General features: G+C 45.0%; 1 protein-coding gene and 1 long non-coding RNA gene across 7 annotated transcripts; both read left to right on the top strand.

Annotated features, from left to right (window-relative positions):
- Nucleotides 1-35,183: 35,183 nt before the first annotated feature.
- Nucleotides 35,184-47,391, top strand: LOC131378743 (uncharacterized). 2 transcript variants are annotated; one of them, XR_009208590.1, is made up of 3 exons: nt 35,184-35,220; nt 46,723-46,829; nt 47,329-47,391. It is a non-coding gene; the product is annotated as an uncharacterized LOC131378743 (long non-coding RNA). The 2 variants fall into 2 exon arrangements; XR_009208589.1 differs by having other exon boundaries at nt 35,189-35,220; nt 46,723-46,804; nt 47,329-47,390.
- Nucleotides 47,392-48,902: 1,511 nt separating this feature from the next.
- Nucleotides 48,903-85,732, top strand: LOC120764846 (creatine kinase S-type, mitochondrial). Of its 5 annotated transcripts, none has more exons than XM_040088956.1 (10): nt 48,903-49,009; nt 64,887-65,060; nt 68,488-68,686; nt 70,462-70,557; nt 72,341-72,562; nt 74,809-74,894; nt 78,218-78,341; nt 82,002-82,136; nt 82,473-82,598; nt 85,498-85,732. In XM_040088956.1, exons 2-10 carry the CDS (start codon nt 64,909-64,911, stop codon nt 85,615-85,617), a joined length of 1,260 nt encoding a protein of 419 aa, XP_039944890.1. In that variant the 5' UTR covers nt 48,903-49,009; nt 64,887-64,908; the 3' UTR covers nt 85,618-85,732. The 5 variants fall into 5 exon arrangements, with proteins under 5 accessions (XP_039944890.1, XP_039944893.1, XP_039944894.1 ...); XM_040088958.2 differs by lacking the exon at nt 48,903-49,009 and adding an exon at nt 51,142-51,161; XM_040088957.2 differs by lacking the exon at nt 48,903-49,009 and adding an exon at nt 61,170-61,189.
- Nucleotides 85,733-144,179: the final 58,447 nt, after the last annotated feature.

The raw sequence follows: 144,179 nt of genomic DNA, 5'->3' as shown, positions 1-144,179 counted from the left end.
TATCCCGTTTGTGAAGAAATGGAACCACTCAAGAGAATCCAATTCAACAATGCCCGCTACCCGTGGCAAGGCATAGAAAAAGGTCTGTGAGCTCTCTTTCTTCCTCTAGGCAATTTTCACACAGAACCCAAGGCTTTGCTCCCCATTTACAATGAGCCACCCAAATTTGTTTACAATAACCACACTTAAAATGAACAAAAGGATAGCAGGTACATCCTGCTTGGTTACAACTTATCTGGTAAACACTGGTCATTGAGTTTGTCCGTGAATCCTCAGCTTTAAATCTCCTGGGGTTGAGGTGACTTTCCACTGCGGAGAGCTGCCTCGTGGTTCAATTCTTTTCACCCGAGAAGAGTGTGTCCAGCCTTTCTCTGCTGTTCTCACGGCCTTATCAGTGGTGAGGAGGACGAGGAAGGGTCCTTCCCAATGTGGAGTTAGCGGGGTTTCCTTCCACGCTTTGATTAGCACTTTGTCCCCTGGTTGGATTGTGTGTATGGCAAATCCCAAGGGTGTGCTTTGTGCTACTAATCCACGTTTCCGGAGTTCCTGTAAATTTTTATTAATTGAGACAAGATAAGACTGGATCTGGCAGTCCTCCACTCGAGGGTGTCCCACTGGCATTCCATGTTCATATGGCATTCCATATAGCATTTCGAAAGGAGACAACCCAGATCCCGAGTGGGGTTGTGTCCTGATATTTAGGAGTGCCAAGGGAAGGCATTTCACCCATGACATCTTAGTTTCTAGCATAAGCTTTGATATCTGTGCTTTCAATGTCTGATTCATTCGTTCCACCTGTCCCGAGCTCTGGGGGTGCCAGGGTGTGTGATATTCCCATCTGATTCCGAGGGCATCAGCTAGATGTTTTATAATTTTGGAGGTGAAGTGCGTTCCCTGGTCCGAATCAACGGAGTCTGGAATCCCATATCTAGGTATTATTTCTTCTAATAACTTCTTCACTACCGCTTGGGCAGTTGCCCGAGGACTTGGGAATGCTTCCACCCAGTGGGTTAGTTGGTCTACTACCACTAACAAATACTTATGCCTCCCAATTTTGGGTAATTCAGTGAAGTCCACCTGAATCCTCCCAAAGGGGCGGTACGCTAAGGGATGTCCCCCCCGTGTGACTTGCCTGATTCTAGATTTATTAACCTTTTGGCATATCATACATCCTAGGACCTATTGTTTTGCTATTTCGAAGATACCTTTACACCCAAAGAATTTTAGGAATTGTTCAGCTAATGCTTGGGTTCCCCAGTGGGTTTGCGAATGCAATCTCTTTAGTATTTTCCAGGCATATGCCTTGGGGATTAATTCCCGACCATCAGGTAGCTTCCACTTCCCTTCTTCTAATATTCCCCCTATCTTTTTAAACTCTTCAACCTCCTTTTCAGTGGGACTAGGGGGAAATTCCTGGGGGTCACTCTTGGGGTTCTCGGGGATGTTCACTGTGAGAAGGGCTGCCCTTCTTGCTTCCTGATCAGCTAAGTTGTTTCCCCCCATTCTAAACTGTAGTCCGGCTTGATGCCCCTTTACATATACAACAGCAATAGCTCTTGGTTCTCTTATAGCTTCTAAGATTTGTTTTATCAAGTCCTCATGTACTAAATTTTTCCCTCGAGTGCTTATTAATCCTCTTTCTTCCCAGATCTTCCCGAAAGTGTGTACCACCCCAAAGGCATATTTTGAATCAGTGAAAATGGTCCCTACTTTTCCTTTTAGTTCCCTCAGAGCCTGTAAGACTGCATACAATTCGCATGCTTGGGCTGACCAGGATGCACCTAAAGGGCCTGATTTAATTACCTCTCCTTTCTTCCCATTTATGGTGGCATAACCTGATTTCCTTTTTCCTTCTATCACTCTAGCTGAGCCATCCACAAACCATTTTTCTCCCTCCTCCAATTCCTCGTCCTCCAAATCTGCTCTTACCTTTGTTTGTAATTCTATTAAGTCAGAGCAATTATGGGTGGGCCCTCCTGATGCTTCCCCGAAAAGGAACTCAGCTGGATTGTTAGCCTTTGTTGTTCTTAACTCTAATTCAGGGGCATGAATTAGAATGGCTTCATATTTCAGGAGCCTTGCATCTGTAAGCCATTTCTCTGCCTTCTGCTGTAAAATAGTTCTCACATCATGAGGGGTATAAACTACCAAAGGTGCCCCAAAGGTAATTTTCTTAGCTTCCTCCACTAATAGGGCAGCCACCACTATTGCCTGTAAACATGTGGGCCATCCCCTGCTTACTGGATCTAGTAATTTTGAGAGGTAACCTACAGGTTTTTTATCCCCAGCCAAATCCTGTGTTAAGACCCCATGAGCCGTATGATTGCTTACGTCGATGAACAATTGGAACTTTTTGTTCACGTCTGGGAGGCTCAGGACAGGTGCTGCTATCAGAGCTCCTTTTAGTCACTGTAGTTCTCTTTCATCCTGATCACTCCATTTTATCTGTTATAAATTGCACGACTCAAGATTTAGTCCCAATTAGAATTTTATTAATTACAGCAAGCGGGGCATAAGCAAATGCAGTGCTGGGCGACAGGGGAGTCTGCACTCCGCCCACTGCCGCACAGTTACGGTCTTCCAGTTCCGTTTTATACAGTTCTTTTCTTCTGTTATCATGTCGGTGTTATCTTGTTGCTAGGAGACCGTCTTCTATCTTCCGAAAACAGTCACAGTTCCCCTTCCTGGAGCTCAAAAGCCTTGTTAAGCAATAGCATATGTGTCAAAAAAATCATGAGTCATCCTGTGTTTGCAAGTTCAAAGGTTCTCTTAAAAGTCACGAGTCATCCTGTGTTTGCAAGTTTAAAAAGTCATGAGTCATCCCGTGTTTGCAAGTTTAAAGGCTCTCTTAAAAATCATGAGTCATCCTGTGTTTGCAAGTTCAATGAACAAAGCATTAACCCGTTACAATCCTCCCTTTTTCTTTCAGCCTAAATTTGTTCATTGAATCTTTTTAATTCCTGTCTGGCCCATTCTAATTTCTCATCTTCTGAGTCTTTAGGTAGCGATTCATATTTTGCTCTAATAAGCATTAAATGTGCTGCTTCTAAGCATCCCTTCACAATTCTTATCAATTTATTAAAAATACATGGTCCAAAGGTTAATCCAAGTATCAATAAAATCAGTGGTCCCGCAATCGTGGATAGCAGGGTAGTCAGCCAAGGGGAATAATCAAACCAAGATTCATACCAGTTTTGGTTTGCCTCTCTTTCTCGCTTCCTTTGTTCTAGTCGGTTTCTTAATTCTGTCATGGTATCTATTACTACTCCCGTGTGGTCAGCATATGCGCAACATTCTTCTTTTAGGGCTACACACAGGCCACCTTGTTGCAAGAACAAAAGATCTAGACCCCTGCGATTTTGTAACACTACTTCAGATAAAGATCTTACTGACTTTACTAACCCATCGATGGCTTGCTCGATTCTTAGCAGCATGGTTCTGGAGAGTGGTCTGTCTGGTAATTTCCTCATCTTCTAGGAGAGAGCTGATGGCGGTGGACGTTAAATTTGCCTGTTTGACTACCCAGCACTCTAGATGGCCCAATTCACCAAGAGCTTTGGCTGCTGCAACGCACGGAAGGAACAGGGACACAACGACTCTTTTTGACTTGGCCCAATGAAAAATTTCTGAATTACAATTTGGAACCAATTGGTCAGCACTTCTCTTTTGAATTTTGTTTGCCAATTTGTTTTGTTTTTTTTTTTTTTTTGTGAGTCCATTCACCAATTAAAGTTTGGTTGGGTGTCAATACGGACAACCGCCCTATGGTACATGGCCCTCCTAAAAGCCGAGACGGAATTCCTGCCTAAAATGGAATTCCTACCAGACAGGTGGACATAGGATTATCTGTTGATGCAGTGGAAAAACATATGTTTTCCTGCGGAAGTGTCTGTGCCAGGGTCACCGAGACATTTTGATGCAGCTGAGGGATGATCTATGCAGCTGCCAGACTGTTCAGCAACAATAAGATGACAACTTGTATGGGGGTCATCACAGGGTTAAGTGTGAGGTAGGCTTTCTCTAAAAAGAAAAACAAGCATTTTTTAAAACATATTAAAAGTTTCTGTTTCTGCCGGAAGGAGTGCACATCTAGGAAGATTCTTTTTCTTCCACCTGGCGGCGTCTTCTTTTGGATGCAACAGCTACTTGCCTCTTATCCCCTTCTGCTGGAGCTGGATTTTTAGGGACAAAAGGTTTCACCCACTTTTGGGGAATCCACAGAGGGCCTGAGGGAGTGGCCACGCACACATAGCCATGACCCCAGGTCACGAGCTCAAAGGGACCTTTGGTTTCCCAAGTTTTTGGATCCCTAATCGTGACCAGTGGATGCTGAGACAATTTGAACTGATTGCCACTGTTAAAATGGCGTACCACTGGTGGACTCATGTTTTCAAATGAACAGTTCAGAAAATTGATGGTAAACATGGCTTTGCAGAGTTTCTCATGTGGAGACATCCACACAGTTGTACTACTCTGTCTAGCCAGGACCTGTTTGAGCGTCTGATGTGCTCGCTCAACCACAGCTTGACCTGTGGGGGAGTGAGGGATGCCAGTTTTATGTTCCACTCCCCACTGCTGGACAAACTCCAGGAACTCCTTGGATGTGTAAGCTGGGCCATTATCAGTGTTGATTTTTTTTTTTTTTTTTTTTTTTTTTTTTAAACCCCAACACTGAAAAAGCTTGCACTAGGTGTTTCTTGGCATGTTCAGTCTCTTCCCCTGCATGGGCAGAGGCATACACTGTGCCTGAATGTGTGTCAATGCTTACATGAACATATTTGAGGTGTCCAAAACTAGGAATGTGCGTGATGTCTGTCTGCCATACCTCACAACTGCCAAGGCCCCGGGGGTTAACTTCCATACCCATCGATGGCATCGCTTGGACCTGGCAGTTGGGACAGGCGGCCACAATGGCTCGAGCCTGGCTCCGTGTTAGCTGGAACTGACGGATCAGGCCTGGCACATTCTGATGGTATTGTTGGTGACTCAGCTTTGCCTGTTGGAAGATATCAGGGAGACGTGCATTTTCAACAGGTGCAGCAAGGGAATCTGCCTGACGATTCCCCTCTGCAATTTCACCTGGCAAATCAGTGAGTGATCTTACATGCATCACATAGAACAGATGTTCTCAATGAGTAATTAAATAAATTAGCTTTGAAAGCAATCTGAAGAGATGTTCATTGTGAATTTCTTTTGAGCACAGCCTGCTCCGCTCTGGACACTACCCCCACCACGTAAGCAGAGTCTGTTACCAAATTAATTGGTTCCGAGAACTTCTCAAAGGCTCTTACTACTGCAGCTCGTTCAGCCACTTGGGGGGATCCCTCCACAAACTCAGTATCAGCTTCCCAATGCTGAGTCTGAGGATTTTTCCAAGTCATCACCGACTTGTGGGAAGCCCCGGATGCGTCCGTGAACACTGTGAGAGCCTTGAGTGGTCTCCGACTCCTCTTCTCTCGAGGAATGAGGTGGAATTCCTCATTGAGCAACTTATGAGACGGGGCATGGACTGATATTTGTCCCCTGTAGCTGTCCAGAGACAATTGGAGACTGGCATTGCTCTGGAGCAAATGCTCAAACATCTCTTTGGTCAATCTCTTGGGAGAGTTCCTTCCCTCCTCAGAAAGTTTGACTGGAAGGTGAATACATGTAAAGTCACAACCAGCCAGTTCACACAATCTCACCCTTGCCTTCCGAATCAGTTGAGCTATCAATTCTTGTGGCTCAGTGATGGTCTTGGATCTTTGGTGAGAGAGGAAGACCCACTCTATGATCAAGAGTGAATCTCTCTGCCCTTGGATCCATTGAAAAATCAAACCATGCAAATGTGGCAGTTTTCCTAGAACAATGAATTGGAAAGGTATGTTTGGCTCACATCGATGAGCCTGCCTCTCTGATAAGACTTTCTGTACCTTTTCGATTGCTGTCTTTGCCTCTGGGGTCAGTTCCCTGAGAGAAACCAGCTCCCTCTCCCCCTTCAATAAATTGAAGAGAGGGTCTAAATCTTCATTTGTAAGGCCTAGCCAAGGTCTTACCCATTTCAAAGACCCACACAAGGACTTGAGATCTGCTAGGGTTTTGGGATTACACTCAATTTCCAATTTCTGCGGAACAATGGTCCTTGCAGCTATTTGTAGACCCAGGTACTTCCAAGGTGGCATCCTTTGAACCTTATCTTCCTGCAATTGAAATCCAGCAGAGGTTAAAACCTTAACCACTAGGTCAAGCGTGTGTTGGAGTATAGAGTCATTGGGGGCACACACGAGTAGATCATCCATGTAGTGAAGGATGATGGCATCCTTTCTCTTGGCACGTACTGGTGACAGTAGTGAGGCTATGTACTGTTGGCATATGAAAGGACTAGATTTCAGACCTTGGGGAAGTACTTTGCAGTGATATCTCTTCATTGGGGCTTCTCGATTAATGGTAGGAACCGAGAATGCAAACAGTGGGGCATCTTCTGGGTGTAGAGGAATTTCCTGAAGTTTGCCTGCCACAGGTTGCAACTCCCAATGTGATGGCCACATGCTCTCAGGTCAACAGCATGAGGCCTGTTATCTTTCCCTTAATGGTCATGGGAGCTACCTCAGCCTCCAAGGGTGTGTGCGCTGTGTCCCCAATAACAAAATACTCACTGTTCGGTTCCATGTGGTTAACCTTCATGTCCTGTGAAATGTTTTGCAGGTCCACTGTAATTACTGTCCAATCAGTAGATCTGAAATGAAAAACTTTGGTAGTCACGAGCCTATATCGGCCTCGCGGCTGCCATACATTGTTAGTTGAACATTTGACATTTTTATTTTTCTGTACCCCCACACCCTGCAACCTGCCCTCCCCTTTTTTTGTTAAGAGAGAGACATTTGCCACGGTATGGCCTTGTAAATTTCTTTCTTGGCGCGTCAAGGAGATAAAATCTGGGCCGCGCTCTGAATTCAGGTTTTTTTTTGTTTTGTTTTGGTTTTTTTTTTTTTTTTTTTTATTTTCTGGTTTTCTGGGCAGGCCTTGGCGAAGTGTCCTGGCCTTTTGCAGCGGTGGCAGATGATGTGCTGCAGCTAGTCTGATGACATCGGTTGCCTCCTTGCTCCTGGTGCTGCAGCTGCCACAGGCTTTGGGTGTGTCAGTCCTGGATTCCTTTCAGATGTACTGAAAAGTTCTGCTCTCCTGGTACAGGCTTCTATCATCTGTGCGAGACTAGGCGATGGGTCAAGGGGAAGGCTAAGAATGATTCTACGACAGGTCTCATTACCATTCCTCTGAGCCATCTCCTTAATCAATTCTGCCTGTACCATTGGGTCTTGTACTTGTCTTTCCACTTGACTTCTCAGACGGTCCACAAACTGCAAGAAATTCTCTGAAGGAAACTGTTTAATGTTAACATAATTGGTCTTTATCTCAGGTGATGGAATCTGATAAAAAGTCTTTTCTGCAGCATTACAGATCTTATCTAAAACTGACTTGGATAACAACCGAATTTGCTCATTCGCACTCGATAAATCACCTTCACCGCACAAATGATCATGTGTGATGTCATTGTAATCGCTGTCCTGAGCATCAGGAGTTTGCTGAATTTCCTGCAATACTGTTTTCAACGCTTTTTTCCATAATCCTTCCCATAGGTCATACTCTGAGGGAGTTAATAGGCATCTGCATAAATCTTTAATGTCACTGGGTACTGTGATATATGTCCTAAAGTTAATTCGTGTTGATAGATAAAAATGTAATATCATCCCAATAAATGTAAGTTTTGTTTTAATCCAACAAACTATGAGTTAACTCAGAGTAAAGCAGCTCAGTAAAAGTGCAGGAATTTCTCTCGCTTGAAAAGACAAGGGAGGGGGAGGCACGAGACATAACATGATTAAGAATTACCAGGAGGGAGACACAAACATGCATTGGCTACCAGGAGAGACACAAACATGCTTTGGCTACAAATCGTTAAAAAGGAATGTAACATCTGCTCTGAAGTTACTTCATGTTAATAGAATATAAATTGTAATACCGAATGTATAATTATAAGTCCTGTATAAAGTAGCATGTTAGAAGTTAAGTTTTGTTTTAGCATTTTGTGGGTTAACTTGGGAAGACGGGGGATTTAATAGAATACAAAAATGTCCCTAGCCTGAAAAGGTTTGGGAGGGACACGGAGAGAGCTTGATTGGAATTACCAGAAAGGAGGACAGAAGACTGTCACTGCCAGGAATCGCTGAAAGGAAACAAAAGGCAACGGAAAACAGAGATGATAGCCCGGAGAACCCGATGATAATTTCAGATCTGTATCTAGATGGTCTCCGGCCAAAATTAACGTCTACACCACATCTGGAACCGACCATCGACAGCATTGTCCTCCTCTGCTGATCCATTCAGACTCTTAGAACTGAAACTTGCATACTTAATGAAGCTGCCTTGGATGGAGGACTTACGTCATCTCAGGCCTCTCTCCGCGATCCAGTGTATAAAAAGAGGCTGCTGCAAACCACAGATGTGAACTTGGGGATAACAGACTGGCAGAGTGTGTTATCGTTGTTCACCCGGCGCCGACCCCGGGCTCGACGCTGTCCTTTTAATTGTGGCTGTCCAAGACTGTTATTTTGTCTCTTAATAAAATTCCAAATTTTGATTTATCGAATTTGGTCTTCTCATTTATAACAGTACCATCTCATTTGAATTGAAAGTAGCTTTCATCATGCCCTTAAATATTTCACTGGATCTCCCAAATTGTTTCTGCATTTTACACAGCTCTTTTTTTATCTTGGTATGAAAAAGGCAGATACTCTCTACGCACGTGTCTTTTGTCTACATATACTACAGGAGCCACAGATGGTATGCTCTCTTGATCATTATTCTGAGTTGCTAAAAATCCTGCTGCTTCTCCATTGCCCAGGCAGCCAGAGGGTGTTGTCCCCCCCGTTCCCTGGGATCCAGCAACAGGCAGTTCCTTCCTTCTCCCCTGGGGCCCCAGGTTAGGCTGCTCCTTAGCCCTTGCTGCGGGGGGACCACCCCCCCCCCCTCCGCTGCTGCGGGCTGTCAGCCGCCCTTTATTATCTATCCCCCCATCTGCGCTGGGAGTAGTGGTTGTAAGGCACCCTCCCCCCTCCCCCTTCGTGCGGCCGCTGGGAGGGAGGGGGAGGCACTGGGGACAAGGGTGAGGGGGGGGATTGGGTGAGAGATATGGGGTCGGGACGGGAATTGGGGGGAAGAAGGGATAGTGGGAAGGAGGCGGAATGGAATGCCGTCCGCCATCAGGGCTGACCGCATGGTGCGAACCCCCGAGGGTCTCATCCATGTGGCCAGAGCCCCGAGAGGAAAAAAAATTGCATCTTGCTGAGGGAAAACAGGTGGGAGAGGAGGGTATAAGGAAGATGGGTGGGTTTGAGGAGCAGAATCCAGTATGGAATCAGGGAATCCCTGCTTCTCGGGACCAGGGAATTGCTGAGAGGTTTTGCATGGCTGTCTGCTGTTTTCTGCTTCTAACAGCTTCTTGCGTACTTGTAAGAATATTGGAATAAATAAAGAAATGTTGTTTTCCCCATTTTCCACTTTTAAAGTTATTATTTTTCCCACATCATCCCAAAATGAAACAGAATTTATATCTTGTAGAGTACTGTCTGGAATCTCAGCTGACAGCCAGGAAATACATTTGATTAAGAGCTTATTAGGAAATTTTAGATCTGTTGAAATGTTTTTAAGTTGTTTAAAAGCACTCTTTTGATTTCTCGATAAACGTATGCCCATGTTTCTGATGTTTTAAAAGGCAAACTGTTCGAAAAATCTTAACCCCTGACGTGAAAAACTAAAGACGCCGCGTCCCGCTCGCTCCCGGGATAAGAGGCAAGGCAGGCTGGTCGCGGCTCGGGGCGGCCGTCTCTGGCCGCTTTTCCCGACTGTGGGGACACGAGCAGGGGGGTGTCCCGGTGCCGGCTTCTGTCCCGGGACCCTCCCGTAGCTAGCCCACCCCAAAAACCCGCGGTTTTCCCCGTGTGATAAACGCCAATCACTTGTTTTAAATTTTTAAAAGCTCGGGACGGGAACCGGGGCAGGCGGGGCTGCCGGAGGCTGTGAGCCTATGCTGGGGGCGGGCGGGGCTGAAGCGGGACCTGGGACAGGGGGCTCGGCCGCGAACGGCGAAAGCGGGAGCGGGAACGGAGGGGGCAAAGCCTGCAAAGGATCCCACTCTATTCCCTTCTTTTCTTCTTGTTCCCTTCCCTTTTCTTTTCCCTTTTTCTTTTCTTGTTTCGTCTCGGACGTTTCTGATACATTAAAGATTTTTATTCTCCTAAAATCTTCTGTCCAACATGTGGCATATTCTCTTTCTTTAGGATTAAACGGTTTTTTTGAATTTACAAATGTTATAAATGAGAAGACCAAATTCGATAAATCAAAATTTGGAATTTTATTAAGAGACAAAATAACAGTCTTGGACAGCCACAATTAAAAGGACAGCGTCGAGCCCGGGGTCGGCGCCGGGTGAACAACGATAACACACTCTGCCAGTCTGTTATCCCCCAAGTTCACATCTGTGGTTTGCAGCAGCCTCTTTTTATACACTGGATCGCGGAGAGAGGCCTGAGATGACGTAAGTCCTCCATCCAAGGCAGCTTCATTAAGTATGCAAGTTTCAGTTCTAAGAGTCTGAATGGATCAGCGGAGGAGGACAATGCTGTCGATGGTCGGTTCCAGGTGTGGTGTAGACATGCTAATTTTGGCCGGAGACAATCTAGATACGGATCTGAAACCATCATCGGGTTCTCCGGGCTATCATCTCTGTGTTCCTTCGCCTTTTGTTTCCTTTCAGCGATTCCTGGCAGTGACAGTCTTCTGTCCTCCTTTCTGGTAATTCCAATCAAGCTCTTTCCGTGTCCCTCCCAAACCTTTTCAGGCTAGGGACATTTTTGTATTCTATTAAATCCCCTTCTTCCCAAGTTAACCCACAAAATGCTAAAACAAAACCTAACTTCTAACATGCTAGTTTATACAGGACTTATAATCATACATTCAGTATTACAATTTATATTCTATTAACATGAAGTAACTTCAGAGCAGATGTTACATTCCTTTTTAACGATTTGTAGCCAAAGCATGTTTGTGTCTCTCCTGGTAGCCAATGCATGTTTGTGTCTCCCTCCTGGTAATTCTTAATCATGTTATGTCTCGTGCTTCCCCCTCCCTTGTCCTTTCAAGCGAGAGAAATTCCTGCACCTTTTCTGAGCTGCTTTCCTTTGAGTTGACTCATAGTTTGTTGGATTAAAACAAAACTTACATTTATTGAGATGATATTACATTTTTATCTATCAACACGAATTAACTTTAGGACATATATCACACAAATATATTTAGAGCCTGATAGATCCAGTTCTCAAAAGGGCCATATCTTGGCTAATAAACGTGGTCAGATCTTATTTCCTTCTCTGCCCATTCTATCATGCAAAATTGTATCATCTTTACCTTTTCCTTTTTTTTTTTTTTGTACAAGGGTTTTTATCCCAGTTAGCTAACATAATGCCAAGAGGGCTATCTTGAGGTATTTCTGTTGGTAATTTTTTACACTCTTTTTTCTTGCTTGTATCCAACTTACTGTTTTTCTGTCTTATTTTTCAAGATTTTATCTATTTGTCCCCCACCTCTGTTTTTCACTTTCTCTTACAACCTAAAGACCACTTCTATCTATGCACACACACAAAAATCCCTTCTATCACACACAAATATAATACACCTCCCTCTAAGGAGATATAACAGCTAACATTACATGTGCTTTCTTCCATCTACTCTTACTTCATTCCTCCTTCACTTTTATACACTCTTTCACACTCTTAGGACATAAAGCCTGTCGCCAGAGAATCGTGGCTCTGTGTGTCTTCCCCCTATAGCTGGGCCTCTGAGGAGGGCTCAGAATCTGGTCGCCCCAGGTGCCTATCTACTTATGAGGCTAATTTGCGTGTCACTTACACTTTACTGCCCACCTACTCCACACGCCAGGAGAAAAAGGGCTGAATTGCAGGTCACACACACGCTTTTCCACAGCCCCCACCTGCCCGGGGAAACTGAGGCCTATTTTGTGTGTGACTTACTCTCACACAACAAAACAACAACAAGGTACCTTTTACTTTTAAATCACCTATTACAATTTTAGGTGTTACTGGCCAGTCCCGGTGCTCTTGGATATCCCCTCAATCCAGCTGTGTTGTCCAACCCCAGATGCTCTCGGGCACTTTAGCCCTCAATCTAGCTGTGTTGTTCAACCCCAGATGCTCTTGGGCATAACCTCAATCCGGCAAAACCCTGGGTGCTCTTGGCACAATCCCTCAACCCAGCAGGTTTCAGTCCTGGATGCTCTTGGGCACTTACCCCTCAATCCAGCAGACTTTTTGTTTAACCCTGGGTGCTCTTTGTTGGAAATTAACCATGTTGCTAGGAGAAGTACAAGGAAAGAATGTGCTGACAAACGAAGCATGAGGAACGGACCAAGACGTCGCGGTTAGGTGATCACGGTGGTCAAAGAAGAATAGAATTTATGGTGGGAGCCTTTTGTGTAAATAAAGATAGGGAAGCAGGTGTTGTGGGAACGGGATATAGCCTATAGAAATTAGAAGATTAATGTTAAACTGAAATGTCATGTATAGCACGTACGTTGATGATGTAATCTGTAAGAAATAGTATAAAACATGTAAGAAAATGAGGGTCGGTGGGATTCTGATTTGGGACGCTAGTCCCCAGGTCCCCGGGCCCGAATAAAGCACCGCATAAACTACTTTGTGGTTTGTGTTTCTCTTCGTTGGGCAACACTCTTGGGATATTAATCCCTCAACCCAGCAAAAGTTTTAGTCCTGGATGCTCTTGGGCACCTACCCCTCAGTCCAGCAGACTTTTTGTTTAACCCTGGGTGCTCTTGGGATATTAATCCCTCAACCCAGCAAAAGTTTTAGTCCTGGATGCTCTTGGGCAATCACCCCTTAATCCAGCAGACTTTTTGCTTCCTAGGGGTCCCACCCCTTTTCTAAAATTCAGTCCCAGTTTCCCTGGGGGGTTCTCTCACTCTTCTTATCACTCGCTTCGTCTCTTTACTGGCCGTCTTTCTCGCGAAAGAACGGAAACGCAGCGTCAGAAACTCCGCACTCGCTTAGCAAGTCTGGGATAACCAGCTGCCTCTCATTCACACACATTCATCCCCCCCTTAACCGCCCCTCCAAACCAATACTTACCTGTCCTTTGTCCTTGGGTCTTTGTCTTCGTGTACACTTTAGTCTTAGGGGCTAACTACCGCGGTTTTAGGGAATCTTTTCCCTTTCTTTGTTTTATTGTCTCCCTTTGTCCATTGATCGTAACCTGCATCTGCCGGTCACAGCAGGAGAACACAGAGCGAGGCTGCCAAACTGGGCAGGGCGCGCCGTCCTCACTCTGATTCCCCTAAGGCACCAGCAGTGAGGTGTTATAACCATCCTCTGCTACCATAATTGTGATAAACGCCAATCACTTGTTTTAAATTTTTAAAAGTTTAATAGTAAATAAGATGGTTATAAAAATAGAATTAGAGTAAAAAAATTGAACAGTTTTAGAGTTAGGACAATACAAGACAATAAAAATAAAGTTACAGACGTCTGGGTGCCTCTCCCGAGCCACAAGCTCTGAAGAAGGACCCCTGTTAACAAAGAATTATCTCTTAAAAGCAATAGTCTGTTGAATATTTATACAATTCATACATAATACATAAATTCCATTCTAACTAAGAATTGTCTCTGGTTAGTATCACTTTTTTCCTTTAATCTCTATGGCGTCCACCAGGCTGAGAGAAGCAGGAGGAGCTGGTCTCTTCTGATAAGAAAGTAGTAAATTCTTTCTTCTTTGAAAGATTTACATTTCCCTGTGGTTGGTACATAAAAACTACATTTTAACTACAAAACTACATTTACCATACTATCAAAATATTAATACCACATTAACAATTAGCACAACATAACACATATAGTAAATATCTTGCGTAGAGCCATATAATATGCACTTTTCACACCCCGGTACACGGAACTCCAGCCGTTCCGCAGAGAAAAAAAAGTCTCTAACTGCGTTACGCAAACACACTGCGGCGCAGGGTCCTAAAGCCCTCTCACTATTAAACTAAAGGGATCTTCTAGCGAATCCCGCAGCACGTGTTGCAATGTCAGGGTTTTCTGTCTAATAGTCGACTCACTTTTATAGTAAAAGCGAACTTCCGACACAGTCCTGGCACCCCGAGCTGTTCGAAAACAGCCGATAGTGGCCAGGTTATGAATTCCAATACACATATATTTAATTCCAAACTGATCTACTATAGCTTGGGTTCCCCAGTGAGTTTTCTCGTGTATTCTATGCAAAATTTCCAGCGCTATTGCTTTTGGCAATACTTCTTGTCCATCAGAGAGTTTCCATTTTCCATCCTGGTCTTTACATATTCCCATTTGAGATAACCTCTGCTCTTCTGTTTTAGTAAATCTGTATTCTGCTTTCTCCTCATCCAATGACTCTGTCCCGGGCCCCCCTTTTTCTTTTTGTCATATTATCATTAGAGCGGCTTTCTTGGCCTCCTGATCTGCTGCATTGTTTCCTTTACTTCTAAAATCTATTCCTCTCTGATGTCCTCTCAAATGTACCACCGCAATTTTCTTAGGTTTTCTCAATGCTATTAATACCCTTTTGATTAATTCCTGATGTATTAAATCCTTTCCCTGGGAGTTCATTAATCCCTTTTTTTCCCAAAGGTGTGCACTACCCCAAATGCATATTTAGAGTCTGTATAAATTGTCCCTTCTTTATCTTTTAATCTTTCTAACGCTTTTAATACAGCATACAATTCACAGGCTTGTGCAGACCAAGTTTTATTCAGGGGGCCTGATTCTATAACCTCTAGTTCCGGTCCCCCTGTAATTGCATTGCCTGGCACTCTTTTTCCTTCTATAACCCGTGATGATCCATCTACAAATAGCCTTTCCCCTGTTTCTAATTCTTCCTCCTCTAAGTCTGGTCTTACTTTAGTTTGCTCCTCAATAGTTGTCATGCAGTTATGAGCTAATTCCTTTTCATCCGGCTCCTCATATAAAAATTGGGCCGGATTTTGCAAGCCCGTCACTTCTAGGGTCAATTTAGGAGAGTCTAGAAGGATGCCTTCATATTTTAAAAGTCTGGAGTCTGTAATCCATTTATCTGCTTTTTGTTGTAAAATTCCCCTAATATTATGAGGAGATAACACCTTTAATTCGCTGTTAAATGTTATTTTGTGTGCTTCTTCCGTCAGGAGCGCACAGGCTACAACTGCTTGTAAGCAAGTAGGCCATCCTTTACTGATATTACTTCAAAAGGCTCCCCCTTTGCCCCAACTACCAGGGCAGTTTCTCGGGCAAAGGTGCACCCAAGGGGCAGTTTTTGAATGGTTGATCTTTCAGCCCCTGTGTCTACCAGGAACTCAAATTCCTGGCACTGGGGACCTATCTTTAATTTTATTAAAGGCTCCTGGTGTGTCCTGGTCCCCAGCAAATAGAGTCCCTGACCTGCTGGGCATCCCAAATGCGCATTCCTGCACGTCTAATCATGTTTTTCTCTTCAGATGTAAAAAGGATGCCCAATATGGATTGTAATTCATCCCAAGTATAAATATTGGGACCTAGGAATTGGTCCACTCTCTCTGATACTCCTAGTGGATCTTCTAACAAGTTCCTCCTTTCCTTTTTGAAGTCCCGTACGTACCCTAAGCTTTAGATGGGACAGAGATAAACCCTATCCCAGCCTGAGGTCTCCCCATGGGCATTTCCCTTAAAGGGTATAAATTCTGTTGTCTCACCCTTTGTCTAGTCATCGGACCTCTAGGTGGGGCCTCAGCTTGTTCCTGTGCATTTTCATTATCTGGGAGTGGAGGGGCTTGTGGTGGTACATACGGTGGTGGAACTAAGGGAACTTCTTCCTCTCGTTTCCCTCTTTTCTTATCTTCACGAGAGTCAGGTTTTTCTTTTAGGCTTAATAAAAACACTCCCGGGGTCTCAACCCATATACTTGCCTAGTCGCTTTCCTCCTGACTAAAGGAGTCTTAGTGCTTACCCATAAGTTGAGTTTCTGCCTAACCCAATTATCATCAAATACAGGCCAAAAAAACCCCAAAAACATTCCTAGATATTTCTTTCCCACCCCATACTTCTATACAATAGCGTATCATTTTGGCCTTATCCTTGTCTCTAGTCCCAGGATACTGCTTCCATTCAGCTAGCATGAATCCTAATGGACTGTCTTTAGGTACAGGTGGGAGATTTCATGGGTGGAGGGGGCTTGCTCTTCCCCTGTCCCATCTTCTGGAGTGCCTTCTATCACAGGTGTGCAACCAATCGCTTCCCCTTGTTCATGGCCCACGCCCTCGCGGGCAATGGGAACCGCACTACTGAGGGTCCACATTCACTTGGGGTGTCCGGCTGCCGGCTCCCCTCTCACACAGCACACTCAGCACACTCCAGGATACCCGACCCCGACCGAACGGCTCCCCATGTGTAATTCCACGCAATACTTACGCGTCCTGCGTCTTCGTCCGGACCTTTGTGCACAAAGTTTATAGGGTCGACCGGTCTCCTTTGCTTATGTCCCGAGTTTTAGGTTCGTCGGTGAGAGCGGGGTAGGTTACAGAAATCCTGGGGCCACCTGAGGTGGGGCGCCTCCCCAGTATTCCTATTCTACCAGAACATTCTCATCCGAGTCACGGCACCAAATTGTTATAAATTGCACGACTCAAGATTTAGTCCCAATTAGAATTTTATTAATTACAGCAAGCGGGGCATAAGCAAATGCAGTGCTGGGCGACAGGGGAGTCTGCACTCCGCCCACTGCCGCACAGTTACGGTCTTCCAGTTCCGTTTTATACAGTTCTTTTCTTCTGTTATCATGTCGGTGTTATCTTGTTGCTAGGAGACCGTCTTCTATCTTCCGAAAACAGTCACAGTTCCCCTTCCTGGAGCTCAAAAGCCTTGTTAAGCAATAGCATATGTGTCAAAAAAATCATGAGTCATCCTGTGTTTGCAAGTTCAAAGGTTCTCTTAAAAGTCACGAGTCATCCTGTGTTTGCAAGTTTAAAAAGTCATGAGTCATCCCGTGTTTGCAAGTTTAAAGGCTCTCTTAAAAATCATGAGTCATCCTGTGTTTGCAAGTTCAATGAACAAAGCATTAACCCATTACATTACCTTTTCTGTGGTTAGTTTTTCATATAGGAATTTTACCTTTTCACTATACCCCTCTATCCATTGTCTACAATATCCCAAAAGCCCCAACAGCTGCCTCACTTGTCTTTTGTTCCTTGGGGGAGGCAATTCTATTATGCCAGCCACCCTCTCTGGGTCCAACTTCTTCTTTCCCTTAGTAATCCAGTGTCCTAAATATTTCACTTCGGGCCCAGGAAACTGTAGCTTTTGCTTTGATACTTTCAAACCTTTTTCTCCTAGAAAGTTCAACAACCCAATGGTGCATTTTCTTACCTTTTCCTCCTTTTCCCCTGCAATTAGCAAATCATCTACATATTACAGGATTTTTGTCCCTTCCTCAGGGGAAAATTGACTCAATAATTGTTCTAAGGCTTGCCCAAATAAATTCGGAGAATCTACAAATCCTTGAGGCAGGTAGGCCCATCTCAGCTGTTGTTTACAATTAGTTTCAGGGTCTTCCCATTGAAAAGCAAAAAAATCCCGGCTTTCTTCTGCTAGAGGGCAGGTCCAAAATGCATCCTTTAAATCTATTACACTATACCATATATCCTCCGGGGAGACTCTGTTTAGCAGAGTGTATGGATTTTCAACTACGGGGAACCGGGTTTTTGTTCTCTCATTTACTGCTCTTAAATCCTGCACCAACCTATAACTCCCGTCTGTCTTTCTTATAGCTAGTATGGGGGTGTTATGTCGGGACATACATGATTCCAAAACTCCCTTGCTTATTAGATCATTGATTATAGGTTTCAATCCCCGTCTCCCTTCCAGGGAGATAGGATACTGTTTCACCCTTATGGGGTCCTCAGGTCTCTCGATTTCAATTGAAATGGGATCCATGTCCAGCTTCCCCGCTTCCCTCCCCGTATGCCATACCTCTGGGTTAATTTTTTTCTCATCCTCACAGGTTAGTTTATATATGCTAACCACTATCCGAGAGTCTCTCACGATCAAACTAATACCCAATGCCACCATCAAATCCCTGCCCAACAAGTTATAATCAGCTTCTTCCACCAACAACATATCCCCCAAGCAGACCTTATTTTCAGATTCAATCTCTACATCTTTTACTATGGGAACTTTGAAAGGTTCCCCCTTTGCCCCTATAACTATCATATGTTCTTTGCTCACTTGGCACCCTGGGGGCAACTGTTTAAAAGTACTTTTTTCGGCCCCAGAGTCCACTAGAAAATCCATCTCTGTCCCCTTGGGTCCTATGTTTAGTGTTATCACAGGCTCTTTTGATGTTAAGGACCCTAAAATAAAGAGCCCTTGATGTCCCTAATCTTCCTGAAATATCTTCTCATCCCTCTTTCTTTTTTCGCAGTCCCTTTTTAGGTGACCTTTTTTCTTACAATAAAAACATTCCGGCCCCTCCTCTCGGTTAACAGGGATCCTTCTTTGTGGAAGGACTGGCCCTTTCAAGGGTCCCCTCTTTAATGCTTTCCCCGGGTCCTGGGGACGTTCCTGCTTTTGGGCTTCCCTCACAGCCACCACCAACACCTTAGCTTGTATCTTCTGTTTTTCCTCGTCCCTCCTCATATATACTTTCTGGGCTTCCCTTAGTAATTCTTGCAACCCCTTTTCCTGCCACCCCTCGATTTTCTCCAATTTCTTCCCTATGTCCTCCCACGATTTTGCCACAAATTGAGTCTTTAACAATACTTCTCCCACTGGAGAGTCAGGGTCCGTCCCAGAGTATACTTGGAGACTTTTTCCTTAATCTCTCTAACCACTCCGTAGGGGTTTCCTCTTATCCCCTGACATTCCCCGAATACCTTACTCAGGTTCTGTCCCCTGGGTACCGCCTCCCTAATGCCCTGGATTATAATGTTTCTCATATCAATCATATTCCTCCTACCTTCTTCGGTTTGGGCGTTCCACCGGGGATCCTGGCTTGGCCATTTCTGATCCCCAGGGGTGCTTTGTGGGTTCCGGCACTCCCACTCCCTCATTCCCACTTGCCTTATCATCTCCCTTCCCTCAGTGTTGAACAAAGACCTTAGGATTGCCGTGAGATCCTCATATGAGTAAATACTCATTCCCAGGAACTCATCCAGTCTCTCAGATACTCCTAAGGGGTCGTCCATAAGCTTTCACATTTCTTTCTTAAAAGCCCTTACGTCACTGGTATTAATAGGTACGTTTACATACCCGATAATTCCTGGGGCCGTGGGCACCTCCCTTAAAGGGAAGAGGTTAGCTTTTTCGCTTTCGCTCTCACTTTCCACTTCATTCAATCTTTTTAACTGTCTCCTGGTCCTCCTAGCAGGTGGAGTGTGTTTAGCTTCTAATGTAACCTGTGGAGCTAGGGGTGCAGGGCTGAGGAATGCGGCCAAATCCAGTTCGAGTGGCTGGGTATCGAGGAGCGGGGTCGGAGCTTGGGGAACCTGGGTCATTCCCGAAGACTGTCGGGGAACCGGCGTGGGTTCCAATGGGGGAGGGAGCCCAATCGGTGGGAACGGAGCCACTGCCTGTGAAGGCTGTGACTCTGGGGGAGGGGCTGAGGGGGCAGGCATCCCATGTCTCGGAGGATACCCTGATCCTGAGGGTTCCTGTAGGTTTCCCTGGCTCGGGAGAGGAGGGGGTGTGGGTAAAAGGTAGGGGGGAGGAAGGTTATCTAGAGGTTCCCATTTATCACTCAAGGTTTTTGCTGGACCCTTTAACTTTACTGGTAAAAGTCTAGCATCGATCCTTTCCTAAACCCGTGCATATTCATATTCTTCTTTGCCTCCCCCCTTCTTTACATAACTCACTAGAGCAGTGCAAACCCATTCCTCAAACGTCTCGAAGACGGGCCATATTACGTGGTCCCGTACTTTAACTCCTCCCTACACCTCTATACGGTAATGTATCATCTGTTTCTTTGACCTCTTTTTCCTCATAGGGCATTCTTCCCAATGTTCTAACATCCATCCCAGGGGACTTTCAATTGGGATTTCAGGGATACCTTTAACGGTTTTCTTCTTGGACTTCCCCGTGACTTTTTCCTTGGTTTTGCTTTTCCCTTGTCCCATGGTGTAGGTTCACCAGTTACTGGCCTTCTAAGGGTGATCGATCCCTCTCGGGTTTTCCTGGTGATTTTGAGCTCTCTGTCTCCTGTTTTCTCTCTCCCCTGGACCGTTCCGGGTCCTAGGCTGAAAGGTTTACCAGTCCCTGGAACTCTTTTAAGGACGTACCCTTCCCTTTCAGCCTTCCTGTGACTGATCCCCTTTCCGAAACTCCCCGAGTTTCTGGGCTTGACGTGTGAGGTGCATTCTACCCCCGAAACTTTCTCTTCTCCCGCAACCGACCACACCCCTCACGGGGAAGTGGAACTGCGGTCTTGGGGTCCCACTCACTTCGTGATAAAATCACGTCTCACTCACATGCTCGGTCACTCCCACTCAACCACGCAATACTTACGATCCTTTTCCTGTGTGGATTCTTCGTGCACGTAGATTTTTATGAGTTGTGTTCTTCTTCGCCGCGGCTCCGGAGGTCCTGTACCCCAGACCTCCCCGAGTTCCCCGAGAGCTCTGACCTCGCCTAACTTCCTTTTAAGTGTGGCTTTCTGCTTTAGTTCGTCGTGTGGCTGATCGGTTCCACAAGGTCCCCCGGTTCTGCCAGGCTGCTGAATTCAGCAGGGCGCCTCCTGGTCAGAGACAGGGGTCCGAGGGTACCAGTATCACACCATCACGTTGGGGTCACCAGAATTGTAATAAACATGATAGACCAAATTTAGTAAATCAAAATTTAGAATTTTATTTTGAGACAAAATAACAGTCTCCAATAGCCACAATTAAAAAGACAGCATCGAACCCTGGGGTTTCGGCACTGGGTAAACACAGTAACACACTCTGACAGTATGTCACCCCCCCCAAGTTCACATTTTCGGTCTGAGGCGGTCCATTTTTATACACTGGTTCGCTGAGGAAAAATTGGGACTCCAAGACTCCCTCTTCCGAGGCAGCCTCATTAGATATTCATGGTTGGGTTCTGGTGGGGTTGAAAGGATCTTCTCAAGAGAACAATGTCTTAATTGCTGTGTCCGGATACAGTGTAGAGATGTTAATGTCGGGCGGGGACGGATAAGATATCGATCTGATGTAATCATTCGGTTCTCCGGGTTCTCCATCTCCCTCTTCCATTGTTTTGTTCTCTAACGATTCCCGGGAGAAGTTTTCTCGTGTCCCTTTTCATGTAATTCTTGGCATACTTTTCTCATGTCCCTCCCTTGCAATCTCTAGCAAAAGAATTCCTCGTGTCCCCCTTCGTGCTGTCTCAGTCCCAGTTAACCCGTGGTATACATGATTAGAAATGAACTTACATCTTACAGAGAATGAATTACATATTATAACATTTAACACGAATTAACTTTAGGACTTACAAGTAAAGAACTGTTATTCCTTTCCACATAGCTCTGACTGAAAAGCCTCTTTAATTTTCTAAATTATAATAACTTGGAGGAAAGGGATTGGAATCCCCCATTCCTAGAGAGGCCCTGGCCCTCCCTAGCAGATACCTGTCTTTCAAACCCAGACAAATACATATGGCTCAAACAACTATTTTTAGTTGTAGAGTTCTTTCCCACCCCATTTCAAGGTGACATGGGAAGAATAGAAATATTTTTTGCCATATTGGGGAGAAAATTCATGTGGCCATGGCTCAGCTGGAGTTGAAGCTGGCCAGAACTGTGGGGGACAATAAAATGTGTTTTTTTCAAATATGTTAACGTCAATACACAGTGTAAAAATAACATGGGCCTGTTACAGGATGAGGATGATCACCTCAGAAAAAGGGACAGAGACAAGGCAGAGATGTTTAATTCATTCTTTGCCTCTGTCTTCAACACGGATGACAGACCAAGTGGGTCTCAGTGCCCTGATCTGGAGGACCAGCACTGTGAGAAGGATCAGCTCCTAGTCAACCTGGAAATTGTGCAGGATCTGCTGCACCATCTGGATCCCTACAAATCTATGAGGCTTGATGGGATTCATCTAAAAATCCCGAAGGAACTGCCTAATGTCATTGCAAAACCTCTCTCAATAATTTTTGAGCAGTCTTGGGAATCCAGAGAGGTCCCAGCTGACTGGAAGTTGGTGAATGTTGTCCTGATTTTCAAGAAAGGCAAGACAGAGGACCCTGGAAACTACAGGCCTGTTAGTCTCACTTCAGTGTGTATTTAAGTTATGGAGAAGATTATTCTGGGAGGTATTGACAAACACTTGAAGGACAACACAATCATTAGTCACAGCCAGCACGACTTCATGAGAGGAAAGTTCTGCTTATCAAACTTATTTCCTTTTATGACAATGCAATCCACCTAGTTGATCAAGGGAAGCCAGCTGATGCCATCTTTTTGGATTTCAGTAAAGCTTTTGATACTGTCTCTCCCAGGATGCTTCTGGACAAAATGTCCAGCCCCCAGCTGGATAAACACATCATGTGGTGGGTGAGCAACTGTATCACAAAGGGTGCAAAGGGTTATAGTAAATGGTGTGATATCAGACTGGCAGCCTGTCACTAGTGGGGTTCCACAGGGTTCTATCCTAGACCCTTTGCTCTTCAACATCTTCATTAATGACCTGGACACAGGACTGGAAAGGATAATAAGCCAGTTTGCAGATGATACAAAACTGTGAGGAGCTGTCAACTCTCTCAAAGGCAGGAAGGCTCTGCAGAGAGACCTCAACTGTTTAGATAGGTGGGCAATCACCAACCATATAAAATTAAACAAGGGAAAGTACTGGACTCTGCAGCTGGGACAGGGCAACCCTGGATGTCCATATAGACTAGGGACTGAGATGCTGGATAGCACTGCTGGGGAAAGGGACCTGGGGGTTCCTGGTCAACGGAAAGTTGATTATGTGTCAGCAGTGTGCCCTTGCAGCTAGGAGGGTCAACCGTGTCCTGGGGTGCATCAGGCAAAACATTCCCAGCCAGTCCAGAGAGGGTGTATTGGTTTGGCACTGCCTGTTTTTTGGTAGCACGGAGGCCACCTCTGTAGCCCCCATGAGTAGTTGCTGGAAGCTTCCACCATGTCCAGTAGAGCAAGTCCCTGATGGCTCTGAAGATGGACATGCTGATGGCAAAAACTGGGCCAATGAGAGAGGTTGGTAATGCCTCTGTGATAACATATTTTAGAAGAAAATCAAAACAATGCACAGGTTTTTTTATTCTAGTCAGAGGAGGAGGTGAGAACATGCAATGGAAATCAACATGGTGACACCAAGGTCAGTGGAGGAGGAGGGGGAGAATGTGCTCCAGGTGCCAGAGCTGAGATACCTCTGCAGGCCGTGGTGAAGACCATGGTGAAACAGGCTGTTCCCCTGCAGCCCATGGGTCCATGGGGGATGCAGAGATCCAACCGCAACCTGTGCAGGAGGTGCTCGTGCTGCAGCAGGTGGATGCCTGGAGGAGTCTGGGATCCTGTGGGAGACCAGTGGAGAAAGGGGGCCCCTGCTTCTAGGCTGGAGCAGCCTGTCCTTGGAGGACTGCACCCATGGAAAGAGAGGCTCACGTCACAGCAGTTTTGGGAGGACTGTTTGCCCATGGGGGGGAATTCACGTTGCAGGAGGTGTGGTAAGACTGCTGCTCGTGAGAGTGAACCCACACTGGAAAAGGTCACAGAGAACTGTCTCCTGTGGGAGTGTTGGGGGTTAGATTTGTTTCTTTTTTACTTATGGAATTTTTTTCCCATAAGGTGCTAGGAAACTAACTACTGGGTGCTTATGGGTACTGAAGCAAAACAAAGAATGGCCAAAGGAGAGGAGTGTAGCACCTGACTACATTTCTTTTGTATCTGGAAGTTTCTCTTGGAGGGGGAAGATACCGTGAGTTTTGGGGGCAGGTAATGGCTAGGGCTGGGGGCAACTGTGTTGGAGTCCAGGGCATTCCTTTGGTTGCCCTGGAAGGTCAGAGACCTGGGCAGAGGGGTCTGGGACCTGGACAGGGGGGTTTGGGACCCTGGCACAGAGCCCAGGAAGACACTGGCTTTGATCCCAGTCCATGGGAAAGGCTTCCTACATTGCAAGATGGATTGCAGGCCACAAGAGTGTGAAAGATAGTAGTTTAGCTTATCACAGGGTGAGAAACAGTAGGTTTGGGTTTTTAGTATGGAAGTGGATGGGAGCAAGATGGAGGATTTTGGGCGTTGTCTCTTGCTTCTTCTTTCTTCTTCCTTCACTCCATTTTCTGTAGTGACGATGGCACAAAGTAGTTTAAGGAGATTGGGTCAAAGTAGGGATGACCTGTTTAGTATAAGTGATAGGTATTGGCAAATAATGATAAATAAAGAACACGTAACAATTCGTATAAAAGATAGTGACAGCCCAGTGTGGGAGGTCGCCAGATGCCCGAGCAGCTGCACAGACCTTAGTTAGGCACTGAGAAAATTGTAAGATAAGAAACAATAAACAAAGCATGCAACCTTGAAAATCAGAACCTGAAGACTCTGTCTCTTTCTTGCATCCGGCTCAGGGCTTTGCAGGAGGCTAAAAGACTCTAAAACCACCTGAATCTTGGGAGAAAAAACCCGAGATCTGGTGTCCCTGGGTGGGCCCCAGAAAGGGGCACCGAAAGGGTCACATTGAACCTTCTGCATGCAGTGAACATCGTAAGCCCTCAGAAGATCAAAAGCCAGATGGTCAGCTCTGGAGAAGATAAGAGGAACATTTCTGGCCAGAGCAGCTCATCTCAAATTTGTCCCAGACCGACAGATCTCCAAGGGCCATGGAATTTGTCACCCTGAAACCTGCTGGTCAGCCATCAGGACACCTCTGAGGTGAATTCAACAGCTGCACCCAAACCTTTCTGCTTTGGTAAGAACAGTTGGATCTAGATCATGGGGGGAGCCATTTCCTAGGAACAAATTTCTATTTTATCTGCCCTAAGAGGGGTGGTTTCAACACACAGTGTGGCTCTCAAGGAAAAAGAGCTTCAGGCACTGATGCTCTGGGTCTGATGTAATTATCCTCATTGTGAGACCCGTGTCCTAATTGAGCCAGGGTTTTGGCAGGAAGCAAATAGGGAGTTATATGATAGATCCACAAAGAAGGACAAGACAGCTGCAAAGCTCTTGTCCACAGCTAGAATTATGTTAGAAGCCATTTCGGAAAATGCCGATGGAAATCCCAAAATTGGGCAGTTGCAAAGTAGCAGAGAGGGAGAAAGTAGTGCTTCATCTGTCGACCAGTCAGAGGGAGGGGACAGACAGCTACTTTCCCCAAGTTTAATACCTCCTCCGGGAGATTGGGGAGGGGAGAGCCCTCACCTCTCCCAGGGTTCGCCACAAACAGGTTCGTCAAAAGCCCCAAAAGCCAATCAAACGCCAGTCCCAGGAAAGATGAAACTTTTAATCCATCCCAGTGACCAGAAGGAGCTGGACATGCTTTATTTCGAAGCAGCTCCCGCGGGCACATCACACTTACTCCAAGAGGGGGGGGAGACAGGTCCGACACAAAGTCCACCTGGGAGTCCCTTCACCCCCCCCCACAGTCACCGCGCAGCAGCACCCCAGTGTTCCTTTTCCTTTCCGCGCAGGAACAGTTCGGGCGGGGGGAGGAGGGAGCGGGGGGGGGGGGGCGCTGGGAGAACAGCAAGTCCCGATCGAGTCGGTAGCGGGGGGCGGGACTGCGGAGCATGCCCGCGGGGGCGATCCTAACCCATCCCGCCAGGGAGTGGAACGCAGCCGAGGGCAGTCGGGAAGCGCGTCGGGTCGGGAGGGGGCGGATCGCGGGGGAGAACACTTCACGGATGAGCGGCGCAGATTCTCGGGCTGCGGGACTGAGGCGTTGGAGGAGGCGGGACCCGTACCGGCAGCTCGGCGCGCGGTGATGACGCAAGCTACGGAAAGTCGCACAGTTCAAGATACATCTGCGTCGCGGAGCGCGGGCGGGAGGTCGGGACGGGCGGCGCCAAGCAGGGTACTGCAAACCCCAGAAACACCAGCGGCGGGTCCAGGCGCAGGCGCGGAAGGGACGGGACAGGACCCAAAATACGGTCTTGCTCTGGGCGGGGCAAATTCTGACGGTGAGCAAGAGAGGGCGGCCTTTGGGCATGAGCGGGGAGGGGACACTTCGCCAGGTGCCGCCGGGCCGCGACAGGCAGGGGCGGGGCGCGGCCAAGGCGGAGAGCTTCTCCAGGGAGCCACCCCCACGCGGCAAACGTCACGGAGCTTGACTCCGCCCACCAGCGGCACACTGGTTGCGGTACAGCCTGCGCGCGGCGATTCAAACTCAGCTGCTGCGTTTCTGCAAATGGGCGCCCGTGGGACCTATGGACTCCCGTGAGGCGAGGCTCCCGACTCTGCGGCTGCGTGGCAAAGTCGACAAGGACCTCCTCCTCGGCGGTGTCTGGTCAGAGCAGCGGTGACGAAGGCATCCCTGAGCCCTCCCTCGCCAAAAAGAGCTGGAAATAAAGGCATTGAAGGAGTTAACTCAGTCTCCTGCCCAGTTCATTTCCAACAACAATGAGCGTCAGGCACACCGAGTGGAGCACCTTCCAGCAGCGAGGCAACCACGTTGCACCGCTTTTTTCCAGTTTCATATAAAAAATCAACTTCTTCAGAATAGCAATTCAAACAAAAGCTGGGTGAGCCTTTGTCGATGGTGAGAGATGATGGAGCTGCACAAGAAGAACAAGACATGTCAATCACTGATGACGACATCCGCATCACTGCTTTGGAGGGCATTCCTGTCCGAACAACAAAAGCATTTGATTTTTCACGTCAAGCATCATCACTTTTGTTATCTAAGGACTTTATGAAGCAGTTTTCCCGGCAATTTAGCGAAGCAGCTTCAGAATTCCAACAGGACTCATTGTCTTCTCTCTCTCGACTTTTTCCTCCGGGGAAAGGTACTCAGGTTCTTTGGGAATCCTTTCTTCCTTCATTTGTTCTACAATTGCCTGGGGGGCCCACTCTTTCTTTTCAAGGTGTTGCAGAGAAATTGCGTGATGCCCAGCAGTCCCTGGTTTCTGTTCCTCAAGCAAAGGAAAAGGGAACAAAACTGGATGAGGTAAAGCCACAAAAACAGGTAGATCCTGAAAAGGATGAAGCAGCATTAAAGCTGCAAAAACAGCAATCGACTCCGGTGTCTGACAAGACACAGATATCTGGTGCACGGGTATTTAGTGCAACAGATTGGACTGAAATAAGAAAGAAAGCATTGAAAGGGGAAACCCTTAAGATGATGGGCTCGAGAAGTGTGGCAATGCCAGTGACTTATGATGCACAGGATGCAAATCCAAGATGGGAGCGACTGGATCATGAAGTCGTCAAAGATCTGATGAAAGCCATTCGTGTTAATGGATTGGGGTCTCCATACTTCAAACAGCTCTTAAAAGGGACATTTAATATATATGATTTAACACCATTTGACCTCAAATCCCTTGCTTCAATGATCCTCACCGACTTGCAGTTCATCATCTGGGAAGCAAAATGGATAAGAGCTCTTAATAAGCTCAGGGACAAATATCAGGGAGGAACAAATGCAGGCTTCACCATTGCACAATTGGCTGGTGATCCACCACTTGACAATCCAGCTCATCAAGCCAGACTTTTTCCTCGGGAAGTGTTGACAGACATCAAGAATGCAGCACGAAAGGCAATGGTGCAAATTCCACCTACAGGAGTTACAGAAAATATTTATACAGATATAAAGCAAGGTCCTTCAGAATCTTTCACCTCATTCATTGATCGTCTCACGCAAGCAGTGGACAGGCAGATCAGTGATGAGGGGGTGAAACCACATTTGATTCGGTGTCTTGCATTTGTGAATGCCAATCCAGAATGCAAACGTGTCATCAGTGCAATGCCTGGCCAACCCTCTATGGCAGAAGTGATAGAGGCATGCAGCAAGGTAGGAACACCGCAGCACGTCACAACTGTTTTGGGAGATCAAGTGGAAAAGGCCATTAAAGATGCATTCACAACTTTTCAGCAGAGACAATGCTACAGGTGCAGCAAACAAGGGCACTTCAAAAAGGACTGTCCAAAACTTGCAAAGATCTCAAGCTCACCGGATGTTTGTCCAAGGTGCGGTATTCATACTTGCTGTGCGTGAGAACATTGTTGTAACACAGAAAACGTAAGTACGCTGTTTCTCACATCAGGGCACATTCATCTCTTCTGGGATTTTTAGTAGAAGGTAATGCACATGCAGACAAATTGACCATGCCAATTTCAAGGACTTTACCGAACATTTTTGAGCAGGCAAAATTGAGTCATGCATTCTTTCATCAGAATGGTCAAGCACTAATGGAAACTTTTCACATTTCCAAAAGTCAGGCAAAGGAAATCATTAATGCTTGCCCAGATTGTCAGCTTGTACAGCCTCCTGCTTCCATGGGAGCAGTCAATCCAAGAGGATTGCATAGTTTGCAGTTATGGCAAACTGATGTCACAAAATATCCATCCTTTGGGAAACTCAAAAATGTTCATGTTTCAGTTGACACATTTTCAGGTGCAGTCTTCGTATCATTGCACACAGGTGAGACAGCACAACATGCTTGTCAACATTTCTTGCAGGCATTTGCATCATTGGGCATGCCACAAGAAATCAAAACAGATAACAGACTAACTTATATGGGGAAAGTACTTGACAAATTCCTAAAGAGGTGAGGTGTCCATCATACCTTTGGTATCCCACACTCTCCAACAGGTCAGGAAATCATTGAAAGGACACATCACACATTGAAATCCCTTTTGGACAGACAAAAAAGAGGAGAAGAAGATGCAACACCGTACATGCGCTTAAATAAAGCCTTGTATGTGTTGAATTTTCTAAATGCCTCTTTTACAGAGCCGACTCCGCCGATTGTCAGACATTTTTCAAACTGCACAAGAGCGAAACTGAAGGAAAATCCTTTGGTTTTGGTCAGAAACCCAGAAACAGGACAGATTGAAGGGCCATTCAAATTAATAACTTGGGGCAACGGATATGCTTGTGTCTCCACAGCGGTCAGACCCAAGTGGCTGGTGGCGAGGCACGTGAAACCGTACCGAGTCCAGACGCAAGCAGACGTGGTCCCCAAGACCGGAGAAAGAGAAGTGGGCACGCAGACGTGAGCCGGTGTCAAGACAGCAGACATTCCTTCATTCTACGTGCAAAAGAGACTCTAGGAATTGAGTTTTCTTTGGACCTTGGATGGTGTTGCATTTTTAGGGATTCCCATGGGAAAAAGGCCATTGAACATGAAAAAACTATACTTGTGCCTCATTCTCTCCTTGGTTGCCTTGAGCAATGCGGCAGTTTTGCCCGTGGCCCAACCAAAAGAGAATGTTTGGGAAACTCTAGCCAATGCATCAGGGTTGGATACCATCTACTTGACTGTTGAGGGTTAAGTCTCCTGTAGAATTTTTTCCCCCTCCCAAGTTGCTAGGAGACTAAGTGCTGAGTGCTTAACCTGGACAAAAGAACTGATAACTTAGTTTTGGGGGAGGGAGAAAAACTCCCGGAGAGAGCTGAGGGTGGGGGGATCTCGCGGCTCTTTTCTTCCGGGGGGGAGCACCGATCGGGCCACGGCTGGCTGCTGGAATCCACGGTTAACGAAGGAGTCTGGTCCTGGGAATTCTACCATCTGTTGGAGTACCCAGGGATTCGGAGTTTCTTCACTGTCCTGCTGGATTTTTGAGTGAGCCCGGGTCCCGCCGCTGTGGCTTCTCCGGCACTGCCACCTCTGCCTGCTGAGGACACCCCCTGCCTGCGGAGGACAGTCCACCGCGCCCGGCTTCCAGCCATCAGCGCCGGAGCTTCCACCGTTTGCCCTCGGGGTTCTTGGTTCTGTTCTACTATTGTTATAATTGCTGTTGTTTTTTGTCTGTCCTGTTGTATTTACTAGTAAAGGACTGTTATTCCTTTTCCCCATAGCTCTGACTGAAAAGTTTTATTTTTAATCTTCCAAATTATAATAACACGGAGGGAAGGATTCAAATTTCGCATTTCCTAGAGAGGCCTGCCTCTCCATAGCAGACACCTGTCTTTTCAAAACCAAGACATTGACACACTCAAAGCCAGGGAAACCCTTTTCAACATGTTTAGTGGGGTTGCCAGTGAGCAAATGGCCGATTCCAGAGAACATCCCTCCAGCAATTTTAAAGTCCATTGTAAATCCAGTGGACAGATGGGATGTTTGGACGAAGTTCCTTCCTGTGGCTCCTTTTGAACCTCAGGAATTGGAAATCCTTGGATCGGTCCAAATGCAATTTTGTGTGAAATTCGGCCTTTCTGGAGTGGCACAAAACAAAACAATAGACGTCACTCCAAACCTCAATTTTTTACAGAAATTCATCGTCTTGGTGTAATTACACTAAGATGCTGGACAAACCATCCAACCATGTTCCAGCGCAATTGCCGAGAGGAATCTTTTTCATCTGTGGGGACAGAATTTGGCCCGCAATCCCCGCAAATGTCAAAGGTGGTCCATGCAGCATTGGAATGCTTTCATTGATAACACCCAACATGACATTGCTGAGAGAACAAAAATATAGAGGGAAAAGATCTATCAAGATGTATGATCCAAATTGTGATGACAATGTTCACACATGGGACAAGGCTCAGAGAATTGCGGTTGCACTTTTTTCACCACAAGCAGCATCAGGAGTAGCCTTGACACAATTGGATCGGGTGGGTTGTTGGCTGAGCAAACATGCCCGAGCCACTTCTCTTGCACTGAGTGACATGTTGATGGACGTTGAGAGTGTAAGACGAGCGAGTCTCCAAAACAGAGCAGCAATAGATTATCTATTGCTGACACATGGGCATGGGTGTGAGGAATTTGAGGGAATGTGCTGCATGAATTTTTCAGATCATTCCAAATCCATTCATGAGAACATCAAACAATTGCAGGAGAGTGTCAACAAACTTGGAGAGGTAACTGGGTCGTGGATGGATGGTGTGTTCAATTTGTTTGACCTTTCACTGTTGTGGAAGGGTTTTTTAAGAACATTTATATACATTTTAGTAGGGCTTGTAATTCTTCTCATGATTTTGCCGTGTTTGCTTCGATGCATACGGCAAGCCATGGAAAGGGTTGCCAAGGAGGTGTTTTTGGTTCAAACAGGAGGGGGAGATTTTGGAGTCCAGGGCATTCCTTTGGTTGCCCTGGAAGGTCAGAGACCTGGGCAGAGGGGCCTGGGACCTGGACAGGGGGGTCTGGGACCCTGGCACAGAGCCCAGGAAGACACTGGCTTTGATCCCAGTCCATGGGAAAGGCTTCCTACATTGCAAGATGGATTGCAGGCCACAAGAGTGTGAAAGATAGTAGTTTAGCTTATCACAGGGTGAGAAACAGTAGGTTTGGGTTTTTAGTATGGAAGTGGATGGGAGCAAGATGGAGGATTTTGGGCGTTGTCTCTTGCTTCTTCTTTCTTCTTCCTTCACTCCATTTTCTGTAGTGACGATGGCACAAAGTAGTTTAAGGAGATTGGGTCAAAGTAGGGATGACCTGTTTAGTATAAGTGATAGGTATTGGCAAATAATGATAAATAAAGAACACGTAACAATTCGTATAAAAGATAGTGACAGCCCAGTGTGGGAGGAGTCGCCAGATGCCCGAGCAGCTGCACAGACCTTAGTTAGGCACTGAGAAAATTGTAAGATAAGAAACAATAAACAAAGCATGCAACCTTGAAAATCAGAACCTGAAGTCTCTGTCTCTTTCTTGCATCCGGCTCAGGGCTTTGCAGAAGGCAAAAAGACTCTAAAACCACCTGAATCTCAGGACAAAATTCCGAGACAACTGCGCTCTCTCACTCTCGGCATCGGAAGGAGTAGGGTCAAACTGTTGCTTACTGCGGGGAGAATTCACTGTCATCACTAGAGTCCAGTCCTAGGGATCTACCACCATCTGTTCCTGTGTCCAGGAATCCTGAGCTCGCCTTCTCCTGCCCTACTGGAGTTGGGCTGCTGCTGTCCTGCCCCCTCTGCTTCTTTGGCACTGCTCTGGGTCCTTTGCTACACTGTAGTCCCGCACCCCCTGCCCTGATGGGACGTCCCACAATTCCAGCTACCACCATGGAGCTTCTGATACATCTCATCCACTAGCCCGGGATTTCTGCTCATTTTCCTGCCGTTCCAGCTTGGTGCTCCTCAGAGTCCTGCAGGGGCACCGGGATCAGTCTGCCCCAGGGTTTTGTTAAGCAAAGCCTCTCCTCCACCCCTTCCCATCTCGGCCGAGAAGGCCATCACAAGGTTTCTGGTTCTGTTTTGTTGTTAATGACATAGTTATTGTTTATTTGCCTTGTTAAACATACCAGTAAAGAACTGTTCTTCCTACCCCTCATATCCTTGCCTTAGATCTCCCTTAATTGCGAAATTATAATCATTCAGAGGGAAGGGGTTTACATTCTCCATTCCAAGTGGGGCTTTTGCCTTCCCTAGCAGACACCCGTCCTTCAACCTGACAGGGAGGGTCCCCACAGTCTCACAGAGGAAGGACTGCTCTCCCAGAGCAGTGGAAGAAAATCTCAGTGATGAACTGACACCAAAAAAAGCCCCATTCCCTGTCTCCCTGCAGTGTTGGTGGGAAGGAGGGAGGGGCTAGGGGATAAAGGTGTTTTAAGGGCTTATTTTACTTCTCATTATCTTCCTCTGACTCTGTTAGTAATAAATTCACTTTGCAACCTTAAGTTGAGCCTGTTTTGCCCTTGAAGTGTTTTTCCTGGTCCTTATCTGAATTCAGGAACCCTTCATTAATTTTTTTTTCTCTCCTCTACCCAGATGTGGCAGGGGAGGGTGAGCAAGCGACTCTCATAGGTGCCTGGCGCTGGGCCAATGCCAAACCATGACAGAGGGGATTGTCCCACTCTTCTCTGCACTGATGCAGCCTCACTTTGAATACTGTGTGCAGTTTTGGGCACCACAATATAAGAAAGACATTAAGCTATTAGAGAGCATCCAGAGGAGGGCAACAAAAATGGTGAAGGGCCTTAAGGAGAAGCCTTAGGAGGAGCAGTTGAGGTTGCTTGGTCTGTTCAGCCTGGAGAAGATGAGACTGAGGGGAGACCTGATCGCACTCTACAACTTCCTTGTGCCAGTGATTGCCAACGCCCATGAAGGACTCACACTAAGAGTTCACAGAATAACACTCTCTGTTAATATAAATTTGTGACAGGTTAAGGTTTGAGGATTGCCGGTGATAGGTTCCGACTGCAAAAACATGTTCAAAGCAATATAAAGACAAGCTCTAATCCCCAGTAATAGTATTCAGTGCACATAGAGTATGGTTCTTATCCAACAGGCATCCCTATGGGAGAGAAGAGAGGTTCAGCCCATCGATTGATCCCAGCAGTTATGATGGAGTTTTCCCTAACTTTCCCCCCATTCTTGACTTACTTTTATACTATTTCTTTGTGTTTAGGTGGAGATTGAGTGACTCTAGTCATGCATACCTTTGTTACTGATTGGTGCAAAATTCTCTCGCTTCACTATTAAAGGTACAGTCAAAAAAATATAGAACACATTCCCAGTGAGGGCTGGTTGTACCTTGGAGGTGGATAACTTTGTGATGGAGGTGTGCTCTAACATTACAATTAGGCTATAATGAACCAAGTTCATCTGAGGACAATGATTTCACCACAGTTGTTGGCTCAGCAGCAAGACATCTATCTCCCTTGGTTGACAGGTGCTATGTGGTTTATCAGCTGCAAAGTACAATTGAGTTCCCCTCCCTGCAATGATTTCAATGGAGCCTGGCTGTGGTGTTTCCACTCCACTCCAGCCTCTGTTCCATCCCCCTTAGCGGGTGCTATGGTTGCAGACTGTGTGTATGGGGAATCATTGCGGAATAGGTCTCGAGCATGACAACCACATTCCATCCAGGGAGCAGCAACTGTATTTTACCCTATAATTTCTGTACCATCATAACTTCTGTTAGAATGTGAATATAACTTCTCCGTTTCCTCTAATTTTACCCCCAGCTATCTTTCCACACTTATCCAGAAAATGCTACTTATAATGTGCCTCTGCTAAGTGACACCTTGTGGCTTGAAGAAGTCATCTTACTTTGCCTTCTTTAGTCATATTTGTTGTTCTGAAAAATGATTGTATACTTCCATAGTAATCTAAATGTCAAGAACAATAATACTGATCCAGACCAGGGGTCTTCATAACCTAGTACTCTGTCCAACAATGGCCATAAATTGATGCTCAGAGAAGAGAGCAGAACAAACATGATATTCCTTGATACTCTCTTAGCTTTCAGATATTTTCAGATCAGGGAATTCTGTTAGCCTGTTTTCATGTGTCTATTTAAGTCCCACAATGCATTTCTTCCATGTACTTGTTCAGTCTCCTGTTGAATCCATGTGAATGTCTTGCATATACATCATCCTTTGAGAAGGGAAGAGTGTCCAAAGGAGGGCAACAAATATGGTGAAGAGTCTTGAGGGGAAGCCTTAGGAGGAGCAGCTGAGGTCACGTGGTCTGTTCAGCCTGGAGAAAATGAGACTGAGGGGAGACCTGATTGCACTCTACAACTTTCTCGTGAAAGGAAGAGGAGGCGCAGACACTGATCTCTTCTCTGTGGTGCTCAGTGACAGGACCTAAGGGAATGGCCTGAAGTTGTGTCAGGGGAGGTTTAAGTTGGATATCAGAAAAATATTCTTCAGCCAGAGGATGGTTGGGCACTGGAACAGGCACCCCAGGGAGGTGGTCACAGCATCAAGCCTGACAGAGTTCAAGAAGTATTTGGACAATACTCTCGGGCATGTGGTGTGACTCTTGGAGATGATCCTGTGCAGGGCCAGGAGTTGGACTCGATGATCCTTGTGGGTCCCTTCCAACTCAGCATATTCTGTGATTCTGTAAATGTTCCCCTTTCGCCACATCCTATTTATGTCCTCAAGGGCACCCTTGAGTTAGCAAGGTCATTGACATAACTGAGTGAAATAGGATTGGCCACTGCAGCAATTATTTCCCTTTCTGTGTCCTCCTTTCCTGTTCTCATATTACCTGGAATCCCATGAACACACCAACTTGTTATTCCCTTTACATTCTGGGCTCACTGCATGTCACAGGACGTGTCTACCTTCAGCCTCAAGGTCAGTTTAACTAACTCCATTGCTTATCTTATTTGAGGTAACTCAAATGGTGGCATTTCAAATACAAGGCTTAGTAAAAATTAATTGAAAGTACCACAGGATGTGGTGTAATTTTGTTATAATTTGTTGATTTGCATAACTACTTAGTGCAGAAAAACATCGGCCCACTGTGAATCTGTTTCAAATGTCAACCCTTAAATAACAATTTAAATAAGGGGAAACAAGTTCCTTTACAGAGGTTCAGAGAAATCATCTTTATTTTGGGAACTTATTGGAGAGTTTATAATTGTCAGCACTGTTGGGATTAGGTTTTCCTATTGTAAAATATGGTTGACTGATTCAAAAAGGCAAGCACTACCAACACCTTTCACTGGCTTCAGCAAGAGAACTCGAGGTTCTAAATCTCATCAGGTCAAATTTAATGGACAAGATCTTTATCTGGTAGAAATCAAAAAGTGTTGTGACTGAAGAGTAGTTATGTGACCTATTAAGAGTCACAGTCTTTTCCTTCTCTCCTCCTTTCATAGCAAGGAATTTTGAACTATTTAGTTTGTTCTTTTTAAAAAGAGGCTGATTTTTATACTGGTTCACTTACCTCTGGAATTATGAGGAGAAAAGAAAACAGAATTTTAGTTTATTTTTCCTAGAGACATTCAATGCTGTGATTAAGACATACTTATCATGATGTCTGCACTAACATTATTTATGCGCAATGGAGATTTTTATATTAAACAGAGATCAGTCAGAAAGGATCATGTCTTGCTCAGGCTGAGCTATGAGAAACTGAAACAAAACCCCTCCAATATTTTTTATGAGATTTAATGTTTTAATTTAGATCTTATCCTCTGACCTTGTAGAGTGATACAGCCAACCAAGAGCAATGTAAACTGTTTTTTAGACATCTAAAAATGATATACCAGGCATTTAGTCAATTATGACATTTCTTGCAGATGTTTCTAAAATGCCCACAACTGCTGTAGAAGGGCAGAGAAAAATTTGCACTGAGTTCTGTGGATCAAGCTAAGGATGACTCAAAGGAATTATTTCTCAAATATAAAAGACAAGTATCTTTTGTAACTCATTTCTCTACCACATGCAAAGTTCTGCTCAGTACAATATCATCATTAGACAGATAAATAGTTTAAAATTTACAGATATGTTGTTTATGTCTCTGTGTGAACTTTAGCCATGACTCTGCTATTCCTCTGAAATGTCACTCAGGTTCACATGGTGTGGTACTTAATATACCCATGACATGATTCAAATATTTAAACTACTTCTATTTCTAGAAATGTCAGCAGTCAGTCTGTAACCCTTGTACCTTCTTTCCATCCTTGGCTAAAGGAACATGTGCAGTCTAGTATAAAATAAAGAATAATCAACATTTATGTTCAACTACATGAATATTCACCTAAGAAAACAGAGCTGACAACTTTCTCTTTAAAATAAGTTCAAGAAAGTAATGGGTTAATTGCAAAAAAGTTTGTTTTTATTAAAAGTAGTAGCTCTGTAAGTTCCTTAAAGGGTAAAGTAGTTGTTTGTGCATTTATGATGATTTGGTTTCTGAAATGGATGGAATGGTTTCACCTCTGTGCAGATCACAGGATCACTGTGTGCAATATGACACTGCTGGAATAGTTTGAACAAGGTTGTAGACATGAATCAAATGTCCTGAAGCTTAGTTGGTTAGAGCATGGTGCTAATAACACCAAGGTCATGGGTTTGATCCCTGTATGAACTATTCCCTTAAGAGTCAAACTTGATGATCCTTGTGGGTCCCTTCCAACTCAGAATATTCTGAATAGAGAGGGGAGTTTTGGTTCAATAGAATTTTTATAAGTTATTAATCTAAAAAAGGCATATTTTTAGTGTTGGTAAGGGACCTGATCTATAAAAAATCTATTTCTTTTGAAGCCTATATTGGCCTTTAACAAAGACTGTAATCTAGATGTACTGTGAAGAGGGAAAAGTGGTCAAATGCCCTAAAAGAGGCTTTTTTTTTTTTTTTTTTTTTTTTTTTCCATCTTGTGATTCAGCAGCTCCACCTTAAATGGTATTTGGAATCCTTTGGTCCATTTATCAGCTAGTTCCACAATTTCTGCAGTGACATCTACTCAATCTTGGGGCTGTCTTTTGTCTCTGCATTCTATGTATGGTAGGTTTTACACATATAAATAGAATTTTAAAACATAATACACTCCTGACAGAACATTAATGTTCTAAAGGCTGGTTACAGGTAGCTGAGCAAATCTTGGGGAGAGTAAAAAGGCTATGACCTCCACGATTTCAGATTGCTTTTGCTAATTCACTCGAAGTAATAGATTACTGAATATTACTCTAGGAAAGGCAATTCCAATTTGGCTCTGATTTTGCTTACCCTTTATAGGGTGGGAGATCAGTAATAATTGCATTCAGCCATGAAGAAAACTTGGTTTCTGCAGACACTTCCCAGAATCACAGAATCACAGAATCACTAGGTTGGAAGAGACCTCCAAGATCATCAAGTCCAACCCAACCCTAACCTCAGTTAAACCATGGCACCAAGTGCCACATATAGTCTTTTCTTAAACACATCCAGAGATGGTGAATCCACCACCTCCCCAGGCAGACAACTCCAGTACTTTATCACCCTTTCTGTAAAAAACTTCTTCCTAATATCTAGCCTATATTTCCCTTGGTGCAGCTTAAGACTGTGTCCTCTCATTCTGTTAGTTGCTGCCTGAAGAAGGAGACCAACTCCCACCTGATTACAACCACCTTTCAGGAAGTTGTAGAGAGTGATAAGGTCACCTCTGAGTCTTCTCCAGGCTAGACAACTCCAGCTCCCTCAGTCATTCCTCATAGGGCTTGTGCTCCAAGCCCCTCACCAACCTTGTTGCCCTCCTCAAGCATCTGAACGTCCTTCCTAAACTGAGGGGCCCAGAACTGGACACAATACTCAAGGTGTGGCCTCACCAATGCCGAGTACAAGGGAAGACTGACCTCCCTGGTCCTGCTGGACATACTATTCCTGATACAGGCCAGGATTCCACTGACCTTCATGGCCACCAGGGCACACTGCTGGCTCATGTTCAGTCGGTTATCAATCAGAACCCCCAGATCCCTTTCTACCTGGCCGCTGTCCAGCCACACTATTCCCAGCCTATAACATTGCAGGGGGTTATTGTGGCCAAAATGCAGGACTCGGCACTCAGACTTATTAAACTTCATCTTGTTAGACTCTACCCATCCATCCAATCGTTCCAGGTCTCTCTGCAGAGCCCTCCTACCTTCCAATAGATTGACACATGCTCCCAGCTTAGTGTCATCTGCAAATTTACTAATGAAAGACTCAATACCCTCATCCATGTCGTCAATAAAAATATTAAACAAAACTGGTCCCAACACAGACCCCTGAGGTACACCACTAGTGACTGTCTGCCAGCTGGATGCAGCACCATTCACCACCACTCTCTGGGCTTGGCCATCCAGCCAGTTCATAACCCAGCAAAGAGTGCTCCTGTCTAAGCCACAGGCTGCCAGCTTTTCCAGGAGTATACTGTGGGAGACAGTGTCAAAGGCTTTGCTGAAGTCCAAATAGACAACATCCATACCCTTCCCTGCATCCACCAGGTGGGTGACCTGGTCATAAAAGGAGACTAGGTTGGTCAAACATGACCTATCCCTCCTAAACCCATGCTGGCTGGGCCTGATACCCTGGCCATCTTGTAAGTGCTGCATAATAGCTCTCAATATAAACTGTGCCATTATTTTACCCAGTACTGAGGTCAGGGTAACTGGCCTATAATTACCAGGATCCTCCTTTCTACACTTTTTATGAACGGGAATCACATTGGCCAGTTTCCAATCATCTGGAACCTCACCAGTAAGCCATGTTTGTTGGTAAATGATGGAGAGTGGCTTTGCAAGCTCATCTGCCAGCTCCGTCATCACCCTGGGATGGATCCCATCTGGGCCCATAGATTTATGGACATTCAAGCAGCTCAGCACTTCCCTGACTGCCTCCTCCTGGATAACAGGAGGATAATTCTGTTCCTTGACACCATCCACCAACCCAGTATGACAATTATCCTGAGGACAAGTCATCTTCGCACTAAAGACTGAAGCAGAAAAGGCGTTAAGCACTTCTGCCTTCTCCTCATCTGCAGTTACTAAGTTCCCTTCTGCATCCAATAGATAACAAAGGTTGGTTTCATCCTTCCTTTTGCCATTAACATATTTGTAAAATGATTTTTTTTATTATCCTTTACAGAAGTTGCCAAATTAAGTTTGAATTGAGCTTTGGTCTCCCTAATTTTCTTCCTACGTGCCCTAGCAACCCCTCTAAATACTTCCTGAGAGACCTGACCCTCCTTCCAGAGATGATACATCCTTTTTTTATTCCTAAGTTCTTTCAAAATCTCGTTACCCATCCAGGCTGGACTTTTGCCTTGTCGACTCATCTTTCGGCACACAGGGACAGTCTGTTCCTGTGCCCTCAAGATCTCTGTTTTGAAGCATGCCCACCTTTCCTGGACTCCTTTGTTTTTAAAAACTACTTCCCAAGGAACTCTCTGGACAAGCCTCCTGAATAGGTCAAAGTCTGCCCTCCGAAAGTCCAATATAAAAGTCTTGTTGATGCTCCTCCTAACTTCACCAGACATTGAGAACTCTACAATTTCATGATCACCATGCCCCAAGTGATCACTATGTCCACTTAATGCTATATGTTGTATGGCTTAGTGACTTTAGGTCAACATAGCATTTAATCCCCTCATAATCACTTCACATGTGAGATGACCACTCTATTAACTTTATCCACAAGATGGCTTTTAAGGAATTAATCAAAATTGTTCACCATAGGTGTAAACCTGTTGCATGGAAAATACATAGCAGCTGTTACTGAGCCAATTTTTCTGTTTCTTCACTTCTGTAAAAAAATATTTCTTCTTTCTTCAAGTTACAATACTAGTACAAATGTCCTTTGAAATAAAACTTTAAAGGACTTCTTACCAGTGACAAATTCCACTTTCAGAACTATTGAGCTGTACTTGAGCCAAAGGAATGCATAGTCCTGGAGGGATACAAAAGATATATTAACTAGTTATCATGAAGCAAATCTAGCCAAATTGTGAGCAGAATGACATAATAAAGGCAAAATGTATAAGGCTACTTGTCCAAGCATTTTGTAAAGCTATAAGTTAGATTCAAATCCCAGGAGTCATCAAAATGTCTTGCATCACACTTGGCTAACATGAGAATAATCCCTCCATCTGACCCACAGGAAAACCACCTGATGCTGGATACCATCTGATACATGTATATCTTACCCTCCACATTCAGCAGTTAATGGATACACAATTGTGGGTACTGCTGAAGCTTGTATCTGCCATCTGCAATGGAAAGAAAACCAGAAATATTACAGGCTCTGGGTGACAACAGAGCACAACTGTGTGGGGTATGGGACAATCACCCCAGGCAGTGGTACAGAGAAGCAGAATATCTAATGACTTGATTAAGACCATCACATTATGACCAGTATCTGTTGCAAGCCACTTGCATTGGATAGTTGGCGAGCCAAACCCAACAGTGATGCCATGTGCGGTAAACACGTTTACTCTCCCAGTTGCAGCATAGACTGGTATAGCAGTGCACAAAGTACATTTTTTTTGTATCTCTGTGACCTGCTATGGTATTTGAGAAGCTCCTGCTTCTTTCTAGTTGGCATTCTCTTTCTGCTATTCTTCTCATCAGCCTGCAATAACATCAATGATGTCTTAATCTCTGGATCTGAGTTAGCGTTCCAATTTATATTTCTACACTGTGAAACAACAGTTCTCATTTATTTACTCTGGATTGTTGTGTTTCCTGATGTTCGAAGTTTTGCTTATCTGTATATAGGATATATACAGTGCTCTAGATTCAAGTGTCTTACACTGAAATGGTTCATTTTAGATAATTTCCCTGAATATTTCTAATACAGTGTGCAAAATAGGTTAGGAGCTGAAATCCCTGACATCATCCAATTAATAAAGAAAGAAGCTGTGTGTAATGCTTTAGAAAAGCACTCTTATTACTATGGGAGTATCATCTGAGTGACATGGTTGTGGTCTCTTGCTACAAATCCTAAACATTGTCTTTCAAATATATAAAACAAAATTACTAAACTTTATACTTAGTTAAGATCCATTTCAGTCCTATATGTTTCCAAAATAAAGTGCAAGCATGTATGTAGCTTGTGGTGCATTGAAAGAACTAATTTCTACAGATTGATGCAGTTATATACCAATTAGAAGAGTGGTGGGTTAACCCTGGCCAGCAGCTAAGCACCACACAGCTGCTCATTCACTCTCCCAGCCCACTGGGACAGGGGAATAAATAGGAAGAGGAAAATGAGAAAATTAATGGGTTGAGATAAAGATAGTTTAATAAACAAAGGAAAGAGGAGGAAAACAAAATGAGTGATGCAAAGGCAATCGCTCACCACCTTTCACAAGTAGACTGATGCCCAGCTGGTCTCCAAGCAATGGCTATCTTCCAAATCTCTCCTCCCCTCAGTTTTTATTGCTGAGCATGATGTTGTACTGCACAGAATATCCCTTTGGTCAGTCTGAGTCAGCTGTCCAGGTTGTGTCCTCTCCCACTCCCAGCCTACTCACTGCAGAGAGCAGAGTTGGAAAAAAGAGAAAGCCCTGATACTATGCAAGCACTGCTCAGCAATAGGTAAACCACTAGTGTGTTATCAACACTGTTTTAGCTACAAATCTAAGTCACAGAACCATACCAGCTGCTATGAAGAAAGTTAACTTGACTCCAGACAAATCCAGTACAACCTCTATACATTATTCCATACCATTTATGTCATGCTTGGGTCCCACACTATCCAATACATCCTCAATCACCACTTCTGTTGGGGAGGATGAAGCTAGAAAGCCCTATAAATATGACTGCTTAGATTCTGAGAATGTGAAACTTGTAAGTGTGATAGAATTGAAAGCAAGTTTCGATGTCTGAGATGTCCTAGTTACTGAATGTCTGGAAAACAATTATATGGCCAGCTGAAGGCTACCTGCAGATAGGTCCAAAGGTCAAATGGGATGTTCTGTCTCACCCCCCAATGTATGGTTCATCCCACACCTGTAACCCTCCCCTGAAGTATCAGGTATCTGTAACCCCACTGGCCCAAGTCTTGTTCCAGCCCACCTTGAAGCCCCCTGATAAGGGGGCCGAGAGAGTGGATCGGCCTCTTGCCTGGCACCCTTCCCCTAGGACCTTCCTCTTGGAATTTCCTCTCCCTACATCTCCCTTCCCCCACTCCATACCTCTCCCTTCCCCCACTCCCTAGGCCTTGCCACAAGTTGCGCCTGGCAACTCTAAGCAATGCCCCATACCCTTTATAATAAACCTCATCTTCTAAAACCTAACTTCAGAGATCTCTCGTCTACATCCATCCATACCGTCCTGGAGTCCGGCGAAGCAATATCTACAACTTCCCCTTCCTGTCTCTTGCTATACACACAGATATCATTCCCTTAGTCTATGAGCCTCCCCTGTAAAATGTCCATGAAATGTCCATTGAGTTCACTTAGTCTGTGATTCAGGCTCCGTTCATTATGCTGGTCACTCAGGACAGGAGACATTTCACATTGTGTTGAGTTATTGGATGCTAAACCCAGCTCAGATTGGGTTGCTGCTGTACTTGGTTTCTTGCAAGGCTCATTCTCTGTTGGTTTAGGTGATTCCTGCTGTTGTACTTTCTATAATATACGACTCAAATCATGGGTTATTTTCCCCTAGGGTTAAATCTCCTTGAGGTGCACAAGAGATTTTTCCATCATCCCACATTACCCAGAAATTATGTCTGGGTCCTTGACTGAAAGCAATCTCATGAATGGATTTGCCCATGATATCTTTCCCAGCCAGTTCTCTATATGTACTACAGGGATCTTATGTCCTTCTACAGCACATAGAAGTTTTGTTTGGGCAGGGCCAGGTCAGTTATTTGATTCTCTGGTATTAACCAGCCAAGTGGCTTCTGATAAATTTGCATCCCAATGCTTCTATGTTCCAGCAGTTGTTGCTTTCATTACAGTCTTTACCAGTCCATTGTATCCTTCAGTGTTTTCAGAACCTGGTTCATGATAGGGAATGTAGTACATACAATCCTGTTTGGCAAAACACTGGAACAGGTTGCCCAGAGAGGTGGTAGATGCCCTGTCCCTGGAAACATTCAAAGTCAGGTCAGACAGGGCTCTGAGCAACCTGATCTAGTTGAAGATGTCCCTGCCCATTGCTGGGGGGTTGATCTAGATGACCTTTCAAGGTCCCTTCCAACCCAAACTATTCTATGAAACTATGATCAATGCCATGTTTCTTGGCCCAGCTGCTCATGAAGTTGCTTTGGAAATGAGTCCTGCTGTCTGACTTGATTCTTTCTGGGGTGCTGTGCTGTCACAGAACTTGCTTTACAAGGATCAGGATGGTGTTTCAAGCGGTGATATTAGTTACAGGGTGTTTTGAACCTTCTGCTGATCACTTCCACCATGGTAATCATGCAGTGTTTGCCTTGGTGGATTCATGGCAGTGTGATAGAATTGATCTTCCAGGCCTCCCCATATTGATACTGTAGCCACTGTTCCCTTTACCAGAGAGCCTTTACTTGGCTTGCTTGATTATGGTGCATGTTTTGCTTTCATGGAAAACCTGTGTGATGGCTTCAGTGTTCATACCCATCCCTGGATGTATACATTGCATTTCTTCCTAGATGTGCAGATGTTACATGGACCCACTGAGCTGCAAATACCTCATCCTTATTCTCCCAGTCCAGGTCCATCTGTACCATTTCAATTTTACAACCTTGTCTACCTGTTTGTTGTTTCGATGTTCTTCAGTAGCCCAGTTCATAGGCACATGAGCATCTACATGACGTACCTTTACAGCAAGGTTCTCTACCTGAGCAGCAATGTCCTGCCACAATGCATCAGCCCAGATGGGTTTACCTTCGTGCTGCCAATTGGTCATCTTCTACTGCTGTAGCCAACCTCATAGTACATTTCCCACCATCTATGAGCCAGTAGAGAGATAGAATACTGCCTGACATCAGGGGGCCAGGGCACTCTGGCTAGCTCTGTCCCCCGGCCACACTGGTCAGGAATGCTGTCCTTGGTCTGCAAGCAGTCCAAGTAACAGTAGAGAGCAGAGCTGTTTTCTGCTCTCTTGGTCCCAGCTATCCTCAACGTCTAAGTTTGAAGCAAGGGTCATAGAAGGCTCTCTCTTACAGAGGTCTTTATTCTTCAAGGTGGTAGAAGAAAGAGAGTGAGGGCAGGGTTCCTTGCTAACATTTAAACTGGGGGGCAGAGAGGGTGGGGCAGATAGGTGATTGGCCCCAGGTTAACACAGGGCAGGGTCAGGAGAAGGGACAAAGGGACAGGGGAGGGGAGGGGAAAACCTGGGGTAAAAACCAAAATAAACCAGACACTGGGGGGGTAACAGGAGCAAACCACAACTTATCAAAAACCCACCACCACAACTGCCCACTTTTCTTGTTCAGTAGTCTCTAGGGCCAGTTGAATGGCTTTCACTTCTGCCAACTGACTTCTCCTTTGATGGCCATTACTGAAACTTGGTGGGGATGAATATCGTGACTGGTGTGCAATCGCAAACTACCAATGGTGACAGGCTTTCCAGAAAGGACAGACAAGGAAGGAGGGGTTGAGAGGTTGTCCTCTATGTCAAGAAATTGATAGGTTCTGAAAAGCTGTCTTTGAAGAATAGCCATGGACAAATTGAAAGCTTATGGGTAAGAATTAGAGATCAAAGCAACAAAGGGAACCCTATGGTTGGTGTTTACTACAGGCCACCCCATCAAGGGGAGCCTAATAATGAAGCCTTCTTGCTCCAGCTACAGGAGGCATCATGTTTGCAGGCTCTTGTCAGAATGCTGGCTTGAATCAACCAGCAGATATGATTAAGTCATTATCCCACTCTACTCAGTGCCATGCCAGGAATACTGTGTCCAGTTTTGGTCCCCACTATACAAAAGATGTGGAAAAGACAGAGAGAGTCCACAAAAGAGACACAAAGATGATCAAAAGAGTGGGAAACATGCCATATGAGGAAAGGCTCAGAGAACTGGGTTGGTTCAGCTCTGAGAATGCTTAAGTGACACCTTATCACCATGTTCCAGTGTTTAAAGGGTGGCTACAAAGAAGATGGAGACTCTTTTTACAAGGAGTCACATGTAAAAGACAAAGGGTAATGGATACAGGTTACTCCTGGAGAGATTCCGATTGGACACAAGAAGAAAATTTTTCACAGTGAGAGCAATCAGCTATTAGATTAATTTCCCCAGAGAAGTGGTAGATTCTCCAACACTGAACACTCTTACAATTTGGCTGGACAGGGTGCTGGGCCATCTGGTCTAGACCTTGCTTTTTCCAAGAAATGTTGGACCAGAAGATCCTTGAGGTACCTAGTATTATACAAGTCTATGAAATCTGAAACACATCTGTTTTTCTCATCTGACATGTGACTGAAGTACAAAGTAGATATTGGTCTGCAAGTCAAATTCTGAGGAAGAAAAAAAAAAGCATTCTCTTTTGAGAAAGAAAAAAAAATGCATTCTTTTCTTCAGTCTTTTATAGAATGGGTCATTTTCTCTGTTAGACTCCAAGATCTCCTGTACTCTAGACATAATCCCAAAACCATAGCTGCACTGGGAACATACTGCTGGGAATAATTAACAGAGCACGCAAATTCCTGGTAAATATCTTCTTGGATTACCTTCCTGGATTAACTTCCCAGAGCAATGTTGCCCACAATGACTTCCACTCTCTAAACAGCTCTTTTCTTCCCCAGCTCACTGAAAATACATACTACAGGAATTTTATAGGAAGATGTAATGAGGCAGGGTCTACACATTTTTATCTTTAAAAGAGCCCTCCCTCCACCACCCTAATCCTCAAACTAAGAACATTATTGAATTGCAGCAAGGCCTCTAAATTTGAAATCATTTATGTTCATTCTTATTTTAAAGTTGTGCAGTACATGTGGTATAAATCCAAAGGAGATTCTCTCTTTGTCTTGAAGAATGAAAAATCTCCATTTCTTGAGAGACAAACATAATCCTAGTTTGGTACCTCAAGACTGATTGTCACGTTAAGAAGGGAGATTTCCTCAACCCTTAGTGTGGGGAAATTTACTCGACCCTTAATATCTAATGTCTGTCAGTGCCCCAGGAAAGCCAAGATCCTTGTGCCTGACCAGACTGTCAGCATCCCTTTATGGGCACCCTTCACTGAACAGTCCTGCTGGATTAGAGAGCAGTTCAACTGATTTATTCAGAGAAATACGCCAACAGGATAAGGGAGACCCCTCAGGGGGTCTTCCCACTTTATGACCCTTCAGCGGGCCTTCCATTGTATTCAAGTATGTTCTCTGCTGCCGGTGATTGCCAACGCCCATGAAGGACTCACACTAACAGTTCACAGAATAACGCTCTTTGTCAATATAAATTTGTGACAGGTTAAGGTTTGAGGATTGCTGGTGATAGGTTCCGACTGCTGTAGTATTTCCTCACGAGACTAGACAACCGCCGATGGCAAAAGTAAGAGTCTGCTCTCTGGCTTCAGGTGGGATTTTACAGCTTTTATTCTCAAGTCCTGCCCTGCTTTGCTGGAGGTCTCCCCCGATCGCTTCCCAGGCCAGAGAGAGCTGGCCCCTCCCCTGCCGGGGCTTTTTCCCCCAGGGGGCAGGGCCCAGAGGCAGGGCCAAGAGGCACCACCCAATAAGGGAGAAGTGGGAGGGAACAGGGCTGGGTTACATTTCAGTGTGGGGGATGGGCAGATCATAGGCCAGATAGATAGAAAAAACATTACAAATCCAATGAAATATAAACCAAATTAATGCATTACAACAGACTGCAAAAACATGTTCAAAGCAATATAAAGACAAGCTCTAATCCCCAGTAATAGTATTCAGTGCACATAGAGTATGGTTCTTATCCAACAGGCATCCCTATGGGAGAGAAGAGAGGTTCAGCCCATCGATTGATCCCAGCAGTTATGATGGAGTTTTCCCTAACTTTCCCCCCATTCTTGACTTACTTTTATACTATTTCTTTGTGTTTAGGTGGAGATTGAGTGACTCTAGTCATGCATACCTTTGTTACTGATTGGTGCAAAATTCTCTCGCTTCACTATTAAAGGTACAGTCAAAAAATATAGAACACATTCCCAGTGAGGGCTGGTTGTACCTTGGAGGTGGATAACTTTGTGATGGAGGTGTGCTCTAACATTACAATTAGGCTATAATGAACCAAGTTCATCTGAGGACAATGATTTCACCACAGTTGTTGGCTCAGCAGCAAGACATCTATCTCCCTTGGTTGACAGGTGCTATGTGGTTTATCAGCTGCAAAGTACAATTGAGTTCCCCTCCCTGCAATGATTTCAATGGAGCCTGGCTGTGGTGTTTCCACTCCACTCCAGCCTCTGTTCCATCCCCCTTAGCGGGTGCTATGGTTGCAGACTGTGTGTATGGGGAATCATTGCGGAATAGGTCTCGAGCATGACAACCACATTCCATCCAGGGAGCAGCAACTGTATTTTACCCTATAATTTCTGTACCATCATAACTTCTGTTAGAATGTGAATATAACTTCTCCGTTTCCTCTAATTTTACCCCCAGCTATCTTTCCACACTTATCCAGAAAATGCTACTTATAATGTGCCTCTGCTAAGTGACACCTTGTGGCTTGAAGAAGTCATCTTACTTTGCCTTCTTTAGTCATATTTGTTGTTCTGAAAAATGATTGTATACTTCCATAGTAATCTAAATGTCAAGAACAATAATACTGATCCAGACCAGGGGTCTTCATAACCTAGTACTCTGTCCAACAATGGCCATAAATTGATGCTCAGAGAAGAGAGCAGAACAAACATGATATTCCTTGATACTCTCTTAGCTTTCAGATATTTTCAGATCAGGGAATTCTGTTAGCCTGTTTTCATGTGTCTATTTAAGTCCCACAATGCATTTCTTCCATGTACTTGTTCAGTCTCCTGTTGAATCCATGTGAATGTCTTGCATATACATCATCCTTTGAGAAGGGAAGAGTGTCCAAAGGAGGGCAACAAATATGGTGAAGAGTCTTGAGGGGAAGCCTTAGGAGGAGCAGCTGAGGTCACGTGGTCTGTTCAGCCTGGAGAAAATGAGACTGAGGGGAGACCTGATTGCACTCTACAACTTTCTCGTGAAAGGAAGAGGAGGCGCAGACACTGATCTCTTCTCTGTGGTGCTCAGTGACAGGACCTAAGGGAATGGCCTGAAGTTGTGTCAGGGGAGGTTTAAGTTGGATATCAGAAAAAATATTCTTCAGCCAGAGGATGGTTGGGCACTGGAACAGGCACCCCAGGGAGGTGGTCACAGCATCAAGCCTGACAGAGTTCAAGAAGTATTTGGACAATACTCTCGGGCACGTGGTGTGACTCTTGGAGATGATCCTGTGCAGGGCCAGGAGTTGGACTCGATGATCCTTGTGGGTCCCTTCCAACTCAGCATATTCTGTGATTCTGTAAATGTTCCCCTTTCGCCACATCCTATTTATGTCCTCAAGGGCACCCTTGAGTTAGCAAGGTCATTGACATAACTGAGTGAAATAGGATTGGCCACTGCAGCAATTATTTCCCTTTCTGTGTCCTCCTTTCCTGTTCTCATATTACCTGGAATCCCATGAACACACCAACTTGTTATTCCCTTTACATTCTGGGCTCACTGCATGTCACAGGACGTGTCTACCTTCAGCCTCAAGGTCAGTTTAACTAACTCCATTGCTTATCTTATTTGAGGTAACTCAAATGGTGGCATTTCAAATACAAGGCTTAGTAAAAATTAATTGAAAGTACCACAGGATGTGGTGTAATTTTGTTATAATTTGTTGATTTGCATAACTACTTAGTGCAGAAAAACATCGGCCCACTGTGAATCTGTTTCAAATGTCAACCCTTAAATAACAATTTAAATAAGGGGAAACAAGTTCCTTTACAGAGGTTCAGAGAAATCATCTTTATTTTGGGAACTTATTGGAGAGTTTATAATTGTCAGCACTGTTGGGATTAGGTTTTCCTATTGTAAAATATGGTTGACTGATTCAAAAAGGCAAGCACTACCAACACCTTTCACTGGCTTCAGCAAGAGAACTCGAGGTTCTAAATCTCATCAGGTCAAATTTAATGGACAAGATCTTTATCTGGTAGAAATCAAAAAGTGTTGTGACTGAAGAGTAGTTATGTGACCTATTAAGAGTCACAGTCTTTTCCTTCTCTCCTCCTTTCATAGCAAGGAATTTTGAACTATTTAGTTTGTTCTTTTTAAAAAGAGGCTGATTTTTATACTGGTTCACTTACCTCTGGAATTATGAGGAGAAAAGAAAACAGAATTTTAGTTTATTTTTCCTAGAGACATTCAATGCTGTGATTAAGACATACTTATCATGATGTCTGCACTAACATTATTTATGCGCAATGGAGATTTTTATATTAAACAGAGATCAGTCAGAAAGGATCATGTCTTGCTCAGGCTGAGCTATGAGAAACTGAAACAAAACCCCTCCAATATTTTTTATGAGATTTAATGTTTTAATTTAGATCTTATCCTCTGACCTTGTAGAGTGATACAGCCAACCAAGAGCAATGTAAACTGTTTTTTAGACATCTAAAAATGATATACCAGGCATTTAGTCAATTATGACATTTCTTGCAGATGTTTCTAAAATGCCCACAACTGCTGTAGAAGGGCAGAGAAAAATTTGCACTGAGTTCTGTGGATCAAGCTAAGGATGACTCAAAGGAATTATTTCTCAAATATAAAAGACAAGTATCTTTTGTAACTCATTTCTCTACCACATGCAAAGTTCTGCTCAGTACAATATCATCATTAGACAGATAAATAGTTTAAAATTTACAGATATGTTGTTTATGTCTCTGTGTGAACTTTAGCCATGACTCTGCTATTCCTCTGAAATGTCACTCAGGTTCACATGGTGTGGTACTTAATATACCCATGACATGATTCAAATATTTAAACTACTTCTATTTCTAGAAATGTCAGCAGTCAGTCTGTAACCCTTGTACCTTCTTTCCATCCTTGGCTAAAGGAACATGTGCAGTCTAGTATAAAATAAAGAATAATCAACATTTATGTTCAACTACATGAATATTCACCTAAGAAAACAGAGCTGACAACTTTCTCTTTAAAATAAGTTCAAGAAAGTAATGGGTTAATTGCAAAAAAGTTTGTTTTTATTAAAAGTAGTAGCTCTGTAAGTTCCTTAAAGGGTAAAGTAGTTGTTTGTGCATTTATGATGATTTGGTTTCTGAAATGGATGGAATGGTTTCACCTCTGTGCAGATCACAGGATCACTGTGTGCAATATGACACTGCTGGAATAGTTTGAACAAGGTTGTAGACATGAATCAAATGTCCTGAAGCTTAGTTGGTTAGAGCATGGTGCTAATAACACCAAGGTCATGGGTTTGATCCCTGTATGAACTATTCCCTTAAGAGTCAAACTTGATGATCCTTGTGGGTCCCTTCCAACTCAGAATATTCTGAATAGAGAGGGGAGTTTTGGTTCAATAGAATTTTTATAAGTTATTAATCTAAAAAAGGCATATTTTTAGTGTTGGTAAGGGACCTGATCTATAAAAAATCTATTTCTTTTGAAGCCTATATTGGCCTTTAACAAAGACTGTAATCTAGATGTACTGTGAAGAGGGAAAAGTGGTCAAATGCCCTAAAAGAGGCTTTTTTTTTTTTTTTTTTTTTTTTCCAACTTGTGATTCAGCAGCTCCACCTTAAATGGTATTTGGAATCCTTTGGTCCATTTATAAGCTAGTTCCACAATTTCTGCAGTGACATCTACTCAATCTTGGGGCTGTCTTTTGTCTCTGCATTCTATGTATGGTAGGTTTTACACATATAAATAGAATTTTAAAACATAATACACTCCTGACAGAACATTAATGTTCTAAAGGCTGGTTACAGGTAGCTGAGCAAATCTTGGGGAGAGTAAAAAGGCTATGACCTCCACGATTTCAGATTGCTTTTGCTAATTCACTCGAAGTAATAGATTACTGAATATTACTCTAGGAAAGGCAATTCCAATTTGGCTCTGATTTTGCTTACCCTTTATAGGGTGGGAGATCAGTAATAATTGCATTCAGCCATGAAGAAAACTTGGTTTCTGCAGACACTTCCCAGAATCACAGAATCACAGAATCACTAGGTTGGAAGAGACCTCCAAGATCATCAAGTCCAACCCAACCCTAACCTCAGTTAAACCATGGCACCAAGTGCCACATATAGTCTTTTCTTAAACACATCCAGAGATGGTGAATCCACCACCTCCCCAGGCAGACAACTCCAGTACTTTATCACCCTTTCTGTAAAAAACTTCTTCCTAATATCTAGCCTATATTTCCCTTGGTGCAGCTTAAGACTGTGTCCTCTCATTCTGTTAGTTGCTGCCTGAAGAAGGAGACCAACTCCCACCTGATTACAACCACCTTTCAGGAAGTTGTAGAGAGTGATAAGGTCACCTCTGAGTCTTCTCCAGGCTAGACAACTCCAGCTCCCTCAGTCATTCCTCATAGGGCTTGTGCTCCAAGCCCCTCACCAACCTTGTTGCCCTCCTCAAGCATCTGAACGTCCTTCCTAAACTGAGGGGCCCAGAACTGGACACAATACTCAAGGTGTGGCCTCACCAATGCCGAGTACAAGGGAAGACTGACCTCCCTGGTCCTGCTGGACATACTATTCCTGATACAGGCCAGGATTCCACTGACCTTCATGGCCACCAGGGCACACTGCTGGCTCATGTTCAGTCGGTTATCAATCAGAACCCCCAGATCCCTTTCTACCTGGCCGCTGTCCAGCCACACTATTCCCAGCCTATAACATTGCAGGGGGTTATTGTGGCCAAAATGCAGGACTCGGCACTCAGACTTATTAAACTTCATCTTGTTAGACTCTACCCATCCATCCAATCGTTCCAGGTCTCTCTGCAGAGCCCTCCTACCTTCCAATAGATTGACACATGCTCCCAGCTTAGTGTCATCTGCAAATTTACTAATGAAAGACTCAATACCCTCATCCATGTCGTCAATAAAAATATTAAACAAAACTGGTCCCAACACAGACCCCTGAGGTACACCACTAGTGACTGTCTGCCAGCTGGATGCAGCACCATTCACCACCACTCTCTGGGCTTGGCCATCCAGCCAGTTCATAACCCAGCAAAGAGTGCTCCTGTCTAAGCCACAGGCTGCCAGCTTTTCCAGGAGTATACTGTGGGAGACAGTGTCAAAGGCTTTGCTGAAGTCCAAATAGACAACATCCATACCCTTCCCTGCATCCACCAGGTGGGTGACCTGGTCATAAAAGGAGACTAGGTTGGTCAAACATGACCTATCCCTCCTAAACCCATGCTGGCTGGGCCTGATACCCTGGCCATCTTGTAAGTGCTGCATAATAGCTCTCAATATAAACTGTGCCATTATTTTACCCAGTACTGAGGTCAGGGTAACTGGCCTATAATTACCAGGATCCTCCTTTCTACACTTTTTATGAACGGGAATCACATTGGCCAGTTTCCAATCATCTGGAACCTCACCAGTAAGCCATGTTTGTTGGTAAATGATGGAGAGTGGCTTTGCAAGCTCATCTGCCAGCTCCGTCATCACCCTGGGATGGATCCCATCTGGGCCCATAGATTTATGGACATTCAAGCAGCTCAGCACTTCCCTGACTGCCTCCTCCTGGATAACAGGAGGATAATTCTGTTCCTTGACACCATCCACCAACCCAGTATGACAATTATCCTGAGGACAAGTCATCTTCGCACTAAAGACTGAAGCAGAAAAGGCGTTAAGCACTTCTGCCTTCTCCTCATCTGCAGTTACTAAGTTCCCTTCTGCATCCAATAGATAACAAAGGTTGGTTTCATCCTTCCTTTTGCCATTAACATATTTGTAAAATGATTTTTTTATTATCCTTTACAGAAGTTGCCAAATTAAGTTTGAATTGAGCTTTGGTCTCCCTAATTTTCTTCCTACGTGCCCTAGCAACCCCTCTAAATACTTCCTGAGAGACCTGACCCTCCTTCCAGAGATGATACATCCTTTTTTTATTCCTAAGTTCTTTCAAAATCTCGTTACCCATCCAGGCTGGACTTTTGCCTTGTCGACTCATCTTTCGGCACACAGGGACAGTCTGTTCCTGTGCCCTCAAGATCTCTGTTTTGAAGCATGCCCACCTTTCCTGGACTCCTTTGTTTTTAAAAACTACTTCCCAAGGAACTCTCTGGACAAGCCTCCTGAATAGGTCAAAGTCTGCCCTCCGAAAGTCCAATATAAAAGTCTTGTTGATGCTCCTCCTAACTTCACCAGACATTGAGAACTCTACAATTTCATGATCACCATGCCCCAAGTGATCACTATGTCCACTTAATGCTATATGTTGTATGGCTTAGTGACTTTAGGTCAACATAGCATTTAATCCCCTCATAATCACTTCACATGTGAGATGACCACTCTATTAACTTTATCCACAAGATGGCTTTTAAGGAATTAATCAAAATTGTTCACCATAGGTGTAAACCTGTTGCATGGAAAATACATAGCAGCTGTTACTGAGCCAATTTTTCTGTTTCTTCACTTCTGTAAAAAAATATTTCTTCTTTCTTCAAGTTACAATACTAGTACAAATGTCCTTTGAAATAAAACTTTAAAGGACTTCTTACCAGTGACAAATTCCACTTTCAGAACTATTGAGCTGTACTTGAGCCAAAGGAATGCATAGTCCTGGAGGGATACAAAAGATATATTAACTAGTTATCATGAAGCAAATCTAGCCAAATTGTGAGCAGAATGACATAATAAAGGCAAAATGTATAAGGCTACTTGTCCAAGCATTTTGTAAAGCTATAAGTTAGATTCAAATCCCAGGAGTCATCAAAATGTCTTGCATCACACTTGGCTAACATGAGAATAATCCCTCCATCTGACCCACAGGAAAACCACCTGATGCTGGATACCATCTGATACATGTATATCTTACCCTCCACATTCAGCAGTTAATGGATACACAATTGTGGGTACTGCTGAAGCTTGTATCTGCCATCTGCAATGGAAAGAAAACCAGAAATATTACAGGCTCTGGGTGACAACAGAGCACAACTGTGTGGGGTATGGGACAATCACCCCAGGCAGTGGTACAGAGAAGCAGAATATCTAATGACTTGATTAAGACCATCACATTATGACCAGTATCTGTTGCAAGCCACTTGCATTGGATAGTTGGCGAGCCAAACCCAACAGTGATGCCATGTGCGGTAAACACGTTTACTCTCCCAGTTGCAGCATAGACTGGTATAGCAGTGCACAAAGTACATTTTTTTTGTATCTCTGTGACCTGCTATGGTATTTGAGAAGCTCCTGCTTCTTTCTAGTTGGCATTCTCTTTCTGCTATTCTTCTCATCAGCCTGCAATAACATCAATGATGTCTTAATCTCTGGATCTGAGTTAGCGTTCCAATTTATATTTCTACACTGTGAAACAACAGTTCTCATTTATTTACTCTGGATTGTTGTGTTTCCTGATGTTCGAAGTTTTGCTTATCTGTATATAGGATATATACAGTGCTCTAGATTCAAGTGTCTTACACTGAAATGGTTCATTTTAGATAATTTCCCTGAATATTTCTAATACAGTGTGCAAAATAGGTTAGGAGCTGAAATCCCTGACATCATCCAATTAATAAAGAAAGAAGCTGTGTGTAATGCTTTAGAAAAGCACTCTTATTACTATGGGAGTATCATCTGAGTGACATGGTTGTGGTCTCTTGCTACAAATCCTAAACATTGTCTTTCAAATATATAAAACAAAATTACTAAACTTTATACTTAGTTAAGATCCATTTCAGTCCTATATGTTTCCAAAATAAAGTGCAAGCATGTATGTAGCTTGTGGTGCATTGAAAGAACTAATTTCTACAGATTGATGCAGTTATATACCAATTAGAAGAGTGGTGGGTTAACCCTGGCCAGCAGCTAAGCACCACACAGCTGCTCATTCACTCTCCCAGCCCACTGGGACAGGGGAATAAATAGGAAGAGGAAAATGAGAAAATTAATGGGTTGAGATAAAGATAGTTTAATAAACAAAGGAAAGAGGAGGAAAACAAAATGAGTGATGCAAAGGCAATCGCTCACCACCTTTCACAAGTAGACTGATGCCCAGCTGGTCTCCAAGCAATGGCTATCTTCCAAATCTCTCCTCCCCTCAGTTTTTATTGCTGAGCATGATGTTGTACTGCACAGAATATCCCTTTGGTCAGTCTGAGTCAGCTGTCCAGGTTGTGTCCTCTCCCACTCCCAGCCTACTCACTGCAGAGAGCAGAGTTGGAAAAAAGAGAAAGCCCTGATACTATGCAAGCACTGCTCAGCAATAGGTAAACCACTAGTGTGTTATCAACACTGTTTTAGCTACAAATCTAAGTCACAGAACCATACCAGCTGCTATGAAGAAAGTTAACTTGACTCCAGACAAATCCAGTACAACCTCTATACATTATTCCATACCATTTATGTCATGCTTGGGTCCCACACTATCCAATACATCCTCAATCACCACTTCTGTTGGGGAGGATGAAGCTAGAAAGCCCTATAAATATGACTGCTTAGATTCTGAGAATGTGAAACTTGTAAGTGTGATAGAATTGAAAGCAAGTTTCGATGTCTGAGATGTCCTAGTTACTGAATGTCTGGAAAACAATTATATGGCCAGCTGAAGGCTACCTGCAGATAGGTCCAAAGGTCAAATGGGATGTTCTGTCTCACCCCCCAATGTATGGTTCATCCCACACCTGTAACCCTCCCCTGAAGTATCAGGTATCTGTAACCCCACTGGCCCAAGTCTTGTTCCAGCCCACCTTGAAGCCCCCTGATAAGGGGGCCGAGAGAGTGGATCGGCCTCTTGCCTGGCACCCTTCCCCTAGGACCTTCCTCTTGGAATTTCCTCTCCCTACATCTCCCTTCCCCCACTCCATACCTCTCCCTTCCCCCACTCCCTAGGCCTTGCCACAAGTTGCGCCTGGCAACTCTAAGCAATGCCCCATACCCTTTATAATAAACCTCATCTTCTAAAACCTAACTTCAGAGATCTCTCGTCTACATCCATCCATACCGTCCTGGAGTCCGGCGAAGCAATATCTACAACTTCCCCTTCCTGTCTCTTGCTATACACACAGATATCATTCCCTTAGTCTATGAGCCTCCCCTGTAAAATGTCCATGAAATGTCCATTGAGTTCACTTAGTCTGTGATTCAGGCTCCGTTCATTATGCTGGTCACTCAGGACAGGAGACATTTCACATTGTGTTGAGTTATTGGATGCTAAACCCAGCTCAGATTGGGTTGCTGCTGTACTTGGTTTCTTGCAAGGCTCATTCTCTGTTGGTTTAGGTGATTCCTGCTGTTGTACTTTCTATAATATACGACTCAAATCATGGGTTATTTTCCCCTAGGGTTAAATCTCCTTGAGGTGCACAAGAGATTTTTCCATCATCCCACATTACCCAGAAATTATGTCTGGGTCCTTGACTGAAAGCAATCTCATGAATGGATTTGCCCATGATATCTTTCCCAGCCAGTTCTCTATATGTACTACAGGGATCTTATGTCCTTCTACAGCACATAGAAGTTTTGTTTGGGCAGGGCCAGGTCAGTTATTTGATTCTCTGGTATTAACCAGCCAAGTGGCTTCTGATAAATTTGCATCCCAATGCTTCTATGTTCCAGCAGTTGTTGCTTTCATTACAGTCTTTACCAGTCCATTGTATCCTTCAGTGTTTTCAGAACCTGGTTCATGATAGGGAATGTAGTACATACAATCCTGTTTGGCAAAACACTGGAACAGGTTGCCCAGAGAGGTGGTAGATGCCCTGTCCCTGGAAACATTCAAAGTCAGGTCAGACAGGGCTCTGAGCAACCTGATCTAGTTGAAGATGTCCCTGCCCATTGCTGGGGGGTTGATCTAGATGACCTTTCAAGGTCCCTTCCAACCCAAACTATTCTATGAAACTATGATCAATGCCATGTTTCTTGGCCCAGCTGCTCATGAAGTTGCTTTGGAAATGAGTCCTGCTGTCTGACTTGATTCTTTCTGGGGTGCTGTGCTGTCACAGAACTTGCTTTACAAGGATCAGGATGGTGTTTCAAGCGGTGATATTAGTTACAGGGTGTTTTGAACCTTCTGCTGATCACTTCCACCATGGTAATCATGCAGTGTTTGCCTTGGTGGATTCATGGCAGTGTGATAGAATTGATCTTCCAGGCCTCCCCATATTGATACTGTAGCCACTGTTCCCTTTACCAGAGAGCCTTTACTTGGCTTGCTTGATTATGGTGCATGTTTTGCTTTCATGGAAAACCTGTGTGATGGCTTCAGTGTTCATACCCATCCCTGGATGTATACATTGCATTTCTTCCTAGATGTGCAGATGTTACATGGACCCACTGAGCTGCAAATACCTCATCCTTATTCTCCCAGTCCAGGTCCATCTGTACCATTTCAATTTTACAACCTTGTCTACCTGTTTGTTGTTTCGATGTTCTTCAGTAGCCCAGTTCATAGGCACATGAGCATCTACATGACGTACCTTTACAGCAAGGTTCTCTACCTGAGCAGCAATGTCCTGCCACAATGCATCAGCCCAGATGGGTTTACCTTCGTGCTGCCAATTGGTCATCTTCTACTGCTGTAGCCAACCTCATAGTACATTTCCCACCATCTATGAGCCAGTAGAGAGATAGAATACTGCCTGACATCAGGGGGCCAGGGCACTCTGGCTAGCTCTGTCCCCCGGCCACACTGGTCAGGAATGCTGTCCTTGGTCTGCAAGCAGTCCAAGTAACAGTAGAGAGCAGAGCTGTTTTCTGCTCTCTTGGTCCCAGCTATCCTCAACGTCTAAGTTTGAAGCAAGGGTCATAGAAGGCTCTCTCTTACAGAGGTCTTTATTCTTCAAGGTGGTAGAAGAAAGAGAGTGAGGGCAGGGTTCCTTGCTAACATTTAAACTGGGGGGCAGAGAGGGTGGGGCAGATAGGTGATTGGCCCCAGGTTAACACAGGGCAGGGTCAGGAGAAGGGACAAAGGGACAGGGGAGGGGAGGGGAAAACCTGGGGTAAAAACCAAAATAAACCAGACACTGGGGGGGTAACAGGAGCAAACCACAACTTATCAAAAACCCACCACCACAACTGCCCACTTTTCTTGTTCAGTAGTCTCTAGGGCCAGTTGAATGGCTTTCACTTCTGCCAACTGACTTCTCCTTTGATGGCCATTACTGAAACTTGGTGGGGATGAATATCGTGACTGGTGTGCAATCGCAAACTACCAATGGTGACAGGCTTTCCAGAAAGGACAGACAAGGAAGGAGGGGTTGAGAGGTTGTCCTCTATGTCAAGAAATTGATAGGTTCTGAAAAGCTGTCTTTGAAGAATAGCCATGGACAAATTGAAAGCTTATGGGTAAGAATTAGAGATCAAAGCAACAAAGGGAACCCTATGGTTGGTGTTTACTACAGGCCACCCCATCAAGGGGAGCCTAATAATGAAGCCTTCTTGCTCCAGCTACAGGAGGCATCATGTTTGCAGGCTCTTGTCAGAATGCTGGCTTGAATCAACCAGCAGATATGATTAAGTCATTATCCCACTCTACTCAGTGCCATGCCAGGAATACTGTGTCCAGTTTTGGTCCCCACTATACAAAAGATGTGGAAAAGACAGAGAGAGTCCACAAAAGAGACACAAAGATGATCAAAAGAGTGGGAAACATGCCATATGAGGAAAGGCTCAGAGAACTGGGTTGGTTCAGCTCTGAGAATGCTTAAGTGACACCTTATCACCATGTTCCAGTGTTTAAAGGGTGGCTACAAAGAAGATGGAGACTCTTTTTACAAGGAGTCACATGTAAAAGACAAAGGGTAATGGATACAGGTTACTCCTGGAGAGATTCCGATTGGACACAAGAAGAAAATTTTTCACAGTGAGAGCAATCAGCTATTAGATTAATTTCCCCAGAGAAGTGGTAGATTCTCCAACACTGAACACTCTTACAATTTGGCTGGACAGGGTGCTGGGCCATCTGGTCTAGACCTTGCTTTTTCCAAGAAATGTTGGACCAGAAGATCCTTGAGGTACCTAGTATTATACAAGTCTATGAAATCTGAAACACATCTGTTTTTCTCATCTGACATGTGACTGAAGTACAAAGTAGATATTGGTCTGCAAGTCAAATTCTGAGGAAGAAAAAAAAAAGCATTCTCTTTTGAGAAAGAAAAAAAAATGCATTCTTTTCTTCAGTCTTTTATAGAATGGGTCATTTTCTCTGTTAGACTCCAAGATCTCCTGTACTCTAGACATAATCCCAAAACCATAGCTGCACTGGGAACATACTGCTGGGAATAATTAACAGAGCACGCAAATTCCTGGTAAATATCTTCTTGGATTACCTTCCTGGATTAACTTCCCAGAGCAATGTTGCCCACAATGACTTCCACTCTCTAAACAGCTCTTTTCTTCCCCAGCTCACTGAAAATACATACTACAGGAATTTTATAGGAAGATGTAATGAGGCAGGGTCTACACATTTTTATCTTTAAAAGAGCCCTCCCTCCACCACCCTAATCCTCAAACTAAGAACATTATTGAATTGCAGCAAGGCCTCTAAATTTGAAATCATTTATGTTCATTCTTATTTTAAAGTTGTGCAGTACATGTGGTATAAATCCAAAGGAGATTCTCTCTTTGTCTTGAAGAATGAAAAATCTCCATTTCTTGAGAGACAAACATAATCCTAGTTTGGTACCTCAAGACTGATTGTCACGTTAAGAAGGGAGATTTCCTCAACCCTTAGTGTGGGGAAATTTACTCGACCCTTAATATCTAATGTCTGTCAGTGCCCCAGGAAAGCCAAGATCCTTGTGCCTGACCAGACTGTCAGCATCCCTTTATGGGCACCCTTCACTGAACAGTCCTGCTGGATTAGAGAGCAGTTCAACTGATTTATTCAGAGAAATACGCCAACAGGATAAGGGAGACCCCTCAGGGGGTCTTCCCACTTTATGACCCTTCAGCGGGCCTTCCATTGTATTCAAGTATGTTCTCTGCTGCCGGTGATTGCCAACGCCCATGAAGGACTCACACTAACAGTTCACAGAATAACGCTCTTTGTCAATATAAATTTGTGACAGGTTAAGGTTTGAGGATTGCTGGTGATAGGTTCCGACTGCTGTAGTATTTCCTCACGAGACTAGACAACCGCCGATGGCAAAAGTAAGAGTCTGCTCTCTGGCTTCAGGTGGGATTTTACAGCTTTTATTCTCAAGTCCTGCCCTGCTTTGCTGGAGGTCTCCCCCGATCGCTTCCCAGGCCAGAGAGAGCTGGCCCCTCCCCTGCCGGGGCTTTTTCCCCCAGGGGGCAGGGCCCAGAGGCAGGGCCAAGAGGCACCACCCAATAAGGGAGAAGTGGGAGGGAACAGGGCTGGGTTACATTTCAGTGTGGGGGATGGGCAGATCATAGGCCAGATAGATAGAAAAAACATTACAAATCCAATGAAATATAAACCAAATTAATGCATTACAACAGACTGCAAAAACATGTTCAAAGCAATATAAAGACAAGCTCTAATCCCCAGTAATAGTATTCAGTGCACATAGAGTATGGTTCTTATCCAACAGGCATCCCTATGGGAGAGAAGAGAGGTTCAGCCCATCGATTGATCCCAGCAGTTATGATGGAGTTTTCCCTAACTTTCCCCCCATTCTTGACTTACTTTTATACTATTTCTTTGTGTTTAGGTGGAGATTGAGTGACTCTAGTCATGCATACCTTTGTTACTGATTGGTGCAAAATTCTCTCGCTTCACTATTAAAGGTACAGTCAAAAAAATATAGAACACATTCCCAGTGAGGGCTGGTTGTACCTTGGAGGTGGATAACTTTGTGATGGAGGTGTGCTCTAACATTACAATTAGGCTATAATGAACCAAGTTCATCTGAGGACAATGATTTCACCACAGTTGTTGGCTCAGCAGCAAGACATCTATCTCCCTTGGTTGACAGGTGCTATGTGGTTTATCAGCTGCAAAGTACAATTGAGTTCCCCTCCCTGCAATGATTTCAATGGAGCCTGGCTGTGGTGTTTCCACTCCACTCCAGCCTCTGTTCCATCCCCCTTAGCGGGTGCTATGGTTGCAGACTGTGTGTATGGGGAATCATTGCGGAATAGGTCTCGAGCATGACAACCACATTCCATCCAGGGAGCAGCAACTGTATTTTACCCTATAATTTCTGTACCATCATAACTTCTGTTAGAATGTGAATATAACTTCTCCGTTTCCTCTAATTTTACCCCCAGCTATCTTTCCACACTTATCCAGAAAATGCTACTTATAATGTGCCTCTGCTAAGTGACACCTTGTGGCTTGAAGAAGTCATCTTACTTTGCCTTCTTTAGTCATATTTGTTGTTCTGAAAAATGATTGTATACTTCCATAGTAATCTAAATGTCAAGAACAATAATACTGATCCAGACCAGGGGTCTTCATAACCTAGTACTCTGTCCAACAATGGCCATAAATTGATGCTCAGAGAAGAGAGCAGAACAAACATGATATTCCTTGATACTCTCTTAGCTTTCAGATATTTTCAGATCAGGGAATTCTGTTAGCCTGTTTTCATGTGTCTATTTAAGTCCCACAATGCATTTCTTCCATGTACTTGTTCAGTCTCCTGTTGAATCCATGTGAATGTCTTGCATATACATCATCCTTTGAGAAGGGAAGAGTGTCCAAAGGAGGGCAACAAATATGGTGAAGAGTCTTGAGGGGAAGCCTTAGGAGGAGCAGCTGAGGTCACGTGGTCTGTTCAGCCTGGAGAAAATGAGACTGAGGGGAGACCTGATTGCACTCTACAACTTTCTCGTGAAAGGAAGAGGAGGCGCAGACACTGATCTCTTCTCTGTGGTGCTCAGTGACAGGACCTAAGGGAATGGCCTGAAGTTGTGTCAGGGGAGGTTTAAGTTGGATATCAGAAAAATATTCTTCACCCAGAGGATGGTTGGGCACTGGAACAGGCACCCCAGGGAGGTGGTCACAGCATCAAGCCTGACAGAGTTCAAGAAGTATTTGGACAATACTCTCGGGCACGTGGTGTGACTCTTGGAGATGATCCTGTGCAGGGCCAGGAGTTGGACTCGATGATCCTTGTGGGTCCCTTCCAACTCAGCATATTCTGTGATTCTGTAAGATTGCATAAAGATTCACCTACCTTTGTTTTGAATGTTTTTCCCACTAATTGCCTTTAATGGACTGTATTCTTATATTGGAAAAGGCAATGAAGAGCTGACCTCTATCCACGTTTCCCATGCCACTCAGGATTCTTAGGTCCTTACTCTATTCCTCTTCCAAACTCTCTCTTTTTGAGGCTGATGAGTTCTGGCCTACTTCAACTTTGTTCATATGGGAAAAAAAAGCACCAAGTGTTTAACAGGTCAGGCTAATATGAAAAAGTACATGAGTTTCCGTAGGTGATGGCACTGAAACTTAGCACCTACTGTGCTGGCTTGAAGGCAAAACTAGCGAGAGACTCCAAGTCAGAAAAAGCAATTTAATAGGAGAGGAAAAACAAAAAGTAAAATAAAATAAAACACATGCAATGGTACAAAAGGTCACTGACAGAGTCAGAATACAACCTGAAACCGTGGTGGTGGCAGTCCAGATGAAGTGGTCTTGTTGAAGCAGTGTTCTTGCAGAAAGGTCTGGTAGCTCTTGTCCTCTGGGAATCCAGTGGGAAAGGCTGCCTGTGCTGTCCCAAGGCCCCGATTATATCCAGGTGGGAATGCTTGGCTCCTCCCCCTGGGCGGAGCATCTCACAATGGACTGATATCATTTTATCAGTTTTGCAATGGGTCCTTGATTGCCTATTAAACAGAGATAGCTCCTGGGGAGAGTTATCTATGAGTCATGCAGGACGGTATTGATGGGCCATTAACAGAAGATAGTCTGGAGGGAGGGGGCACGGGAAACAGTGGTGCACAACAACATTTCATGTAGATGGTGATAGAATACATACTTTGGGCACATTTTACATTGTAACCTAGGACACCTACCTAATGCCATATTCTGTGACATCTGACTATTCTGACTGGACAGCCACTTAGAGTCACCTGGAAACATTTTCAATAAAAATATAGACCTCATACTTCTGACTTTGCAGGATGTCTTATCCCACTCTGTCGCTATTGTATTAGGGACGGCTGAATAACGACACAGACTCTAAGGTCTTCTCAGAAGGCAAGTCTCTCCATTTATTATAAATCACATCTTTTATAGATGGTTCCAAGAGAGCTGGACATGATTGGTCTTCCAACCAACACCTCTCACCATTATTGGCTAATTAGAGACAACACCTCTTTGTAAACATCTTGCAAGTCCACAAGTGCAAAAACAACAAGTGCAAGGATTGTTTTTAATTCCTTCATGGGTTTTCTCACAGCTTTGCAGATCAGTGTATGGGAAAGTTATGTGACTCTCTCTCACAGGCTCTGCTGCTGTCTGATACTTGAAAATTCCTCTCTGATCAGGCTGTCAGTATCCACACTACTCCATTCCACAAATCCATGCAATCTACAATCAGCATTATATCATTTATTATACTATGAAATATTCATACCCTCCATATGATTATGATGCCTTGAAAGGTTACCTAGAACAGAGGCTAGACAGTGTTAAAGGAATAAAGTAGGTATTTATTAAAAGGCCTTCAGAGGATACATCTTGGGCAGTACAAGAGCCCAGCCATGGCTGCACCCAAGATGGACACCCAGTCACAAGTTTCACACTTTTATAAGTCATGGTCCATTTACATATTGGGGTTAATTGTCCAATTACAGCTTCAGGTTATAAAGTCCCATCCTCCCAGATTGCTCTCCTCAAACTGCTGTTGTTTATACTGTTTTGGGCCTGAAGCTGCAATGATGCCCTTGGTTCTCGGGCTGGAAAATGTAGAAAGATTGTTTTGTCTAACTACACTGTGAAGAGAACTTGCTAACACTTTATTTGAAGTTTAGAGTTATATACCAATGCAGTACAGAATCTGGAAAATATGAAAGCTAAAACTTAAGGCATCAATTTCAACCTCCTTTCCTCTTACCCCTTTCACCAAAATACTTCTTCCATTTTATATACTTTTGTCTGCCATTTCTTACTCCAATATTGAACCATTTTGGTCAGCAAAAAGACAACTCTGTGTAGTGCATTTTTGCTATGAAGCAAGCTAAAGGATTCAATTATGGCCCTAAATCATTAACAGAATTAAAATACTCTGGGTGTTTGGTTTAGAATTGTGTGCTCAATATAGCACTAAAAATCAATTAATTTCCAAGTCTACCAGAGGTATATATATAGAAATACAGTAAATTCTAACCATTTTTCTTAATGCACTGTTTCAATGCAAACCAATAATTAAAATCATTGCTTCATTTATTGGACTACAGTTAAAAGTTAGGGTTTATTTTTTATTTGCATTGTATGGGGTCTTCTGTGTTGATTTCAGGTTGTCTTCTCTTTTAGAAATTGTATCCTTTCAAGACAAATGGCTAGCACATTCTGTCGTCTCCTGGCTGGCCGTGCAACTGCTGCATCCTTTGCAGCAGCAGGCACAGGGATCCTAACCACTGGATACCTCTTCAATAAGCAAAATGTTAAAGCTACTGTTCAAGAAAAACGAAAACTCTTCCCTCCAAGGTAAGCTCTTTGGGTTAACTAGTCAGTTGGGCATAGGGCCCAGCTAACTGAGCTAGTCATAGCATTTAATTCTTTGGGGGAGGAAGATCTCCATTAAAGCTGCAGAGCACCTATTCCCTCACTCAAACACACCATCTGTGTCTGCATACGGATTGTTAACTGTCAGCCTAAAACCCATCATCCTTTATTAATAACCCCAGTTTTAGATAGCACTGACAATGGCCTTCAAGGACAGAAAATAGGAATGTTAGATCATATCAATATACTTACAAAATCATTGACAAACAATTACAATCCTGAAAAATGGTTCAATTTTTAGGCAAAGCACCAAATCAGTCCTTATTTTATCTTGTCAGTTCTTGAATGCTTTCAGTATCTATTGGACTGATTGCATAGATTCTAATATTAGGAAGCATAAAAGTATTTTAATTATGCAAGTAGTAAAGAAATGTCTTCTATAACTACTGTACTTTAAATATTTCTAATTCTGTTTAAAACCTAGTTGGTTGATAATTAGAAACTAACTACAAATATGTACGCTGACTTTGCTGGCCATATTTGTGAAAAAACAAAGCACCCCAAAAAAAGAACCAGACTTTGACAGACTTCTTTTTTTTTTTTTTTTTTTTTTTTTTTTTCCCATGGCAAATATCTTAGTTCAAATAAACTCTTGTAAATGTAATGGGATTGTGCATAAAGAAAAGTGCTATCAAAAAAAGATAAATGTGATCTGACTCACAAAAATGCTTTCTGAAAGCATATCTTCATTTTCTCTGCTCTATTATACTGTACAGCTTTTGGTAAATAAAACCATTAAAACAACTCCAAATATTGTAAAATAGATTCCTAGCTGATATAGATCAGAGAGCTACACTAATGTCCACAAAGCTGCAAGAATATCTCAGTTCAGAATGAGAGCTCTTATTCAGTCAAACAAAATTAATTTCCTATTTGAACAAAACGGTGTTAGAGCGCTTTTAATTCTCAATAAGTGTCTTCGCAGAGATTTTATAGGCTTTAATACACTTTCAAGGATTCATTTGTCTGGTTGCTCTAAGTGACAGAAAACTGCTATTGTCTGTTAGTGGGATTGCCCAGCAGTGCAGTGTGGAGTACTTTGTGTGACTTCAATATACCTCCCTTCCTAAATTTCAGTGCAATGTATCGTGATGGGTTATCTTTGTCTGGCTGCCATATGCCCACACAGCCACTCTCTTACTCCCCCTCATCAGCAAGACAGGAGGAGAAAATAAGGTTAAAAACACTGTGGGTAGAGATAAAGACAAAGAGATTGGTCGCCAATTGCTATCACAGGCAAAACAGACTTGACTCGGGAAGAATAATTTTAAAAATTGCCAATCAGTTGTAACAGAGTAGGATACTGAGAAATAAAAACAAAACTAAAATCACCTGTCCCCCACACCCCTCTTCTTCCCAAGCTTGACTTCACTCTTTACTTTTCAACCTCCTCTTCACAAAGCAGCATAGGCAGAGATGGGGAATGGGAGTTCTGATCAGCTCATAACACTTTGTCTCTGCTACTCCTTCCTCCTCATGCTGTTCCTCTGATCTAGAGTGGGTTTCCTCCCATGGGATACAGTCCTTCATGAATGTGTTGCTTTTGCATGGCCTGGTTTTTGGTAGCGGGGGGGCCACGGAGGCCGCTTCTGTGAGAAGCTTCTAGAAGCTTCCACCATATCCAGCAGAGCCAATCCCTGATGGCTCTGAAGATGGACCCGCCGCTGGACAAACCTGGGCCAATTAAGAGATTGGTAACGCTGCTGTAATAACATATTTAAGAAGAAAATCAAAACAAAGTGAGGGCACAGTTTTTTCCTAGCCAGAGAAGAGGAGGTGAGAACATGTGAGGGAAATCAACATGGCGACACCAAGGTCAGTGGAGAAGGAGAGGGAGAAGGTGCTCTAGGCGCTGGAGCCAGGATTCCTCTGCAGGCCATGGTAAAGACCATAGTGAAACAGGCTATCCCCCTGCAGCCCATGGGGATTCTGGGGATTCACAGGGGATGCAAAGATCCACTCACAGCCCGTGGGGGAGGTGCCCATGCCCAAGCAGGTGGATGCCTGGAGGAGGCTGTGATCCAGTGGAAGACCCCGTGGAGAGAGGGGTCCCCTGCTTCTAAGCTGGAGCAGCCTGTCCTTGGAGGACTGCACCCCGTGGAAGAGTAACCCATGCTGCTGCAGTTTTGGAAAGACTGTTTGCCCTTGGAGGGACTCATGTTGCATCAGGTGCGGTAGGACTGCTGCTCGTGAGAGTGGACCCATGCTGGAGAAGTTCACAGAGAACTGTCTCCCATGGGAGGGACCCCATGGCATAGCAGGACTGCTCTCCTTGAGCAGTGGAAGAAAACCTTGGTTGATGAACTGACCAGAACCCATATGCCCTGTCTCCCTGCACTGTCAGTAGGAAGGAGGGAGAGGTTGGGGGAAGAAAAGGTGTTTTAAGGGTTTATTTTCTTCTTGTTATCCTCGTCTGATTTTGTTAGTAATAAATTCACTTTGTACCTCCAAGCCAAGCCTGTTTTGCCCTTGGAGTGTTTTCTCCCAGTCCTTATCTCAACTCATGAACCCTTTGTTTAATTTTTTTTCTCTCCTCTGCCCAGCTGTGGCAGAGGAGGGGGAATGAGCCACTTTTTTGGGTGCCTGGCATTTGGCCAGGCTCAAACCATTACAATGAACTTCAGTGTGAATCCCTCTGAAGAACAAACTGCAGTTCTTCAAGAACTGCTCCTGCATGAGTCCTCCAGAGACCACAGTTCCTGCCAGAAAACGTGCTCCTGCATGGTCTACTCTCCATGGGCCACAGTTCCTGCCAGAAGTCTGCTCTATCATTGGCTCACCATGGGCTCTAGCTTCCCTGTGGGCACATCATTCTCCTCTGGCATGGGATCCTTCATGGGCTGCAGGGGTTCAGCCTGCCTCACCATCGTCTTCACCACAGGCTGCAGGGGAATCTCTGCTCCGGCACCTGAAGCACCTCCTCTCCCTCCTTCTTCACTGACCTTGATATCTGCGGGGTTGTTTTTCTCACATTTTTTCCTTACTTTCTCTCACAACTGCTATGCAATGTCTTTTACCCTTTCTTAAATATGTTATCACAGAAGCACCACCAGCTTCACTGATTGGCACAGCCTTGGCCAGTGGTGGGGTCCATTTTGGAGCCCACTGAAACTGTCTCTGGGCATGGAGGCAGCCTCTGATTTCTTCTCATAAAAGCCATTCCTGCAGCCCCTCCACTAGAAAAATATTGCCACATAAACTGAATATATGTATAAACCAAGAAATTATTATATATTTCAGCTATGCTGTGTATTCCATATTTCCTGATTGCTAAGTAGTTTCTTAAACTAGCAAGGAATACTGTTTAAAGATATCAGATCAAGTGCTTATGATGTTTTTTTCTCTTCAGTGCAGACTATCCTGATCTCCGCAAACATAACAACTGCATGGCTGAATGCCTCACACCAGCAATTTATGCCAGGCTAAGGGACAAGATGACTCCCAATGGCTACACCCTAGACCAGTGTATCCAAACCGGGGTTGACAATCCTGGCCATCCTTTCATTAAAACTGTGGGCATGGTTGCAGGTGATGAAGAATCCTATGAGGTAATTTTCACAATGCTATCATATTTTTTCAGTTTGTATGGTATATTTCACAAGACCTCATTATATGGACACATATTCTTAGTAGAATATGGACTTCTAAGAAGAATTGTGTCCCAGAGAATATATATGGGGCAGATCATGTACATTTTCCCCACTCTTTATGAGGATTTGAATGCTATTATACATTAGGAAATGCAGTGAATATGAGGCATTGCTAAAGGAGCCCTCTCTACTGCAGTCAAAGTCAATAAAATATGGCTGCTTGGGAGCAATCCTTTATTTGCCTCCAACAGCTGCTCTCTTTCTTAATACCAAACATAGTTTATTGAAAACCAAGAGACATCAAAATAAAGATGATATGGTATTACCGTGATACGCAATGCAATCACACGTAGACAAGAAATTTTGCAGAGCAGAGAAGTTCCTCCGTGCCAGCTCAAAGCTGAGTCCGGGGCGGAGAGCGACCTCCTTGTTTATTTCTTACTTTTTATACATTTGTGGGTCTGGCCAAAGATTGGCTTCTTGGGGTTTTTCACCCTTCAGCCAAGTGGCTAGACCAACTGTCAGTTACAATTGTTTTCAGGTTAGAATTATGCAAACAAAGGACAGAGAATGAAAAACAAAGGATTTGTTTATGTTACATATGTAGGAAAAAGGTAGAAACTGCTTCTAATATTGCACCATAGCTAAAAGATCTGACTCCATTTTATGAAAATTCAAAAGGTTTTTAAAAACTCAGAAAAACCAAGGCAACAATATGGAAATTACACTGTAAAGCAACTGTGGCAGAACTGAAAAGAAAATGGCTTCTGTGAAGTGCTGGGCATCTTTAAGCCATAACTAGTGGACCCTGGCAAAAGCCAAAAACAGTATTAGTATATAAAAAAGAAGAAAATCCTTGTTTTTATTGACCCGTGTGGCCTGCTTCCTTCAGTCTACCATACAATAGTATATTATTATATAATCTCTTAAGAGTATCCCAAATGCTAGGCTGCTCAACATGGAAAAAGACATCTGGTATTCTGGTACTACCAGCTTCTGTGATTTGTTTTACTTATTTAGACATAGTGACTGCCTTGAAAAGCTCTGCTAGAGTTATTGCTACACGAGAGAATGAAGGTGTGATTGCGATCAGTGTTGACATACCTGTGCTAAATGGTTCTAAGTAGTACCAGTAGTCAATGGCAGCGAAGACAGGTATTCTCATATGACCTAAGAACAGGGCACAAACTGCCTGGGGACTGAACATGTATTTTAGTTGCTAATAAATCCTGAAATTTAATCTGGTTGCCATCACATATAGTACCTATCTGTGGTAACTAGAATAAGCTTGTAAGTAAAGTAAGGTGCAGTTTTTGATGTGAAGGTGAGAAACCACTATAGAGCACTGCTTAGGTCAAAATGACTGAAATCCACCAATAATCTCCCAATTTATTGTTAGGAGACAAAGGGTGAAATTCCATGTTCTGCTTCTAAGATGTACAGGGAAAACTCAGAGCAATTGCAAAACTCATGGCAAACTACTGGCAGTTACCATCTGCTACATTAACAATAGATCTATTGAAAATAGATTTTGAGAGGTAATTTTTTCAAATTTCCAAAAATACAACCCACATATGACCCTTCCCTTTATATTTACCCCTGTTAGCACTTGCTAACATCCATGGCTATCATCCAGGAGCATGTACCAAGGAATTTCCCTTGAGACTGAAGTTAGTGCATTAAAGTGTTTTTATGATAGTGAAGACTTTTTGTAGATTCTCTTGACTCCATAGGTATTTGCTGAGATTTTTGACCCTGTCATTAAAGTGAGACATAATGGCTATGATCCATGCACAATGAAACATCACACAGACCTGGATGCATCCAAGGTAGGATTTAAATAAAATAATGAGGAAATCAAGATTCAATGCTGCTGCTTACAATGATGATCTTGTATGTGACAGTACATTTTCCCCCCCGATCAAACTCCAAAGAAAACTGGTTAAAGAAACTGGAATGCCACAAATTACTGAAATGGCACATCCCACAGGGAGTATGTCTAAATGAAGCGAGCTCTGGTTCTGTCCTTTCTTATTGCAAGCCTGTTAGTTTACAGCTTAGATTTGCTGGGGTTTTCAGCATCTGACAAGCTAGCATCTACATGGCCTTTCTTCCTCTTCCTTATTCTTTTCTTCTAATTTCCTCTCTTTACTGGACCACTTTCACCTGACTACTTTATTCAATTACACCCTGACATTATGCAGAAGTGTCAGAGGTACAAGACTGCAAAAGAATCAAGCCAGGAGGCAAGAGTGATAGCAAGACAGACAAAACAGTGGGTCCATCAAAGGCACATTTTCACAGTACCCAAGCAAGTAGAGAACAGGTGAACAGTTCTAGTTACAGTAAATAGGTTCAGCCAACAGGCCAGTGATTGACAGAAAAGCCCATAGTGACAAGGCAAGTCTGAGGTCAGGTCAGCCAGGCACGGTCAGGATAAACAAGGTACAAGACCAAGCACATGCATACTTACAAAGTAGCTCAGACAAGGACTGAAAGATGCCTTAAATTAAATGCAGCTCAAACCAAGGTGTAAAGACGGCAGATGAAACTTCTCAGAAATATTTTTCAGACAGCTATTTTCAAAGTTGTTGGATCCATGGTTACACAACTGTGCAATATCAGAGCTGGATAAAACCCAGTGGAGAGACGGTGAAAGAGGTTTTCAGAGATCCTTGGTGTGCTTATGGCCCTAACAGCAAACTAGTTGCATTCCTACCTTGTTCTTAACAGAGGTATTGATCCCAGCTGGTACAAAACATTTGGGCCTTTTCCTAATGGCACTGTGAGCCTGTTCATGAGCTAAAGTTAACCATGTATTTAAGGATCAGAGTGAAAGCATTCCCCTTCTCCTGCACACACAGTCGTCTTAGCCATTGCTTAGTATTTCCTTCATAGTTCAATAATGGCATTGATTAGTATTATCTTAAACTTTCTTCTTTCAAAAGAACTTCCACACCTGGCCTTCTTTCCATGTTCATATCCATGTTTCCAAAAGCAATTCAGATATTTTCATATTCTGTTGTGTTCCTCTGAGGAATGGTTTTTCCCCTCAGAGTCCCTCTGAAGCCTGCGCCATGTAGTTTAACCCTTCTTCCCTATTTTACCTACTCCTGACCCTATTGGTTCAGGGCCAATATCTTTCCTTGGCCCAAAAACTAGATAAACCCCCATCTCTTCCTGTTCGCTCGCTCTCTCTCCTCGCTCTCCTGGAACATCACTTTGAGAATAAAGCTTGAAGTGAAGCTGGGGTGAGAGCCACTCTTGAAATCTTTATTCTGTCTCTCTGAAATATATTTCCCTAAAACCCCTGAACAACTGAGCTAGCTAGAGCCCAGGGGATGGCTAGAGGGAGTATATTTCAATATTCCATGCCAGAGCTAAGAAGGATCAGCTGGTTACTTCGCCACATTCAGTCAGCAAAAGAACTTTGTAGTTCCTAAAAAAACCCTTAGTATTTGAAACACTGAGGGGTTCCTAATGTTCTGTGATATCTAGAAGAGGTCATGATTCCTGGGCAGAAAGGTGACCCATTTTTTATGGTGGGATTTTTAAATGGTGGCATACAAAATGGGTGACTGTATGTCAATTAAAAAAACATTTTTCCTTCAGATCACTCATGGTCATTTTGATGAGCGATATGTCCTCTCATCACGAGTACGTACTGGTCGTAGCATCCGGGGTCTTAGCCTTCCTCCAGCTTGTACCAGGGCAGAGAGAAGAGAAGTGGAAAACGTTGTAGTCACTGCTCTAGCTGGGCTGAAAGGAGACCTTTCTGGAAAGTACTATAGCTTGACAAATATGTCTGAGAAGGATCAGCAGCAGCTTATTGATGTAAGTATAACTCCATGTTACATCTGGCTTTTGCATGTGTCCTCCTTTACTAAATGAGATGTCTTTCATGTCTATTTCTTCTTGTGTATAGGGGTGACTGATACCAGAACAGGTTGGTTCTCTGGATCAGTGTCAGTGTCTGTCACAGGGGTTGGAGTAAGTGCAGGACCTGTCACCACAGCTCAAGCAGCCACAATGTTTATCATTGGGGTTGTAGAAGCTTCAGTGCCTGTCGTTTTGTTGTCAGATTCAGAGACCTTCTCTTCCCCCTGAGGGTACTGAGTAGTGTAGAACAGGACTCTGTAGGCATTAGCCAGGCCCCAACAGGTTGCAGTGATTTGTGTCTTTCTGGAATTGCCAGGGTGACAGCATACTTCTTCTTAATATTTTACTAGTTTTTCAGGATTCTGCACGTTTTCAGGGGTTCCAAAATGTTGGAGGTGGTCACTGTCCTAGGTACTTGCCCATACTATCTCACACACCCTTCCATTCATGACTATCCCTCCTTGTGACAGATGTCTGGGTGATGTTCTTAAATAGCTGTTTAACCTTAAGACCTGAACCATATTCAGCAACATGCTGGCCCTCTAGCACAAGGATCAGGTTGGTTTCAAGGGTATGCAAAGGATATTCAAAATCTTTAAAGTTCTCAAATGCTAGCGTAATCAGTGGAAGGAAGGAAGGAAGGAAGGAAGGAAGGAAGGAAGGAAGGAAGGAAGGAAGGAAGGAAGCAAGCAATGTCCCCCATAGGTTGGCTCTCTGTGAGAGAAAAAGATGTAATTATTAATAGTTTCCAGTAGATGGCTATTTTGGCAGTGGGCAGGGTCAGTACCAACGACAGACACCAACTTAAGGAATAGTGTAATTTACTGTAATACAAAACAGCAAATTACAAAGGATAAGCTAAGCAATCCATCTAATCATTACTACAAATGAATGCCTATAGTGATTAAGAAAGATACATCACCAGTTACCCCAATACTTTGCCACTTCATCCAGATCCACACAAAAGCTGGGGGAAGCCACTGTCACAGCAAAGGACTGGAGGACCACTCCTGGTAACTGGGAAATCCTACAGGTGAACCCACCTACAGGCAAAGAGGCTTCCAACTTCACTGTGAGAGTAGCCCAGCTTTTATGTTGTTGAATAAACAAGCTACTATTACTTCTGGTATGGAAACATGTGGTTTTATTCTCCTGTTGGGTTTCTCCCAAAGCCTGGCCAGGCCTCAAGGAGGAACCAAGGGAGTTGTCTTTGTTCATACACCCCCAGACAAGTCCAGATGTGGCCTTGTCCGGTTTCTAAATATGGAAACATAAATACATGCTTTGCCAATGAACGGATGCATATATCATATTGCTAATAATACTATTTTAATGAGTGAATACATATAATATTTGGTTGGAAGGTTCATCTAGAAAGTCAACTTTGACCCAGGGCCTGTTGTTCAGGCCTTAGTATTTCGGTAGCTCCCAAATTACAGAAGTGGTAGCAATGCTGAGTTCATGGACCACCTTAGTTGTACCACCAGCAAGTCTACTATATCATAAGCCAATACTACAAAGTCCACTACAATCATAATCTGAGCCCAGGTCCCAAGGACAATAAATATTCACAGGGAGCACATACAGCAAGTAAGGCATTATGTAAAAAAACCTGAGAACAAGAACAACAGCTCTGAAAGCAAATGAATCAACATTGTGACCAGCAGCTACTAAACCAATACAATGAATGCTTATAACAAACTTGTTTTAACATGGTCTTTTCCGATCTTCCATGGTCTCAACCCAAGAAAAGTCTGTCAAGGTTTAACCCCAGATGGCAAGTAAGTACCATGCAGCTGCTCCTCAGCTGGTCCAACTCCCCTCAGTTTATATAATGAGCATGATATTCTATGGTATGGAATATTCTTTTGGCCAGTTCAGGTCAACTGTCTGGATCATGCTCCCTCCTAGCTTTTTGTGCACCTCCTCATTTGCAGACCACAGGAAACTGAGAAGTCCTTGAATTAGAGTAAGGACTGCTGAGCAACAACCAAAACATCAGTGTGTTATCAACATTATTCTCATACTTTAAATCAGGAAAAATCAAGTTCACAAGCTATGCTATTTAATTTAATTGTATTGACTACCTTCATATTAAATGCATAAGACAGGGTTATACTGCTTCCCTTAATAAACTTCAATTTATCTTGTATCTTTCTCTTTCTCTCTTTTTATTTTTCTGGTCCCGTTTTTGTGTCCAGGATCATTTTCTCTTTGATAAGCCAGTGTCCCCTTTGCTAACATGTGCTGGGATGGCACGTGACTGGCCAGATGCCAGAGGAATCTGGTATGTTGTGTGATACATAGAAGCTTGTGTCATGTTTTAAAACATGTATTACAAGTCTCCTCGCTTCTCCTAACCCCACAGTCACTCTGCACTGGTACTCACAGCATGTTTAGTTTGTTTTAAAATAATTTTGTTGTGTTTTAAATGATTAATTGAAGAAAAAAATAAGACCTTTATATTCTTATAGGCAAAGACAGAAATGATGCAAGGATTGTTGAAGTGTTAGAAACCATAGAAGAGCTTGATAACAGTCACAAAGGAATTAGGGCTTCTCCCACAATAAAGGTGGGAGGGTCAATACCCCAGCTGAAGTGCATCTACACCAATGCCTGCAGCATGGGCAGCAAGCAGGAGGAGCTGGAAGTCATTGCACAGCTGAAAAACTATCATATAATTGCAGTCATGAAAACATGGTGGGCTGTCTTGAAACTGGAGTGATTTAATGGATGGCTATAAACTCTTCAGAAGGGATAGGCAAGGAAGGAGAGACCATGGGGTAGCCCCACATGTTAGGGAGTGTTTCTACTGTTTAGAGCTTGCTGATGGTGATGAAAGGGTTGCATGTTTATAAGCAAGAACCAGGGAAAAGGCTAACAAGGCAGATATCCTTGTGGTCTTCATCCAACCAGGATGAAAAAGCAGATGAAATTTTCTATGAGCATCTGGGAGTAGTCTCACATTCACTAGCCCTTTTTCTCTTGGAGACTTCAACTTACCACTTGTCTGCTGGAAATACAATACAGCAGAGAAGAAACAGTCTATAAGATTCCTGGAATGTGCAGAAGAAAACTTCCTGACACAGCTGTAGAATGAGCCAACTAGGGAAGGCATGCTCGCTGGACTTTTTGTTTGTGAAGAGAGAAGGAATTGTGGGTGATATGATGTTTGGAGGCCATTTTGAGCACAGTGATCATGAAATGATAAGGGTTTTCAGTTCTTGGAGAAGTAAGGAATATGGTTACCAGCACTGCTACCTTGGACTTCTGGAAGGCAGACTTTGGCCTGTTTACAGGCTTGGTTGAGAGAGTCCCTTGTGAGGCAGTCCTGAAGGGCAAAGGAATCCAAAAAGCACAGCTAGAAGTTAATATGTTAACTTCCATAAAAGGCAATAAACATAGTTCTATAAATATATTAACAACACAAGGAGGGCTAAGGAGAATCTCCATCCTTTATTGGATGGGAGGGGGAAACATGGTAACAAAGGATGAGGAAAGGCTGAGGTACTTAATGCCTTCATTACCTCAGTCTTTAATAGTAAGATTGATTGTTCTCAGTGCACCCAGCCCTTTGAGCTGGAAGACAGAGTCAGGGAGCAGAATGAAGCCCCATTATCCAAGGGGAAATGGTCAGTGACCTGCAACACTACTTAGAAATGCAAAAGTCAATGGAGCCAAAAAGGATCCTTCCAAGAGTACTGAGGGAGTGAGAAGAAGCATTCACCAACCCACTTTCAATCATTTACCAGCAGTCCTGCCTAACTGAGGAGGTCTCAGTTGACTGGAAGTTACCAAATGTGAAGTTCATCTACAAGAAGGGCCAGAAGGACGATCTGGGGAACTACAGGCCTGTCAGCATGACCTTGGTGCACAGGAAGGTTATGGAACACATCATCACAAGTGCCATCAAATGGCATGTACAGGACAAGCAGGGGATCAGACCAAGCCAGCATGGGCTTAGGAAAGGCAGATCCTGCTTGACTAACCTGGTCTCCTTCTAAGACAATGTGATCCACTTAGTAGATGAGGGAAAGGCTGCAGATGTTTAGCTGGGCTTCAATAAAGCCTTTGACACAGTTTCACACAGCATTCTCCTGGAGAAACTAGCTGCTCATGGCTTGAATGGGTGTACTCACTCTCTATTGGGTAAAAAACTGACTGGATGGCTGGGTCCAAAGAGCTGTGGTGAATGGAGTTAAAAGTAACAAGTGATGTTCTTCAGGGCTACGTATTGGGTTAAATTCTGTTTAATATCTTTATTGATGATTTGGATGAGGGCATCGAGTGAATCCTCAACATATTTGCAGATGACACCAAGTTAGGCAAGAGTGTTGATCTGCTTGAGGGCAGGAAGGCTCTGTAGAGAGATCTGGACAGACTAGATAGATGGACTGAGGCCAAATGCATGAGGTTCAACCAGGGTAAATGCAAGGTCCTGCACTTGGGTCACAACAACCTCATGCAATGCCACAGGTTTGTGGAGGAGTGTCTAGAAAACTTCTCATTAGAAAAGGACTTGGGGGTGTTAGTCAATAGCCATCTTCATATGAACCACAAGTGTGCCCAGGTGGCCAAGAAGGCAAATGGCATCCTGGCTTGTATCAGAATTAGTGTGGCCAGCAGGACAAGGGAAGTGATTGTCCCCCTGTACTTGGCACTGGTGGGGCCACACCTCAAATACTGTGTTCACTTTTGGGCCCCTCGCTACAAGAAAGACATTGAGGTGCTGGAGTGTGTCCAGAGGAGGGCAACAAAGCTGGTGAAGGGCCTAGAGCACAAGTCAGATGAGAAGTGGCTGAGGGAACCAGACTTGTTCAGTCTGGAGAAAAGGAGAGTGAGGGGAGACCTTCTCACTCTCTACAACTACCTGAAAGGAGGTTGTACCCAGGTGGGGATCAGCCTCTTCTCCTGGGTAACAAGCAATAGGATAAGAAGAAATGGCCTCAAGTTGCACCAGGGGAGGTTTAGATTCGATATTAGGAGAAATTTCTTCACCAAAAGGGTTGTGAAGCATTGAAACAGACTGCCCAGGGAAGTGATGGAGTTACCATCCCTGGAGGTATTTAAAAGACGTAGATGTGGCACTTAAAGACATGGTTTAGTGGTAGACTTGGCAGTGTTAGGTTAATGGTTGGACTTGATGATCTTAAGTGTCTTTTCCAACCTAAATCATTCCATTATTCTATGGTTCTACATAAACTTTTTTTTCCTAACTGCACAATTTTCTAAGAAGAGTAAAAACTATCCCCAGTGACTGAAGATGCAGAATTTGGCTTCTCCCTTTACCTGTTCCATTAGCAGCTGTACATTCCAACTGTGTTAATGTTTGAAGACATGTTCTTCATAGCTCAGCTTCAGAGCAGCATGATACAATCAGAGAAAACTGCTCTTCTCACTGTGACTTGAGAAACCTGCATAATTCCATTGGCATGGGGGATCAAGATGTGAAAGTAGCTTAACTGCATCCTTAACTGTGCAGAGCAACATTATTTTGCAGTGCTTAACCTCTTCACAGTCCTGAAAGACTGTAATGAAACAAAGGATACTGAGAGTTATTTTTCAGGGCCTATCTTGTGCTTTAAAGCTGTTCATTTTTCTCTCAACCAGGCATAACAATGACAAGACATTTCTTGTCTGGATTAATGAAGAGGACCACACCAGGGTGATCTCCATGGAAAAGGGTGGCAACATGAAACGGGTGTTTGAAAGATTTTGTCATGGTTTAAAAGAGGTAGTAACTCAATGAATTATGCCTGTTTGTTTATTGTTGGGCTGTTGTCAACATTACTTTGCATGATTAACACTGAGCTGACATCTCCAGAAGCAACAAAATAAAGTAACACCAGTTGAAGTAGCAACCTACATTAATAGCAGTTAAAGAAGGAAACAAATTGTTAGCTGAGTTGTAGGAAAAATAGGTAAAATGTCATTTTAGCTTCTATATTACAATCTTCAGCACTGAATGGCTAAAGAAATGGTTTTTTCTTTTTCCTTGGAACAATTGCTTTATTCCTCTCACTCTGGCAAAGCAGCTTTCACTCCAGCTTCTCTGGATTTCTATACTCCCCTGTTTGAGGAAATCCCCAACTTCTGTATAGCTTATACAATTGTACACTCCCATATTCCTTCAAAGCCACCAGCACAGGCCTTCACCTGAAAAAAACTCAAGCAAATACCACATAGAAAAGTAGGGAAAGCAGGGAACTATCATGCCTTCTACATGTATGTTAACCAGAAAATGAAAGTCAAACAAGGTGTACCCTTCCTGATAAACAATTCTGGTGAACTGGTAACAATGGATGAGAAGGCTGAGGTACTAAACAATTTTTTCCTCAGTCTTCAATAGCAACCTCTCTTCCCACACTTCTGTGGATAGACAGCAGGATGGGGACTGGGGAGCAAAGTGCTTCCCACTGTAAATGAAGATCAGGCTCATGACCACCTAAGGAACCTGAATGTACAAAAGTCTATGGGACCCAATGAGATGCAACCCAGAGTCCTGGAGGAATTTATCTGGGCTTCTGCAAAGCCTTTGACATGGTCCCCTCCAACACCCTTCTCTTTGAACTGGAGAGAGATGGATTTGATGAGTGGACTGTTAGATAGATGAGAAATTAGTTGGACAGTCACATCTAGAGGGTAGTGGTTAGTGGCTCAGAGTCCTAATGGACATCAGTGGTGAGTGGTGTCCCTCAGGGGTCTGTATTGGGGCCAGTGTTATTGAATGTCTTCATCAAGAACATAAAGGGGTTGAATGCACCCTCAGCAAGTTTGCAGATGACACCAAGCTGAGTGGTGCAGTTGACATGCCTGAAGGACAGGATGCCATCCAGAGGGACCTGGACAAGCTTGAGAAGTGGGACCATGGGAATCTCATGAGGTTAATAAAACCAAGTGCAAGGTGCTGTACCTGAGTAGGGGCAATCCCCAGTATCAATACAAGCTGGGGGATGAACACATCAAAAGCAGCTCTGCTGAGAAGGCCATGGAGGTGCTGGTGGATGAGAGGCTGGACATGAGCTGGCAATGTGTGCTTGCAGTCCAGAAAGCCAATTGTGTCCTGGGCTGCATCAAAAGAAATGTGGCCAGCAGGTCAAGGGAGGTGATGCTGCCCTTCTATGCTAATGTGAGACCCCACCTGGAGTGCTGCATCCAGCTCTGGGGTCCCCAGCACAGGAAGGACATTGACCTGTTGGAGCGAATTCAGAGGAGGCCACCAAGATGATTAGAGGGATGGAACACCTCTGCTATGAGGAAAGCCTGAAAGAATTGGGTTTGTTCAGCCTGGAAAAGAGGCAGCTTTGGGGTGACCTAATTGTGGCCTTCCGGTGCAGCAATGTGGCAGGATGGTGAAATGCTGCTACCTTCTCAAAGCGTCTCCTTCAGAAGCCGCTCAGAGCAGGCCACAGGAACAGCTATTTCAGGTCCAGGCACACACACGCCACAGATAGCTCAGCGGAGGAAAGACAGGAAGGGCCTCCTGTATATGTTCCAGCAGAGATTTATTCCAGCATGCTGAAGGGATCAGGGACAGAAGACGCAGACCATGTGGTGCTCGGTGGTTAAGTAGGGGTCAGTGGCCAATGACCTGAGGGCACAGGGGCAGTACAAAGGTCAGCAACCTATAGAGGGGTATGAGGGATGAACAATTGGGGAGGGCAGGGTTAAGTGGCCAATGGGGAAAGCAATCCAAGATAGGTTGGCAGTAGTTCTGCAAGGCACCATGAGGGAAGTCTTCTCCTTCAGTCTAGGCAGGGAAAACTCTATGGTAAATCTTCCCAGGGCAAAGCCTGGAAGTTTCCCTGAGGGGACTTTCAGGGTTCCCACATTCTGGTACCTGAAGGGAGCCTACAAGAAAGATGGAGAGAGACAGTGTACAAGAGCATGTAGTGATAAGACATGGGGGAATGGGTTCAAATTGAAAGAGAGTAGGTGTAGATTAGATATTAGGAAGAAATTCTACTGTTAGAGTGATGAGGCACTGGCACAGGTTGTCCAGAGAAGTTGTGGATGCCCCATCCTTGGAAGTGTTCAAGGCCAGGTTGGATGGGGCTCTGAGCAACCTGGTCTAGTGAAAGGTGTCCTCGCTCATGGCAGGGGGGTTGGAACTAGATGATCTTTAAGGTCCTTTCCAACCCAAGCCATTATATGATTCTATGATTATCTGATTGAGGAAGTGGTCCCTGAAGGTAAGTTCAGAGCATCTCTAAGAAATCTTGAGTATGTGGTGAGTTTGGGAACATGGAGAAACAAAAGTGCCTAGTGCATGCTTCATTGATATCTGGGTGGTTCACTAGGATCTAGTATGCTTTTTAGGCATATCCATGACACTGAATAATGTACAGGACTGGGGACTAAGTGACATAGCTTGTGGATGTTGTTTCCATGTATTCCTCTGCTATTGTGCTTATCTCTTGTTCAAGAGAAGTTGACCTCTGGACATTGACATATGAAGTGGTCAGATAGCTTTGGAAACTGTGACCAGAGCAAGTGTATGAGGCAGGAAATCAGACCTAGTTTCTTACAAGCAATTTCTGTGTCCTCACACAATATTTAAATGTCAGGAGAGTCCATTATTTTGTATTCTTCTGCAGAATGGAAATATTTGCCTATATTGCAGAGGACTTGTGAACCTGGATTGACATAGTTATCTGATTCTCTTCTGACAGTGGTTTTACTGAATTGAAATTGCATTTGGGTTACAGAATTAAGTCTCAGAAGTGTATCTGAATGGACAGAATAGTGGCTTATTCAAAGGTCCATAGACCTTTGTGATATTTCTGAGGATAATGATTTCAGTCTCCTTGGTAACTGGGTTTTAAAATTACTAATGAAAATCATTATAGAGGACATATGTAGTCTTTTCATAGTGGAAGCAGGGCTATGAAATTTAAGCATTTAGAAATCAAGTGTCCTTCACCTAGAATCATGTAATCAACTTGAAAATTATATAAAACTAGGCTTTGGCTCCTTTTGTTTTCTCCACAGTATTTGAGATGTTTGGACTTGTGCTTTGCAACTTTGCTCTAAAAGCACCTAGGCTAGAAAATCATTTATACTATAGGTAAAAGAATTATTATGTAACCATATCGTTTCATGGTCTAAAGCCATGTGATAAAGTGCTGAAGAGCTTTCGAGTTAATGGTAGTTAGAAATGATGAAGAAATTTTTGTAACATTCACTGGGTAACTTGACGCCTGATGAATACAAATGTTCATACTAGTCAAACCAGACTTTACTTGAGTATATCTATATGCACTTCCATCGGTAAACAGTGAAGTTAATCATCAGCATAGATACAAAATAAAAAGAATTTCATCTATAAACAACTGTCAGAAGACGAGATGTTTGTATGCAGTTCTTTCTTTTTCTTCTTTTTTTGCCTTCATAGGTTGAAAGATTAATTAAAGAACGAGGCTGGGAGTTCATGTGGAATGAACGTCTTGGATACATTCTGACTTGTCCTTCAAACCTAGGAACTGGTTTACGTGCTGGAGTCCATGTAAAGCTGCCAAAGCTTAGCAAGGTACATAAATAGTTTAAAAGGCCAGTGATGTAAATTAGGTCTTCATGTAATTTATAAAGAAACAAATGAAAAATGACAGTTTACAGCAATTGGATGTTTGCAAGATGTGCAACAGCTAGGTCCCAGGCATAATACATGACTGAGCATATTTGTATAACGAAAATTATTATATTTTTTATGGAAATTAATCTACTAAGCAGACAAACACCAAGACAGGCTATAATCCAAAGACAGAGGGAATTGTCTCTGCCTGTCTTTCTGGAGATGGTATTAGATCATGGATAATAACAATAAGCAAGGAGAAAGACAATATGCCCAAACCTATTTTTCTGTTAGGATCCCAGGTTTCCAAAAATCCTGGATAACTTGAGGCTACAGAAGCGTGGCACTGGTGGAGTGGACACAGCAGCTGTAGCAGACGTGTATGATATCTCCAACCTGGACCGCATGGGTCGATCAGAGGTAACTTGTTTGTTTTATTCCTTACTTTTAAACTCAGATCTGCACTAAGACCGTTTCCCTCCATCTGCGTTCACTAAGAATTCAGAGTAATTTTTTGGAGTTATGGCAGTTTTTTCTCCTTGTGAATTTGATACAGTGAAAAGGCTTACACAACAAAAAATTACTACTGTGCATGCAATGTTTGCCAAATACGACAAGTTCCTGAGCAAGTTCCATAAATGTGACTGGTTTACATCATGTGCTGAAGCATTTTGTTGAAAGCATGCAGGTACTAGAAACATTTGGTTCTGGTAACAGAATTCCCTTGGGACACTGTTTCTCAGCATCACAGCATGAACTTTTATACCCAAATACCTCCTGGAGTACACAGCTATGAGCTAGATGTACAGGTTGTCTCTCCAGTGCTGGGCATGAGATAGGTATCTAAGAATCATAGAATCATAGAATCATAGAATCATAGAATCATAGAATCATAGAATCATAGAATCATAGAATTATAGAATCATAGAATGGTTTGGGTTGGAAGGGACTTTGAAGATCATCTAGTTCCAACCTCTCTGCCATCAGATGGGATGTCACCAACTAGATCAGGTTGCCCAGGGCCCCATCAAGCTTAGCCTTGAACACTTCCAAGGGTGGGGCATCCACAACTTCTCTGGACAACCTGTGCCAGTGCCTCACCACCCTCACAGTAAAGAATTTCTTCCTAATATCTAATCTACACCTACTATCAATTTGAACCCATTCCCCCTTGTCCTATCACTACATGCCCATGTAACAAGTCCCTCTCCATCTTTCTGAATGAGGTTCACTGACGTTGTACACTGGGAACAGAGCTACATACTGTACATTGGACAGGTATCTGTTGTACCCAGTGCAAAATGCTGAGGAAAGAAGCAGGATTTTAGGACTAACCCACACAGGGAATCAAGCACTGACATTAAGAGTGGATTAACATGCAGTTTTCCTTTTAGGATTCACAGTCATGCACTTTCACTGTATTGAGTTTGGCTGGGATGGCATTAATTTTCCCCTGTGCAGCCCCCTTAGTGCTGTGCTTTGCACTAATAGGCATAAAGGTGTTGATAACACACCAGTGTTTTGGCTGCTGCTGAGCAGCACTGATGCAGCATCAGTGCTGTCTCCAACATTATGCCCCCCTCATCAGTAGGCTGAGACTGGGCAAGGTCTTGAGAGGTGGCATAACCAGGACAGCTCACCCAAATTGACCAAAGTGATATTCCATACCATATGACATCTGTTCAGATATACAAGCTAAGAAAAGGAAGCGGGGGGGGGGGGGGCATTCGTTATTTACAATGTTTGCCTTCCGGAGCAACCACTATGCATGCTGAAGCCCTGCTTCCTGGGAAAAGGCCATAGATCACTTGCTGACAGGAAGTAGAGAATAAAATCTTTGGGTTTTTTTTCCATTGCTCGCGCATGTGCAACATTTGCTTTTTCTTTAGTAAACTGTCTTCATCTTGACCCATGAAGGTTTTTTCCCATATTATTTTCCTCCCCCCCATCCAGGTGAGGAAGGGAGTGATAGAGTGGCTTGGTGGGCAACTGACATCCAGCCAAGGTCAACCTACCATAGCAAGTTAGTCTAAACAGCTGTGGCCAAAAATCTAGTCCTGCCATCCTACCTACTCCCAGTCATGTGAAGGAACCCCCACTTCCTTCCTCTACCCCATGCATCCAGAAGGTTTCAGGGCTCATGCTACTATTGGATTGGGGAAATTAGTGTGTCTCTTCCCCTATTTTCACTCCCATTCCAATTAGTTTTCAGTTGACTGTTTTCTCATAGAAGAACATAATTTTTGCTTTTTCAGTCACTCAAAGAACTATATGGCTTTAAAATTAAATAGCACAAAACTATACTAGTATCTTAATATCACAGTATAAGTTTTAGTTTCTACAGTTTATGATGTATAGATTATCCTCCACAATTCACTAGTGTCCATTTGGATGCAGTGCATTCTTTCTTCTACAGTACTGACTGTATATTGAATAAATATGTTGTATTTCACAGAATACAGGTAAACAACAGCCTAAAACATCAAGAAGTAAGCACATATGTACAGATGCTTTAAGCATGCTAAACAGTAAGGGAGGGCTCTGCATGATTCTTCAAGTAATTTCAGTATTACTCATATATCGCATTACTATCCGTCAAGAAAATACAACTATCCTACTTTCCACAGAAGAAAGAAAAAGTGCCAGTAGTCTTCACAGTCCTTTACCAAATGTCAAACCAATGTTCCATAGCTTTTAAGCCCAAACACATTTGGATAAAGGCATTAATCCAAACCTCATACAATGCTGTTGGCAAAACACCAGACCCTTTTTACTTGCACTGGCATTTGTTGCTTCAGAGAGAACTACCCAGAGACTCTAAACATCTACGGCACTGCCTTTTCACTTTCTTTGTCCTAATATGTAAATTGTGAGAACACAGCAAATGGGAATCCATGGCTTTGACATGCTGTAGTTCTCGGCATCTTGTATTCTCAGTGGCAACATTTGAAATAGGTCTCTAAACTCATGCCTAAACCTTTTATTTAAGCATTTCTCTTTGTCTATTTATATAGGGATATGTGTAGGTGCAGAAATGTCTGGAATTTAGAGAACTATTTGAAAAATTTTTATGTCAGAAGGCCAAGCTCAGCATGAACAGGAGAAGGGGTAGGGAGAAGGGAATTACTATGGGCTTCCACTTGACCAATGTATGACCCATATTTCCTGTGTCACAGCATGTGTGAGCTCTGTGTCCAGGTCATGATTCTCCTTGGGTCCAGCTTTACTTGCAGTCTTTGCCATACAAGCCAATTTTTTCCTTCCTCTATTAACACTGTTGCCAAATCTTTTATTATTATTGTTTTTCTTGTTGTTGTAGGTAGAACTAGTTCAGATTGTCATTGATGGAGTCAACTATCTAGTTGACTGTGAGAAGAAACTGGAAAGAGCTCAAGACATTAAAGTACCACCGCCATTACCTCAGTTTGGCAGGAAGTGATCTTGTGGCTGATGTCTGTTAATGATAAAAAATATGGCTGCCATTTTGACAGAAAGGCACCTCTGTATAGCTCTATTTAAATACTGTGTTTAATAAAACACTGCCTGATACCCAACGTCTCTCTAGATGCTTGGTCACACTAACAGAAAATAGTCTTAGTGCAGCTTTAGTAGGACAACCACTTTGTAGAGACTGCTTCCCTTTTCCCTTTGTCTTCTTAGCAACCTTTACCTAGGCTTTGAACCTTTCTCTCTTGGCTGATGATAAGGAAAGTATTACTTGAATAATGCAAAAGGCACAAATACATAACTCTAGCTTGTATGTACACTTATGGCCATATTTACGCAGACTTCTGAGAACCTGAGTTTTATTCACAGAAGCACTTCTCTTGAGTGCCTGTCCAGAGGACAAAAATCTCTCCATCTGAAGGGTAGGTGCTTGCAAAGTGCTCATTACTTTTTCAGCATTTAACACCATGTTCAAAAGTTAACTAGAGCAAGTAGCTGCAAATGGCTTCAGTCTCTGAAGTCTGCCACTTGACCTGTTATCTGGAACCCATTGGTGTCTCTGTATAGGAGATGTCTCCTCTCTGTCCAGGACTGGTTTGTTTGCAGACAAACTTTTTTACCATGTCATCCCAAACCCTCAGACTTTCTTAGCCCTGGTGGAGAGTTCACCAGATCGCTTTCAGGTGTTTTCCTCAGGTACTACCTCTTACCTTAGACTGCAGCAAGCTGAACCAAAAATCAGAAGTAACAAATATCCGTTTGCTGATATTCTGTATCCAACAGACACCTGACCAGCATGACCTCTTCCAGTCTTTTCCTGCAGCTTTCTGGTCATGGGTAATAGGGACCAGGCTCCAGCACTAGTCACCCAAATGCCCAGGATGTACTGGAATACAGTGTCATGGGTTAACAAAGCTTGGTTTTTAGTTAAAGAAGAAACAGTTCCCTGTAAGGACCTGTTAATTTCCTGTGGAAAGGACAGGTATCTATCAGAGGCAAATGTTTAGATACTGACATATTGTGTGACCACTGAGGAAGCTGGATGAGTCTTTGTGAATGCACATAAATAGTGAGCGGAGCCCGGAACTCTGTCTTTTCCTTCCAGCTTGTCAGCGGGTAACACCGGCCATGTGGCAGGCAGGCAGGCCAGGCCAGGCCCCACCGCTCCACCAGGCTTGCGGGGCCAGGCCTGGCTGGGTCCCAGCAGCAGTCAGTGGGGGGAAGGAAGGGGAGGCCCCAGCTACTAACATCTAGCTGATTTTAATGCTTGCCCCAGCCCAGATCGGGTTTCCAGTGGCTGTTAAAACATCCTGCCACTAGGCTGTGGGGGCCAAGCCCCCCATCCTCCAGTGACTCCTGGGTGGAGGAAAAGTGGGGAGGAAAGCCCAGCCGTGCGAGAGATCATGCAGCTGAGATCCTGGCCACTGTTCCTGAGCCTTCCCTCATTGGCATGGCTTTGAGATCCAACAGCCATGCAGCTAGAGTGGCTGCTGCCTGGCAGAGAGCACGTGACCATCTACAGGCCTGGGTGAGATGTTAACTCTTTCCTTGACAGATGAGACTTGCAAAAGCACTGGCCCTTCTCTGAGTGAGAACAAAGTGATTGAATGGTAAGGAGACACACCATGAGACTGAAGTCAGCAAAGAGAGAGTAAGTGTCCTAAGTTGAAGGAAGATTAAGGAGTTGCCTAGTTTTGGGCTGGACTTCTCTTATGAAGCCATGGAGAATGAACTAAACTTTCCTTGTAACATATAGAATGCTTTTTAGGGGGATGCAAAGTTCTAGTCATAACTGTGGATTGATATAGCTGTGATCCACTTGAGAATTTTGAACAGAGGAGGATAGAGATAGAGATGCCCTCTGCCCCAGGCAAAAGGAGAGAAGAGACCTCTGTTCCATGAGATGAAGATGATTTTGGAGATAGAGGAAGAGAACCTTTGTTTTATACTAGAAGAGACATCCCTAAATGGTACCCTATAAGAAGCTGATAGGCCCATATGCACTTGTGGGGAAAACTGCTAATGTGAGGGACTTCACGGACTGTGGAATTCCCACACGTGGCTGCAGATTCGTGACATGGGAGCCACCAGAGAACTGTTTTCTTGTGGCAATGTCTTCACAGGACTTCTAAGAGAGACTCCTCTCCCTAAGAACTGATGAAAGATTATTTTAAAATGCTAAAACTGACTAAAAATAACAGGTTTTGTCTCTTTATGTTGTTAGTGGGAAAGTGAACAGTTAGTGGGGAGAAGTGTTTTTGAAAGTTTCATTTTGATTCTCATTCTTTTCTGTTAGTGTTTGTTAATGAATCTATCTTTACACCTTTTAAGATTTGGGCCTGCTTTGCTTTTCTCCTAATCCTATCTTACCGTAGCAGGAAAAGGAGTAGATTACTTCAACAAACATTCAAACTACTACTACATACAGTACCCTGAGTAAAAGCTTCTCAGTGCTCACCACTGATCCATGTGGTGAGCAGCTTGGAAAAACAGCAGACAGTTAGAGTCCCTTTGATTATCTTTTGCATATGAAATATATTCAGTGTTTTGCAGTAACCTTTCAAAACATCAGTTTTTCTCCAAAAAAAAAAAATCAAAACATGCTCTGGTGAATGTGCTGTCTGTGTTGACGTTGAGCTGGGAGTAGTATCTGTAAGGCTCTGTAGAAGGGGAGGATATCTGCTCATGTATTGAGTTTGCATGGCAAGGTTTGGTAGTGGGGGGAGCTACAGGGATAGCTTCTGTAAGATGTCAGAAACTTCCTCCATGTCTGACAGTCAGTTTTAGCCAGCTTCAAGACAGAATTGCCACTGGCCAAAGGTGACCCAATCAGCACTGGTGGTAGCACCCCTGTGATAACATTTAAGAAGGGGGAAAAGGTTCTGTGCAACAGCAGCCAGAAGAGAAGAGTGAGAATATGTGAGAAACAACTCTGCAGATACCAAGGTCAGTGAAGAAAGAGGGAGAGGAGGTGCTCCAGGCTCCCCCATTCCCTGTCCCTGTATACTGCTTGGAGGGAGGAGGTAGAGAATTCAGGAATGAAATTGAGCTCAGGAAGAAAAGGGAGGGAAGGTGTTTTAAGATTTTTGAAAATTATTATTTCTTATTATCCTATTCTGACCTTTGATTGGCAATAAATTTAAATTAATTTCCCCAAGTCAAGTCAGTTTTGCTTCTTGTGGTAATTGCTGAGTGATCTTCCTGTCCTTACCTTGACCCACAAGTCTTTTTTCATGTCACAGCTGGTCTGTAGCTGGACAAGGTAAATCTGGTCATAACAAATCCAATTCGGCTAACCTAGCTTGTTCTAGAAACAAGTCCCTAGGTGAACAATGGAACTCATACAGGGACCTCAGTCAATCATAGTCAGTCCAGAGAGCAGACATATCACTGGTCAGGGAGCTGGGCGGTGTTAAAACCCAGACCAATCAGTTGTCTGGACCTGGGAGCTTTGAATCGACTATATAAGAAGGCTCCAAACAATAAAATGTGCTGTTTGCTGATGACCCTCGGTGTGTACTGTGTTGTGTGCCTGTCCCCAACCCACAACCCTCATGTAATGTTGTCATTTTTTTTCTTTCTGCTCCTGTCCATATGAGGAAGGGGAGTGATAGAATGGCTTGGTGGGCACCTGGTATCCAGACAAGGTCAATACGCCACAGCTCCCTTAAGGGTATCTGGTCAAGGATCTTTTTAATGCGAAAGGGGATAAAAAGAACAGAGGGAAGCAAGAAACAACACATAGAAGATACAAACCTGACCAACAGACAATAAGTGAGGCAATAGCAAGAACCAAACCTGGTCAGTTAAACTAATTGATAAGAGTATGAGGAAGGTGTGAAGACTTATTTCAGTAAGATTATCTGATCAAGAACCTTGTCAAAATAGGATAAGGAAATGGGTGAGGCAGTAGGCAAAACATCTAGACCTGACAAACAAGTGTCCATGACTGAAGGAAAGTCCGAAGGAAAGTCCAGGGGCTGAGACTGAGCTGTACAGGGGGGTTCTCGACTTCAGGAACGTCCGAGCAGCAGCTCCCAGCCTCATCAGGACCTGGAATCCCTTGGCAACCAACCAGGTGAGGAGGGGGCAGTGCTGGGAGCAACCAAGGGAGATTTAAATGGTTCCAAGGAGCTCAGCATGTCAGTGACGGCGTGGCACGGAAGTTTATGTGGTAGAGTGAGCAGGTAGAGCTCCTCTCTGACTATCTCTGAGCAGCCAATATAGGCAGCAGACTCAGCAGCTGATAAGGAAGAGCAGAAGAGATACTTTTAGCCCCAGTCTTATTAGCGTACTAGTTCAAGCTTCCTCAGTTATGGTGTTGACATGCAGTAAAGCTCAATCCCATGCAGCTGCAGTAGTCACTGAACCAGTCATGTCAGAGTCTTCCAGCCAGCCGGACCTGCTAATGGTAGATGCAGCTCTCCCGGTCACAGATTGCCAGGATTGCCTGATGCCTCTTTGCAAGGCTGGGGCTGACAAACAGTCCTTTTACAGAAGGTATGCTGTGGTTGAGGTGCTGTGTTGCCAGATGTCTTGGTTTAAAGGACAGGTGTCTGCCAAGGAAGGCGGGAACCTCCATTGGAATCAAAAATATGACCTCCTTCCCTCCAAATTATTATAACTTTGAAATGACAGGGCTTTCAGGCAAAGATATGGGAAAAGGAATAACAGTTCTTTACTAGAATCTATATAATAACAAGGCAAACAAATAATGACTGCAGCAACAAAAAAAAACAGATACCAAATAACAGCCTTCCTAGAGCTGTCAAGCACTTTCCCCTTTAATGTATTTATGGTCACAGCCGGCAGGGGCGCTGTTGGCTCTAGAGTGGGCAGGGAAGGTGCAATGATTCTCCAGTGGCTGCAGGGGGCGCTGTGGCATGAGCTCAGCCACCTCTCTCTACGCAGTAATGGCAGATGAGCTGGTGGGAGATAGAATAGGGGGCTTCCTTTATAAACCCACAGGGTCAGCTGGTCTCAGTGTTCCTCTGGATGGTGAAGTATGCTGTAGCAGGAACCTCAGAGTAGCAGGCTGGAACAGCAGAGGCAGGCACACCTGGAGGTGGCAAACAAAATGTAGGAGAAACTGGAAACTGGGGCCATGCCAGAAGCTGTGGGGTGGCCAGGTGTTGGGTTAAAGTGTAGCAAGAAGCCCTGAAGCAGTGGCAGAGAACATTGGGGCTGGGCAGGAAATCATTCCCCTGGATAGCTCAATGGGGATAGCTGGTCCTGGGGGTTGGGCTGCCCAGAGAGAGTGGCCCTGGTGGGGGGGGGTGTGGCAGGCTCCCAGCGCAGCACACACTGGTTCTGGGCTCCCAAGCAAGTAAAGCTGTGGGGGGCCAGTGGCCGTTTCCAGACACAAAACACAAAACAAAAACAAAAAAATGGATATGGGATAAAAACCATTACCAAGACACCAGGTGAAGGAGCTACAGGAAGAAGTGAACAGGCTATATAGTATTCAAGTGAATGAGCAGAAGATTGAATATTTTCAGAGATGCTACAGTCTCAAGACTCTCGGGAGTCTCAAACTTCCATTGTAGTGAAGAAGCAAGTGGACCCAGAACTCTGCAGGGTAATTAGGGAACTGTTAGTCAAGGGTCAGTTAAAGATGAAGGCTGGAAGCAGGCCACTGCATGTACCAGAAGGAAAATTCCTCCTCCTCAGATTAGGACAAGTAGGACTGGTACCTTCTGCAACAGGTATGACGCTCTGGGACTACTGAGGTGTTACCTTGACACACAAAGCAATCACATGAGACGAGAGATTTTTTGCAGGGCAAAGACTTCCTCCGATCCAGCTTGAGCTGAGTCAGGGCGAAGAGAGAGCCTCCTTGTTTATTTCTTACTTTTTATACATTTGTGGGTCTGGCTGAAGATTGGCTTCTGGGGTTTTTCACCCCTCAGCCTCAGTGGCCAGACCAACTGTCAGTTACAATTGTTTTCAGGTTAGAAATATACACACAAAGGACAGAGAATGAAAACCAAATGATTTGTTTATGTTACATCTGTGAGAAAAAGGTAGAAACTGCTCCTAATATTGTGCAGTAGCTAAAAAGTCTGACTCCATTTTATGAACAATCAAAAGGCTTTAAAAAACTCAGAAAAACCAGGGTGACATCTCACCCTTGTAACTTTACAAAAAAAGAAAAACAGAAAAAGAAAAATGAACAAATTTACAAAGGGAATATATACAAATTCAATCACTGTCTGTGGAGGAATCATCAGAGTGATCACTCGAGGATTCGTCCACTTGGTGGCTTTCAAGTTGATCACGGCTTCCACCTTGCCTGTCAGCCGAATTCTGCCTCTGTGGTCGCAGGTCAGGACGGACACACTTTGAAGGTAGCCAGCGTGTCCCAGTATCTGTGGACACACACACATACCCTCGCCCCATAGCAATTAGGTCATAGGGTCCTTCCCATTGCTTAGTGACTAAATTTCGGACCCGTACCTTCGCTCGAGGCTGTTGCTCACCGTCCGAAGCCTGCAACGAGAGATGATGATTCAAAATGAAAGGATTATTTGAGTTCTGCGGCACCGTAAGGTGATTGATGGTGTACAAAGCCTTTGCCAACTGACTGTGCGGGGTTTCACCCTGCATTCCCCGTTTTGTTTTTGAAGAACACGCCACGGGTCAATTCACGAGGTGACTTTAAAGCAGTGTCCCCTTTCAACAATTCAAACAAGGGAGACAGCTGTGCTGTGGTCAGTCCCAAGAAAGGACGTAACCAAGTGATAACACCTACCAGCTTCTGAGCATCATTCAGTGTCTTCAGCGATTGCACAAATTGCACCTCCTGGTGACGGATTGTCCGTTCCAGAATTTTGACCCCCAAATATTTCCAGGGAGGTTGTTGTTGTACCTTTTCTGGAGCCACCTGCAGTCCATGTGAATGCAGAGCATTCAACAACTGAGGCTGTATCCTCAGCAGCTCATCCTGGGTGGGCGCAGCCACCAAAATGTCGTCCATATAATGATAGATGTGAGCATCAGGAAACTGTTTGCGAACTCCAGACAAGGCACGGGCCACATACCATTGGCATAACACTGGGAAATTTTGCATGCCCTGAGGCAAAAATTTCCATTGATACCACTGTGCGGGCTCGGCATTATTTATTGTTGGTACCGTGAAGGCAAATTTTGGTCTGTCATCGGGATGCAGAGGGATCGTAAAAAAACAATCCTTCAGATCCACAATGAGGACCGGCCAGTCCGCGGGAAGCATGGTAGGCGATGGAATGCCCACCTGCAATGTCCCCATGCCTTCCATCAGGGCATTGATCTTTCGGAGGTCTTGTAGCAACCTCCATTTCCCAGACTTCTTTTTGATACAAAAGACAGGAGTATTCCAGGGACTGGTAGATGGTTCCAAATGCCCCTGGTCCAACTGCGCCTGTACGAGTTCATGAAGGGCGACTAGCTTGTCATGAGGGAGGGGCCACTGGTTCTCCCAGATGGGTCTGTCCACCTGCCACCGTAAAGGAGGCGTGGGACACTCTGTGCCCTTCATCACAGTGGCCCCAATCAAAAATCCGTTCCCAATCGCACCCCCCATGCAGCCAAAACATCCCTCCCCCAGAGGTTCTGGGCAATCTCAGTAACATGAGGCCAAATTATGGCTGTCTGTCCCTCCAGGTTCGTGATGGCCACGGGATTCTGGCTCACATAACATTGTTCCATTCCTCCTCAGCCCGCGATCAATGTCTTTGCCAGGCTCAAGGGCCACTGTGAGGGCCAAGCAGCCAAGAAGAGAATGCTCACGTCAGCCCTGGTATCTAGGAGGCTGCAAAGGTGAATCTCCGACGGCGTGGCACCAGCCATGGACACGGTACACAGCGTCTCAGGACGGTCTTTGGTCAGGACAGCAGTCCAGCGCACTTGAGGCGGCCCAGTAGAGCCGAAGCCGCCGTCACCTCGCGACCGGTCCTCGGTTCTGGAAACAGAAGACTTAAAAGGAACAAGTTGAGCAATTTGTGTGCCTTTTGGGATAGTCAGAGGGGGGGTGGGTGTGGAGACCATTGCATGAATCTGTCCCGAAAAATCCGCAACAATCAGTCCCAGGTGCACCATGATACCCTGAATGGTGGCACTGGACTTGCCCATCAGGAAAGCACTCATGCCATCACCCAAGGGACCAAAGGCATCTAGGGGAACCTTGTGAATTTTTTCCGAATCAATCACGACAGACTTGGCTGTGCAGACATCAACACCTGCTGAACCGTGGGTGCTGGCTGCAAGCCTGCTGAGCAGATCTCCATTGGTTGGGGCTGAGGCAGAGACATTTGTGTCAGCACGCGTCTCGCCTTCGCGCTCCACGTTGCGTTTCCCGAACTGCCCAACGAATGACCATTCACATGCACCGTTGCCTTACACGCATTCGCAGTGTGATTCGGCCTTCCACATCGTGCACAATGAAACAAGACAGCCGTAGGCTTCTGTGCCTTTCCGCTCTGTTTCTTCCTGGTCCAAGCACCCCACTGCTGCTGGTGCACCCCCTGGGGAACGATCCAGGCGGGTTGCACAGCAGCAGCCAAAGCCGGTTGCACGGCCACAGGCACAGCTGGCTGGACCGCCGTAGCCACCGTCGGTTGGACAACCGTAGCCACAGCTGGCTGCACAGCTGTAGGCACGGCTTGTTGGACAGCCGTAGCCACCGTCGGTTGGACAACCGTAGTCATGGCTGGCTGTACAGCTGTAGCTACGGCAACCATCTGTTGGCTGGAAGGGGTTACCCTTGCACAGGCCCCGACCATCTCTGACATGAATGGTTCCCCAGGAAGTGCCTCAATTATCCCCTTGCAAACAGCATTGCAGTTGCTTCGAGCAAGGGACTGAAGCATGAGCTTCCTTGCTGCAGGATCACTCACCTGCTTCTCAACCGCAGCAGTCAGCCATCCTGCAAAGCACAGGAAGGACTCATCAACTCCCTGGACGATAGTCGCAAAGGACTGCTGTGGAGTAGCCAGCTGTAAGGTCTGAACCAGGGCTGCCATGCCTGTCTGCTGGCACTGCTCCTGGACCAAGGGCTCAAAACCAGCCTGCCCTTCAGCCCTGGTATAATTGCCTGTTCCCATTAGCATATCGGGATTAACCATACGCCTAGGATCACCTGGACCCAGTGTTGCATTCCATTCCACCGCTCTGAATGCCAACTGAGTCCATTTATGCTCAAAGATGTCATATTTAACCGGTGGGAAAAGGGTCCGAGCCAAGCTCCGAATGTCAAAGGGCATCAAAAGACTGGCATTAAAATAACGGAGAACCTGCATCACCTCGGCTGAGCCCAGACCATATTTCCCGACTGCATCACGCAGTTCTGTCAAAGCCTGCCAAGCCAAGGGTTGATAGGTGTTATGAGTAGCACCCTGAAGAACAGGGAAGGCCTGAAGACCCTCAGATGAAGCAGCAGCACCTGCCTTATCCTGCCTTATGGGCCCCTTACTCTTGTCAAAGACTGGCCGCATTCCGGCCGTGTCCCCGTTCGCGCTGAACTTAAACACCTCGGCGCCCGCAGCCGCTGCAACGCTTGCAGCGGGAAGCGGGGGCGGGGCCGGACCAGCCGCTGGTTCTGGGCCCGCCGCATCCGCCGCGGGGCTGGAGCCCGCCAGCAGCGCCGCAGCACCGGCTGCCGGAGACTGGTCAGGTGGCTCCGCGGCGGGCACACATCCCGGCACAGCCGGGGAGCTTGGGCTGCGTTCAGGCGGAGACCGCGACCGCACCTCCGCCACTGCCAGGGTCGCGCTGTCCCCCGCCAGCAGCCCATTAGAACTGGCTGTACCAGAGTCTCTCCCCGCCCCGCGAACACCGCCCGCGGCCGCAGCCCCTGGGGCTGGCGCGGGAAGCGGAGCGTCTGGAACCCCCCCGATAAGGGCCCCTGCGGGGGGGCGGAAGCCTGCAGGCACCGCCATCTCCGAGCGGGGCGGAGCTGTCAGCCCGCCCATGGGGGCGGTGTCTATTGAAGGACTGACCAGGACCTTGCCTCCGGCAGCGTCCCCGCCCCGCGCAGCCTCATCGGCAGGCGGCGCGGGGGCAGCAGCGGCCAACGCAGCCGCCTCCGGGCCCGGCCCGTGCGGCAGGGCGGGAAGCGCCGCTTCACCCGGTTCCATCGGATACGTGACGGTCGTGCGGCAGAACCGACAGTGCACAGTGACCGAATCTAGGTCAAACGACAGTGGGGGCCGCACCCCCGGGCCGTCCCCCCCCCACCAATGCCGGAAAGGCATGGAGAGGAAGCGGCCCCGCCCCGCTCCGGCGGCTCCGCGGAGCGAGGACAGGCGGGACCGGTCCCGGGCTCGGCGGGGTCCCGCCCCCCCGCTGCCCGAGATCATCACCGGAGCCTGAGGGGGAAGAACCACCCAGCACCGGGACCGGGGGGGAGGGGAGGGAGAGTCCGTCTCACAAAGGAGCTGAAGCTCGGACTCAGACAATACCTCTGGGTCTGATATAATGACCCCGCCCCCCTCCAGCTCCCCGTCGTGCTTCGAAACGGGGCTGGTAGCCTGCGAGCTGGGGGGGGGGGGGGTCGGCCTCCACACAGCCCACTCAATTAACTTCCACTGCAGCAACAAACCTGCAATTTCCTCATCATATTCTATTTCAAGTATGTCCATCAAACGTTCCCCCAGGAGAAACCATACCTGCCGACTGAGCACAGCATTTGGCGTGGGAAATAGCCCACGCTGTCTGCCCCACGCAAACAGACTCTGAAACACTTCCTGGGAGACCTCAGCGTGTTTCCGCTTCAAGAGATCTTCCCAAAGCTCCAATACCAAAGAGTCCTGCATGGTAGGCACAAAACAGGGAAAAGGGGAAGGAAAACCTCACCAGACTGGTTCTTCCACACACAGGGGTCACCACTTGTTACCTTGACACGCAAAGCAATCACACGAGACGAGAGATTTTTTGCAGGGCAGAGACTTCCTCCGATCCAGCTTGAGCTGAGTCAGGGCGAAGAGAGAGCCTCCTTGTTTATTTCTTACTTTTTATACATTTGTGGGTCTGGCTGAAGATTGGCTTCTGGGGTTTTTCACCCCTCAGCCTCAGTGGCCATACCAACTGTCAGTTACAATTGTTTTCAGGTTAGAAATATACACACAAAGGACAGAGAATGAAAACCAAATGATTTGTTTATGTTACATCTGGGAGAAAAAGGTAGAAACTGCTCCTAATATTGTGCAGTAGCTAAAAAGTCTGACTCCATTTTATGAAAATTCAAAAGGCTTTAAAAAACTCAGAAAAACCAGGGTGACACTGAGGTGAGTGAAGGTCTTTCTGGGATAGTGGGGCTTCCTAAAACAACACTACCTGTACCCTGCATCAAGACATCCTCTGTTAAGAAGAGTAGTTGTAATAGACTCCCTACTAAGGGGAACAGACGGCCCAATATGCAGACCGAACCCAACTCACAGGGAAGTCTTCTGTCTCCCAAGGGCATGGATAAGGGACATTACTGGAAAACTCTCCAGTCTAGTAAGGCCCTCTGATTACTATCCACTACTGGTTGTTCTAAGTAGCAGTGATGAAATAACAAAGAGAAGTCCAAGGGCAATCAAGAGAGACTTCAAGGCCCTGGGACAACTGGTAGAAAGATCAGGAGCACAGGTAGCGATTGTCTTGATTCTTCTAGTAAAAAGGAATAATATTGATAGGAATAGGCAGATCCATCAGGTCTATGCATGGCTCTGAGGTTGGTGCTCTGAATTTTGGGTTTGTTCACCATGAGAGGTTCTACTAAACACCTGACAGTATGCACCTATCTGTGGTGGTTTCAGGCAGATTTTGGGAGAAATCCTCCCAAGGGGCCCCCCTCCCCTCCCCCAACCAGTTCGGGAAAAGACTTCCTCAGAGAGAAGTGGAAAAAACCTGTTTATTAAACAGGCAAAGCACTCCCAGCACAATACCTGATGACAAGAGCTTCGTGCCGCTTACGGAGGGATAACAAACTTAAAGAAAGTCTCCTCTTGAAGATAGTCACTGTGCTCCACCACTCCGTCTCCTCTGACGTTGGGAGAAAAGGAGATGTGCAGAGCTGGTCTTGGTGGGGTGGGTCCCCTGTGGAGGCCCCCAGTGCTTCCCCAGGTCCTTAGTCCGGAGAGGTTGGAACAGTTCCGAGGAGAGGGCAAAAAGGAAAAAAGGAAGGAAAAAAAAAGAAAAAAAAAGAAAAAGAAAAAAAAGGCAAAAAGCTTCAGCTATTCTACAGCGTCTAACTACGCTAGCACTAAACTAACTAACTGCCGGGGAAAAAAAACAACAGAGCTTCTTTCGTCTTGCCGTGTTCCAACTCCCCCGCTTCAAGGTCACTCCGATGAGCAGAGTTTTCCTGGGGAAAAACAAACGGCGCATCCCTCCCCCCTGCACCCAACAGATGATTGGGGATACACAGTCACCCCAGTACACTATCTCAGAGGGGAAAAATAGTTTGTCCTAGGGTGACTTTATGATGCTTGTATCCCCAATCATCTGTTCTGTTTATGTTGGATATTATGTTCTATACCTTTGTAATGGTTTCACGTTCACTAAATTTTGGTCTTGGTACTTACTCTTTCTGTGGGAGAGAGACTAGGAGAAAAACAAAGCCGGCTCAACCTTAAAAATTAACAAATAGTTTTATTAACACACACTAAAAGAATGGAAAAAGAAAGTTGGAAAAAAACTAAAACAGAATGAAACTCCAATAACACTCTTCCCTCCCCTTACAAACTGTTCACTTTCCTACAAAACAACATAAAGAGACAAAACTTGTAATTTTCAGTCAGTTTCACTATCTGACAATAGTCTTTCATCAATTCTTTAGGAGAAGAGTCTCTCTTAGAGTCATAGATCCCACTGACAGCTTAGAACAGTTCTCTTGTGGGTTTTTTAACTGTCACAAAACCGCCCGGAGAAACTTGCCTTTGTTACCCCTCCCATTAGCAGGTTCCTAAGCTGCTTATGGGTCATGGGTCTTAGACTTTTGCATACTGGGGTGTCAGCTTTTAAAGATGAATAACTCCAAAGCAAAGGATTCTTCACCTCAAGGTACAGAGATATCTTCTCACTTCTTCACTGGCGCAGAGGGCTTCTCATCTCTATCCCTGTTTAAGCATCTTATAGGATTAATATTACTTAGTCCATCACAAACACCTTTGCTCAAATCTATACACAAATCTAAACAATCATCTCCCCAAATGCATATCTTTCCCATAATTTAAAGGAATGATCTAAATGTAGAGTTCATTTCCATGGCTCAAGTAAGAATGGAACAACCAACTCTTCAACCCTCTGTCCCAATAGTCTTTTCACTCTTGCTCTACTGACTTTATGCTGTTTCTTCTTTATGTTCACTCTGTCCTTTCTTACTCTCTCAGAGAAGAGCCAAGCTCTGGAAGCTTCATGTTGCCAGGAAAGGGTTAAATCTGCCCAGAGTCTTTGTCTCTCCCTCTGTAGCTCATGGTATTAGACGTTCAAGGCCACACTGGTGAGGGAGGAAGAACTCACACAGAAACATCAGAGATCAGAGCACCCAGGCAGTCCGGAATCACAAATCAGGCAGGATCATAAATGCCTCTCAGCCCATCTCTCAGTGTAAATCAGGGCAGCCTCAGCCTAAATAGTGCCCATAGCTCTTATAAGGGTCCCGGCAGAGATTTCTCCCTGCTCCAGGGAAGTTTAGAGAAAGTCGCTGTTGTAAAGCAGCAACCTCTCCTTCCCTTCCCACCCACACCCGGGAGCCGATAGAACCCGGTCAGGCCTCAGGCCAGATCCCCCCCAAAAGGGGGGAGCAGCAGGCCCAACTCGATGTTACCTGTCTTTCTCTAGCCAAAGGAAAGAAGGAAAAAGGCCCACCTACAGGAAATCAAGGGGTTTTATATGGTACTTCCCAAAGTCGTAGCAAATAATTTTCAGTGGTCAGAACAGATGCCAATATTCCAACTAACTCTCTGGTAGGTTGTCACCCTGGTTTTTCTGAGTTTTTTAAAGCCTTTTGATTGTTCATAAAATGGAGTCAGACTTTTTAGCTACTGTACAATATTAGGAACAGTTTCTGCCTTTCTCACACATGTAACATAAACAAATCCTTTGTTTTTCATTCTCTGTCCTTTGTGTGCATATTTCTAACCTGAAAACAATTGTAACTGACAGTTGGTCTGGCCATTCGGCTGGGAGGTGAAAACTCCAGAAGCCAATCCACAGCCAGACCCACAAATGTATAAAAAGTAAGAAATAAACAGGCAGAGGGGCTCTCGGCCTTGGCTCAGCCTTGGGCTCTCTCGCTGAGGAACAACTCTGCCCTGCGAAATCTCTCATCTCCGTGTGATTGCTTTGCGTATCCCGATGACAAGTGGTGACCCTTCGACGTGTGGGAGAAACAGTCTGGTGAGGTTTTCCTTCCCCTCTTTCCCTGTTTTGTGCCTGCCATGCAGGACGCTCTGGTATTGGAGCTTTGGAAGGACCTCTTGGAGAGGAAACACGCTGAGGTCTCTCGGGAGTGGCTTCAGCTTCTGTTCACATGGGTCAGATTCCATGGGTTCTTTCACACACCGAATGCTGTGCTCAGTCAGCAGGTATGGTTCCTCCTGGGGGAACGTCTGATGGGCGCCCTTGAAATAGAATATGATGAGGAGGTTGCAAACTTGTTGCTGCAGTGGAAGTTAGTTGAGAGGGCTGTGTTTAAGTCGACCCCTCCCAGCTCACAGTCCTCGCGGGCTGTCTCCCCCGTTTCGAAGATGGATGGGGGGCTGGAGGGGGGCGGGGTCAATATATCAGACCCAGAGGTATTGTCTGAGCCTGAACTTCAGTTCCCTTGTGAGACGGACTCAGCCCCTCCCTCCCCAGTCGCTGAGCCAGGTGGTTTTTCCCCCTCGGGCTCCGGCAGTGATCTCTGAGGGGAGGGGCGCTGCTCGGGCAGCGAGAGGGCGGGACCCCGCCAAGCCCGGGGCCGGTCCCACCTGTCCCCACGCCACGGAGCCACCAGAGCGGGGCGGGGCCGCTTCCTCTCCATGCCTTTCCGGCATTGGTGGGGGGGGACGGCCCGGGGGTGCGGCCCCCACTGTCGTTTGACCTAGATTCGGTCACTGTGCACTGTCCGTTCTGCCGCACGACCGTCACGTATCCGATGGAACCGGGTGAAGCGGCGCTTCCCGCCCTGCCGCACGGGCCGGGCCCGGAGGCGGCTGCGTTGGCTGCTGCTGCCCCCGCGCCGCCTGCCGATGAGGCTGCGCGGGGCGGGGACGCTGCCGGAGGCAAGGTCCTGGTCAGTCCTTCAATAGACACCGCCCCCATGGGCGGGCTGACAGCTCCGCTCCGCTCGGAGATGGCGGTGCCTGCAGGCTTCCACCCCCCCGCAGGGGCCCTTCTCAGGGGGTCCCGGACACTCCGCTCTCTGCACCAGCCCATGGGCTGCGGCTGGGGGCGGTGTTCGCGGGGCGGGGAGAGACTCTGGTACAGCCAGTTCTAATGGGCTGCTGGCAGGAGATGGCGCGACCCCTGAGGTGGTTGAGTTTCTGTCGCCGTCTCCGCCTGAATGCAGCCCAAGCTCCCCGGCTGCGCCGGGATGTGTGCCCGTGGAGCCCTTTGACTGGTCTCTGGTGGCCGGTGCCGCGGCGCTGCTGGCAGGTTCCAGCCCCGCTGAGTACGTGAAGGGCCCGGCACCAGTGGCTGGTCCGGCCCTGCCTCCGCTTCCCGCTGTGAGTGTTACGGCACCTGGGGACGCCGGGATGTTTAAGTCCAGTGCGAACGGGGACACGGCCGGAATGCAGCCAGTTTTTGACAAGAACAAGGGGCCCCGCGCTGTTGGCTCTTCCTCCACAGCCTGGACGCTCCCCCCCTGTCAGGTGACCGTACGCCCAAAAGACCGCGGGCGATTCTGGGGGGAAGTGAAAGCTAAGGTTGAAGGACTGAGCGATGGTGCTGACACTGGTGCTGGACCTGCGGTGTCTGGTGTTCAGCTGGCCCCCAGCCAAGTGCCTGCCTCTGACCCTGTGGGGCCCACAGGGCAGGATATGGCAGGTGCTGCTGCTTCATCTGAGGGTCTTCAGGCCTTCCCTGTTCTTCAGGGTGCTACTCATAACACCTATCAACCCTTGGCTTGGCAGGCCTTGACAGAACTGCGTGATGCAGTCGGGAAATATGGTCTGGGCTCAGCAGAGGTGATGCAGGTTCTCCGTTATTTTAATGCCAGTCTTTTGACGCCCTTTGACATTCGGAGCTTGGCTCGGACCCTTTTCCTACCGGTTGAATATGACTTCTTTGAGCATAAATGGACTCAGTTGGCAGTCAGAGCGGTGGAACGGAATGCAACACTGGGTCCAGGTGATCCTAGGCGTATGGTCAATCCCGATATGCTAATGGGAACAGGCAATTATACCAGGGCTGAAGGGCAGGCTGGTTTTGAGCCCTTGGTCCAGGAGCAGTGCCAGCAGACAGGCATGGCAGCCCTGGTTCAGACCTTACAGCTGGCTACTCCACAGCAGTCCTTTGCAACTATCGTCCAGGGAGTTGATGAGTCCTTCCTGTGCTTTGCAGGATGGCTAACTGCTGCGGTTGAGAAGCAGGTGAGTGATCCTGCAGCAAGGAAGCTCATGCTTCAGTCCCTTGCTCGAAGCAACTGCAATGCTGTTTGCAAGGGGATAATTGAGGCACTTCCTGGGGAACCATTCATGTCAGAGATGGTCGGGGCCTGTGCAAGGGTAACCCCTTCCAGCCAACAGATGGTTGCCGTAGCTACGGCTGTACAGCCAGCCATGACTACGGTTGTCCAACCGACGGTGGCTACGGCTGTCCAACAAGCCGTGCCTACAGCTGTGCAGCCAGCTGTGGCTACGGTTGTCCAACCGACGGTGGCTACGGCGGTCCAGCCAGCTGTGCCTGTGGCCGTGCAACCGGCTTTGGCTGCTGCTGTGCAACCCGCCTGGATCGTTCCCCAGGGGGTGCACCAGCAGCAGTGGGGTGCTCGGGCCAGGAAGAAACAGGGCAGAAAGGCACAGAAGCCTACGGCTGTCTTGTTTCATTGTGCACGATGTGGAAGGCTGAATCACGCTGCGAATGCGTGTAAGGCAAGGGTGCATGTGAATGGTCATTCGTTGGGCAGTTCGGGAAACGCAACGTGGAGCGCGAAGGCGAGACGCGTGCCGACACAAATGTCTCTGCCTCAGCCCCAACCAATGGAGATCTGCTCAGCAGGCTTGCAGCCAGCACCCACGGTTCAGCAGGTGTTGATGTCTGCACAGCCGAGTCTGTCGTGATTGATTCGGAAAAAATACACAAGGTTCCCCTAGATGCCTTTGGTCCCTTGGGTGATGGCATGAGTGCCTTCCTGATGGGGAGGTCCAGTGCCACCATTCAGGGTAGCATGGTGCACCTGGGACTGATTGATGCAGATTTTTTGGGACAGATTCATGCAATGGTCTCCACACCCACCCCCCCTCTGACTATCCCAAAAGGCACACAAATTGCTCAACTTGTTCCTTTTAAGTCTTCTGTTTCCAGAACCGAGGACCAGTCGCGAGGTGATGGGGACTTCGGCTCTACAGGGCCACCTCAAGTGCACTGGACTGCTGTCCTGACCAAAGACCGTCCTGAGACGCTGTGTACCGTGTCCATGGCTGGTGCCATGCCATTGGAGATTCACCTTTGCAGCCTCCTAGATACCAGGGCTGACGTGAGCATTCTCTTCCTGGCTGCTTGGCCCTCACAGTGGCCCTTGAGCCTGGCAAAGACATTGATCGCGGGCTGTGAAAACCGACAATGGTCCTGCTTATGCCTCACAGCAGGTACAGTGGTTCCTACAGTCATGGGGTGTGTCACATAACTTTGGCATCCCTCATTCTCCGACGGGACAGGTGATTGTAGAACGTGCTCATGGTACACTCAAGCATGTTCTTCAAAAACAAAAATGGGGAATGCAGGGTGAAACCCCGCACAGTTGGTTGGCAAAGGCTTTGTACACTATCAATCACCTTACGGTGCCGCAGAACTCAAATAATCCTTTCATTTTGAATCATCATCTCTCGTTGCAGGCTTCGGACGGTGTACAACAGCCTCGAGCGAAGGTACAGGTCTGAAATTTAGTCACCAAGCAATGGGAAGGACCCTATGACCTCATCGCTATGGGGCGAGGGTATGCGTGTGTGTCCACAGATACTGGGACACGCTGGCTACCTTCAAAGTGTGTCCATCCTGACCTGCGACCACAGAGGCAGAATTCGGCCGACAGGCAAGGTGGAAGCCGTGATCAACTTGAAAGCCACCAAGTGGATGAATCCTCGAGTGATCACTCTGATGATTCCTCCACAGACAGTGATTGAATTTGTATATATTCCCTTTGTAAATTTGTTCATTTTTCTTTTTCTGTTTTTCTTTTTTTGTAAAGTTAAAAGGGTGAGGTGTCACCCTGGTTTTTCTGAGTTTTTTAAAGCCTTTTGAATTTTCATAAAATGGAGTCAGACTTTTTAGCTACTGTACAATATTAGGAGCAGTTTCTGCCTTTTTCTCACACATGTAACATAAACAAATCCTTTGTTTTTCATTCTCTGTCCTTTGTGTGTATATTTCTAACCTGAAAACAATTGTAACTGACAGTTGGTCTGGCCATTCGTCTGGGAGGTGAAAACTCCAGAAGCCAATCCACAGCCAGACCCACAAATGTATAAAAAGTAAGAAACAAACAGGCAGAGGGGCTCTCGGCCTTGGCTCAGCCTTGGGCTCTCTCGGAGGAACAACTCTGCCCTGCGAAATCTCTCATCTCCGTGTGATTGCTTTGCGTATCCCGATCACAATAGGTCCCTGTCTTTTCTAAAGTAATTCCCAAGTCCTGACCTGGATAATTATTCTACATTCTATTATAACTAAAAAACTAAACTGTACTAACCTATGATACAAAGCAATGGAATGAGATACACAAAATGAAAAGAATATTGTAGAGAAGAGGGAAATGTTTTAACCAACAGAAAGCAAGGTGTTACGTAGCTCCCCTGGAACAGACAGAATGGCTGCTGCTTCCTGTGCAGTTCACATGGTGATCCCAGAACAAAGATATGAGGTCTGCTGGCCCTGGGCAGTTCCTAGTAGCCCAGGGAAACAAAGACAAGGTGCCGTAGATGCTCTCTCAGCTCGACCTTCCCACCCCCCCACCTCCCTCCCCTTCCACCAGGAGCAAAGGAAAAAAACAAACGAGGACAGAACAAAACCTAGAGAGCTAGTTCGTTCGACTCGGGGGTTGCACTGTCGAAATGCTGGCTCCTACAATGATAGCGGGGGTGCACGGGCTCTCTTTCTGTATGACATGGCGGCAAAAGGCAGTGGACCGCGATGCAACAGCGGCCAGGCGCACTCTCACTCTTTCCCTAAGACTCGGTGGTAGCAGCAGCGTGGGTATTCCCGAACTGCTCCGAAGCAGCTCTGGACTGCGAAATGCTGCTTCCCGGGCTACGACGATCTCAGATGGCAACGCCCGATTGTGAAATACAGCTTCCCGGGCTACTGCTTTGGGACCCGCCCAAGGTGACTCCCTTGGGAGCATGGACAAAACATTACCGTTCCCTGTTTTTTAAAGGGGCACAGCACCATACCCCTTCCGCGAACTGGGTAATTTTTTTTTTCAAATATATTAATGGCAGCACACAGTGGAATAATAACATGGGCCTGCTACAGGATAAGGATGGTCACCTCACAAAAAGGAACAGAGACAAAGCAGAGATGTTTAATGCATTCTTTGCCTCTGTCTTCAACACAGATGACAGACCAAGGGGGTCTCAGTGCCCTGAGCTGGAGGACCATGACTGTGAGAAGGATCAACTCCCAGTCAACTTGGAAATTTTACAGGATCTGCTGCTCCAGCTAGATTCCTACTGTCAAGAAATTAATATGCAAACACCAGAGGTTTATGTCCAAAAAGGAGACAGAGGAGTCCTGTAACTTTATTTGAATAAAGGGAGAGGCCATGAGGTATTTCCTGTGGGGTCTCTCAAATTTTTGGAGGACGCAGCCTCCTTTTTATCCTAATTTCCTGGCTGCATGTCTCCCTCTGCCCATTGGCTGAGGTACTTGAGAGTTACAGACTTCTCCAAACACCTAAGATCTCCTTTTAATGTATACCCCCCCCCTTTTTCTTTTCCGTCTGTCAATTAGTAGCATTCCTATGGAATTTATGGTTCTTCCCATTGTTTCTTTCACCTCTCAGTATGCAATTTTATTTATCAGCAGACCTACATCAGGTTTTTAAAGACAAATTGTATTCAATTATATAACCTGAAAATGTGTATTCTATTTCATCTGTTGAAAACTGTTTTTTGGGAGATGTTTTATCCTTCTCTTGTAACTCCAGGGGGGAGGGAGGCAGATGCCTTCTGATAATGGCCCAGCCATTAAAACCAGGTGGGGCAATGTTTCTTATCTCTTCCACCACCCCTCCATCCTCCAGGGGGACATCTTCTGATAATGGGCCATTAGGGCCCACCAATGACATGACACGTTCCATCATCCCATTGTAAGATGCTCCACACGGTGGGGGAGGAGCCAACTTTTCCTAGCTAGATAAAAACTGGGACTGAAGGACACAAGGTATCCTGTTTTTCTACTGGATTGCCAGAGGAAGACTGGACCCATCTTGTCACCACTGGACATTCTACAGGACCATCTCTACTTCACAGAACCACATCTGTTACTCCAGGAGGATTTATTTGGACTGCTTCCAACACCCTGACCACCAAGGTGCCAGGTCGTATCCCTGACTCTGTCAGGGTTTTTCCAGGATTTTTTGTCTGCTTCCTTGCTTGTTTTTTTGTACTACTACATATGTATTTTTCTTTTTTTTTAAATATTCCTAGTAGAGAACTGTTACTCCTATTCCCATATCTTTGCCTGAAAGCCCCTAATTGCAAAATTATAATAATTTGGAGGCAAGGGGGTTTACATTCTCCATTCCAAGGGAGGCTCTAGCTTTCCTTGGCAGACAACTGTCTTTCAAAACCAAGACACAAATCTCTCTCATTCCATTCATCAGTCAGTGGAATCCTTCCCATTGTTTCTTTTATCTCTCAGTGCTAGTTTTATCTATCCGCAGACCCACTGCTTGTTTGTAGACAAGTCCCTCATTCCTCCTGCTACAGATCTATGGGGCGTGATGGGATTCATCTAAGAATCCTGAAGGAACTGGCTGATGACATCGCCAAACCTCTCTCAATAATTTTTGAACAGTCTTGGGAATCCAGAGAGGTCCCAGCTGACTGGAAGTTGGTGAATGTTGTCCTGATTTTCAAGAAAGGCAAGACAGAGGACCCTGGAAACTACAGGCCTGTTAGTCTCACTTCAGTGTGTATTTAAGTTATGGAGAAGATTATTCTGGGAGGTATTGACAAACACTTGAAGGACAACACAATCATTAGTCACAGCCAGCACGACTTCATGAGAGGAAAGTTCTGCTTATCAAACTTATTTCCTTTTATGACAATGCAATCCACCTAGTTGATCAAGGGAAGCCAGCTGATGCCATCTTTTTGGATTTCAGTAAAGCTTTTGATACTGTCTCTCCCAGGATGCTTCTGGACAAAATGTCCAGCCCCCAGCTGGATAAACACATCATGTGGTGGGTGAGCAACTGTATCACAAAGGGTGCAAAGGGTTATAGTAAATGGTGTGACATGAGACTGGCAGCCTGTCACTAGTGGGGTTCCACAGGGTTCTATCCTAGGCCCTTTGCTCTTCAACATCTTCATTAATGACCTGGACACAGGACTGGAAAGGATAATAAGCCAGTTTGCAGATGATACAAAACTGTGAGGAGCTGTCAACTCTCTCAAAGGCAGGAAGGCTCTGCAGAGAGACCTCAACTGTTTAGACAGGTGGGCAATCACCAGCCATATAAAATTAAACAAGGGAAAGTACTGGACTCTGCAGCTGGGACAGGGCAACCCTGGATGTCCATATAGACTAGGGACTGAGATGCTGGATAGCACTGCTGGGGAAAGGGACCTGGGGGTTCCTGGTCAACAGAAAGTTGATTATGTGTCAGCAGTGTGCCCTCACAGCTAGGAGGGTGTTGGGGATTAGATTTGTTCCTTTTTGTCTTAAAGAATTTTTCCCCATAAGTTACTAGGAAACAAAGTTCTGATACTTAGAGGGTACTTGACTAACACAAAAAGATGTGGCCGGGAGGGAAAAAGACAGGGCTGGAGGGGAGCTGCATTTCTTTTTTCCTGCTCTCAGCATCGGAGAGGCACGGTTGGGCTGCTGCTTGCTGCGTGAGGAGTCCACTATTAACAGAGGGTCCAGTCCTGAGAATTCTACCACCATCCATTGTTGTAGTGCATTAATTTGGTTTATATTGTATTTCATTTTTATATTGGGTTTTTTAATGGTTTCTTCTGTACCACCCTGTCACTTGGAAAATGTATCACGAGGTTTGTCCCTGCTCCTTCTGCCCACCCATCCTCCCACACTGGAATGTAATCCAACTCTGTTCCACTCCCACCTTAACTCTGATTGGGTAGTGGCTTGTCCCTGTCTTTAGCCCCTTCCCCCTGGGTAAAAGCCCTGGGACCACGTGGAAAGCTCTCACTAGCTCTTGGGAACTGGACTGGGCTCCTGACCCTGTGGGGGCAGGAGCAGAGACTGAATAAAGCCGTGGTTCCCCCCGGACCAAGGGCAGACTATTTCCTTTTGCCATCGATGCAGACATGCTCTCTCTAAAGAAAAAGGTTTGCAGCATCTCTGGGATCTTTTGGGACCCTGAAGGGAAAATTCCTTCCGGTGTGGATTCTCTCTCAGGCTAGTCGAGGCAAAAATGGAGCACGAGCTCTGAGGGAGAGCCACTTCAATGCATCATCTTCTGGAGTGCCCAAGAATTCGGAGCCCCCTCCACCTGCCCTGCTGGAGCTGGACCAGCCCTGCCCAGCCATTGCAGCTTCTTCAGTACTGCTCACTTTGCTAAGACACCCCCCTTGCTTGCTGGGACATTCCCTGTTTACCTGCTGGGGACCCCAGCCATTCCATCCACCAGCCCAGGAGTTTCCTCCGTTCCAGCTTAGTGCTCTCAGGGCCCCAAGGGATCAGACTGCCCTGGGCTTTGTGAAACAAAGCCCCTCGAGGTTCTTGGTTCTGTTTATTATTAATGCTGTAGTAGTTGTTGTTTGTTTGCCTTGTTATACATACTAGTAAAGAACTGTTATTCCTTTCCCCATACTTCTGCCTGAAAGCCCCTTTAATTTTCTAAATTATAATAACTTGGAGAGAAGGGATTAGAATTCCCCATTCCTAGAGAGGCCCCACCCTTCCCTAACAGATACCTGTCTTTCAAACCAAGACAGAGGGTCAACGGTGTCCTGGGGTGCATCAGGCAAAACATTGCCAGCCAGTCAAGGGACGTGATTGCCCCGCTCTGCTCTCTAATATTAAGCTATTAGAGAGCATCCAAAGGGGGGCAATGAAGATGGTGAAGGGCCTTGAGGGGAAACGTTATGAGGAGTGGCTGAGATTGCTTGATCTGTTCAGCCTGGAGAAGAGGACACTGAGGGGAGACCACATTGCAGACAACCAGGGGAGGTTTAGATTGGATATTAGAAAAAAGGTTTTCACACAGATGTCACTGAGACACACAAAGCAGCTACACACAGACAAGCGGTTTTGAAGAGCAGATGTTTCTCCGATCTAGCTCAAACCGAGACAGGGCGGAGAGAGCCTCTTTGTTTTATTTCTTACTTTTTATACATTTGTGGGTCTAGCAGAAGATTGGCTTCTGGGGTTTTTCACCCCTCAGCCAAGTGGCTAAACCAACTGTCAGTTACAATTGTTTTCAGGTTAGAAATATGCAAACAAAGGACAGAGAATGAAAAACAAAGGATTTGTTTATGTTACATCTGTGGGAAAAAGGTGGAACTGCTCTTAATATCGTACAGTAATTAAAAAGAACTGACCACATTTATGAAAATCAAAAAGGCTATAAAAAACTCAGAAAAGCCAGGGTAACACACAGATGATGGTTGGGCACTGGAACAGGCTCCCCACAGAAAAGGTCATTGCATCAAACCTGACAGAGCTCAAGACGCATTTGGACAATATTTTCAGACACATAGGGATGGTTCTGTGCAGGGCCAGGAGTTGAGCTTGAGGATTGTAGGTCCCTTACAACTCAACATATTCTTTAATTCAGTAATGACCAGAAGTCACATCAATTGCATCAATTGAGAGGTGTATTGGGTTTGCATTGCCTGGTTTTTGGTAATTGGGGAGGGGGGGGGGGGGGGGGGGGGGGGCTACAGGGGTGGGGTGGTGGTTTTGTATTGATTGAAGAAGGCTGTGGCAAAAAACAATTAGTGACTGGCTTTGAAGTTGACAGCCTGATTAACCAATTAAATATGGATACACCTCTGGGTTACACAGGTTAAAAATCAGAGGAATTCTGGGAATCTTTGTCTTTTCTTCTGGTCTTGGGAGAGGTAAGCTGACCCCTGCTCCCTCCTTGCCACAAGGGGGGGCCAGGCTGGCCAGGTCCTGCTTGGGGCCAGGCCCTTTCCCAAGAAGCCTGCCTGGCCCTGGTTTGGGGCTGGGCCCGGTGACTCCCAGGCAGGGGGAGGGGAGGACAGTATGCCCTGTCTGGGCCAGATCGGGCCCAAGCAGCTGCTAAGATCTTGCTGCTATGCCACCTCCCCCCCAATTGTGACCCAGGAGGCCTAGCCAGGCTGGGCGGCCCCTGCCAGAAGCTAGGCCCCTTTGCCTTCCCCCAGCATGGCTCTGGCCACTGCCAAGTCATCCAGCGGAGGGGACAGGGGCCCAGCCATGCAGAGTGGACCTGCAGCTGGAGTTTGGGTGCGGCCTGAATGTACTACCTTGAATGTACTACCTTTGACCACTGCCCGGAAGAAATCATCATGCCCTCTGCAGGTTGTTAGCTCTTTCCTGGTACAGATGAAACTTGCAAAGCACTAACTCTCTCTCATCTGGGAGAGAAAAGGGACAGAATGAAGACACATAGAGGGACAACATGAAGACATCAGAGTCAGTGAAGGAAGAGTTACATCTTAGATGGAAGAGAAGAGAAGATGCCTTGGTTTTAGGCTGAAAGTCTTTTGTGAGCCATGGTAATGGACTGTAATATACTAGAATATCCCTTTAAATCGTGGAAAAATATGCATTGGGGAGATGATAAGATTGTTTAGATTGTAGATTTGAGCAAAGGCATTTGTGATGGACTAAGTAAGTATTGAAGTAGCTGTGATCTTATGAGAAACTTGAACAGAGAGAAAGATGAGATGAAGATCTGCTCCTAGAAAGAGAAAAGATCTCTGTTCCTAGAGATAAAGAAACCTTTGCTTTTAGAATTGTTCATCTTTAAAATGATACCCCATGAGTTTCATGTCCCCTATGCAGCTGTGGGAAAAGTTTTGTGATATGGAAGGGACTTCACAGATGCAGATTTCCCAAGTGGCTGCTTTTGTGAGAGTTAAAAGCCACAAGCGGATTGTTCTTTCTTGTAGAAAGTTCCATGGTAGACTAAAAGAGACCTCTCTCTAAATGAACTGATGAAAGACTATAAGTGGTAAAACTGACCTAAAGTTCCAAGTTTTGTCTTTATATGTTGTCTGTGAGAAAGAAAAGAAGCTGTTGGGGGAGAGGAGAATTGTTTTGAAGGTTTTATTCTGATTCTTTTTAATTTTTTCTCTCTTGTAGTTTTGTTAATAAATCTGTCTTTATACCCTTTTAAGTTTTGACCCTGCTTTGCTTTTTCTCCTAATCCTGTCTCACAGCAGAAAAAGAGTAAATAATTCTAGTAGACACTCAAACCACTACACATAATTTGGGAAACAGAAATTGGCAAATGTGAAACCACTACAGGTGGCTTATGTGAAAAGATGCTAGAAGCTTCCACCATGTCCAGCAGTCAGTCCCTGGTGGCTCCAAAGATGGATGTGCCACTGGCCAAGTCTGGGCCAATTAGAAATGGGGGTAACACACCTGTGATAACATTTAAGAAGAAAGAAAAACAAAAAGTTGTTGAGCAGTTGTAATTGTGACCAGAGAAGAGTAGAGGGAGAACATGTGAGAACAACAACTGTGCAGACACCAAAGTCAGTGAAGAAAGAGGGGGACGTGGTGCTTCAGGCACCAGAGCTAAGATTCCTCTGCAGCCTGTTCTGAAGATCATGGTGAAGCAGGCTGTTCTATAGCCCATGGAGATTCAGGAGGATGCAAAGATCCACTTGCAGCCCATGGAGGAGACCCACACTGGAGCAGGTAGATGCCTGAGATGAGGTTGTGACCCCATATGAGACCTGAGGTAAGAGGGCCCCATGCTGGAACAGCCTGTCCTTGGAGGACTGCACCCCATGGAAGAATGACCCATGCTACAGCAGTGTTGGGAGGATTGTTGCCCGTGGAATGGACTCACATTGCAGCAGTTCACAGAGATCTGTTGCTCGTGAGATGGACTCACATTGGAGAAGTTTGCAGAGAACTGTCTCCTGTGGGAGGGACCCCATATTGCAGCAGGGGAAGGACTCCTGTCCCTGCCCAGTGGGAGAAACCATAGGTGATGAACTGACCAAAACCCCCATTCCCTGTGTTGAGGGTTAGGTTTCACAGTGAATTTTTTCCCATTTGTCATCTGAAAAGATGCTGGAGGAAGGAAACGGGACACCCCTGAGGAAAAATGGTAGGTGATTGAGTGAGCAGAATGAGTAGCCAATCACTCTGGCATACCAGGGAAATGGTTTGGGGAGGGAAGGGAGCAGGAGTTTGGCAGCTGGTTGTGGACAGTACTCTTCCCTGCTGAGAGCGGACAAGCAGAGATGGTCATGCGGTTTTTGCCCTGGACTTCTGTGCAGCAGCTTGGCACTGATGTGGAGTTCTCCCGGCCACCTGCTTGTAAGCCCATTTCTTGCAAGAGAGAGAGAGAGAGTCCTAGCTACCCTGTTGACTTAGACTTTGGTGGCTGCCACTGTCGGGAAACCAGCAGATTCTGTGTGAGTGCTCAGGGGAATGACCCTCCCTGTACACTTCCTTCCTCGATTCCAAGCTGCCATTATCCTTGATGAGGTTCCAAGCTTGCACCAGAGCAGCCCCTGCCGGTCGGGAGTGAGCTACTGCACCTTCTCCATCTTGCTGGAGCCACCAGCACCCCTTGCTAGATCCGGTCGTAACTACACCAAAGGGGAAAAATAGTGCTTAATGGGTGGGAAACATCTGTTATTGTTTTGTTGTTTGTTCTGTTTTGTTATATATATATTTCCTAGTATAGAACTGTTATTCCTTTTCCTACATTTTTGCTTGGAAGCCCTGTAATTTTCAAAGGTATAGTAATTTTGAGGGAGGGTTCTTCTTTCCATTCTAGGAAGGTTCCTGCCTTCCTTGGCAGACATTTGTGCTTTAAACCTAGACACCCCATCTCCTTGTGCCACTGGGGTAGGAGGTAGAGCTGGGAAGGGGGGAGGAGTGGGGGAAAGGTGTTTTTAAGGGTCTTTTTTACTTCTCATTGTCCTGCTCTGATTTTGTTATTAATAAACTTAAATCATATCTCTAATTAAAGCCTGTTTTGCTCATGATGGTATTTGATGAGTGCTCTCTCCCGGTCTGTTGGAGTCCAGGGCATTCCTTTGGCTGCCCTGGAGGGTCAGAGACCTGGACAGGGGGGTCTGGGACCCTGGCCCAGAGCCCAGAGGGACATTGGCTTTGATCTCAGTCCATGGGAAAGGCTTCCTGCACTGCGGGAAGGATTGCAAGCCACAAGAGTGTGAAAGATAGTAGTTTAGCTTATCACAGGGTGAGAAAATAGTAGATTTGGGTTTTAAGTATTGAAGTGAATGGGGGCAAGATGGAGGATTTGGGGCGTTGTCTCCTGCTTCTTCTTTCTTCTTCCCTCACTCCATTTTCAGCAGTGACAGTGGCACAAAGTAGTTTAAAGAGATTGGGTCAAAGTAGAAATGACCTGTTTAGTATAAGTGATAGGTATTGGCAAATAATGATAAATAAAGAATACGTAGCAATTAGTATAAAAGATAGCAACAGCCCACTCCGGGAGGAGTCGAGGAGTCACCAGATGCCCGAGCAGCTGCACAGACCTTTGTTGGGCACTGAGAATTTTTTAAGATAAGAAACAATAAACGAAGCATGCAACTTTGAAAAATCAGAACCTGAAGACTCCGTCTTTTTCTTGCGTTTGGCTCAGAGCTTTGCAGAGGGCAAAAAGACTCTAAAACCACCTGAATCTCAGAGAAAAACCCAAGACCCGTCCTTATCTCAAGTCATAAATGCTTTGTTAAATTTTCTCTCCTCTGCCCAGTTGCAGAGGACAGTGAGAGAGCAGCTTTGATGGGTGCCTGGCATTTGGCCAGGGTCAACCCACTACAAGGGGCTGTCAGGAATCTGCAGAGAAATGAGGACTTTATGACTGATGCAAACCTGAGGGTCCAGGATATTGCCAGGCATGGGGGAAGGGGTAGGAGTGTGGAACTATGAAAAGCTATGAAGGAATGTGCCGGGGAAGGGGATCAGGGAGGAACAATGGGGGGAACAAGGAGGGGTATAAAAGGGGCCAGCTGTATGCAGAAGTTCTGCTTGCTTGATCCAGCCTGTGCCTGATCATTGCATTTTGTCCTATCTTTTCAGTCGCCGAGGTACACGGCAACAGCAGTGACAGCACCGGCAACTATGATAATTCTGGGGCAAAACACCTGAAGGAGCTAGGTGGGGGGGTTCCTGGAGTCAGGGAAAACCAAAAGAATGGAAAGATGTGGCAGGATCTGGCAGCTCTCAGGAGAGAAGCTGATGTGGCAAGAGCACTTCCAGTGGCCTAGGGTGACTTTATGATGCTTGTATCCCCAGTCATCTGTTCTGTTTGTGCTGTATATTGTGTTCTGTACTTTTAAGACTGGTTTTGAGAGTGAAGCAGGGAAAGAAGAAGTGCTGAGTTTGTTTTGAGAAAAACTGCCTGACTCCACATTCTTCTCTGGATGGTGTGTTTGGCTGAGGCTCGCAGAGACTGCAGGACAGAGATCTTTTTGCTTTTAGTTAGTTTTAGCTAGCTAGGGCAGAGAAGTTCCCTGGACTGGGATTTTCCCCCTTTTTCTTGTGACTGTTTAAACCTGCTCCAGACTGAAAAACCCAGAGGAGCACTGGGAGCTCAGCACCTGGGGCCCACCAGGGCATGGACCTCCAGAGGGACTGATAAGACTGGGAGAGCTGAGCTAACCCATGGCAAGGACTTTTTGAATTTGCCATCTCACTTCAGAGCAACGAAAAGTTTTATTGTTTCATATTATTCATTCTTTGTGCTTGTGGGCACTTTGTTTGTCAAATAAAACAGTTTTTTCCACTTTTCTCCAAGGAAATTCTTTCCCAGACAAGTTGGGGGAAGGGGCCGTTTGGGTTTGCTCCACAGAGGGACCCTGTTCGGGGGTTTTCTCCCAAATTTGCCCTAAACCATGACACAGCAACCATGGGAGATTTAAATGGCTCTAGGAAGTGCAGTGACCAGGGCAGGTGTCCAGGTTTAGGGACAAATTTGGGAGAAAACCCCTGTATAGGATCCCTCTGGGAAGCAAACCCAAGTGGCCCCTCCCTCCAACCAGTCCAGTAAAAAACTTCTTTGGAGAAAAGTGGAAAAAACTATTTTACTTAACAAATGAAGTGCATACAAGTATAAAGAATGAATAATATGAAACAATAAAACCTCTTGTTCTGGAGTGAGATGGCAAATTGAGAAAGTTCTTGCCGTGGGTGTAGCTCAGTTCTCTCTCAGTCTTTTATCAGTCCCAGTCCCTCCGGCGCTGCTGGAAAATGCCGAGGTCCAGGCCCCGGTGGGCCACAGATGCAGCCCCCAGTGCTCCCCTGGGTTTTCAGTCCAGACCAGGTTTAAACAGTTCCAAGAAAAAGAAAAAAAAACAGTCCAGGGAACTTCTCTGCCCTAGCTAGCTGAAACTAACTAAAAGCAAAAGAAAAAAAAAAACCTCTGTCCTGCAGTCTCTCCAAGCCTCTGCCGAACACCCCATCCGGAGAAGAATGTGGAGGAGTCAGGCAGTTTTCTCAAAACAGACTCCGCGCTTCTCCTTGCTCTTGGAACCAGTCTTAAAGGCACAGAACTCAATATACAGCACAAACAGAGCAGACGATTGGGGATACAAGCATCATAAAGTTACCCTAGGACATTCCACCCCTTATCCCCATATCGTCAATTTACCAAAACTAATATATATACTCTAGCTCTACACACACATATATCTATATAAAAACAATATGCAATATACAGCTACATACAGTGGCAGTACCATTCAGCACACAGTGATAGTTACACACAGTTCTCACCCAACAATCAGATCTCCCTGAGGTATACATCGTGTTGTTCCATCTTTCTGCATTATCCACCATGTACAACCTGGTCCCTGAGAAAGACAACCCCATGGATGGGCTTGTCTGTACTCGAGACAGAATTGATCCAAACTGTCTTCCCTAACAAACCTCTGACATGCACCACTGGGACTTTGTCTCACTCTACTGTATGCAGGGACTCAGACTGAGCAGAGCCTGCTCGGCTGGTGGAGGGTCAGGTGTTAACTAGCCAGGTGGCCTTTGCTAGATGCTGCTCCCAATTTTTGAATGATCCCCCACCCAGTGCTTTCAAGGTGGTTTTTAGCAGTCCATTGTATCTTTCCACTTTCCCTGCAGCTGGTGCATGATAGGGGATATGGTACACCCGCTCAATGCCATGTTCCTTAGCCCAGTTGTTGATAAGGCTGTTCTTGAAATGAGTTCCACTGTCTGACTCAATCCTCTCAGGGGTACCATGCCTCCAAATAACTTGTTTTTTAGGGCCTAGAATGGTGTTACGGGCCATAGCGTGAGGCACAGGGTAGGTCTCCAGCCATCCAGTGGTGGCCTCTACAATTGTGAGTACATAGTGCTTACCTTGACCTGTCTGGGGAGGTGTAATATAATCAATTTGCCAGGCTTCCCCATACTTGTACTTGGACCATTGCCCGCCATACCATAGGGGCTTCACCTGTTTGGCCTGCTTGATTGCAGCACACATCTCACAGTCATGGATAACCTGAGAAATACTGTCCATGGTTAGATCCACCCCTCGGTCTTGTGTCCACTTATAGGTGGCATCTCTACCCGGGTGACCTGAGGCATCATGGGCCCATCGAGCTAGAAACAACTCTCCCTTGTGTTGCCAATCTAAGTCTATCTTTGACACCTCTATCTTTGCAGCTTGATCTACCTGCTCGTTGTTTCGGTGCTCTTTATTAGCCCGACTCTTGGGGACATGGGCATCTACATGACGGACTTTGACAGGTAGCTTCTCTACCCGAGTGGCAATGTCTTTCCACTCATCAGCAGCCCAAATTGGCTTTCCCCTACACTGCCAGTTGGCCTTTTTCCACTTCTCCAGCCATCCCCACAGAGCATTGGCTACCATCCACGAATCAGTGTAGAGGTAGAGCTTTGGCCACTTCTCTCTTTCAGCAATGTCCAGGGCCAGTTGAACAGCTTTGAGTTCAGCAAGTTGGCTTGACCCACCTTCTCCTTCAGTGGCTTGTGCAACCTGTCGTGTGGGACTTCATACAGCTGCTTTCCACTTTCGTTTCATCCCAATGATGCGGCAGGAACTGTCAGTGAAAAGAGCGTAGCATGTTTCTTCTGCTGGCAATTGGTTGTATGGTGCATCTTCTTCAGCACGTGGCACTTGCTCCTGCTCCTCTTCATCTGTGAGACCAAAGTTTTCACCTTCCGGCCAGTTTGTAATTACTTCCAAAATCCCAGGGCGATTTGGGTTTCCAATACGGGCGCGCTGAGTGATGAGGGCAATCCATTTGCTCCATGTGGCATTGGTGGCGTGGTGGGTAGCGGGAAGTTCTGCTATGAACATCCGTCCCAGCACTGGTAGTCGAGGTGCTAGCAGGAGTTGTGTTTCAGTGCCTACTACTTCTGAGGCGGATTGAACTCCTTCATAGGCAGCCAAGATTTCCTTCTCTGTTGGAGTATAGTTGGCTTCGGATCTTCTGTAGCTTCGGCTCCAGAATCCCAGTGGTCGGCCCCGAGTCTCCCCAGGCACCTTCTGCCAAGGGCTCCAGGATAGACCATGGTTCCCGGCTGCAGAGTAGAGCACATTCTTCACCTCTGGTCCTTTCCTGACTGGGCCAAGGGCTACCGCATGAGCGATCTCCTGCTTGATCTGGGCAAAGGCTTGTTGCTGTTCAGGGCTCCAGTGGAAATTGTTCTTGCGGGTAACCAGGTAGAGAGGGCTCACAATCTGACTGTACTCAGGAATGTGCATCCTCCAGAAACGTATGGCACCTAGGAAAGCTTGTGTTTCCTTTTTGTTGGTTGGTGGAGACATCACTGTGATCTTGTTGATGACTTCGGTGGGAATCTGATGCCTTCCATCTTGCCACTTTACTCCTAGAAACTGGATCTCTCGAGCAGGTCCCTTAACTTTGCTCTTCTTGATAGCAAAGCCAGCCTTCAGGGTAATCTGGATGATCTTCTCTCCTTTCTCAAGCACTTCTATTGCCGTGTTCCCCCACACAATGATGTCATCGATGCACTGTAGATCTTCTGGAGCCTCACCCTTTTCCAGTGCAGCCTGGATCACTCCATGGGAGATGGTGGGGCTGTGTTTCCACCCCTGAGGCAATCGGTTCCAGGTGTACTGCACTCCTCTCCATGTGAAGGCAAACTGAGGCCTGCATTCTACTGACAGAGGAATGGAGAAAAATGCGTTAGCAATGTCAATAGTGGCGTACCACTTTGCTGTCTTGGACTCCAGCTCGTACTGGGGTTCCAGCATGTCCGGCACAGCAGTGCCCAATGGTGGAGTCACTTCGTTTAAGGCACGGTAATCCACAGTCAGTCTCCATTCTCCGTCAGACTTGCGCACAGGCCAGATGGGGCTGTTGAAGGGTGAGTGGGTTTTGTTGACCACCCCTTGGGTCTCCAGCTCCCGAATCATCTTGTGGATGGGGATCACAGCATCTCGAGTTGTTCTGTACTGTCGGCAATGCACTGTTGAAGTGGCAATTGGCACTTGTTGCTCTTCCACCTTCAGAAGACCTACAGCAGATGGGTTCTCTGATAGTGCAGGCAAGGTATTCAACTGCTTAGCACCCCCTGTCTCTACAGCTGCTACCCCGAATGCCCACCTTAATCCCTTTGGGTCTTTGAAATACCCATTTCGGAGGAAGACTATGCCCAAAATGCATGGAGCTCCTGGACCAGTCACAGTAGGGTGTCTCTTCTACTCATTTCCAGTCAGGCTCACATCAGCTTCCACCAAAGTAAAATCTTGTGAACCCCCTGTCACGCCAGTAATGGGAACAGATTCTTTCCCCACATGTCTTGATGTGAGTAATGTGCACTGTGCACCAGTGTCAACCAAGGCCTCATATTTTTGTGGTTCTGATGTGCCAGGCCAACAAATCCACACAGTCCAAAAAACACGGTTTTCCCTAGCCTCTACCTGGCTAGAGGCAGGTCCCCTCTAAGCCTGATTATCCTTATTTCCCTGGGTAACCGGAGCTACTTCCTCCTTGGTAGAACTTCCTCTCATAGTCTTGCCATCCAACAATTCATGCAGCCGTTGTGTCATAGCATCAGTAGATTCTCCATCCCATCTTTTCATGTTTTCTCCACATTCACGTAGGAGGACCCACAGCTTAGCCCGTGGGATGCCTTTTCCCTCTCTATCTGGGGAACGTTTGCGTGTGGTGCCAGAGCCTCTGACCTGTACTGCAGAGATTTGGAGAATGTCCTCCCTGAGTTTTTTGTGATTCTCCTCCATCTTGTCTGCTAATCCCCGCACCTGTGTTTCCAGAGCTGCAATTCTTGCATGTGTTGGACCATGCACGGCATCTGCATATGCTTGGAGCTTCTTCGCCATGTCAAGCACAGCCTCCTCTGTGTCATCCCATTTCATTATTGCTGAAGCAGAAGAGTATTCTTGTGGCCCAAGTCATACAAGTTTTCGCCACATCACAGGTGTACATGGTACCAAGTCGGGGTTCCTAGTGTTTAGGTCATCTGAGAAGACAATCTTCACCACTGCCATTTCTCTCAAGCGCTGAATCAATTATTCAATGGTTTTCCACTGGGTTTGCTGCATACAGAGATCGTCTGCACACAGATATCTTTGTGCCACACTTCCCAGGACCCGTTCCCAGAGACTGCAAGGGTGAGCCTCCCTCATCATTTCTTGGTCGATAACTGGATCATGTGACAGGGACCCTAAATGCCTTGCTTCAGTGCCATCCAGCATTGTAGCCTTGCCTGCAGCATCCCAATGACAGGCTAGCCAACTAATTATAGATTCACTAGGTCGTCGAGTGTAATCCTTTCTTAGGCCACAAAGGTCCTTCAGGGAAAAGGACTCAATAGTATCTCCTGATCTTGTAGCAGTTGGTTGGGCTCCTGATCTTATAGCAGTTGGTTGGGCTTCTGACTGTGTATCATCAGTTGCTTCAGCTTCTGATTGTGTGTCAGTTGGTTGGACACCTGATTGGGTGTCAGGAGGCATTGAGGATCCTTCACCTGAATCATCGTCTACTGGTTGATCGATTTTGTGCGTGTGCTTCTTTCCTTTCTTTACTGCAGCAACTGCTGGTGTCTTAGCCTCACTGTCTGATTTAGCTGCAACCTGAGTAGCTGTGGGGTTGGCTGCAGCCTGAGTGACTGATTTATCTCCCTGCTCCCCTGCCTCTATCTGCTGCTCTACAATATTTAGCAGTTTGTGACTCATTCTAGAAAAGCTATAAACCATATAGGGGAAGGTCACCAGGTGAAATACCAGGGAGGTGGGGTCTTTAACATTCAGGAGACCCTGAACATTCTCCCAAAGTGATGTAACCGACTCAAAAGAGAAGAAGGAAAGGAGAGGTTGAAGAGCCTCATCCCCTACTCCTCCTCTAACAAACTGGGTGCAATTATTGATAAATCCCCATAACATGCTGCTGGAACTAGGATGCAGGGTAGGACGAAAAACCATAAACCGAACATACCTGGCACAAACTCCAGTACCTTTATAAGCTTCCTGTAAACCACAGTCACTGAGCCCAGCAAAATAGCTATTCTAATTCGTGCATCCCTAGTGTAAAAGCTGTATGTTAGGGATAATATTGGAGGTATTTCTGGGTAAGAAAACAAACCTAGGGGCCAGAAAGGTATTAAAACCTCAAAAAAGAAACACAGAAAGACTCCATTCTGAGAGACATTAGGAATTCAAGAAGCAACATGGCTATTGACTGTTTAATCCCCACACACAGGACAACCAAAAATGCAGTTAATAATCAATACAAGTTTTTTCCACTCTCTTGAGCCCTGCAGTGGGCACCAATAAAAGTATGTCCAGGTTTAGGGACAAATTTGGGAGAAAACCCCTGTATAGGATCCCTCTGGGAAGCAAACCCAAGCGGCCCCTCCCTCCAACCAGTCCAGTAAAAAACTTCTTTGGAGAAAAGTGGAAAAAACTATTTTACTTAACAAATGAAGTGCATACAAGTATAAAGAATGAATAATATGAAACAATAAAACCTCTTGTTCTGGAGTGAGATGGCAAATTGAGAAAGTTCTTGCTGTGGGTATAGCTCGGCTCTCTCTCAGTCTTTTATCAGTCCCAGTCCCTCCGGCGCTGCTGGAAAATGCCAAGGTCCAGGCCCCAGTGGGCCGCAGATCCAGCCCCCAGTGCTCCCCTGGGTTTTCAGTCCAGACCAGGTTTAAACAGTTCCAAGAAAAAGAAAAAAAAACAGTCCAGGGAACTTCTCTGCCCTAGCTAGCTGAAACTAACTAAAAGCAAAAGCAAAAAAAAACCTCTGTCCCGCAGTCTCTCCAAGCCTCTGCCGAACACACTGTCCAGAGAAGAAAGTGTAGGAGTCAAGCAGTTTTCTCAAAACAGACTCCGCGCTTCTCCTTGCTCTTAGAACCAGTCTTAAAGGCACAGAACTCAATATACAGCACAAACAGAGCAGACGATTGGGGATACAAGCATCATAAAGTTACCCTAGGACAGCGGGCAAACAGAATGTGGCATGGCAGTTCATGCATACATGGTATATAGGAGGGCACAGCCACTCTCGCCGCTCCCGAGGTGAGCTCACCTGGTGTTTTTTGCCTGCCCAACTAGAACAGATCCAGTGATGGTTTCCACATGGTTGAAAGGTATCTCTGGAAGGAGCATGGTGATCCAGATGGAGCTCCCACAGAAGCATGCAACTGTCCAGATTTCCGGCTGCAGGGAGTGTTTGAACCTGGCATTAGTACCAAAGAGCAGCAGAAATGGCACCTGCATGCAGTGTGACAAGGTGGATGATCTCCTCACCTGGGTGGCAGAGCTTAAAGAAGAAATGGAGAAGCTGAGGAGTATCAGGGAGTATAAGACAAATAGCTTGGTGGAGTCACACCCTTCTAGCCCCGAGGGCAATGCAGCAGATGGAAGCTTGTTGAGAGTCAGAGAAACACTGACCATCAATATAATAGAATAATAGAATAGATTGGCTTGGAAGGCACCCTAAATATCATCTAGTTCCAATCCCCCTGCCATGGGCAGGGATGCCACTCACTAGATGACGTTGCTCACAGCACCATCCAACCTGGCCTTGAACACTTCCAGGTATGGGGAATCCACAACCTCTCTGGGCATCCTGTTGCAGTGCTTCACCACCCTCTGAGTAAAGAATTTCTTGCTAACATCTAATCTAAACCTGACCTTTTTCAGTTTAAAACCATCAGCCCTTGTCCTGTCACTATCTCCTCTCTTTTATTGGAAGGTGTCCCTGCCCATGGCAGGGTGGTTGGAACTCCATTGCTCCCCTGAGGTCCAAATAAGAGACATTACTCAGAGACACCCTGGACTGATTCAGCCCTCTGATTATTAACTGATTCTGGCTGTCCAGGTCACCAGTGACAAGGTCAAGAAGTCCTAGGGCAATCAAAAAAGACTTCAGGGCACTGGTACTGGGACAACTGGTTGAAGGGACAGGAGCACAGGTAGTGTTTTTCCTCAATCCTTTTGGTAGCAAGGAAGAATGTCTAAAGGAAGAGGAGAACCCACCTGATCAACATGTGGCTTAAAAACTGGTGCCATCAAGGGAATTTTTGTCGCTAGAGGACACAAAGAGAAATGATACACTCAAGTTGTCAGGGCAAAAAGAAGGTCCGTTTATTTGCATGACCTCGTTTATATAGATTCTGGACAATGACCAGGGATTGGAGAACAGGGTTACCACCTCTCCATCCCACTGGCCAGGCTAGAAGTCAATCAATTGTCCCTCATCAGAGAGGAATGCGAAAAACAACTACTTTGTTTGTGTTACAAGCATGAGAAGACTCCACTACAGGAATGTAAACATTCACAGAAGGCTAAAACTCAGAGCAACAAATTTTGGTTTTCTTGATCATGGGGCAGTTTATATGGCATCAGGCCTGCTGAAGGCAGATAGGGTTCACCTGTCTAAAAGAGGCAAAAGGATTCCAGCCAATGAGTTGGCAGGGCTGATTGAGAGGGCTTTAAACTAGGTTTGAAGGGGATAAGACCAGGCTCGGTAGAGATGAGCCTATGGGCAGCATGCCAGTGTTGGGGGTGAAATCTATAGCTCAGCTGAAGTGCATCTACACCAATGCACACAGTATGAGTAACAAACAGGAGGCTCTGGAGGCCATTGTGCAGCAGGAAAGCTATAACATAGTCGCCATCACGAAAATGTGGTGGAATTGTTGCCTAAAATCAGAAGAAAAACTTCCCAAACAATATTAGAATTGATAACATAAAGAGCAGTCTTTTAATGAAAGCTTCAGGTGCACAAAATATCACTATGCACACATGCAGGATTGAATTTTCACAATTTTTATCAGTTTAACTAATCAGTATATCTAGCAAGTACATTCAATAGGAGAATGGTCATCCCAGTAACCCACCCTTGGACCTGCCCCATTGTAGTCCCTCCAAGGGGTTCTTAGCCCTATATATTGTTATGTCTCCCAAGTGCTGGTGCAAAACAGGATGTCCTTGTTAGAAATTCTTTTCTTGAAAATAAGACTAAATAGAATTTCAAGAGTGTGACATGATGTGTGAGAAAGGTTAACTACTGTTCTAAAATGTAAGAAAGTGCTAGAAACTATACAGCTGTATATTAAAAACCTACAAAGCTACAAATATATGAAAAAGCTAAAAATCTTTAGGCATCAGGATGACTCATGACTGGAGTGCTGTAATGGATGGTTATAAACTCTTCAAAAGGGACAGGAGAGGAAGGAGAGGTGTGTTGAGAGCTTATCAGAGCAGTGGCTCGCAGAAAAGGGACATGACATGATTAAACTAGTAAGAATTTAGGCCTCAAGGATATGCTATCCTTGAAGGAAGGCTTATGTGAAGAACAGGATGTAAGCCGGATGTGAAATTAGTCAAATATGGGGAAACTAAAGATATGATGTACTGACTTTAACTGTTTTGCAATTATTGAGGTCGATGCTAAGTAATGCTTGCGTTAATTAGTTATGTCCAATGATGAGCTTGGCTTTTGCAATATGTATGAGCTAATTATGAAAAGTATAAAAATGTAATGCAACCTTAATAAAGTGAGATCTGCTGACCATGACAGCATGAGGCATTTCTCCCGCGGCTCCGGTAACCCGACACCGACAGAGGTGGTGGGGTGGGTCTATACATTAGGGAGTGTTTTGACTGTATAGAGCTCAAGGATAGCGACAATAAGGTTGAGTGCCTTTGGGTGAGAATCAGGGGGAAGTACAAGAAGACAGATATCCTGGTGGGAGTCTGTTATAGACCACCCAACCAGGATGAAGAGGCGAATGTACTATTCTATAAGCAGCTGGCTGATGTTTCACTATTGCCAGCCCTTGTTCTTGTGGGAGATCCTAACTTGCTGGATGTCTGCTGGAAATACAACACAGTGGACAGGAGGCAGTCTAGGACATTCCTGGAGTGTGTGGAAGAGAACTTCCTGACACAACTTGTAAGTGAGCCTATGAGGGGCGGTACCCCTCTGGACCTGCTGTTTACAAACAGAGAAGGGCTGGTGGAAGATGTGGTCAGAGGCTGTCTTGGGCATAGCAATCACAAAATGATAGAGTTTTCAGTTCTTGGTGAAGTGAGGAAGGGGGTCAACAAAACCTCTACCTTAGACTTCCGGAGGATGGACTTTGGCTTATTCAGGACACTGGTTCAGAGAGTCTCTTGGGAGACAGTCCTTAATAACAAAGGGGTCCAGGAAGGCTGGACATACTTTAAGAAGGAAATCTTAAAGGCAATCTCTATGGGCCAAAAGATGAGCCCAGGGGGAAGAAGACTGGACTGGCTGAACAGTGAGCTTTTGCTGGATCTCAGGGGAAAAAAAGACTGTTTATGACCTTTGGAAGAAGGGGCAGGAAACTCAGGAAGGGTACAAGGCTGTCATTGTCATGTAGAGAGAAAATCAGAAAGGCAAAAGCTCAACTAGAACTCAATCTGTCACCTGCTGAGAGATAAGTGTTTTTATAAACACATTAACAACAAAAGAAGGGCCAAGAAAAATCTCAGTCCTTTATTGAACACAGGGGGGAACATTGTCACCAAGGATGAGGAAAAGGCTGAGGTACTTAATGCCTTCTTTGCCTCAGTCTTAACAGTAAGACCAGTTATCAGAGCAACCAGCCCCCTGAGCTGGTAAACAGGGATGGAGAGCATAATAGACCCCCTGTAATCCAGGAGGAAGTAGTTAGTGACCTGCTGAGCCATTTAGACACTCACAAATCTATGGGTCCAGATAGAATTCACCCAAGGGTACTGAGGGAGCTGGCAGAAAAGCTTGCCAAGCCACTCACCATCATTTATCATCTGTCCTAGTTAACTGGGGAGGTCCCAGATGACTGGAGGTTGGCCAATGTGATGCCCATCTACAAGAAGGGTTGGAAGGACAATCTGGGGAACTACAGGCCTGTCAGCATGACCTCGGTGCACAGGAAGGTTATGAAACAGATTACCTTGAGTGTGAATATACAGCAGATACAGGACAACCAGGGGATCAAGCCCAGCCAGCATGGGTTTTGGAAAGGCAGGCCCTGCTTGACCAACCTGATCTCCTTTTTATGACCAGGTGACCCACTTAGTGGATGAAGAAAAGGCTGTTGATGTTGTCTACCTGGTGTTACCAATGAGAGGGGAGAGCTTAGACAAGTCCCTGCCTTTGCCCAGATTTCTGGCAGTAGACAGTAGCTTTTATTGAGGCAGCCAGTGCCCCAAAACCCACTCTCACTTGCAAGTCCTTAATAGTGAATGATCAGGTCTATTGCAACAGGAATTAGTTATTGAATAGACACAAGGAACACAGACATAAGACTTTAAACAGACTACTTACGACACAGGATAACACAAAATGAACTACTAGTAGATAAAAATACAGTGCATGATAATAAAGGTACCTAATGTTACAGCTAGCGAAGAAATAGTATAGATTAGGAGAAAATGTCACTTACCAATGAATGAGTGGTGTGCAGAAGTCTCCTAATTTCTCTCAATCCCAGGGAAGTATCTCGATGCCAACGTCTCAGCATCAAGAACTCTCCACACACTCAGAGAGTATATAAGAAATTTCTGATTTTATGAAAATCATAGTGGTCTTTTATAGTTTGTAAAAGTGCTTGTGTTTGTAGTCACTAATTTTGGCCTAATCTTTCTCGTCATTCAAGGCAAGATGTTTATTGCTGGCAAAGGGTGTTTTCAGCCAAGATAGTTCATCATAAAACAAACCATTCTGGCCTAGTTTAGCCATATGGGATGGAGAGAAGCTTTTGCTGTGTCAGGGTGAAAGGTCCTGTCACACCTGGACTTCAGTAAAGCCTTTGACACTGTCTTCCACAGCATTTTCCTGGAAAAGCTGGCAGCACACAGCTTGAACAGGTGCATTTGTCATTGGTGGAGTGGGAGCTTCAGGCAAAATTTACTAGAGAAGCCCTGCTGCTGTTATAAACACATATTATATGATCAGCTTTTCACAAATATTTAAATGAATACTATATGTGTTATGTTGGAAAGTTATGCTGTATTAATATAGTCTCTTTTAGTAGTGTGATAAATATAGCTTTTAGGCTATAGCATAATATTAAAATAGAAACTATGTGATATAAGATCCTTTTTTTAACTAGCTCAAGGAATGAGAAAGACAATCAAGAAATTCTTCACATTACCCTATTTAGATATAGATAACAGCAACAGACACCAAAACCCCAAAGGAAGAATTTATTGCCTCTGTTATCAGGGAGTTTGAGACTCCGTGGAGCCACAGGAGAATTGATTTACAGGATGGAATGGTGGGGGGGGGGGGGGGGGGGGGGAGGGGGGAAGTTGAAATTAAGTAGAAACACCCAAAGTCGAAAGGAATGTTTGAATCATGTATAGGATTTATGAATATGCAATAGGCTATTGCTTTTAGAGGAAGATGCTTTGTTAGCAAGGTGTGCTTTTTGGTGGAATGCCAGGACCCGGACATCTGTAAACTTTTGCTTTTTATGTCTCTTATTGTCTTATTTATTATTATTATTAAAGTTTTAAAAATTTTGAGACATTAAATTTGAAGAATTAGGGATTTTAGGAAAGTTAAGATAATAAGTTGCTGAACTAGCTGAAGTAGATAGGTAATCTTTGTTCGCAGTTAACAGAAGCCGGATCTTAGATAAGATATCCTGGATTTAATAACTCATTGCTTGTCAGCTTTATGTTTATGTAGCTGTGCTTGTAATGAAAAAGAAAGTGTGGTAAATAGGACATAAGATAGCTGCAGATTTCCTGCTTAAAGGACCCATTGAACACAGGAAACTGTAAGTTCTACCAAGGATTCATTTGTCATGAATGCATTGAAAAGGTAGAAAGGTCAGGATGAGGAAGACTCATCTTACTTCCTCATTTTGGGTGACCCCCCCCTCCCAGAATAGACCCTCGACTCATTTTAGGAAACAAAGTATGCATGCTTAATAGCCTTTTTGCCAATTAGCATATGAAGCGAGGAATGGGAGGTGACAGGGGTATGAATATGTATTTGTATTTTGGGTATTCAACACTTTTGTAAATAAAAGGCTTTGTAATTACCTGTAAATTTTGAAGTGCATATTAGGGAGCTATCCTGCGTGCTGCCCAGTCATAATAAACATACACTTTCTAACTTTAAACTGTTAGAGAGTTTTTGTCCATCACAGTTGGGTATCGATACTAGATCAATACCCATATTTCTTTAATAAGTCAAGGTGTTGCCATGCTGCACCTCTTAGTAAAAAGCCGGTCTTCCCCAGATGCCTTGACTACCAAGGCCATCCCAGGACAGCAATACAGTGGGGAGGGGAAAGAGGACTATGGAAGGACATATCACAGCAACATAACTATATATCTACAGAACTTATTCTAACATCTGTATAATATTTATCCCTTAATTGTGAGAGCCAACCATCTAATTACTCATCTATAACACTATTAATAATGGCAGATATTTACAAAAGCAGAGGAATTTATCATTTGAGTTCACTCATCATGGGTTAGTACAGTTTAGTTTTTTAGTCATAGAAGAATGTAGAATGATTTTCTGGGTCAGTACCCATGAATTGCTTTAAAAAAGACAGGGACCTATCAGAGGGTTAGTTGGAATATTGGCATCGGTTCTGACCACTGAAAATTGTCAGCTACGACTTTCGGAAGTACCATATAAAACCCCTTGATTTCCTGCAGGTTGGCCTTTTCCTTCTTTCCTTTGGCCAGAGAGAGACAGGTAACATCAAGTTGGGCCTACTGCTTTCCCCCTTTTTGGGGGGGGGAGCTGGCCTGAGGCCTCGCCGGATTCCATCAGCTCCCGGGTGGGGGGGAAGGAGAGGTTGCTGCTTTACAACAACTGCTTTCTCCAAACTTCTCTAGAGCAGGACGAGATCTCTGCCGGGCCCCTGATAAGAGCTATGGGCCCCATTTAGGCTGAGGCTGCCCCAATTTACACTGAGGGGTGGCCTGAAAAGACATTTATGATCCTGCCTGGTTTTTTTTGATTGCAGACTGCCCAGGTGCTCTGATCTCTGATGTTTCTGTGTGAGTTCTTCCTCCCTCACCAGCGTGGCCTTGAACATCTAACACCACGAGCTACCAAAGGAGAGAAGAGACTCTGGGCAGATTTAACCCTTTCCTGGCAACATGAAACTTCCAGACCTTGGCCCTTCTCAAAGAAAAAGACAGAGTGAACATAAAGAAGAAACAGCATAAAGTCAGTAGAGCAAGAGTGAAAAGACTATTAGGACAGAGGGTTAAAGAGCTGGTTGTTTCATTCTTATTTAAGACATGGAAATGAACTCTATATTTAGATCATTCCTTTAAATCATGGAAAAGATATGCATTTGGGGAGATGATTGTTTAGATTTGTGTATAGATTTGAGCAAAGGTGTTGTGATAGACTAAGTAATATGAGTCCTATAAGATGCTTGAACAGAGATAGAGATAAGAAGCCCTCTGCACCAGTGAAGAAGTGAGAAGATATCTCTGTACTTTGAGATGAAGAATCCTTTGCTTTGGAGTTATTCATCTTTAAAAGCTGACACCCCAGTATGCAAAAGTCTAAGACCCGTGACCCAAAAGCAGCTTAGGAACCTGCTAATGGGAAGGGTCACAAAGGCAGTTTCCTCTGGCGGCTGTTTTTGTGACAGTTAAAAAACCCACAAGAGAACTGTTCTAGGTTGTCAGTGGGATCCATGACTCTAAGAGAGACTCTTCCCCTAAAGAACTGATGAAAGACTATTGTCAGATAGTGAAATTGACTGAAAATTACAAGTTTTGTCTCTTTATGTTGTTTTGTAGGAAAGTGAACAGTTTGTAAGGGGAGGGAAGAGTGTTTTTGGAGTTTCATTCTGTTTTGTTTTAGTTTTTTTTCCCCAACTTTCTTTTTCCATTCTTTTAGTGCATGTTAATAAAACTCTTTGTTCATTTTTAAGGTTAAGCCTGCCTTGCTTTTCTCCTAGTCTCTCTCCCACAAAAAGAGTGAGTACTAAGATCAGAATTTAGTGAACATGAAACCACTACATCACCTTAAAAAATAACTTATAAAATAGTGATATATGGAACATAAAACAATTCAGAAGAGAAGAAGGAAAGCAAACTTTAAAATGTTAACATGAAAAAAAATTAAATAAAAATCCCTGCGCCTCATTTCAACTTAAGATGTCATGTGACAATATTTTATAATGTCTTGTAGGTTTATTTATGTGTGTGTGTATTTTTACATCACAGACTGTGAAAAACACTAATTACTTGTTTTAAAATTTTAAAAGTTTAATAGTAATAAAATGGTTATAAGAATAGTAATAGAATTAGAGTAATAAAAAATTGAACAATCAGGGTTAGGACAATATGAGACAATAAAAACAAAGTAACAGATGTCTGGGTGCTTTCTTGGGCAAAAATCTCCTAAGAAGGACCCCGTTAACAAAGGATTATCTCTTAAAAGCAATAGCCTGTTGAATATTCATACTTCTCATACATAATGCATGAATTCTATTCAAACAAAGAATTCTTTCTGGTTAGTGTCACTTTTTTCCCTTAATCTCTATGGCGTCTTCAGGGATGAGCAAGGCAAAAGTTGGTCTCTTCTGATATAGAAGTAATAAATTCTTTTTCTCTGAAATATTTACATTTTCCTGTGGTTGGTATATAAAAACTACATTTTAACTACAAAACTACATTTACCATACTATCAAACTATTAATACAACAATATTAATCAATACAACATAATACATATAGTAAATATCTTGCATAGAGCCATATAATATGCACTTTTGCCACACACACACATATACATTAATCATTACATAGACAGATAATTGTTTACAGTTCCATCTTGGGCAATTCTGTTACGCCACTCTGAGACATTAAATTTGAAGAATTAGGGATTTTTAGGAAAGTTAAGATAATAAATTGCTGAATTAGCTGAAGTAGATAGGCAAGCTTTGTTCAAAGTTAACAGAAGCTGGATCTTAGATAAGATATCCTGGATTTAGTAACTCATTGCTTGTCAGCTTTATGTTTATGTAGCTGTGCTTGTAATGAAAAACAAAATGTGGTAAATAGGACATAAGATAGCTGCAGATTTCCTGCTTAAAGAATCCATTGAACACAGGAAACTATAAGTTCTACCAAGGAATCATTTGTCAGGAATGCATTGAAAAGGTAGAAAGGTCAGGATGAGGAAGACTCATCTTACTTCCTCATTTTGGGTGACTCCTCCCCAGAAGAGACCCCTGACTCATTTTAGGAAACAAAGTACGCATGCTTAATAGTCTTTTTGCCAATTAGCATACAAAGGGAGAAATGGGAGGTGACAGGGGTATGAATATGTATTTGTATTTTGGGTATTCAACACTTTTGTAAATAAAAGGCTTTGTAATTACCTGTGAATTTCGCAGTGCGAATTAGGGAAATATCCTGCCGTGCTGCCCGGCCGTAATAAACATACACTTTTAAACTTTAAACTGTTAGAGAGTTTTTGTCCATCACAGTTGGGTATCGATACTAGATCAATACCTATATTTCTTTAATAAGTCATTTTGGCGAGCCAGGCAGAAGACTGCCCTCTCTGGCCGTGGGGCCAGCGGGGTCCAGGAATTTTCTGGGAAGAGGGCTCCTGCAGTCTCGCTGACTACCCGGGAAAGACCAGAACCTGCTGGAACTACGGACAAAAGATATGTTTATATTTGAAAAGAGGTACCTTAGTATAGGCGGTTGGTAAGACACTGAGAGACGTCTCGTGCACAACATACGCCTCTTGGGTTTGTTTGTAAAAGTTGTGACAGCTCTGCGGAGCCTGGTGTCAGTGGTTTGGCAGTCCGTGTCCCGTAGTGGGGACAGCAGCAACTTGTCTTTGTTGTGTCATCTTGCAGTTTAAAGGTGACTTGGTAGTCCATGTCCCGTGAGGGGGCAGCGGCGGCCCGCAACAAATCCCGATTGCGGCCCCGAGTGCACGGAGTGTGTGTGGTGTGAACGGATCCGTGTTTTGTGGTCTCGTGGTTTTGTGTGTTTGTGTCTTCAGGTGTGGAAGAATTATTGGTGCACCATATGTATCGTGGTCTGTGGGAGTTTGTGTAAGCGTTTTGATTTGTGTGATTTTGGAGTGTGTTAGTAACCTGTGTAAATGTTTTTAGGAGTTTTGCAAGCTTGAAGTTGTAAAAGCCTTTTGAATTGCCCGCCTGATCAGCGGAGGGATCCCTCTGTTTGCAAGAGCGGAAGGATTTAAAGTTATTGTATTGTATCCAGATTGTGTGCTGGAGGGGAATTAGACTGTGTGTGAGCTTGAACAGCGTGTGCTTTTGGCAACAAGATTTTGCTGACGTTTTGTTAGGTGAAAAAAGCATTTGTGTAAGTTTAAATTGTTTATTTTTTGAGCTAAAAGGAGCGAGCGGCGTAAGGAGGTTTGAAACCTGAGCCAGCCCCAGCAGTCGTGGGGGGTGTGATTTGTTTCCCTGGTAACCGCAGGGAAATCCAGCCTCTGCAGTCTCGGGCCGCGTCTCTAAACTCCCTGTAAAACCCTAAGAAGTTCTTTTGGCGAGTGAGTGTTTTAGTTAAAGAAAAAAAAAAAAAAAAAAAAAAAAAAAAAAAAAAAAAAAAAGTTTTTGCTTGTTTGTGAGGCTTGCAGTTGCTAGAGTGTGTGGTAATACTTTCAAGTCCTGGTGGTGTAGTCCCTAACCACAGAGGAGTGGAGAGGCAGCGTGGGATCAGGGTTACCCCCCCACCTCCTTCTCACGGAAGGATTTGTGTGTGGTGTCCCGGCCAAAATCCGTAGGATTTTTCGGCGAGACCTTGTTGAAACTTCTGGTGGAGTGTGTTTGGGGTCGTGAGGGACCCTTGGCTATTTTCTTTGCCAACCTATAACGGTTGGTGTTTGGAGTTGGGTCTCTCTGAGAAAAGGCTTTGATTGTGTGCAGAAAGCAGAGAGCCCAGAACTTATGCCCAGAGCTGGCAGAAATAGCCGAGAAATTTTTGGTGCTGAGATATGATTAAGCAGCATTCACCTGATTGGGCAGATCTGCAACTGCTACTTGATGCCTTAACAGAAACTGAGATGCAATTAGTTTTGAAAGTGGTTGGGGATCTGGCTGAGGATGATTGTAGGACAACACAGGAGGATGTTAAAGATGTATTTCCCCTTCAAAACCCAGGTTGGGATCTTAATGATGATGAGGGGTTGGGATGGTTAAAGAGATACCAAGAACTGATAATAAAAGGGCTAGAAAGAGGAATCCCCAAAACCATAAATTGCTCAGCCTTATATGCTATCAAACAGGTCCCCTGTGAAACACCTTCTGAATTTCTAGATCACCTGCGGGACCCAATGTGTTGACACACCACCCTGGATCCTGGATCTGATGAAGGAACGCAGCAATTAATATATTTATTTTTAGGACAGTTCACAGGAGACATCAGGCGAAAACTCCAGAAGATCTGGGGTCCAAACAGCTGGAATTTAGAAACTTTACTAAATAAAGCATAAAAAGTTTTTAGTAACCAGAAAGTAGGATATAAACAAGGGATGAAGAAATTAGTAGCAGTAGTAAAAAAGGAGAAAAGAGAAAATGTGGGGAAGGTCCACCAGAAGAAGGACCACCCCGACTGAGAAATATCAATGTGCATTTTGCAAGAAATTTGGTCACAGGAAAAAAAACAGTGCCCAGAATTAAGAAAGGGTAATGAACATAGAAAAGTGATCAGAAAAAAGTAGTTGCTCATATAAAGGAGGAGTAAGCGGAACCGGAGGGCCCTACCCTAGGGGACCCTCTGGTTATAGTTAAACTGGGGAACAAAGAAAAAGAAGTGAAATTTTTGATAGACACAGGGTCAACATTTTCAGTGTTGAATAAGGCCCTAATACCTGTAACCAATGACTATGTTATGGTAAAGGGGGCAACTGGCCAATCTGAAAGAGCTTATTTTTGCAAACCATTGAAATATAAATTGGGAAAAGAGTGGGACATCCATCGATTTTTATACATGCCTAATGCTCCATCTGCACTTTTGGGCAGAGATTTGCTAGAGCAGCTGGAAGCAAGAATAATATTCAAAAATGGGGAAATTAGTTTGGAGGTAAAGGATCAACAGTCTGTAGAACTGTTAAGCTTAATGCTAATAACCAAAGAAATTGAAGTGGCAAGTGTAAAAGGAAATTTTAGGAAAATAATGGATCAAGTATTTCCAGGAGTATGGGCCTCCAATATACCAGGAAGAGCAAAGAATGCACTCCCAGTGCAAATCAGGCTTAAAGAAGGAGGACAGCTAGTAAGGGTTAAACAATACCCCCTAAAGAAAGAAGATATAGAAGGGGTTAGCCCAAGTATTGAGAACTTTCTGCAGCTAGGACTACTGAGAGAGTGTCAATCTGATTTTAATACTCCTATTCTGCCAGTAAAGAAACCTGATGGGTCATACCGATTAGTACAAGATTTAAGGGCTGTTAACAAGGTAACTGAAGACTTGTATCCAGTGGTTGCCATTCCCTACACCTTGTTAACCCATTTAACACCTGAACTAACTTGGTTTACTGTTCTAGATCTAAAGGATGCTTTCTTTTGCCTCCCTCTCCATGAAGCCAGCCAGAAAATTTTTGCATTCGAGTGGAAAGGCCCTAAAACTGGAAGAAAAACTCAGCTCACATGGTGTGTGTTACCGCAGGGGTACAAGAACTCCCCCACTATATTTGGGGAGCAGCTTGCAAAGGATTTAGAGTCCTGGGAACCTCCACCAGGAGAAGGACAGTTACTCCAGTATGTGGATGATCTCTTAATAGCCACCCAGACGACATGCGTGGACTGGACGGTAAGCCTCCTAAACTTTCTAGGCCTGCAGGGGTATCGAGTATCCCAGAAGAAAGCCCAAATGGTGAGGCAAACAGTTATTTACCTGGGTTATGAAGTGAGTGCTGGACAAAGGACTCTGGGGCAGGATCGCAAGGAAGCAATATGCCAGACCCCAAAACCTCAGACAGTGAAAGAACTAAGAACCTTTTTAGGCATGACAGGGTGGTGCAGACTGTGGATTTATAACTATGGGTTGCTTGTTAAACCTCTTTATGCCTTGATCACGGAAGGGAGAAGAGATTTTCAGTGGACAAAAGAAGCAACTCGAACCTTTGACCAACTAAGGAAGGCCCTTATGTCAGCTCCAGCCCTAGGACTTCCAGACATGAGTAAACCATTTTTCCTGTTTTCCCACAAGAAGCAAGGGATTGCCTTGGGAATATTAGCACAGAACTTAGGCCTGTATCGGAGGGCAGTAGCCTATCTTTCCAAACAACTGGATACAGCAGCCAAAGGATGGCCAGGGTGCCTCAGAGCAGTTGCAGCAGTAGCAATAAACATCCAAGAAGCACACAAATTCACCCTAGGCCAGAAGATGACTGTGCTAGTATCTCACACAATGTCTGCAGTCCTTGAGGCAAAAGGGGGACATTGGCTCTCCCCACAGAGATTCCTGAAGTACCAAGCCATACAGGTAGAACAAGATGATGTTGAAATTGTGGTAACATTGTGTACCTAGCTTCCTTCCTCAGCAGGAGTATGGGAGAACCAGTGATCCATGAGTGCCTGCAGACCATTGAAGCCACCTACTCGAGCCGCCCAGATCTGAAGGACACCCCACTTGAGGATGCTGAAACCTGGTTTACTGATGGAAGCAGCTATGTCGTCAGTGGAAGAAGGCATGCTGGGTATGCAGTTACCACAAGCAGAGAGGTAATAGAGTCTGGGCCATTACCAACTAATACATCTGCACAGAAGGCTGAAATAATTGCCTTAATCTGAGCCCTAGAGCTGGCAAAAGGAAAAGAGATCAACATCTACACGGACTCAAGGTATGCATTTGGAGTGGTTCATGCTCACGGAGCCATCTGGAAGGAAAGAGGACTGCTGAATTCACAAGGCAAGAGTATTAAACATGCACGAGAGATACTGAGGCTATTAGATGCCATACAACTACCTGAGAAAGTGGCCATAATGCACATCAAGGCACACCAAAAAGTGAGCTCTGAATTGGAAGAAGGGAATATGCTGGCAGACAGAGAGGCAAAAGAAGCAGCAAAAGGTGAGGTACCCGATAAGGCTGTTGAGGCAGCATTGATTCCAGATGGAAAAGTTTCTATTGAAGGTAAGCCAGTGTACAATAAGAAAGATAAGAAACTCATCAAGGTAGAAAAGGCAAGTTATAATCAGGAGGATGGGCTGTAACAGAAGAAGGGAAACTTGTAGTACCCTTCTATTTGTTGTGGTCATTAGTACAGAGGGAACATGAGAAAACACACTGGGGAATAGATGCCCTGTATAACCATTTGAAAGAAAGAATCATGGCCAGGAAGTTGCAGAGCACAGTGATACAAGTATCTTGTCAGTGTAGTCTTTGCCCCCAAACTAGCCCTAAAAATACCCCAAAGCCTAAAGTGGGACAAATTGGGAAAGGTTGTGGACCTGGGCAACAATGGCAAATTGATTTTACAAAACTGCCCAGGAAGGGAGGGTATCGTTACCTATTGGTGTTAACTGATACCTTTTCAGGATGGCCAGAAGCCTTTCCTGCCAGGACAGCTGAGGCCCGAGAGGTGACCGAAGCGCTGTTGCAAATATGTGGCTGGAACTCAAAACAGAGAACTAGATGGGCCAGTACATGATGTACAACCTGGGGATTAGGTCTATGTTAAGTCTTTTGCAGAAAAAACCTTGGAACCACAGTGGGAAGGACCATTCCAGGTGCTCCTCACTACCTTCACTGCAATCAAGATCAAAGAACAGAAGGCCTAGATCCGTCACTCCCGAGTGAAGAAAGCCCCGGAGAGAATTTGGAAGGCCACACCAGGCAATAACGAACTGAAGCTGAAGCTCACTCGGAACGACAAATAAATAGACTAATCGTTATTATGGACATTATGTGGAAAGTTGTAACTATTGTAGTAAATGTATCCAGGCAAACAGACAACTTCACTTGTGTGTATAGGACAAGGTTGTGTCTGTCTTAGGACAGCATGCCCCATCGTAAAGATAGACAGCCAAATTGTGAATGAGACTGTTATATGTGTATATGATAATTCGTGCAAATAAAATTGTCATATATATTTTTATGTACTGTTAAAATATACTCTTATAAGCTTTAAAACTCACAAGCCAGAGACTGCAACATAATGTCAAAACCACCTGGACAAAGGAGAGAGGACTTCATTTACAATAAAATAAGTGTGGCCAGCTCGGAGATGGATCGTCCATCAGGGTGATCTGAGGAACATCCGGGTGATGAATATGTGATAAATATCCAGAGATTGAGTTAACCAGGGCCATCAGAGAGATACATCTCAATGCCAGATTCCGGGAACACGATCACAGGTGTTCATCACTCTCTGGATATGTTTTGTTCAACTTGCCACAGAGAAAGAACTCTTCATGAATACGTGTAGTCTGAAACAGAAGAAAAGGGACTCAGCCTCGGGCAAAAAAAAAACGTATAAAAAATCGCTCAGACAGGACAGTCGGTGTGGAGCACAGGGGACCCTCTGCTGCAGCGGGCAAACCTGTGTCTTACCCAGCGCCGACACCCGGGCTCGGCACTGACCTTTTTTTTTCTTTTTTGATAGTGGTTTTTTGTCGTTGCTCTCTAAAATTCTATTTGGACCTTTTTTTAATAAATTTCCTTCAATTAGTAAATTGGAGCGTTTTTCATTTATAACAAGACTCAATTCAATTTGTGAGTTTGCAATTTTGTTAGAATTAAGAGATGTGATTTTTCCTATCGGGCACTTGTAATATCCCATCAATATATAGAGGCCAACTTAGCCACTGTGCAGAAGACACTGCCTGTGCCCATAAGAATGAATTTGGCTTTAGTTGCTCAATTGTTGAAACATCATGAATTGAGAGAAATCTTAAAAGAAATTAGAGATGAAGGGAAAAAGACATTAATTACCATACACCATGACACAGAGACCATCAAAAGGGTTTTTAAAAGGCTTGAGGAGCATTTGTCTCATTAGTGGGATGTGCCTTTTAGGTGGTCACCAACAGCAACCGGAATACTGAATGCCTTAATCCACCCTATAGTTGTGTCACTTATTCTGGTCAGCATAAGTTTAGTGTTATCCATTGTAATACTTGTTTAGAATTAGAAGATGCTGTGACAAGTGGCAGCTTTAACATCGCTGTCAAAGGCATATGGCTTGGTCTTGAGAGACACTAGCTGCACAGCTTTATTAGATGAGGAAGACTGTATACTGAGTAAAAGAATTTACTCATTTCAAAGAAGAAGTGGGGAATGAGACATTAAATTTTAAGAATTAGGGATTCTTAGGAAAGTTAAGATAATAAGTTGCTGAATTAGCTGAAGTAGATAGGCAAGCTTTGTTCGCAGTTAACAGAAGCCGGATCTTAGATAAGCTACCCCGGATTTAGTAAGTCACTGCTTGTCAGCTTTATGTTTATGTAGCTGTGCTTGCAATGAAAAACAAAATGTGGTAAATAGGACATAAGATAGCTGCAGATTTCCTGCTTAAAGGACCCATTGAACACAGGAAACTGTAAGTTCTACCAAGGAATCATTTGTCACGAATGCATTGAAAAGGTAGAAAGTTCAGGATGAGGAAGACTCATCTTACTTCCTCATTTTGGGTGACCCCGCCCCAGAATAGACCCCTGATTCATTTTAGGAGACAAACTATGCATGCTTAATAGTCTTTTTGCCAATTAGCATACGAAGCAAGGAATGGGAGGTGACAGGGGTATGAATATGCATTTGTATTTTGGGTATTCAACACTTTTGCAAATAAAAGGCTTTGTAATTACCTGTGAATTTCATAGTGCGAATTAGGGAAATATCCCGCGTGCTGCCTGGCCGTAATAAACATACACTTTCTAACTTTAAACTGTTAGAGAGTTTTTGTCCGTCACAGTTGGGTATCGATACTAGATTAATACCCATATTTCTTTAATAAGTCAACTCCAATGTCTTAGTCATGTTTGGGACCAAATTTCTTGACAAAACTTGGGAGATGGTAGGAAGGAAATGGTGGTTCTGATTGTGTCTGAGATCAATTTGGCAAACTGTACACTGGGACAAATAGTTTTCTTCTGTAATAGCTATTGGGGGTGTGGTTTCTTTCCTTTTGTTCCTTTTTACTTATAGAATTACTTTCCCATTAGTTGCTAGGATACACTAACGACTGAGTACTTAAGTAAAACAAAAGGAGTGGACAAGCTCAGCGGAGAGGGGCAGGGATAGAGAAAGAGAATTAGGCAGGCAAACGACGGGGCTGGAAAGCCGCTAGCTCTCTCACTCGGCATTGGAGGACAGTCAAGCTGTTGCTTACTGAGGGGAGAATTCACTGTCAGTGCCAGAGCCCAGTCCTGTACTGCTTCGTCCTTTCTGTGGGTGAGCCTTTGCTTGTAAGAGCAGCCGTTGGACAGGGACCTTGTGATATATGTCCTAAAGTTAATTCATGTTAAGCAATAAAATATGTAATTTGTTCGCGGCAGAATGTAATAATGTATCATATAGCATTAATCTACTTTAAATTGGGTTTAAAGGAAATAAAACTAAAAGTACATACAGGGTTAACTGAGACGAAAGCTGCACGGTGGGGCACGGGGATCTCTGCCTGGAATCGTTGCAAAGACAGCATAAAGGAACGGAAAAGGGAGATATGGGCCCTGACGATCTCCTGATTGTATCAGATCACTATCTTATCTGTTCCGGCCCGATGTTACCATTTCCAAAACTTCTCCAGAGGCAGCAATCAGGACATTGTTTGGCTATTCAATGGACCCTGGACGCGGACATGAATATCTAATGAAGCTACCACAAGGCACGAGCCTCACGGTCTCAGTCGGCCCTCAGCGAAAGACTGTATTAAAATCCGCAGTATGGGGACCCAATTTGTGAACTGAGGGGGTAACAGGCTGGCAGAGTCGGTTACCATGTTCACCCAGTGCCGAAATCCCGGGATTCGATGCTGTCCCTTTTAATTGTGGCTACCGGAGACTGTGTTTGAGTCTCAAAATAAAATTCTAAATTTTGGTTCACTGAATTTGGCTTATCGAGTTTATTACAAGTTGGTGACCCCGACGTGATGGTGTGATAGTGGGACCCTCGGACCCCTGTCTCTGGCCAGGAGGTGCCCTGCTGAATTCAGCAGCCTGGCAGAGCCAGGAGACCTTGTGGAACCGATCAAGCCACACGATGAACTTCAGCAGAAGCCACACTTAAAAGGGGTTCAGGCAAGGTCAGAGCTCTCGGGGAACTCAGCGAGGTCCAGGATACAGGACCTCCAAAGCCGTGGCGAAGAAACAACTCGTAAAAATCTACATGCACGAAGAATCCACACAAGAAAAGGATCATAAGTATTGCATGGTTGAGTGGGAGTGACTGAGCGTGTGAGTGAGATGTGATTTTATCACGAAGCGAGAGGGGACCCCAAGACCGCAGTTCCACTTCCCTGCGAGGGGTGTGGTCGGTCGCGGGGGAAGCGAAAGTTTCGGGAGTAAAACGCACCTCACACGTAAAGCCCATAAACTCGGGGAGTTTTGGGGGTCGGTCACAGGAAGGCTGGAAGGGAAGGGTACGCCCTCAAGAGTTCCGGGGACTGGTAAGCCTTTCAGCCTAGGACCAGGGAAGGGTCCAGGAAAAAAAAAAAACAGGGAAAAGAGAGCTCAAAAATCACCAGAGAAAAACCCCGGGGGGGATTGATCACCCTTAAGGGCCAGTAGCTGGTGACTCTATATCATGGGACAAAGGAAAAGTAAACCCCAGGAGAAGGTCACAGGGAAATCCAAGAAGGGAATCACTAAGGAGATTCCCGAAATCCCCCTTGAAAGTCCTTTGGGATGGATGTTGGAACATTGGGAGGAATGTCCTATACGGAAGAAAAAGTCTAAAGAAAAAATGATATATTATTGCATAGAGGCGTGGGGGGGTGTTGAAGTACGAAACCATGTAACCTGGCCCCTCTTCGGGACCTTTGAGGGGTGGATCTGTACTGCTTTAGTGAATTACATGAGGAAGGGGAAGAACAAGGAAGAATACGAGTATGCTCAAGTTTGGGAAAGAACCAATACCAAACTTTTACCGGTAAAACTTAAAGGTCCCGCAGGAACCTCGGGTGATAACTGGGAACCTTTAGATAATCTTCCCCCACCATACCTCTTGCCTCCGCCTCCACCAAACCCGGGAATCCCTCAGAGCCTCCCAGGGCCCGGGCTTCCCCCTGGGCAAGGGGCCCCCTCCCCTCCCCTCCGCCGGTTGCGTCAGCTCGGCCACCGGAGCTACAGCTCTCACAGGCGGTTGCTATGCCCCCGCCGTCAGGACTCCCTCCCCCGCTAGAACCCACACCAGCTCTTCAATTGTCCTGGCAGGGCACACCACTTTCCAAACCCCAGACCCCACTCCTTGATTTCCCAGCACCCGAATTGGATTTGGCCCCGTTTCTCAACCCCGCTGTCCCAGCCCCGCAGAACACTCCCCCTGCTAGGCGAATTAGGAGACAGTTAAAAAGGTTGAATGAAGCGGAAAGTGAGAATGAAGGGGAAAGAGGTAACCTCTTCCCCCTGAGGGAGGTACCCACGGCCCCAGGAACCATCAGATATGTAAACGTACCGACCAATACTAGCGATGTGAGAGCCTTTAAAAGGGAAATGGGAAAGCTTATGGATGATCCGTTGGGGGTGTCAGAAAGACTGGATGAATTTCTGGGAACTAGCCTCTATTCATATGAGGACCTTACTGCAATTTTGAGGTCATTATTTAATACAGAAGAAAGGGAAATGATAAGACAAGCCAGGATGAGGGAGTGGGAATGCAGGAACCCCCAAAGCACCTCTGGGGATCAGAAATGGCCAAGCCAGGATCCCCGGTGGAATGCTCAAACAGAGGAGGGTAGGAGAAGTATGATTGACATGAGAAATATCGTAATTCAAGGCATCAGGGAGGCGGTACCCAGGGGACAGAACCTAAGCAAGGTATTCTGTGAATGCCAAGGGAAGGAGGAAACCCCTACTGAATGGTTAGAGAGATCAAGAAAAAGCCTGCAAGTGTATTCCGGAACAGATCCCGATTCTCCCATGGGAGAGGTGTTATTAAAAACACAATTTGTGGCAAAATCATGGGAGGACATACGGAGAAAATTGGAAAAAATTGAAAATTGGCAGGAAAAGGGGCTACAGGAACTACTAAGGGAAGCTCAAAAGGTATATATGAGGAGGGATGAGGAAAAAACAGAAAATGCAGGTGAAGGTATTAGTGGCAGCTGTAAGGGAAGCCCAGAAGCAGGAACATCCCCAAGACTCAGGGAGAACACTAAAAAGGGCCCCTCCAAAAAAGCCAGTTTTTCCCCAGAAAAGGACCCATGGTAATCAGAACGAGGGACCCGAATGCTTCTATTGTAAGAAGAAAGGCCACTTAAAAAGGGACTGCAAGAAAAGAATAAGAGATGAGAAAATATTCCAGGAAGATTAGGGGCATCCAGGGCTTTTTATTTTGGGGTCCATAACATCTAAAGAGCCTGTAGTAAAACTTAAAATAAGACCCGAGGGAAAGGAGATGGAGTTCCTAGTGGATTCCGGGGCCGAGAAAAGTACATTTAAACAATTGCCCCTGGGGTGTCAAATCAGCAGGGATTCTATGATGGTTATAGGAGCAAAGGGGGAACCCTTTAAGGTTCCTGTAGTAAAAAATGTAGAAATAGAATCTGAGAATAAAATCTGTTTAGGGGACATGCTATTAGTTGAGGAAGCAGATTATAATTTATTGGGCCGGGATCTAATGGTTGCATTAGGCATTAGCTTAATAGTCAGGGATTCAAAATTAATGGTCAGCTTACATAAGTTGACCGCAGAAGATGAAAAAAAAAAAAAAATCAAGAGGTATGGCATACGGGAAGGGAAGCAGGGAAACTGGACATGGAACCAATTTCAATTGAAATTGAGAAACCTGAGGACCCCATAAGGGTAAAACAATACCCTATCTCCCTGGAAGGGAGGCGGGGACTAAAACCTATAATAGATGATCTAATAAAAAAGGGAATTTTGGAACCATGTATGTCTAGGCATAACACTCCTATTTTAGCAATCAGAAAAACGGATGGAAGTTATCGTTTAGTGCAAGACCTAAGAGCAGTGAATGCGAGAACTAAGACCCAGTTCCCTGTAGTGGCCAACTCATACACCCTCTTGAACCGGGTCTCCCCAGGGGATGTATGGTATAGTGTAATAGATCTAAAAGATGCCTTCTGGACATGCCCATTAGCAGAAGGGAGTTGAGACTACTTTGCTTTTCAATGGGAGGACCCAGACACTAATAGAAAACAATAGCTAAGATGGGCTTCTCTTCCCCAAGGATTCGTAGATTCTCCTAATTTGTTCGAGCAAGCCTTAGAACAATTATTGAGTAAGTTTTCCCCTGGGGAAGGAACAAAAATCCCGCAATATGTAGACGATCTGTTGATTGCTGGACCAAAATAGAAAGAGGTCAGAGATTGCACTATATCATTACTAAACTTTTTAGGAGAAAAGGGACTCAAGGTATCCAAGTGAAAACTCCAATTCACAGAGCCTGAGGTGAAGTACTTAGGACATTGGATTACAAAGGGGAGAAAGAAATTAGACCCCGAGAGAGTAGCCGGCATAATAGAGCTGCCTCCCCCGAGGAACAAAAGACAAGTGAGACAGCTACTGGGGCTCCTGGGGTACTGCAGGCAATGGATTGAAGGATACAGTGAAAAGGTAAAGTTTTTATATGAAAAGCTAACCACAGAAAAAGTAAAGTGGACGGAGCATGATGAGAGGGAGTTGAAGCAGCTAAAGGAAGCCCTAATAGCAGCCCCTGTCCTGAGCCTCCCCGATGTAAACAAACAGTTCCAGTTACTCATTGATGTTAGCAACCACACAGCCCATGGAGTCCTAACACAAGATTGGGCAGGGGATAAAAAACCTGTGGGTTATATCTCGAAATTGCTAGATCCAGTGAGCAGGGGATGGCCCACATGCTTACAGGCAATTGTAGCTGTAGCCCTACTGGTAGAAGAAGCTAAAAAGATTACCTTTGGGGCCCCTTTAATAGTCTATACCCCCCATAATGTAAGGACTATCTTGCAGCAAAAAGCAGATAAGTGGCTTACAGATGCAAGACTTCTAAAATATGAGGCCATACTTATACATGCACCTGAATTGGAGTTGAAAACAACAAAAGCTAAAAATCCAGCTGAATTCCTTTTTGGGGAAGCATCAGAAGGGCCAATACATAATTGCTCTGACTTGATAGAACTCCAAACAAAGATCAGGGCAGATCTAGAAGATGAGGAACTGGAGGAGGGGGAGAAATGGCTTGTAGATGGATCTGACCGAGTGGTAGAAGGAAAAAGAAAATCAGGTTATGCCATCATAAATGGGAAAACAGGGGAGGTAATCGAATCAGGCCTTCTAAGTGCATCCTGGTCAGCCCAAGCATGTGAACTCTATGCTGTCTTACAAGCTTAGAAAGGACTAAAAGGAAAGATTGGGACCATTTACACAGTTTCAAAATATGCTTTTGGAGTGGTACACACCTTTGGAAAATTTGGGAAGAAAGGGG

Source organism: Hirundo rustica, chromosome W, assembly GCF_015227805.2.
Source record: "Hirundo rustica isolate bHirRus1 chromosome W, bHirRus1.pri.v3, whole genome shotgun sequence".
Lineage (NCBI taxonomy): Eukaryota > Metazoa > Chordata > Aves > Passeriformes > Hirundinidae > Hirundo > Hirundo rustica.
Note: the sequence above shows the minus strand (reverse complement) of the source record. Positions and strands in the feature narration are given on the sequence as shown.

Bases quoted from the DNA above. Each gene is read 5' to 3' on its own strand.
- LOC120764846 (XM_040088956.1), top strand. From the start codon at position 64,909: ATGGCTAGCACATTCTGTCGTCTCCTGGCTGGCCGTGCAACTGCTGCA. The intron at 70,558-72,340 runs GTAGGATTTAAA...TTTTTCCTTCAG, and splicing joins CAGACCTGGATGCATCCAAG to ATCACTCATGGTCATTTTGA. The intron at 82,599-85,497 runs GTAACTTGTTTG...TTGTTGTTGTAG, and splicing joins ACCGCATGGGTCGATCAGAG to GTAGAACTAGTTCAGATTGT.